The 144,179-nt window shown below is 42.4% G+C and overlaps 3 pseudogenes and 4 gene segments (V, D, J or C); all 7 read left to right on the forward strand.

The window, feature by feature from the left end:
- LOC124512375 (immunoglobulin heavy variable 3-11-like) overlaps positions 1-9,815 on the forward strand; it is a 16,154-nt gene extending 6,339 nt beyond the window's left edge. Inside the window, 1 exon segment of the V gene segment in view lies at positions 9,651-9,815. Within this exon segment, the coding sequence occupies positions 9,651-9,815 (165 nt within the window).
- Positions 9,816-22,093: 12,278 nt separating this feature from the next.
- LOC124512377 (immunoglobulin heavy variable 3-23-like) lies at positions 22,094-26,150 on the forward strand. The segment is given in 4 exon segments: positions 22,094-22,134; positions 25,391-25,512; positions 25,614-25,921; positions 26,025-26,150. Coding segments are annotated over 4 exon segments (597 nt in total).
- Positions 26,151-36,891: 10,741 nt separating this feature from the next.
- LOC124512378 (immunoglobulin heavy variable 3-74-like) lies at positions 36,892-85,487 on the forward strand (annotated as a pseudogene).
- Positions 85,488-92,876: 7,389 nt separating this feature from the next.
- Positions 92,877-95,037, forward strand: LOC124512379 (disintegrin and metalloproteinase domain-containing protein 24-like; annotated as a pseudogene).
- Positions 95,038-106,901: 11,864 nt separating this feature from the next.
- Positions 106,902-108,429, forward strand: LOC124512380 (immunoglobulin heavy variable 3-23-like). The segment is given in 3 exon segments: positions 106,902-106,962; positions 107,063-107,376; positions 108,388-108,429. Coding segments are annotated over 3 exon segments (402 nt in total).
- A 6,858-nt stretch (positions 108,430-115,287) lies between these two features.
- LOC124512381 (immunoglobulin heavy variable 3-74-like) lies at positions 115,288-116,027 on the forward strand. The segment is given in 2 exon segments: positions 115,288-115,395; positions 115,495-116,027. Coding segments are annotated over 2 exon segments (579 nt in total).
- A 21,118-nt stretch (positions 116,028-137,145) lies between these two features.
- On the forward strand, positions 137,146-139,364 carry LOC124512382 (disintegrin and metalloproteinase domain-containing protein 29-like; annotated as a pseudogene).
- Positions 139,365-144,179: the final 4,815 nt, after the last annotated feature.

Raw genomic sequence — 144,179 nt, forward strand, 5'->3', positions numbered from 1 at the left:
TTCAATGTTCATGGATTTAAGGAGCAAGGAGTGTTGAAATGTCTATGCTACACAAAGAAACGGGAAACTTCATGATTATGGATTTCATGCTATATTACAAAGCTGTACTTATCAAGACAGTAAGCTACAAGCACAAAACAGACACATAGATCAAGAGAACAGAAGAGTAAACCCAGATATGGACTCACAAATGTATGGCCACCTCATCTTGGATGAAGTAGGAAAGACTATATAATGGGAAAAAAGACAGCCTTGTCAACAAAGGGTGTTGGGAAAACTGGACCAGAACATGCAGAAGAATGAAACTGAACCACTTTCTTACTCCATACACAAAAATAAATCCAAATGGGTGAAAGACCTAAATGTGATACAGGAGACCATCAAATCCTAGAGGAGAACACAGGCAGCAACCTCCTGGACATCGGACATAGCAACTTCTTACTAGACGTGTCTCGAGAGGCAAGGGAAACAACAACAAACTTGAACTACTGGGACCTCATCAAAATAAAAACCTTCAGCACAGCTAAAGAAACAATCAACGAATCTAAAAGGCATTCTACAGAAATTAAAAAGGTATTTGCAAACCACATATCTGATAAAGCCTTACAATCCAAAATCTACAAAAAAAAATTCTCAAACTCAACACCCAAAATACAAAGAATCCAGTGGAGAAATGGGCAGAAGACATGAGGAGATACTTTTCCAAACAGAGCATTCAGATGGCTAACCGACACACAAACATATGCTCAACATCACCCATCATCAGGGAATTACAAATCAAAACTACAATGAGAGATGACCACACACCTGTCAGAATGGCTACATTTAACAACTCAGGAAACAACAGATATTGATGAGGATGAGGAGAGAAGGGAACCCTTTTATACTCTTGCTGGGAATGCAAAGTGCCCAGAGCATTCCAGAAAACAGTTTAAAAACTAAAAATTAAACAACCTTCCACTCCAGCAATTGCTCTACTAGGAATTCATCCAAAGCATACAAAACTTCTGATTTGAGGAAGTACATGCACCCCAATGTTACAGCAGCATTAAGTATGACAGCCAAACTGAGGAAAGAGACCAAAAGTCCACCATATGATTAATCTGCTATATGTATAGAATGGTATATTACTCAGTCATGAAAAAGAATGAAATCTTGCCACTTGCTAAGATATTGATGCAGCTAGAGGGTATCATGCTAAGCAAAGAAAGTCAGTCAAAGATGACAAACACCATATGATTTCCTCATATGGAGAATTTAAGAAACACAACAGATGATCTAGGGGAAAGGAAAAAAAAGAGCAAGAAATCATAAAAAAAACTCCAAGGTTAGAGACCAGACTGAGGGTTGCTGGAGGGCAGGTGTGTGGGAGATGCGATGATGGGTGTTGGGGATTAAGGAGGCCACGTGTTGTGATAAGTACTGGGTGTTAATGTAAGTGATGAACCAATAAATTCTACTACTGAAATTAAAATTACACAATATTTTAACTAACAAATATTTAAACACAAACTTAAAAAATTTAAAAAGTGGGAAAAAGGAAGGGAGAATTATTGTCACAAATTGTCATGAACATGGAATCTAAGGTAGTGAGTCTAACGTCTTGCATTTACTCATTATATCCCTAACTGATGGTGGACATAAATTAACATACTCATGAATTTTCACAGCGGTGCCAGGTGGGCTGGAATTCAAACCACAGATGCCCTTCCCAACTCCACTGTGCCTACACATCATGGGCAGCTTGTCCAGACACCTGCACAAGAACCCAGGTTGGGCCTCAGCAGGGACCCACATCTGCAGAGCGGGAAAGTGTGGACAGTTGACGCTTCCTGAGAAGCTCTGGGTTCCCTTCCCCGACTTGCTGTCTCAGCTCCTTTGTCTTCCTTTCCTGTCTCTTGAAGAGAACCATGTCCCCTGTTAGTGGTTCATGAAAGTGACGGGCTATATGTTCTATAAACATTCAATATGACAGATAACATACAAAGGGGACAAAAAAAAGCCCATATGATGCAGCTTGTCTCGCGGCTCCTATCACCCAATGTGGTAGAGTACAAATACACCTAAGTATTCATTTGGTCAAAAACTGCACAGCACGTTGGAAAAGTATTAAGAGATGAGAAGCCTGGAAGAATTCCACAAATGCAGATATGAGCTCCCCTTGGAAGGAAGAAGAAAAATTACAGTCCCAACACGCAGAGTAAAATAATTTTAGGAAATGATACAAGGGTTTCAATGCGTTCTATTCATGAAGAGTCTAAATTTGGAAATGCAAAAAAAATGGATTTTGAGGGTTTCACATAGAATTGCGAAGGAAAAATTGTGTCAAGAACTCGGTTGTGTGCACACAGCTCAATGGCTCCTGGGACATATAGAGAGCCCGCCACCTGAAAAGGTAAACGTATTTTTTGACCCCAGGAGCATATGTATCAAATCTGATGAGCAGTCTGGCCAAAGAGACACAGAATGGCAACTCTTGTGAAATTTGAACTTCAATTTCATATATTTCCACATAATTTCCATATATTATGAAAACCCATGCCATGAAAATGATTTGCTAGAGTCTATAAATTTAAAAACAAACGACAAAACTCTAAGTCACCAGAGATCAAATAGGGAACAAGTCAACATTGAGAGAAACCAGAAAAAAAACAAGACTTTTAGTTACATTGTAATTCAAGAAATCAGTGGGGTGCCTGGCTGGTTCAGTCGGTTAAGTGTCTCACTTCAGCTCAGGTCTCGATGTCACGATTTGAGGGTTTGAGCCCCGTTGTCAGGCCCTATGCTGACAGCTCAGAACCTGGAGCCTGCTTCAGAGTCTGTGTCTCCCTCTCTCTCTGCTTTTCCCCGCTCACGTTCTGTCTCTCTATCAAGAATAAACAGTTTAAAAAATATTAGTCACAAGCAATCAATCATCAAGAAAATGAAAACTATAGCTAAGAACACAAGACCCATAAAAAGAAATGGTATCAATAGACTTTGTGAAAATCAAATACGCTTATCTGCCCACGTGAATACCAATAGTAAGATAAGTTACAGAGTAAGAGACAACATTCACAAATTGCATAACCACCAAGGGACCTGCATCTTGAATATGCTAAGAACCCTCAACAGTCAATAGGAAGAAAGGAAACAAACCTCCATAAAACAAGCACAGCCTTGTGTAGTAGACATCCTATCCTTGAGGTTAGACACATTAGGTACGGACTGGAGAAGACTCTTCACACCATCGACTGTCAGGGAAATTCAAATCAAGAACGCAATAGATACCCTATACACACATCCCAATGGCTCCGGAATGAAAACAACACTGACAGCAACATCCAGGTGAGCATCCAGCATACGTGGGGCCTCAAACAATGGAGGAAGGATTGACACACAAACACCAGCTCTGGAAAACCGTTGGCTGTTGCTTATGAAATTATACATGGATGACATAAAAAGGAACTGGAAATACCACTCCCGAGTATTTGTCCCTGAAGAATGAAATCCCATGCTCAGAAAATAAATGGTGTGTAAATATTTATAGCATCTTTCTTAGTGTTAGAAGCTAAGAATAAGGCAAAGGTCTTTCTAAATATAAGGGAATAAACCAACTATGAAACTTCCATCAATGGGATGCTTTGCCAGAGAAATGACACTACTGATGCACACCTGAAACCAGGTGAAACTCAAAGACATGATGTGGAGGGAAGGGCAGTACTCCCATAATTACAGAGGTGGTGTGACCTGGGACATTCACACAGCCAGACCATGGTGACAGTGGTTTGGTTGGGCATTCCTTAACTCTTTCCCAAACCACATGATGAGATACTCTGCTTCATTTGAGATCACTCCTATGTTCAACCACCCTCTGATGTATGGAGTCTCCACAGACTGAACCCTACAACCTCGGACTCCTCTGAATGGAGAGTTGTTGAGGCCATAATCTCACATGTGTTCTGACAGGAGCTATTCCCTCCACTGTCCCTGGCTCTGGCTCTCTCCTGCAGGTGAGGGGGAGTAGGTTAGGAATCCTCCACTGAAACCGTCTGTCTCCTGCACCTGACTCTGCCACAACATGAGGCCCAGACCTTCTTCCTCACACTTAGCTGGAAATGAAGTCAGTTCTATAGGAATAGACCTACACTTTGATTTAGTGGATTGCTGCAGCTCCCCCTTTCCCTGGGCAATATTCTGGGCAAAGTTCTGCAGCTGCAGAGGGTGTCAGGGACAAACAGGATTCCAAAGAGTTTGGAAACTGAGGGCTCTGTTTAGGGGTGGCTGGCAGCTTCACTGCCTTGTGGCTTCCTTGTCCTGGTGGCATGAGACTCCTGCCATACAAGTCAGGTCTGGGGTGATCAGGTTCCCAGCATCCCTAGTGGACTGTACCCAGGGCAGAACTCCATCCTAGGAGTGGGGCTGCACACAATGAGTGAGTCGCACATCTCAGTGGCACCTGCTGGGGCTTGGCCTCAACAGCAAACAGCTTAGGGTCACTGACATCCTGTCTCTCTGGGAAAGAGTCCTCTGAACAGGAGCTGGTCACTGGGAACCCTGTGTATTGGCTACAACAGTCTGGAGGGGAGGTTGCAGCCAGGTTCAGTGGCACATGCCTATAGTCCCAGTTACTTGCACTGGAGTTTCTACTTGCTGATCTGGGGTGGGAAAGGAAAAGAACATACCTTAGTTCAAATATTCTAGGTATTCTTTCTGGTAGTATATTTTCTGCAATAAATGCTTCTTCATGGGCTGTATGCCAACATGGCCATTTGCAGGCACTATAAATACATTATTTGAGTTTTTTTTTCAAATTCCAGTTAGTTAACATGAATGTAATACTAGTTTCAGGTGTAAAATATAGCGATTCAACATTGCAATACAGCACCCAATATTCATTATGAGCGCCCCCCTTAATCCCCATCAACTACCTCCCCATCCCTCCACCCACCCTCCCCAGGGTAACCATCAGTTTTTCCTCTATAGTTAAGTAACTGTTTCGTGGTGCTAACGTGGTTCCATGGGTTAGGCCCATGACTCTTGATCTGGGCTCTTGTCTTGATCTCATCGTTCCTGAGATCGAGCCCACTTTGGTTTCTGCACTGACAGCACGACATTTCCTTGGGATTCTCTTCCCGTCTGCCTCTGCCCCACCTCCCATTCTCTCTCTAAATAAATAAGTGAACATTGAAAAAATCGCCTATTTCTTGGTTTGCCTCTTCTCTCTTATTTGTCCCTTTGCCCATTTGTTGTTTCTTAAATTCTACATATGGATGAAATCATATATTTGTCTTTCTCTGACTTACTTCAGTAAATATAATACTCTCTAGGCCCATCCCTGTCCTTACAAATGGCAAATGTCATTCCTTTTGGGGCTGAGAAATATTCCAGTGTGCGTGGGGGGGATGTAGATATACCACATATTCTATACCCATTCATCAATCAATGCATACTTGGGCTGGGCTGTTTCCATAGCTGGGATGTTTATGACATAGCTGCTATAAACACAGAGGTACAATTCCCTTAAATTAGTATTTTTGTATCCTTTGGTAAATACCTAGTAGTGCATTTGTTCTATCGTAACATAGTTATATTTTTAGCTTTCTAAGGAACCTCCAAGCTGTTTTCCATAGTGGCTGTACCAGTGTGCATTCCCACCAGCACCTCAAAAAGGATCCCCTTTCTCTGCATCCTCACCAACACCTGTTGTTTCTTGTGCTGTTGAGTTCAGCCTTTCTGACCAGTGTGAGTTGATATTTCATTGTAGTTTGGATTTATATTTCCCTGATGAGGAGTGATGTTGACCATCTTTTCATGTGTTTATTGACAATCTGTAGGTCGCATTTGGAAAAATGCTTATTTATGTCTTCTGGCCATTTTTTAATAGGATTATTCAGTTCTGGAGTTGAATTTTATACCATATATAGAAAACCTGAATTACTCCACCAAAAAAAAAAAACCGATAGAACTGGTGGAATAAACCAGTAAATTTGCAGCATACAAAATCAACATATAGAATTTTATTACATTTCTATACACCAATAATGAAGCAGGAGAAAGAGAAATCAAGGAATCAATCCCATTTAAAATTACACCAAAAACCATAATACACTAGAAATAAACCAAAGTAAAGAGGTAAAAGATCTGTACTCTTAAAAATCTGGGACATTTATGGAAGAAATTGAAGAAAACACAAAAAAAATGGAAAAATATTCCATGCACATGGATTAAAAGAAAAATCATTGTTAAAATGACAATACTATCCAAAACAATCTAGACATTCAATGCAAATAATTCAATTTCCTGTCAAATAATACCAGCATTTTTCACAGAGCTAGAACAAATAACTCTAAAATTATCATGGAACCACAAAAGATACCAAATAACCAAAGATCTTGAAAAAGAAAAAAACCTGGAGGCATCACAATTCTGGATATCAAGCTATATTACAATGCTGTAGTCGTCAAGACAGGATGATACTGGCAAAAAAAGACACATAGATTAATGGAAAAGATTAGAAAACCCAGAAATGGACACATAACTATATGATCAACTCATCTTTGACAAAGCAGGAAAGACTATCAAATGGAAAAAGTCCCTTCAACAACTGGTGTTGGGAAAACTGGACAGCATCGTGAACTTGTAATGAACCTGGACCACTTTCTTACAGTACACACAAAAATAAATACAAAATACATGAAAGACCTAAATGTGAGACAGGAATCCATCAAAATCCTAGAGGAGAACACAGGCACCAACCTCTTTGACCTTGGCCAGAACAAGTTCTTACTAGACGTGTCCCCAGAGGCAAGGGAAACAATAGCAAAAAGAAACTATTGGGATCTCATCAAGATAAAAAGCTTCTGCACAGCAAAAAACAAATCAACAAAACTAAAACGCAACTGACAAAATGGGGGGAGATATTTACAAATGACATCTCAGACAAAGGGTTAGTATCCAAAATCTATAAAGAATTTACCAAACTCAACACTCAAAAAGCAAATAATCCAGTGAAGAAATGGGCAGAAGACATGAATACATATTTTTCCAAAGAAGACATCCAGATGGCAAAGACACGAATAAAGATGCTCAACAACACTCTTCATCAGTGAAATATAAATCAAAACCACAATGAGATACCCACTCACACCTGTCACAATGACTAAAATTAACAATTCAGAAAACAACAAATGTCAGCAAGAGTGCAGAGAAAGCGAAACCCTTTCTCACTGTTGATGGTAATGCAAACTGGCGCAACCACTCTGGAAAACAGTGTGGAGATTCCTCAAAAAATGAAAAACGGAACTATCCTGTGATCAAGCAATTGCATTTATCCAAGGATACCAAAGGTATCCAAAGAATACCAAAATGCTGATTCGAAGAGGCACGTGCATCCCAATCTTTATGGCAGCCTTATCAACAAAAAACAAATTGTGGAACAGCCCAAATATTCACCAACACATGAATGCATAAAGAAGAGGTGGTAAATATACACAATGGAATATTACTTAGCCATCAAAAAGATGACATCTTGCCAATTACAATAATATGGATGGAACTACAGTGTATTATGATAAGTGGAACAAGTCAGTCACAAAAAGTCAAAATCCTATGATTTCACACATTAGTGGAATATAAGAAACAAAACATATGGAAAGGAAAAATAAAATAAATCAAAACGGAGAGGGAGGAAACCAGAAGACACTCTTAAATACAGAGAACAAACTGAGGGGAAGTGGGGGAGGTGGGCTAAATGGCATGTGGCCATTAAGGAGGGCACTGGTTGAAATGAGAACTGGGTGTTATATGTATGCGATGGTTCCCTAAATTCTACCGTAAAATCAGTACTACACTGTATGTTAACAGACTTGAATTTACATTAATATAATACAAGAAAATTACATATATAGAGAGACTACCTCAAAATAGCAAGCTTCTGCACAGTGAAGGAAACAATCAACAAAACAAAAAAGCAACCTATGGAAGAAGATATCTGTAAATGACATATCTTCAGGGTTAGTTTACAAAAATATACGTTTCTTAAATTGTTTTCAAATTATCAGTAGAGAGTGTGTCCATGCAGTTCAGCACACTGTTGTGTGAGAAGCAAAACTCGTGTCTTCCACTTTTGTATTGTGGTAAGATCTCACTGAACATGAGACCCACACTCTTCACAAAATTTTAACCATACATTACAGTATTGTTAATTACAGGGGTAATTATGTGGAGTCCCCTCTAGAACTTAATCATCTTGCATAACACAAAATCATAGCCCTTGAGATTTATCCTCATAGACCCTCCCTGCCAGGCCCTGGAAACTGCCATTTCACTCTCCATTTCATTGTTATCAAAACCCAAATTCAGCTGCCTGTTGCTGGAAAGGTCAATGTTCAAAGTTTTAGTTTTGGTGGGAAAGGAATTTGAGCTATATTCAAAAGGCCAGACACTGGGGAGAAGGCAAACTCTTGTCCAAAAGCCAACTCTGAGGTTTCTCCCTGACCCAGGGTGTTTTAAAGCAGTAGAGGGTACTTAATCAAGCAAGGGAGTGCCATGGTCAATACCATCATTTGATCATGGGCAGACTCCATGGTACAAGCTGCCAAAGTAACCGCAACTTCCCTGCATCTCCAGCTGAAGAGGGAACCAAACTACATGGGAGGAGACTGCCAGAGGCCAGGAAAGAACCACCATAAGGGATTAGAGGAGAAAACCCCTGGGGCTCACACATGGTCAGCAGTACTTTCTGTTCTCCCTAGCTGGCATAAGAAAATACTAAAATACAACCTTGTAGTTCACCAATCATCACTCAGAATACTGAGAAATGTTTTCCTCAGTGAACTCAGAGGAACCTTCAAAGCAAAAACCAAAAGGATCAAATGGCTTGCAAACTAATAGCCAAGGAGAATAAGACACATAAAACTACAAAGAGATTTTTTGCATCACCCATAAAGGTAAAATTGACAATGTTTACCCCCACATCACAAGGAAGCAAAAGCAGTGGTCTCTGTAATGAGGAAAAGTAGTCATCCAAAGAAAGTGACCCAGCAGTACCACAGGACATGGAATTGGTAGAGAAGTTCAGGGTGTTATAACTGCATAGCCCATATGCAAGTAGCTGGAGGAAAGATTGAAGGTGTTGACTAGAGCCATGCCTCTGGGTCCAAATCCCTACCCATCTCCATGTGACCACACTTGACCATGGCCCACCTGCCCCTCCCACATCCACCCCAGCTTAACTGATGTGCAGGGTCACCCAATGTCACACCCTGGGACTGTCGCCTAAACCCACAGGTGGCCCCCAGGTGCAGGGTGCTGGCCACCTGGCACAGCCCTCTATTCTGTCTGATGGTCTAGACCTGCCTTGCTGATGATCCTCCATTTATCCATTCTCACTGGCAGATGTCTCTGAGCAGGGGCATAAGGCTGGCAGAGGGCCAGGTCATCCTGAGGGCGCCCCTCTTGCTGTTTGCACTCTGGGCAGTGCTGGCTCCTGTGCAGGGTTCTCAAGGGCATCCCTCATGGCGCTACGTCTCCTCTGAGGTGGTAATTCCCAAGAAGGAGCCGCACCAACTCAAAGGCATTCAGATGCCTGGCTGTCTGTCCTATAGCCTGCGTTTTGGGAGCAAGAGACATGTTATGCACATGCGGCACAAGAAACTCTTTTGGTCCAGACTCTGCTGATGATGACTCAGGATGCTCAGGGAGCCTTGCAGACGGACTACCCCTTCATGCCTCCAGACTGTTACTACCTCGGCTACCTGGAGGAGATTCCTTTTTCCATGGTCACAATTGACACAGGCTATGGCAGCCTTGAAGATATCATGAAGTTGGATTAACTTGCCTATGAAATGAGACCCCTTGGTGATGTCCAATGGTTTGAACACTTTGTTTCTCAGATAGTTGCAGACATCTGTGCAATGGGACCTACTTATAACCTGGGATATAAGGAGGACAGGGGACCCCCTGTTCCTCAAGGAAATGCCAGTGCAGCCCCAAGGATCTCTAGTAAGTTCTGTTCATCCCATCACAGAATTTTCAAAGGACTTGCTCTCAGTTTCAAAACAATGTATAGTGTGTTAACCACGTGGAAAAAAGTGCCCAATTCCTAATAAGGCTAGTTAGCTTAATTGAGTCAATATTTCATGCTATTGATGTAAGTTATTGGTTTCATGGTCATTTATAGTGAGAGACATCAAGCTCACACGGGCAACTATGTGTTGCATCAGAGCCCCTTTTTTTTCTCTTCAATAGTATGAGTCAAAGTACTTTCGATTTCTTAAAACACATTCACCCTTAATGTGATTTGAGATGGGCCCCATGAGGTTCATTGCACTCCAGTTGTATATTCTATATGCCATCCACCAATGGGTTATATGCCATCATTCTGGATTATTTTCGCAGACATTATTTACTCTTGTCTGTCATAGCAACACATCAGATTGCAAGAAATAGTGGCTTGTGCATTGACACTGATGAATGTTCTTGCCAAAAAAGGTCCAGCTGCCTTAGGACCCAATTAACCGGTATAATGGAAGCTTTCAGTAACTCTTCCTTTATTCATATGCAGCACATAATGAATTGTGGAACAGGCAAGTGCAGGTTCAACACTGAAATGGTGCATTTAAATAAAAGCCTGACCCACTATCATTATGGAAACTACATAGTGGATCCAGGAAAGCAGTGTGACTGCAGCTGATTCAACCAGTGCTACAGCAATCTAGGCTGTATGCGTGATTGTATCTGAACCCCCAGGGGCAAATGTAATACAGGCAGACACTATACACACTGCGCCAACTCCGCTGCTTGGACACCCTGCAGACCAATCCAAAACATATGTGATCTTCCAGAGTCCTTCCATTGGGTGACCTTGGCGTACCCTGATGACTTCCATAGGCAAGATGGAACCGCGTGCACTGAAGAGGGCTGCTGCTATCATGGAAACTGCACTGACCGCACTATTCACTGCCAAGAAAGCTTTGGCAGTAATTCTGGGAAAGGTGAAATTGTCTGCTATACCATAAATCACAAAGGCAGCCGACATGGACACTGCAGAAGACCCTGGGGAATTCAATGCTGAACCCTGTTCCCACACAGACATGCCATGTGGAAGGCTGCAGTGTAGGAATGTCACACATCTCCCTCAGCTGCAAGAGCATGTTGGATTCCATCTGTCTGAGTTCCAGGGTTCTGATGTTTGGGGCTGGATTCACATCATAGCACAGGAACAACCCAGATTGGTCATGTGAGAACTGGTACTTCCTGTGCTTCTGGAAAGTTCTGTCAGGATACCTACTGCACTGGCAGTGGGGCTCAGCTGAATTATGACTGTATCCCAGAGAAATGCAGTCACAGAGGGATGTGCAACCATAACAGGAACTGCCACTGCCACATAGGCTGGGATCCTCCATGGTGCACGGACAAGGCACTGGTGTGAGCACAGACTGTGGACCCCTCCAAGAAGAATTCAGTGAGCAAAGTCATGAATCCGTGGTATATCTCAGAGTGGTTTTTGGTCACATTTATGTCATAAGTGCTGCATTCCTCTTTGGTGTTGCCATAAATATCAGAACTGTAAACACAGAAAAAGTTAAGGAAGAGATTTTTGGAGAATACAATCCATAATTCACCCTCCAGACCCCTGAACAACTACAGACAATGCACCTGACGCATCTGTAAAAATAGAGTAATGAGGCGGCACAGCTGAGATCCATGTTTCCAAGGGTCCATGGAGACACACGGGTCCTCAGGCACATCACAGCTTGACACCAGGACTCTCATGGGTCACCGACCAGCTCTGAAATAAAACTTGAAAACTGCATGCTTGTAGCCTTTATGTAGTTTTTAAGCCAGTAAGAGCCCAAACTGAACCTTAGTTTCTGGGAAGAGAACGTGAGTCGGCAGCTGTGTCTTGAGCAGAAGTGTCTGGTTCCAGAATTAAGAGAAGTTGACACAAGGTCTTTTATGGGCAAATTCATGAGTTTTCTCCAAAACCGTTCTCTTGTGCACTGAACATTTTCTCATTCTCCAGGTAATCTGTCTTCCCCCAGTCCCAACGTGTGTTCAGGATAATAGAGGGCTACCACCACCCATACTGCTTGTCCCAAACTGGGGTGTCTGTGGGCTGTGAGGGAAAGGGATGGGCATTAGGTACCACCTAGCGCAAGCTGTGCCTCCCTGGAGACAAAATTTCCAAATGTGGGAGACTGAGACCATGAGGCTGGAAGGAGCACCCAATGAAATCAATCAGAAAGGTAGGCACAAGTGTATATGGATGACTCTGGCATCTAGAGGGAGTTCGGTGAATGTGAATCCCTGCTCTCTTTCTCTTGCCCACTTTTCAGTGAGTTTAACTGTAGATAAGAATCCGCCTAGGATACCCACTTTGGTTTTCCAAGCACCTTCTAGAATAACACAGAGGTGAGCCTGTGAAAGTTAGCGAATTCAGCCCCATCCACTCCCAAGAAATTCTGTAATTGCTACCCTGTTTTCTATATCCTGATTATTGGGAATTTGGGGTGGAGGCCTGCCCTTCCCTGGGTCCTTGTGCCCTCTCGTTCTTGGCTCTGTAAGTCATAAATCCTGTGCTTCCATTTCCTTTGTTGGGGGTGTACTGAAACCCCAACTTCAGTTACAATGGGCCTGCACATCTCATGTACCTCAAGCAAGAGCTCAGATGCCTAGGGAGCTGCCTGTCAACCCGCTATGACTGGCTTTTGCCACTTCCTTCAGCAGGTCACAGTCTACATGTTCTTAATTCAGTACAGAAGCTGAGGTCCCACAATACATTTATCCCCAAGGATGGGATTGGGAGCCTAGCTGATGCCCCCCTACAATGCCTTAAACCTAAGAATGGCTCACTCATTCCTCACCCTCACATCGCAGCTGCTGTAAGAAGGAGCTGGCGCTTGCTGGTGGTGTGTAGCTTTGATTTGGGCTTATGTCAGGTGTTGCCAGAAACCCTCACCCTAAATTATCAGTGCCATAAAAGGTCAGACTCCCTGCAGAGAACAACAAGCAGGCACCAGTCTGGGGGTGCAGGGGTGTGCATTTCCTATTTACCTCCAAAGGAGGTGGGCACCGAGGACAGTGTTCCTAGATTAGTGTCAAAGAAGACGCCAGCTGCTTGGTCCACTGTGTTGCGGCCAGCACCTTGGTGTTGTGCTTGATTAGCCAGCCCTAGCTAGTGATGGAGGCAAATCTACAAGGAGCATCATGGCACCTAGGGTGGAGGACTTGGCCAAGGCAAGCTCCCCCTAGTGGCTGCAATCCTCGCTGCTGTCGCCAATGGCTCCCCACTTGTCATGTATTGAGTGGGACACCTCAGTGTGGGAGGCCACAGAACACGACTCTGGGAAGAAATAACTTCTATCCCAGATTTTCCCTGTGACGATCCACTACACCTACATGTCCAAGGACCAGTGTGAGAGACAGAAATGGTGCCAGGCACTATACCATCATGGAAATGCAAGACTTCCTAGAATCATTTGTCCAAAGGGAGGGAGACAAGGACATTGATTGGCTTTTGTGGGTCTTCGTCATTGGCTCCGAGCTGTTGCTTACAGCACTTGACATGCTGCAGCTGACTGGATTGGTCCAAGACCGCCAAAGTCATCATTCACTGAAAAACTCAAAGTATCCACAGCCTGTTTACAGAGACACCCTAGAGGAGCCTCCAGACTTTTCACTCTATCAAAAGACCGTGACAAGCACACCAAGGCACAGGGCAGGAGACACAGACCAAAAAAAGGGGGAAGGCTCTGAGGAAGACGCTCCCCAAACCCCCAGAGCCCACAGAGGTAGGAAGAAAGAAGCTCTGATTCCTGGACTTGGATTTGTATGGCACGGCAGCACAGACCCACTGGGAGAGACCCAATCCACCTCTAAGACAGACTGGGGACAATTCAAAGAGTGGGGGCTTTTGTTTTTTGTTTTTGCCTTGTGTCATGAGCCCAAGATCCTTGACCATTTCCAACCTGGAGGAGAGGCCCTTGACGACACAATCTAAGGAGTTCTTCATGAAGGACCACTCTGACCTTAAGTCTGTGCCCTTACATTCACAGTGGGGGAACAGGAGGACATAGGTTCCTGTCCACGTGACAAGAACCTGATCTCAGGACCCACTGTGGAGATTCCGGCGGAGGAGGGCCCTCGTCCACGTCGACCAGATCTGGTTTCGTCAGGACCCGCTGTGGAGGATTCAAGAGGACTAGGGCCCATGTCCAAACCCAGAAGAACCTGGTCTCCACAGGACCCCCTGCAGAGGATTCGGGAGGACTAGGGCCTGTGTCCATGCTGACAAGAACCGGCTTCATCAGGACCCGCTGTGGGGGATTCGGGAGGACGAAGTCCCAGGTCCAAACCGACAAGAACCCAGTCTCGACAGGACCCTCTGTGGAGTCTTGGGGTGGACTAGGGCCCACGTCCGAATGGACAAGAACCCGGTCTCCTCAGGATCCGTTGTGGAGACTTCGGGCGGACAAGGTCCCGTGTCCACACCAACAAGAATCCGGCTTTTCAGGATCCGCTGTGCAGGATTCAGGAGGACCTGGGCCTGCGTCCACACTGACAAGAACCTGGTCTCCTCATGTCCCGCCAAGGGAGGAGCAGGTGAGGACAAAGCCAGGCCCCGGGAAGAGGAGCTTCCGGAACCTGGAGGCTGAGGGGGGCGCTGTTCCCCAGACCCTGGGGGGAAAGGACCCTGCGCGGCGTCGTGCGCGGCGACACTGTGTCCCCCGCGGGGCTTACCTCACCGGCGCCGGGCGGCGGGGCCGCGCGGCCGTGTTCCTGCTCCGCGCCCACTCGGTTCCCGCCGCTTCCTCATGCGGTTCGCGGTTCGGGAGCGGGGTCCCCTGGCGGAGCTTGCACTCCCGCCGCTTGGCCTCGCGGGTCCCTTCAGCCTCCGCGCGGGGCGGGGTGTCCCTCCCGAGTCTGCGACGGCGCCGTGGGGAGTTCGGTGCGACACCCCGGAGCTGCAGGTCGCTCCGGGCAGGACAGACGTGCTCACGGGGTCGGTTCCTCCGCGGCCAGGAGCACAGAGCAGCTCTCCGCCCCCGGGCGTCTTCCTCCGTTTCTGTCCCCAGTGCCCTGTCCTGGGACAGCAGGCCTGCCAACTCCTTGCTTACATTTCCTCTGGGGCACGTCGTTCCTTCTGCTGCAGTTGTAAATGGGACCATCTCTTCCTTTCTCTTTCCGACGGGTCGTCAGGAGCGTGCAGACGTGCACGTGGTGTGTGTGTGCTGATCTCCGATCCTGCGAGTGTCCTCGTTTCTCCTTCCGTTGCCCTTGGAAATCACGCCGCCAGTTATGCTACCAGCAAAAGTGGGTTTGTTCAGGAGTAGCGGAGAATGGCCATCCGGGCCCAGCAAGCTGTGGCAAAACCGCGGCCGGGTGGGGAGCACACCGAGAGGAACGCTGTTTCGCGGAGAAGAGGAAGTTGGGAGGCTGGTTTTGAAGCGAGGTCCGCAGGAGGAGAGCAGGGCTGCAGGGCGAGCAGGCGCCTCCCGGGCCCGGCTGCAGGAGCGGTGGGTTTCCTGTAGGGGCCGCAGGGCACGGCTTCCCCTGGAGGGGCCTGAGCCTGGGGCTTCTCTCTGTGGAGGGTTCTAATCCTGGGTCTGTAGCGGTGGGTTGTTCCGGAGCCTGACCCTGGATGGTGGGCTCCGCCTTCCAGCCTCCCCTCCCCGCCTCCCGAGTCCACTTCCGTGAGATGTCCCTTCATTGCTTTTCGCAGTTCTAACAGCTCATTAGTGGCGTCTTGTGGACAACCGGAATTCCAAATCCCACTGCTTCCGCTGCACCCAATCACGTGGCCACCAATTGAACCCTCCCACGTGCCTCTGGCTCACGTGCTGCCTCCTGCAGGGCCCGTGGCCTCTCTGCCTGGGTGAGCTGGGTCTGGGCGTGGGCCTACGTCACAGCGTTTGACCCCTCTCTTGCTTCTGTCATGCGGGGCTGACAGGGTTGTTTGGAGGAGACCTTTCTCTGTGATTTCAGACGTGCAGTGAACGTGTCACAGCAGCGCAAATACGCTTTACCTGGACGCTCGTTTCTTTACCGCGTTTGCCACTTCACATGGGATACTTTGGTGCGTTTTAACCCAAACGGGGACGCCCTCCCGAGAAACCACCACAGAACCCCAAATGAGGAAATCCCTGCGTTTCCACATTAGAACCCAGACCACAGGCCCACTTCAAGTGTCCCCACCTGCCCCACTGTGAAATGTCTTTTCCCATTCTGATCTGGTTTCTTTTGGGGAAGTGCTCCTGAGACGTTCCCCTATCTGTGTAACCTGGGGGGATTTAAAGAGTAAGGTGGTTCCTGGGGCGCCTGGGGTCTCAATCTGCTAAACCCCGAGTTCACATCAGGTCGTGATCTCGAAGTTGATGGGTTTGAGCACCTGCTTCTGGCTGTGTGCTAACAACTCAGAGCCTACAGATTGCTTCAGATTCTTTACCCTCCCCCTATCATGACCTGTCTCCATCTCAACAATAAATAATAAACGTTAAAAAAAAAAAAAGAGCAAGATGGTTCCTGAGTGGCCGTTTCTGGATGGCTTCTGTCACTGAGGATGTTTTCTGCATTCACCCATGTTGTGATGTGTATCAGTCCTTCATTTTTACATCCTGATTAAATGTACATAACATTTACCACGTAAGTCACTTTAAGCACACAGTTGTCTGGTATTTACTGCATACACACTGTTGTACATCCATCTCCAGAATTTTGTCAAGTTCCCCAAGGGAAACTCTGTAGCTATCAAGCCCTAACTTACCAGTCCCTTTACCTCTTGGCCCCTACAGCCACATTATATTTGGTGACCCTGAGTTTGACTTCTCTGGATACCTCACATAAGTGGAACCATATGGCATTTGTCCTTCTGTCACTGGCATAGTTCACTCAGCGTAATAATGGCAAGGTTCAATCCATCTTGTAGCGGGTGTCAGAATTCCTGTCCTTTGGAAGGCTGAGCCATATTCCATTGTGTATAGACCACCTTTTGTTTATTTACTCATCTGTCAATAATCACTTGGGATGCTTTCATCTTTTGGCTGTTGCGAAGAAGCTGCTATGAGTACAGGAACATGAATATGTGCTCAAGGCCTTGCTTTCAATTTCAGGGTGTATATGTGCACAGGTGGAGTTCTGTGTTCATTTTCTGAAGAACCACTATACTATTCTCTACAGATGCACCATTTTACTTTATTCCCTTATTATAGAATAATATTGGTTTTTTTGTTAATCCATTCACTCACCGATAGCCATTTTCATTCTTTCTACCAATTGGCTATTGTGAACAGTGCTGTTATGTATGTTTGTGCACATGCCATTTTTAACAACTATTTTTTTCAATCCTTTAGGGGTATATATACATCTAGGAGTAGAATTTTTGAGCCATATGTTAATTCTATGCTTTTATATTTTGGAGGAAATACCGGAGTATTTTACACATAGTCTCCACCACTTTACACAAGCAAGGTTGAAGGATTCCAATTTCTCAACAACTTAACTACCATTTGTTATTTTGTAGTTGTATTGATTATAACAATTTTGTTGCATGTACAATTGTATCTACCTACGGTTTAAATCTTTATTTCCATAAGGAGAAATGATATTTAACATCTTTTCTTGTGCTATTCACAATTTGTATGATCTCCCTGGGGAAAGGTATATCCAAGTCCTTTGTCCATATTAAAAATTGGGTTGTCTTTTTGTTGATGAGTTGTGGAAACTCTCTATATATTCTGTATAACAGACCCTTACCAGACAAATACTGTGCAAATATTTTCTTCCATTATATGCATTGTCTTTTCACACTTGGTATAGCATCTTCTGCTGTACAAAGGTTTCTAATGTTGACAAAACTCAAATTATCTATTTTTTCTTTCCTTGTTTGTGCTTTAGTGTCAACTCTAAGATCACAGCCAACCCCAATGGTCATGAAGATTTATCTCAATTTCTTTCTTCTAGAGTTTATAATTTTACTTCTTACATTTAAACTGTCGATCCACTTTCAGTTGATGTTTGTATGTGGTATGAGGTATGGACCCAATCTCATTCCACTGCACATAGATAGCCAGCTGTCTAGCACCCTTGGTTGAAAAGACCATTGTTTCCTCCATGTCACGTTGTCTGCGCTTGCCAGAATTCAGTTGACCATAGAGGAAGGGGCTTATTTCTGGTTCTCGATTAAATCCCACTGATCTGGGGGCGCCTGGGTGGCGCAGTCGGTTAAGCATCCGACTTCAGCCAGGTCACGATCTCGTGGTCTGTGAGTTCGAGCCCCGCGTCGGGCTCTGGGCTGATGGCTCAGAGCCTGGAGCCTGTTTCCGATTCTGTGTCTCCCTCTCTCTCTGCCCCTCCCCCGTTCATGCTCTGTCTCTCTCTGTCCCAAAAATAAATAAACGTTAAAAAAAATAAAAAAAATAATAAAAAAAATAAATCCCACTGATCTGTATGTATATCTTTATTTTTATAATGTTTATTTATTTTTGACAGAGAGAACCCTTGAGGACCTGAGAGAGAGGTGAGACAGGAAAGTAATTGTTGTGCAGGACAGGACAACAACAGGACAACCTGTTGTGCAGGTCTATCCAGTGCTTTGGATAGACCTGAGAATGATGCATTTCTTTGACCTGTGGTTACTGCGTTGTCCTGTAACTTGATTATGTTCATCTAAACTCATAGAATCTTATAATAAACATGGTCATTTACATATTTAAGTTACTTCTCTAAATATCTCATTACCTTGATTATCAGATAAAATTTTCTAAAATTATTTATATAAATACTTATGCCTTCACACTCTGTATTGTGTTCCTTCTTAGCTGGGTGGTTGTCTGATGACCGTATAGAGTGGATAGATAGGATGGACCAGTTGTGTATGGGGGACAGATTTAGTTCAGTTCATGAAAGTGACAGTTTCTAATGCAACACTGTGGGGTCAAGGGGCTGAGATGGGGTGCAAAATAATAACATCATGGGAATGAACTCAAGGCAATGGTGGACAGAGTCTGTCATGTTTTACGTATGCAGTTTTTTCCTCAATGTGAATTATTATGAGGAGACCTTCCAACCTAGCATACTGTTGTTAAATCCACAGGAAATGAATGGAAGAGTCCAGAAGGAGGCTGGCAGGTGGTGGATGCAGGGATGGAGCCTGGTGGGCAGAAGCCTGGTGGTTGAGCAAGGGCCTGGAAGGAGCTGTAAATGTTAGGCCAGAGGAACGATGGTCCAGATCCAGGACAGAGCTCTTGTCCCTGCACATCCCAGGGCTCAGGACATCCTGGGAAGGGAGACCCTGGGAACAAATGGGAGTGGAAGCCCTAGCCCCGGAGTGAGTAGGAATCTACAAGGAGGCATGTGCTAACCTATGTTGAAGCTGTAGTTATTCAGAAAATATTGAAGTCATAATTATTTATTCTATATATCTAAAGTTGGTGTCAAAACATTATTTCCATATTAAAATATGATTTTTTAAAAATATTGTCAATAGTGGGTAATTTCATTCAAATACTTTCATAATGATGTGAATCCTCTATTATGACTTTAATATAACAAAAAATTATCTATTATCTATCATCTATCTACCCTCTATCATCCATCACCTATCCACTTATCATCTATCTACTATCTAGCATTCTGATCTCTATTTGAAGTCTATTCAGCTAACTCAGCATTTATCCTCTTGGCACATGCCTTCAGGACTATGAACACATTTTCTACCATTTCTTTAGGCTCCGGATGTTTAGATTCCAGTGATGTCCAGGTCAGCCAATCCATTTTCATTAATGTGGTTATTTTAGTGCCATTAACTTCTTACCTCAGATACTGATGGTCTCTGTCCATATGAGTGAAGAGTCCCCTACTCTTCTGTGACATCTGTGCCTCCTCCCTGAGTTAACAGCCCCTTGTGTTGGATGGGGATTTCTCAGGAGATGGAGACACCAGCCATGCATGGGAATCATATCTGCAGGTGACAGAAAGGTGTCCATGTCTTGGTGTCTGTGCACTTAAAGATGTTGGCACTGCTTCCAAGCTTTGCAGATGACTGAGGAAGCAAACCCCATCAGCAGAGAACCATCAAGATCAGAAGTCTCCTGGTGTGCCATTCTTTGCAGGTAGTTGTGAGGTGAGGTTAATACATCAGTATGGAAACTAAAAGAAATATGATCCTGGGAACTAGTGTCCTTTACTTGTTATATTTACACCAGACTGGACATCAATATAGATGTTTCCTATGCAGTTATGTGTGTAATGACTTAAAACTGAATGTATTTAAAGACTTGATTTGGAAAGTTTTCTGGAGAAAATGTAGATCCCTTTAAATATCTTTTGGACAGATAGAGTATAGTGAATTGTGATCCACTCAATTGTTCATTATTTGATCAGGAAGGTGAGGCCATCTCTTGAACTGCCTCCAACACAATTCATAGACCAAGTGCTGTCTTTACAGAGGACCAATAAGCCTGTGGATCCACAAAGAGATGGCCACAGGTGGACCTGGAAGGACCAGGGGAGCCTGACTCAATTTTTGTCCACTTATAAGGACATGCTCCCTCCCACACAGGCAAACTTCTCAAGATCTAGGGTAAACTCCACTCTCAGGGAGTGGGAGCCCACAGCTCTCTCCTCAGACAGGGCTGAGGTCTCTGGGAAAGGTAGAGCTGTATTTGAGAAACAGAAGAGACTCTAGGGCCTTTTCTGTGCCTGTTGAGAGGTCCCAAAGGTGAGGGTTTCAGATGTCAGATGTGGGATGATTGTGACTGCTGGTGACTGGCCCAGGCTGAGTCTTCTTGTCCCCAGGATTCCTGTCCCAGGTGCAGCTGCAGGGGTTGTGCCCAACTGGTGAGTGCCTTGCACACCCTGCACCTCACTGGCAGCATCTTGGGATTCTCCATCTCAACCAGTAATTTCTGGTGGAATTGGATCCACCGACCCCAGCAGAGTGGATGTAGTGGATGGTTCACATACTATCCTATATTCTATATCACATACTAGGGTCCAGACCACAAGAGCCACATGTCCATCAGTTAGGCAGTTTGTTAGGCAAGAGGAAGAGGGATAAAGCAGGTGCTGGCCTCACCCTTGGAGGTTCCCCCAGGATTATCAGCCACACAACCAGAGCCACCTCCAAGGGTGAACAGGACAGGATAGACCTAACCACAAAGCTGGCTCAAAAACAACAAAGGGACTTCTGAGAGCTGACCACAGGCCCAGAAGTTGCAACTTGCCCTTAGGATACCTAAAAGTCACCAGGGGACATTCAAGACACCAAGGGCTACTCAGATTTCCTGGGCACTCAGGTTACCAGGGTGATCTGAGGACACCAGGGTCGCTCAAGTATGGATGGAGCAGTCAGATCTCCATGTGGTGCTCAGGTCACCAGTTGCCACTCAGGACTCTAAGGGCCACCCAGGATCTCAGAATTCATATCCAGAACCAGTAGTGTTTCAGGGTCAATTTTTCTGTGAAGCAATTTCTCATCATGCCCTGCAAACTTCATCCTGACCAGTATTCAGTACACACTGTTTCCTAAACCATTTACAAACACAGATGTCTTCTAACATTTAGAGTGAACAGTCATATAGTAGTGACGACCTTGACAGAGACCAAGCTTTGGGATAAATCAACTCATATACAGACTTCACAAGTACATGGGCCACCATTTAAAATATATATAAGTGATTTTCAAACAGAGGAGACTGACTCATTCAAGTGATCTAAATTTAATATATTTGAGCAGCTCCTCTCTCCTTTTATTTTCCTTAAGGTTTTCCTTTGATGCCCATGAAGAGAGACCATGAGTAAAGACCCTTGTGGTTGTCGAAACCCCACAGCGTCTTCATCAACTCCATGACTTTCTCTCAAGATTCTCAGGATATACACGTTCCTGTGAGAGAAAAGACTAGTTTCTACCCTTCACTCCCTTTGTTCTCCATCCAGTTCAGGAAGCCAGAGACAACCAGTGGGGAGGCACACTGAGTCAAGTCTTACAAAACGGTCAGCCAGGGGTCCATTCTACTGAAGTGGTTAAGGAATCATCCACTGGATCCACCTGTCTCTGCACTTGCCTCTCCACAGAACATGAGGCCCAGACCTTCCTCACACTCAGCTGGACATGAATTCAACTGTACTGGAGCAGATTAAGAACTCGGTTTGGTGAGTTATTTTCACTATAGTTTTCCATAGTGGCTACACTATGTTGCACTCCCATCAAGTGAATTCTAGGATTGCCTGTTCTCCACATCCTCAGCAACACTTGAGATGTTCTCGTTGTGTTTGCCTTATTTTATAATAGCCTTGCTATCAGTTGTGAGGTGATATCTCAGTGGATCGGGGGTGGAATTCTCTGCTGATTAGTGATGATGAACATCAATTCATATGCTGACTGGACATTTGTTCAACCTTAATAGAGAAATAGATATTTACATGGTTGACCCAAATTTTAATCAGGTGATGTGTTTATTATGATTATAATTGTGATTTTTGCTATTGACGTTAAGGAGTCCCTCCTGTATTTTGGATATTAACTCCTTTTCAATATTTTTAATGTAATGTCTCCCATTCATAGACTGCCTTCTCACTCTGCTACTATATTCTTTGCCCCCTTTCTAGTTTGATGTAGTCCCCCTTGTCTGCCTTGGTTCTTTGTGATTTTGTTTTTGTATCAAATAAATCATTGTCAAGCAAATGTCATGATATTTGTCCTGTGTGTTTTCTTCAAAGGCATTTTGGGTCAGGAGTTCTGCTTAATCTTTATCCATTTTGAGATTTTTTTGTGTCGACGTATATGTATGATGCAAATTATTGCCAAATGTCATTATTTTGCATTTATATATCAATACCATTTTTTAATGTTTATTTTTGAGGGAGAGAGACAGATCATGAGCAGGGGAGTCACAGAGATAGAGGCAGAAACAGAATCCAGGCTCTGAACTGTCACCAGAGAGCCTGATGTGGGGCTCAAACCCACAAACCTTGACATCAGCATGTGACTGGAAGTAGGATGCTTAACCGACTGAGCCACCCAGGCTCCTCTTGTCAACACCATGTTTAAGAGACACTATCGTTTCCCCACTATGCATTGTAAATCTCATGGAGGATTTGCTGAGTGCATCTGCACAATTCTACTTCTGGGCTCCGTAATGAGCTCCACTGGTCTATATGTCTCATTTCATAACAGCAGTACACTGTTGTAGTTAATGTACCTCTGCAATATATTTAAAAGGAAGAAGTGTGATGTCTCCAGATTCTCTTGTCTTCGTGATTGGTTTTGTTACCTCCATGTGTTATGTGGTTCCCTATCTATTAATATATTTTTCAGATTCCTTTAAAAAAATTCATTGGTATTTTCATTGAGATAAAAACATAAACATAAAATTAACATAAAAAGTTAAAGCAAAGAAAAGATACAGACTATCACAAATACAGAAAACAAATCAACTTCATTAAAATTTGAATTTGGAAAGAAAAGTGAAATATAAAAAACAAAGGTAGCTTAGAGAAATAGGTAAGACTCAAACAAATGTAATCAGAATTGAAAAAGGAGACATAACTAAAAACATGAAAAGGATCATAAATGAAAAACTTAGATGTTTATAGGTCAACAATTAGATCACCAAGAACAAATTACACATTTTCTAGCATTATATAATCCACCAATACTCTTTCATGCAAAATACAAGAGGAACAAAACAAAAATTAGTAAGAAGATATCCTAAATATAAAACTTTCACCTTCCAAAACTAACAAGGCGTTATTAAAATTCTACAATATTTAAAGAATAATTAATGCCAATACTTCTCAACCTATTACAAATCACTGATGAAAAAGACCACTCCCAAATGTACTTTATGAGGACACCTTTACTCTCACAACAAAGCCAGAGAAACACACCACAAGAAGGGAAACTACAGGCCAGTGTCTCAGATAAACATACATGCAAAAGTCCTTGATGAAATCCGAGACTACTGAATTCAACAGCACACTGAAAGGATCATACGTGATAATCCAGTGTGATGCATCCCTGGGATGCAAGCATCCTTCAACATACACAAATGCAAAAACGTGATGTCCTCCATTACCAGATGGAATGATTGAATCAAAGCAATCCTTAATTTATTCATAAAATCATTAGACAGTTTTTTCATGAACAAAAGCACATGTTCATCATTTAAAGTGACTCAATTAAAAAGGAGAAGGAAATTACCTCCACATGATCATGGCCACTATGAGAGCCCACACCTGACAGCATAATGAACATAAAATACTAAAACCATTCCTACCACATCAGGAGCCAGGCAATGATGGTCATCCCAATAGAAGTATTCCACATGATAACGTGAAGAATAACTATGCCGCCTCAAACCATGTCATCGTGTCACAGTCCTTATTTGGATGAAAGTCACGGGAGAAACAGCCAGTCCAAGGACACTCAGACCCTTCTGTGTCCCTTGACAGCAGGATATAAATCTCCCTTGGGAAACTCCCTTCCCTGTACCAGGAGGGGAGAACCATCCTTAGCACCAGAATAAGTAACACAGGGACAAGAAGGATGTGCAAAGAAACCTAGTTATTTGTTGACTAATTAAATACCCGAAAACCACACCTTTGCCTTGACTCTTGCCAAATCCAAAGTTTTGTAGTCTGAAAGTCACAAGTGCCACCTGCTTTGTTCATTGTCTGGGTGTCATATTATTAGGAAGCCCAGGCACTTGCAAAATGAAATTTATTCCCCCATTTAGATCAGTCTTATGTCAACTGAATCCTTAGACAGGATGAAAGCCCAGAAGAAAAGAAGGGAAAGGCATTCTTCTCCTACAACTGGAAGAAGTACCCACAAACTTTGGCAATAAAAAGAAATAAAATACATTTAAATCAGTAAGGAGGAAGGAAAATTACTTCTTTGCAGATGGCATGATCTTAAAGATAACAACCCCTAGAGATACCACAAAAAATATTAGAACCAGTTTTTAAAAATGAGGAAAAGTGCAGGATGCAAAATGAACAAAAATAAATAAATAAATAAATAAATAAACCACCTGTGATTCTACACACCAGCATGGAAATACATGCAACACAAATAACAAAATTATACAAATGAAAATGGCACACAATAAAGTATTTGGAATTAAACATCAAAGAGGATGTAACTAATGCATTCTGAAAATGACCTATGTTGATTAAAGACCTGTAAAAATGCACAAGGGCCTGCAAATATAACTGTGCTCACTGATTAGAATTCTTCATATTGTCAAATCACCGTTCACACAAACTAATGTAGAAGTGCGTCCCTAACCCTGTCGTTCACTTTTAAAGAATCAAATCTAACTGTGGAGTTTGATATATATGTCAGAGGACATGCAAATAGGGCCCTATCTGTGATGATAAAACAAGCCTAGCACCAACGCTGCAGCTGGGAGAGGAGCCCCAGCCCCGGGAGTCCCAGGTGTTCCCATTCTGTGATCAGCACAGAACACAGAAACCTCAGCATGGAGTTTGTGCTGGGCTGGGTTTTCCTGGTTGCTCTTTTGAAAGGTAATGCATGGTGAACGGGAGACACTGAGTATGTGAGTGGATATGAGTGAGAACCAGTAGATGTGTGACAGTTTCCTGACCAAGATGTCTTGTGTCTGTAGGTGTCCAGTGTGACGTGCAGCTGGTGGAGTCTGGGGGAGACCTGGTGAAGCATGGGGGATCCCTGAGACTCACCTGTGTGGCCTCTGGATTCACCCTCAGTAGCTATGACATGCACTGGGTACGCCAGGCTCCAGGGAAGGGGCTGCAGTGGGTCTCAGCAATTGGTAGTGGAGGTAGCACATACTACGCAGACTCCGTGAAGGGCTGATTCACCATCTCCAGAGACAACGCCAAGAACACGCTGTATCTGCAGATGAACAACCTGAAGACAGAGGACACGGCCACATATTACTGTGCAAGAGACACGGTGAGGGGACCTCACTGGGAGCCCAGATACAAACCTCTCTGCAGGAGGGGATCATCACCACCAGGGGGCACACACTATGCACAACTCTGGTTTGTGTTCCCAGGAGCAGGTGCAGATGGAGGTTACAGGCAGGTTTCCTGTCAGGGTCAGGGGCTTCCTCTCCACACAGCAGTTTCTTCAGGGGGCCTCTCTGGACACAGGATTCTGTACTTTCCTGTTCATTCCTTGACTTAGAAACTTTGCTGTAATAGGAAACCTACACTAGCATGCACAAAAGACACAGTTGTTTGCACTTGCTTACTCGTCCCTCAATATGAATGAATTACGAATTTCCTGAGGCACAACAGCTGAACCATTAGAGGAGTCCCAGATGCACTCCCTGTCCAGGCAGGTCACAGGATCCCACAGCTCCTCCTTATCTTCACCCAGCCCTTTTCCCAATCAAACAACGTGACACTTCCCTCCTGGCTCTGCTTCTCAGCACTTTAAATGAGCTACAGCTTTATTCAATTCCTCTTAAGAAGAGATAATTCATCTCTGTGTATTAGTCAGGATTCTCCCGAGGCACAGAGCCCAAAGCACATTGGTTTACATGACTAAATACATTGATAAGCCCCACGTTCCACTCTCACATGCTGGAGACATAGGAAAACCAGCGGTGTAATTCTGAACTACAGTCTAGTCTCAGAACGTGGAGAGCTGATGATGTAACTCTCAGAACAAGGGTCGGAGGAGACCACTGTTCCAGTTCAAACAAGCACATGGGAAGTAAAAATGGAATTCTTCCTCCCTCAGCATCGGATTCTACTCAGAACCTTAATGGAATGGGTGATGCCCAGGCAGACAGAAACCATGGATAGAAATTACAGTCTCTTCTGGAACACATCACAGATATCCACAGAAACAGTGGGGAGACTGGGCACCTATGATGCAGTAAAGATGACACATAAAGTTAATCATGAGAAGTCAACCTCCTGTAAATGCGGAACTCAAAGACTGAAGATTTAGAAGTCCATGCCATCACTGGGGTGGGGCCTGGTGGGTATAGAAGTGCTCCTGGGGAGAAGCAGCCCTGAGGCCCATAGGGAGTGCTGCAGTTTGAGGATCCCTGGGTAACATCGGTGGCGACAGTTACCTTCTTGGAGTGCATTTGGGAGATGGGGCATTACCTCTCATGGGGCAGGAGAGCTGACAGGCACCATTGCACTCCCCTGGTTATTAGCATAGGAGCCTCTGCTGAGAGCAGCTAAATGGATGCTGCCTTCTTGTTGTTCTTCACCATGGACTCCAAGCGCTAATGTTCATGCAACTGCCCTTCTGGGACAATCAGCTCCAGCCACAGCATAGTGAGACTCTCTCCCAGAGGATCAGTGAGGTCCCTGTCATATTGAGTTCATAAAAACTGGTGTATTCAAACCCAGCTAGAGCTCCTGATATAAAACATAAGAGGCCTGAGCTGCCAGGTGGGGCAATGCTTTGGATACAGACAAGGTGAAGGCAGGGTTCTGAAGGAAGCCTGGGACCCACAAGTACAGATTGTTCTCTTTGTGTGAAGGCTTCCTGAACAGGGGAGGCTGGGAACTACAACTCCAGGAACTAGAGAGGGAGCTAATGCCAATATTTCCTCCCACCAATCATCATGGACAGAATTCAGTGAGCAGCTCAGCACCTCCCAGTAGAAACGGAGCCACTGACACCAAGCTATAGCCCCCCCTTGCCTTCCTTAGGTGCTTCCTTACTAGGGAAAGAGTGCCTGGAACTCAGAGCAGCATTGCACCCCTCCTTCCAAACACCACCATATACCAGCACAGGCACCAAGTCTACTGACCATATAGTGAGGCATAGCTTCACCTATAGGGGAGATAGGAATTAGCCTCTTTTATTAAGCGCACCAAACTCACTTAGTTAAAACTCAACACTATGGACAAAATTGGAAAACTCCCCAATGGAGGCAAGGAGAAACTCTGCAGAGGACTGACCTGAGGGACAGAGCAGACAATACATGACAGCAAAGTGCACATGGCACATGCAAGAAATGCTCCCAGAAATGTCAGGTCCTCAACAGTATGTAACACTTCTCAATAAAGACACCAGTATAGAAGCAGAAATAATAACAGGATTTTCCTAAAACACTTAAGAAAGTGGAGTCATAGATATACACCATGATGGAGGAATTCATTATAAAAAAAAAAAAAAACGATAAAAGGACATTGCCAGGGATAAAATTAAAACACATATACATAATATGCCTCAAACAGAATTTAAAACCTATCATAAGGAAACAGAACTTTTAAAGACTATCATAAGGATACTAGCTGTACTTGCGGGAAGCCTAGAAGACATAAGGATACCCTGACTACAGATAGAAAAGACCTAAAACACAGTCAGGCTGAAATTTTTAAAATGTTGTACGTGATCTGTGAAAATGATTGTATATAATGAACTCAAGGCAGAGAGAATCAGATGAATGAGTAAGTGACATAGAAGATAAAATTGTGTGAGAAATGAAGCAGGAAAGAAGAGGAAAATTAACATATTGCATCACAAACGTATACTTAGGGAACACAGCAACTCCATAAAGTGTAATAAAATTGTTTTCAATGGAGTCCCAGAAGAAAAGAGGGAGAAAAAAAGGGAGAAGTTTTATCTGAGTGCATTGTAATGCAAAATTTCTACTAAATGGTGAAGGAATCAGATGTTCACATCTATGAGTCACAGAGAACTCCCATTAAAATAAAAAAAAATCAGGCCAACTCTGAGACATAAGATAGTAAAATTCACAAAATACACAAATAAAAAAAATCCTGTAAGCATGAAGACAGAAGAGTTCACTAAAGAATATGGAAAGATAAAAAAAGATTACGGCAGAACCGTCCACAGAAAACTGCAGGCAAGAAGGGAGTGGCATGATATTCTCAAATGCTCAAATGAAAATTAGGCAGTCACTAGGGGACGAGACAAGATGGCAGAACAGCATGGAAGATTTTGTGTGTCTCGCGTCCATGAAATACAGCCAGACCAACACTAAACCATCCTACACACCTAGAAAACTGATTGAGGATTAACACAACAATCTGCACAACCTCAACCACAGAATTCAGCAAATACATGGCGTGAAGAGGTGGCCTTGGGGAGCGGGAAGCCACGGCAAGGGAGGTGCTTTTGCAGGTGGAGAGAGGACAGAGATGGGGAGTGGGTGAGAATATGGGAAAAGCACCCCTCCCCAAAAGCAGCTGGAGAGAAAGTGGAAAATTGGAAAGAGCCACAGGGACTAAACTAAAAAGGGGAAAGGAGAAAGGAGAGGATTTAAATTCCATTAAGATTGTAAACAAGGGGAGCACAAAGGCTGCAACTCTGCAGCTCCATACCTGGCGGTGTTCTGCTGGGAAACGTGAATTCCCAGGAACAGAGTGGGGTTCACGAGGTTCTGGAGCCACACAGGGAAAAGTGGTTCCACTGTTGGTAGGACATTCTGTAGAGACTGTGGAAGCCACCTGGTCCCAGAAGACCCCAGAAAATGGCCACATTTGCTGGTGCTGGAACAAGGTCGTTTAGGGTGAAGCCTGGTGCCAGACGTGTGTTGTGATTTTCCATATTCCCTGAAACGCTGCTGCTACACTCGTGAACTTTTTCTTGGGCAGGCTGGCATCTGGCCACAGTCTTGGGGCACTGGCAGCAGAAGGGTTCAGCAAACATTCATGTGTGCAGCCGATATTTGGCCACTGCTCATTCGGCCATTGCTCCATGAGACCCTCCCACAGAGGGGAGAACAGATCAATCCACAGTCCTTTGGAAGTAAGGGGCCGGGGAAACCGCCACATCTGAGACAAAACTTGGGAGAGAGGTGCGGCCTGGGACCTGGACATGGAATGTGAAGGAGCGGGGAGTGGAAGACAGCTGAAGACAGAGGAAAGGTGTGCGATTGCTGATCTGGGAGAACGGACTGGGTAGCTGGGTGGCGCCATTTTCACCTCTCCCATGCAGGCGCATAGGCACCTACAAGCACCACAACAATCCACCCCAGGAGGCTAGAAGCACCATCTAGGGGAGAGTGGAGCCATTACACTGAGCCCCTCCCAACTGGGCCAACTGGGCTCTTCAGGAACACAAGCCTCACTGCCAGCTTAGTTTATGGACTATAAAGCACTACATCTAGGGTATAACAAAGTAATTTCAGTCCTACTCCAATCTGTTAGCAGGTTCATCTAGTCAATTTTCTTTCTTTCTTTTTCTTTTTCTTGAATGCAGAAAGAGAAAAAATTCATTAACAATTTTTATTAAAAATATTTTTCTTTTATTTTATTACTATATATTTTACATTTGTGTAATTTTTTTCAAAGTGTATTTTACTTCCATGATTTTATTGTAGTCTACTTCAGTGTAGTCCCCTTTTCAAATTTCAAAACACTTTCCTTTTTATTTTTTTATTTTTTTCTCTTCTTCGTTTCTGTAGTTTTTCTTGAATGCAAAAGGGAAAAACCTCATTTTACTTTCAATTTCTATTAAAAACATTTTTATTCAAATTTCCTACAATATTGTATGCTTTTTGTAAATTTTTTCAAGTTCTATTTTACTATCATCATTTTGTTTTAGTCTACTACAATATATTCACTTTTTTGAATTTTCAAACGATTTCCTTTTTCTCCATTTTTTTATCTTTTTTCTCTTTTTCATTTCCTTTCTTTTTTCTTGAATACAGAAAAAGAAAAAAATCACATTTATTTTTAATTTTTATTAAAAATATTTTTCTTTCCTTTTTTCTACTATATTTTTAAATTTTGTGTAAATTTTTTCAAACTCTATTTTATTCCCATCATCTCATTTTAGTTTACTTCAGTGTATTCATTTTTTCAAATTATCAAATGACGTCCCTTTTTTTTCTCCCCTCCCTTTTTTTCTCATATCTGTCAAAACACTTTCAACACCCAAACCAAAACACACCTAGGATCTCGCATCATCTACTCGTTTTGTGTGTGTGTGTGTGTGTGTGTGTGTGTGTGTTTAATTTTTAATTTTAATATTTTATAATTTTATCTTTTTTAAATTTTGCGACCTCAATAATTCCTTTTCTCCCTTCAAAATGACAAAATGAAGGAATTCACCCCAAAAGAAAGATCACAAACAAACAACGGCCAGGGATTTAACCAACACAGATACAAGCAAGATGTCAGAACCATAATTTAGAATCAAAATAATAAGAATACTAGCTGGAGTAAAAAATACATTAGAATCCCTTTCTACAGAGATATAAGAAGTAAAAAATAGGGAGAATGAAATTTAAAATGCTATAACTGAGCTGCAATCACAGATGGATGGATGGCACGGATGGATGAGGCAGAACAGACAACCAGCGATATAGAGGACAAACTTATAGAGAATAATGAAGCAGAAAAAAAGAGGGAGATTAAGGCAAAAGAGCAAGATTTAAGAATTACAGAAATCAGTGACTCATTAAAAAAGAAAAACATGAGAATCATAGGGGTCCCAGAAGTAGAATAGAGAAATACGGGTGGAAGGGTTAGGTGAGCAAATCATAGCGGAAAAATTTCCTAACTTGGGCAAAGACACAGACATCAAAATCCAGGAAGCACGGAGGACTCCGATTAGATTCAACAAACACTGACCATCAACAAGGCACATCATAGTCAAATTGACAAATTACTCAGGCAAAGAGAGTCATAAAACCAACAGGGAAACAAAGTCCCTAACTGGCAAGGGAAGACAGATCAGGTTTGCAGCAGACCTATCCACAGAAAGTTGGCAGGCCAGAAAGGACTGGCGGGATATATTCAATGTGCTGAATCAGAAAAATATGCAGCCAAGAATTCTGTATCCAGCAAGACTGTCATTCCAAATAGAAGGAGAGATAAAAAGATCCCCATACAAACAAAAATTAAAGGAGATTGTGAGCACTAAACCAGCTCTTCAGGAAATTTTAAGGGCGACTCTCTGAGAGGAGATAAGATGAAAATATATCTATATAAATAAATAAATACCAAAAGTAACAAAGATTAGAAAGACCAGAGAACACCACCAGAAACTCCAACTCTACAAGCATCATAATGGCAATAGACTCATATCTTTCAGTATTCACTCTAAGTGTCATTGGACTCAATTCTCTAAAAAAAATACATAGGGTAATGGAATGGATAAGAAAACAAGATCCATCTATATGCTTTTCATAAGAGACGCATTTTAGACCTAAAGAAACCTCCAGAGTTTTATAAGGGGATGGAGAACCATCTATCATGCTAATGATCAATAAAAGAAAGCCGGAGTAGCCATACTAATATCAGACAATCTAGACTTTAAAATAAAGACTGTTTCAAAAAATGCAGGAGGGCATTATATCATTCATAATCAAGGGGTCTATCCACCAAGAAGACCTAACAATTGTAAACATTTATGTGCCAAATGTGACAGCACACAAATATAGAAATCAATTATCCACAAACATAAAGAAACTCATTGATAAGAATACCATAATAGTAGGAGACTTCAACACCCCACTCACAGCAATGGACAGATGATCTAATCAAAAAATCAACAAGAAAACAATAGCATTGAATGACACACTGGACCAGATGGACTTAACAGATATATTCAGAACATTTCATCCTAAAGCAACAGAATATACATTCTTCTCCAGTGCCCATGGAACGTTCTCCAGAATAGACCATATACTGGGGCACAAATCAGCCCTACGTAAGCACAAAAAGATTGAGATCATACCATGCACAATTTCAGACTACAATTGCCATGAACTCGAAATCAACCACAAGAAAAAATTTGGAAAAGTAACAAAGACTTGGAGACTGAATAACATCCTACTAAAGAATGAATGGGCTAACGAAGCAGTTAAAGAGGAAATTGAAAAGTATATGGAAGTCAATGAAAATGATAACACCACAACGCAAACCTCTAGGATGCAGCAAAGGCGGCTATAAGAAGAAAGTATATAGCAACTGGGCCTTCCTAAAGAAAGAAGAAAGATCTCAGATACACAGCCTAACCTTACGCCTTAAGAAGCTGGAAAAGAACAGCAAATAAAACCCAAAACCAGCAGAATACAGGGAATAATAAAGATTAGAGCAGAAATCAATGTTATCGAAACCAAAGAAAAAAACAGTACAACAGATCAATGAAACTAAAAGCTGGTTCTTTGAAATAATTAACAAAATTGATAAACCACTATCCAGATTGATCAAAAAGAAAAAGGAAAGGACCCAAATAAATAAAATCAAGAATGACAGAGGAGACATCACAACGAACACAACAGAAAAAAAAAACAGTAATAAGAGAATATTATGAACACTTATATGCCAATAAAATGGGCAATCTGGAAGAAATGGACAAATTCCTAGAAACATATACACTACCAAAACTGAAACAGGAAGAAATAGAAAATTTGAACCGACCCTTAACCAGTAAGGAAATCGAATTAGTAACCAAAAATCTGCCAAAAGACAACAGTCCAGGACCAGATGACTTTCCAGGGGAATTCTACCAAACATTTAAGGAAGAGTTACACCTATTCTCTTGAAACTGTTCCAAAAAATAGAAATGGAAGGAAAACTTCCAAACTCTTTCTATGAAGCGAGCATTACCTTGATTCCAAAGAAGACAGAGACCACACTAAAAAGGAGAAATATAGGGGCGCCTGGGTGGCGCAGTCGGTTAAGTGTCCGACTTCAGCCAGGTCACGATCTCGCGGTCCGTGAGTTCGAGCCCCGCGTCAGGCTCTGGGCTGATTGCTCGGAGCCTGGAGCCTGTTTCCGATTCTGTGTCTCCCTCTCTCTCTGCCCCTCCCCCGTTCATGCTCTGTCTCTCTCTGTCCCAAAATAAATAAAAAACGTTGAAAAAAAAATTTTTAAAAAGGAGAAATATAGACCAATTTCACTGATGAACATGGATGTAAAAATCCTCAACAAGATATTATCCAACCAGAAGCAATAATACATTAAAAAAATTATTCACCACGACCAAGTGGGATTTATACCTGGGATGCAGGGATGGCTCAATATCTGTAAAACAATTAACGTGATTTATCACATCGATAAAAGAAAGAACAGGAACCATATGATCCTCTCCACAGATGCAGAGAAAGCATTTTACAAAATACAACATCCTTGCATGATAAAAACCCTCAAGAAGGTAGGGATAGAAGGACCATACCTCGAGAACATAAAAGCCATCTATGAAAGACCCGATGCTAATATCATCCTCAATGGGGAAAAACTGAGAGCTGTCTCCCTAAGGTCAGTAACACGACAGGGATGTCCACTCTTGCCACTGTTATTCAACAGATTATTGGAATTCTTAGCCTCTGCACTCAGACAACACAAAGAAATAAAAGGCATACAAATCAGCCAGGAAGGGGTCAAACTTTCACTCTTCACAGATGACATGATACTCTATATGGAAAACCCAAAAGACTCCACCAAAAAACTGGTAGAATTGATTCATGAAATCAGCAAAGTGGCAGGATACAAAATCAATGCAGAGAAATCAGTTGAATTGCTATATACCCACAATGAAGCGACAGAAAAGAAAACAAGGAATCTATCCCATTTACAGTAGCACCAAAAACCATAAAATACCTAGGAATAAATCTAACCAAAGAGACGAAACTCTATACACTAAAAATGATAGAAACCTTATGAAAGAAGTTGAAGATGACAAAATATGGAAAAAGATTCCATGCTCCTGGATAGGAAGAACAAATATTGTTAAAACGCCAATAGTACCCAAAACAATCTACATAATCAATGCAATCCCAATCAAAGTGACACCAGCATTCTTCACAGAGCTAGACAAATAATCCTAAAATTTGTATGGAACAGAAAAGACCCCGAATAGCCAAAGTGGTCTTGAAAAACAAAACCAAAGCAGGAGACATCATAATCCCAGAGTTCAAGCTATACTACAAAGCTGTCTTGATCAAGACAGTATGGTACTGGCACAAGAACCGACACTCAGGGACGTCTGGGTGGATCAGTCAGTTAAGCGTCTGACTTTGACTCAGGTCACAATCTCGTGGCCCATGAGTTTGAGTCCCGCAACGGGCTATGTGCTGACAGCTCAGAGCCTGGAGCCTACTTGCAATTCTCTGCCTCCCTCTCTCTCTCCCCTCCCCCGCTCATGCTCTGTCTTTGTCTCTTAAAAGTAATAAATAAATGCCAAAAAAATTAAAAACAAAAACAAGAACAGACACTCAGATCAATGGAACAGAATAAAAAACCCAGAAGTGGACCAAAAACGTATGGCCAACTAATCTTTGACAAAGCAGGAAAGAATACCAATGGAATAAAGAAAATTTCTTCAGCAAGTGTTGCTGGAAAAACTAGGCAGCGACATGCAGAAGAATGAACCTGAACCACTTTCTTACACCATTCACAAAATACACTCAAAATGGATGAAAGACCTCAATTAAGTCAGGAAACCATCAAAATCCTCGAGGAGAAAACAGGCAAAAACATCTTTGATCTTGGCCACACCAACTTACTACTCAACACGTCCCCAGAAGCAAGGGAAACAAAAGCAAAAATGAACTGCTGGGACCTCATTGAAATAATAAGCTTCTGCACATTGAAGGCAAACAATCAGCAAAACTAAAATTCAACTGACAGAATGGGAGAAGATATTTTCAAATGACATCTCAGATAAAGGGTTAGTATCCAAAATCTATAAAATCCAAAGGGTTACTATCCAACACCCAAACACAAATAATCCAGTGAAGAAACGGGCAAAAGACATGAATAGACACATCTCCAAAGAAGACATCCAGATGGCCAACCAACACATGAAAAAATTCTCCACATCACTCATCATCACGGGAATGCAAATCAAAACCCTAATGAGATACCACCTGACACCTGTCAGAATGGCTAACATTAACAACTCAGGCAACAACAGAAGTTGGCAAGGATGCAGAGAGAGGAGCTCTTTTGCATTGTTGGTGGGAATGCAAGCTGGTGCAGCCACTCTGGAAAGCTGTATGGAGGTTTGTCAAAAAACTAAAATATAACTACCTTATGACCCAGCAATTGCACTACTAGGCATTTCATTTATACACGGGACACAGGTGATCTGTTTCGAAGGGACACATGCACCCCCATGTTTATAGCAGCATTATCAACAATAGTCAAAATTTGAAAAAAGCCCAAATGTCCATTGATGGATGAATGGATAAAGAAGATATGGTATATATATATATATACATACATACAATGGAGTCTTATTGGGCAATCAAAAAGAATGAAATCTTTCCATTTGCAACTACGTGCATGGAACTGGAGGGTATTATGCTAAGTGAAATTAGTCAGTCAGAGAAAGACAAAAATCATATGACATCACTCATATGAGGACTTTAAGAGACAAAACAGATAAACATAATGGATGGGAAACAAAAATAATATAAAAGCATGGAGGGGACAGAGCATAAGAGACTCATATATGGAGAACAAACAGAGGGTTGCTGGAAGGATTTTGGGAGGGGGATGGGCTAAACTGGTAAGGGGGAACTAAGGAAACTAATCCTGAAATCAAGTTGCACTATATGCTAGTTTGGATATAAATTTTAATTAATAAAACTAAATAAATAAATAATAAAAAATAATATATATAAAAAAAGAAAATACTGAGTGATCATGACGTTGAGGTAAAAATTTCTTAAACATTATGCCGAAAACTCCATTAATAAACGTGAAACTCCAAAACTGAAAAAGAAAAAGAATTCTTCATATTGTCACACCACCATTCACACAAACTAATGTAGAAGTGCGTCCCTAACCCTGTCGTTCACTTTTAAAGAATCAAGTCTAAGTGTGGAGTTTGATATATATGTCAGAGGACATGCAAATAGGGCCCTCTCTGTGATGATAAACCCAGCCCAGCCCCGACCCTGCAGCTGGGAGAGGAGCCCCAGTCCCGGGAGTCCCAGGTGTTCCCATTCTGTGATCAACACAGAACACAGACACCTCACCATGGAGTTTGTTCTGGGCTGGGTTTTCCTGGTTGCTCTTTTAAAAGGTAATTTATGGTGAACGGGAGACACTGAGTATGTGAGTGGATATGAGTGACAACCAGTGGATGTGTGACAGTTTCCTGACCAAGATGTCTTGTGTCTGTAGGTGTCCAGTGTGACGTGCAGCTGGTGGAGTTCGGGGGAGACCTGGTGAAGCCTGGGGGGGTCCCTGAGACTCACCTGTGTAGCCTCTGGATTCACCTTCAGTGGCTATTGGATGAGCTGGGTCCTCCAGGCTCCAGGGAAGGGGCTGCAGTGGGTCGCAGAAATTAGTGGTAGTGGAGGTAGCACAAACTATGCAGACTCCATAAAGGGCCAATTCACCATCTCCAGAGACAACTCCAAGAACATGCCGTATCTGCAGATGAACAACCTGAAGACGGAGGACACGGCCACGTATTACTGTGCGAGAGACACAGTGAGGGGACCTCACTAGGAGCCCAGACACAAACCTCCCTGCAGGAGGGGATCAGCACCACCAGGGGGATGCACAATATGCACAATTCTGCTTTGAGTGCCCAAGAGCAGGTGCAGATGGAGGTTACACGCAGGTTTCCTGTCAGGGTCTGGGGCTTCCTCTCCACACAGCAGTTTCCCTAGGGAGCCTCCCTGGTTTTATGATTTGTGTTTACCTATTAACTTCTGAATTAGCAACTGTGTTGTCATAGGAAAACTACACTAGCATGCACAAAGACACAGTTGTTTGCCCTTGCTTACTCTGGTCCAACAACATGAGTGAATTACACATTTCCTGAGGCACAACAGCTAACCATTACAGGAGTCCCAGATGCACTCCCTGTGCAGCCAGGACCACAGGATCCCACAGCTCCTCCTTATCCTCACCCAGCCCTGGACCCAGTCAAACAACATCACACTTCCCTCCTGGCACTTGCAACTCAGGACTTTAAGTGAGCTACAGCTTTATTCAATTCCTCTAAACGAGAGATAAATCATCTCCATGTATTAGTCAGGATTCCCTTGAGCAAAAGAACCCAAAGCACATTAGTTTCCATGACAAAAGAGGTTGAGAAGTCCCATGATCTACTGTCACAAGCTGAAGACCCAGGAAAACCAGTGATGTAATTCTTGTCTGATTCTGAACTAGTGTCTAATCTCAGAACGTGGAAAGCTGATGATGTAACTCTCAGAAAAAGGGCCAGAGGAGACCAATATTCCAGTTCAAACAAGCACATGGGAAGTAAAAATGAGGGAATTCTTCCTCCATCTGCATCAGATTCTATTCACAACCTTAATGGAATGGGTGGTGCCCAGGCAGACAGAAACCATGGATGGAAATCCCATTCTCTTCTGGAACACATCACAGACATCCACAGAAACAGTGGTGAATCTGGGCACCCATGACGCAGTCAAGATAACCTATAAAGTTAATCATGACAAGTCAACCTCCTGTAAACGTGGAGCTCAAAGACTGAAGATTTAAGTCGATTCCATCATTGGGGTGGATCCTGGTGGGTATAGCAGTGCTCCTGTGAAGGAGGGGAGAGGCCCATAAGGGGAACTGTAGTCTGAGTATCCCCTGGGTCGCATCGGGAGAGACAATTCCCTTCTTGGAGTGCGTTTGGGAGATGGGGCATTGCCTCTCATAGGACAGGAGAGCTGACAGGCACCATTAAAATTCCCTGATCGTTAGCATAGGAGCCTCTTCTGAGAGCAGCTAACTGGACACTGCCTTCTTGTTGTTCTTCACCATGAACTCCAAGCCCCTAGTATTCATGCAACTGATCTTCTGGGGTAAACCAACACTGGGGTAAACCAGGCAGAGCACATCAATACCCTCTCCCAGAGGATCAGTGCGGTCCCTGACATATTGAGTTCACATAATTTGGAGTTTTCAAACCCAGCTAGAGCTCCTGAGATAAAATGTAAGAGCCCTGTGCCACGAGGGCTGTGCCACCCTGTGCCACCCGATGGGCCAATGGCTTGGACACAGACAGGGTGAAAGCAATTCTGACTGAAGCCTGGGACCCACAAGTGTTCTCTCTGTGTGAGGGCTTCCTGAACAGGGGAGACTGGGAACTCCAACTCCAGGGACTAGAGAGGGAGCTGATGCCAATATTTCCTCCCACCAATCAACATTGACAGATTTCACTCAGCAGCACAGCATCCCCAGTGGAAGCTGAGCCACTAACACCAAGCTCCACCTACTCCTGCTCCCATCAAGTGCTTGCTTACTACGAAAGAGTGCCTGGCAACCAGACCACCACTGCACCCCTCCCTCCAAAGACCACCGTAAACCCCCACAGGCACCAAGTCAACTGACCTTATAGTGAGGCATAGCTTCACCTCCAGGGGAGAGAGGAATTAGCCTCTTTTAACAAGCAGACCAAACTCACCTAGTTAAAACTCACAACACTGGGGACAAGGTCCAATATTCCCCACTGGAGGCAAGGAGAAACTCTGCAGAGGACTGTCCTGAGGGACAGAGCAGCCAAAACACGACAGCACAGTGCCACGGAACATAAAACAAATGCTTCATGAAGTGTCAGGCCCTGGACAGTATGTGAACACTTCTCAATAAAGATACTACCCTAGAAGCAGAAAAAATAACAGGATTTTCTAAAACATTTAAGAAGGCAGAGACATAGACAACAACATGATTGAAGAATTCATCCTAAAAGAAAAAACGATAAAAGGTCATTGTGAGGGATATAATTAAAACACATATAAATAATATGTTTCAAACTGAATTTCTAAAAACTCTTATAATGAAACAGGATTTTAAAAAGTATCATAAGGATACCAGCTGTGCTTGAGGAAAATATATGAGACATGAGGGATACCCTTACTGCAAACAGAAAAGACCTAAAACCAAGTCAGGATGAAATTTCAAATGTTGTAACCGAAATGTGAAACTGATTGGATATAATGACCTCAAGGCTGAAAGAAGCAGATGAATGAGGAAGGCACATTGAAGATAAAATTATGGGGGAAATGAAGCTGGAAGGAAGAGGAAAATTACAATATTGCATCACAAACTTAGGGAAATCAGCAACTCCATTAACTGTAATAACATTCTTTTGAAAGGAGTCCCAAAAGAAGTGGAGAAAAAGAGGGATACGTTTTATCTGTGTGAATTATAGAGAAAATTTCCACAAGCTGGGGAAGGAAACAGACGTCCACATCTAGGAGGCAGAGAGAACACCCATTAAAATGAAAAAAAATTAAAAAAAAAGCAGGCCAACTCTGAGACATATCATAGGAAGAATGGCAAAACATTCAGATAAAGAAAAACCCTAAAAGCAGCAACACAAAAGAAGTCCCTAACTAACAAGGGAAGATTAAAAACACAATGGCAGTTGTCTCCACAGACACCTTCATGCAAGTAGGGAGTTGCATCATATCCTCAACATGTGCAATTCCAAATTACACAGCCAAGAATAGTATCTCCAGTAAGGCAGTCATTCAGATACAAGGAGTGATAGAATTTCCCAAACAAAAACCAAAGAAGTTCATGGTCTCTAAATCAGCCCTGCGAGAAATTAAAGGGGACTCTTTGAGTGGGAAGGAAGACTAAAAGTAACAAAGACTAGGAATAAACAGAGAAAATCTCCGGAAAAAATCACTCTAGAGGTAATACAATGGCATTAAGTTTATATCTATCAATAATCACTGTGAATGTAAAAGGGCAACATGCTCCAATCAAAAGACATAGGATATCAGAATGGATAAAAACAAATACAAGATCCTCCTATACACTGCATGCAATTGACTCATTTTCAACTTAAAATACCTATAGATTGAAAATGAGGGGAGGTAGAACAATTTATCATGCTAATGGACGTCAAAAGAAAGTTCCAGTGCCATACTCATATCACACTACCGAGATTTCAAACCAAAGTTCATTACAAGAGATCAGGAAGGCAGTATATCATCATAAAGGGGTCTATCTAACAAGAAGATGTAAAGGTTTAAATATTTATACCCAAAAAATGTAAGCACTGAAATATATAAATCAGTTAATAAGAAACATAAACTCATTGAAAATAGATAATAGTAATAATAGAGAACGTTAACACTCCACTTGCAGCAATGGACAGACAATCTGAGCTGAAAATCAATAAGGAAACAATGGCTTTCAAAGACACACAGACTGAATGGACTTAACAGATATATTCACAACATTCCATCCTAAAGCACCAGAATACAGATTCTTTTTGAGTGCGCATGGAACATTCTCCAGAACAGATCACATAATCTGCCACAAATCAGCCCTCTGCAAGTACAAAAAGATTGAGATCATTCCATGCGCATTTTCAAACCACAATACTATGAAACTTGAAGTCAACCACAAGAAAAATTTGGGTAACATTACCAATACATTAGGTTAAAGAACATTTTGTAAAAGCTGAATGAGATTTTCAGGAAATTACAGAAGCAATACAAAATACATAGAAGCAAATGAAAATGAAAACATGCCAGTTCCAAACCATCTGGATGCAGCAAACTTGATGGAAGGGTGAAATGTGTAGCAGTACAGGCCAAGCTCAAGAAAGAAGAAAAGTTCAAACACACAACCCCTTTACAACTAAAGGAGCTAGAAAAAGGCCAGCCAATGAACCCTAAAGCCAGCAGGAGCAGGTAAACAAAAAGATTAGAGCAGAAATAAATGATATAGAAACAAAGAAAAACAGTAGAACAGATGAATGAAACTATAAGTTGGTTTTTGTAAGAATAAATAAAAATGATAAACCCAAGAGCAGACTTAGCAAAAACAAAAGAGAAAGGACAAAATAAATACATTTAGAATATGAGAGGAGACATCACGACTAACACCACAGAAATACAACTATGAGAAAATAGTTTGGAAATTTCTATGCCAACAAATTGGGCAATCTGGAAGAAAAGGATAAATTCCCAGAATAATGTAAACTACCTAATCTGAAATAGGAAGAAATTGAAAACGGGAACAGACTGATAATGAGCAAAGAAATTGAATCATTAATCAAAAATCTACTGACACACAAAATTCCAGGACCAGATAAGTTCACAGGTGAATTCTACCAGATATTTAAGAAGAGTGTCAAATATTCTATTTAAGTAGAATAGAATATTCCCATCTTCACAAACTGTTTCAAATAATAGAAATTGAAAGAAGACTTCTAAATTGATTCTATAAGATCAGTATGACCATGGTTCCAAACCAGATTAAACTCCACTAAAAATGAGACTTAAACAGTCCACTAGCCCTACTGAGCATGGATGCAACAATTGTCAAGAAAATACTTGCAAATGAATCCAACAATACATTAAAAGGATCCTTTAACGTGACCAGGTGGGATTTATTCCTTGGCTGGAATGGTGGTTCAATAGTCAGAAATAAGTCAATGTAATACATACCATCAATCAGAGAAAGAATATGAACGATATGAACCTCTCAATAGATTTTAAAAAAAAACATTTGACAAAATACAGCATCCTTTCTTGATAACACCCTCAACAAGGGATACAGAAAACACACCTCGACATCATAGAGTCCATACATGAAAACCCCACAGCTAATATCCTCAGTGGGTAAAAAAAAAAAAAAGAAAAAAAAATTTCCACTACTGTCAGGAACATAAGAGGTATATCCACTCCCATCAGTCTACTTAACATAGCACTGGAAGTCTTATCCTCAAAAACAGTCAACAAAAAAATAAAGGTATTCAAGTTGGAAAGGAAGAAGTCAAACTTGCCCTCTTCACAGGTGACATAACACTCTATACAGAAAACTCAAGACTCCACCAAAATATTGCAAGAACTCATACACAAATTCAGCAAAGTCACAAGATACAGTATCAACACGGTGAAATCTGCATTTCTACACAGCAATAATGAAGAAACAGAAAGATAAATCAAAAAACAATCCATCCCATTTACAATTGCACCAAAAATAATAGGATATCTAAAGAGTTAAAATATATTTACTCTGAAAACTATAAAAACAGTGAAAGAAACAGGATGACACAAAGAGATGGAAACACCTTCAGTGTTCATGGATTTAAGGAGCAAGGAGTGTTGAAATGTCTATGCTACACAAAGAAACGGGAGACTTCATGATTGTGGATTTCATGCTATATTACAAAGCTGTACTTATCAAGACGGTAAGCTACAAGCACAAAAGAGACACAGATCAAGAGAACAGAAGAGTAAACCCAGATATGGACTCACAAATGTATGGACACCTCATCTTGGATGAAGTAGGAACGACTATGGAATGGGAAAAAAACACAGCCTTGTCAACAAAGGGTGTTGGGAAAACTGGACCAGAACATGCAGAAGAATGAAACTGAACCACTTTCTTACTCCATACACAAAAATAAATCCAAATGGGTGAAAGACCTAAATGTGAGACAGGAGACCATCAAATCCTAGAGGAGAACAGGCAGCAACCTCCTGGACTTCGGACATAGCAACTTCTTACTAGACGTGTCTCGAGAGGCAAGGGAAATAAAAGCAAACTTGAACTACTGGGACCTCATCAAAATGAAAAGCTTCTGGACAGCTAAAGAAACAATCTAAAAGGCATTCTACAGAATTTAAAATGGTAATTGCAAACCACATATCTGATAAATGCTTACTATCCAAACTCTATAAAAAAAACTTCTCATACTCAACACCCAAAATAAAAAAAATCCAGTGAAGAAATGGTCAGAAGACATGAGGAGATACTTTTCCAAACAAAGCATTCAGATGGCTGACACAAGAACATATGCTCAACATCACTCATCATCAGGGAATTACAAATCAAAACTACAATGAGAGACGACCACACACCTGTCAGAATGGCTACAATTAACAACTCAGGAAACAACAGGTATTGATGAGGAAGAGGAGAAACGGGAACCCTTTTATACTCTTGGTGGGAATGCAAAGTGCCGGGATCATTCCAGAAACAGTTTAAAAACTAAAAATGAAACTACCTTCCACTCCAGCAATTGCTCTACCAGGAATTCACCCAAAGGATACAAACATTCTGATTTGAGGACACACGTGCACCCCAATGTTTACAGCAGCATTAACTATGACAGCCAAACTCAGGAAAGAGACCAAAAGTCCCCCAAGTGATGAATCTGCTATACGTATAGAATGGAATATTAGACAGTCAGAAAAAAATGAAATCTTGCCATTTGCAATGATGTTGATGCAGCTGGAGGGTATCATGCTAAGTGAAGTAAGTCAGTCAAAGAAATACAAACACCATATGATTTCCTCATGTGGGGAATTTAAGAAACACAACTGATGATCATAGGGGAAGGGAAAAAAGAGCCAAAAATCATAAAAAACTCTAAGGTTAGAGAACAAAAAGTTGCTGAAGGGCAGGTGTGTGGGGGATGGGATAAAGGGTGATGGGGATTAACTAGGCCATACGTTGTGATGAGTACTGGGTGTCAGTGTAAGTGATGAATCAATAAATTCTACTACTGAAATTAATATCACACGATATTTTAACTAACAAAAATGTAAACACAACTTAAAATTAAAAATGTGGGAAAAAAAGAAGGGAGAATTATTGTCACAAATTCTCATGAACATGGAATTTAAGGTAGTGAGTCTAACGTCTTGCATTTACCCATTTTATCCCTAAGGTAGTGGACATTAATAATGTATGCATGAATTTTCACAGCGGTGCCAGGTGGGCTGCAATTCAAACCACAGCTGACCTTCTCAACTCCACTGTGCCCACACATCATGGGAAGCTTGTCAAGACACCTGCACAAGAACCCAGGTTGGGCCTCATCAGGGACCCACATCTGCAGAACTGGAAAGAGTGGAGACTTAACACTTCCTGAGAAGCTCTGGGTTTCCTCCCCCGACCTGATATCTCAGCTCCCTTGTCTTCCTTTCCTGTTTTTCCAAAGAACCGTGTACCCTGTTAGTGGTGCATGAAAGTGAGGGGCTACATGTTCTATAAACATTCAATATGATAGATCACATACAAGGGGTCAAAATAAAGTCCATATGGTGCAGCCTGTCTTGAAGCTCCTATCACCCAATGTGGTGTTAGGTATTAGAGAATACCTAAGTATTCTTTGGTAACAAACTGCACAGCACGTTGGAAAAGCATTAAGAGATGAGAAGCCTGGAAGAATTCCACAAATGCAGATATGAGCTCCCCTTGGAAGGAAAAACAAAAATTATAGTCCCAAACATGCAAGAGTAAGATAATTTTAGGAAATGATACAAGAGTTTCAATGTGTTCTATTCATGAAGTGTCTGAAAAGTGTCTGAAAGTGACAATGCAAAAAATGGATTTTCAGGGTTTCACATAGAATTTCAAAGGAAAAATCCTGTGTCAAGGACTCGGTTGTTTGCACAGAGCTCAATGGCTCCTGAGACATATAGAAAGCGCACCACCTGAAAAGGTAAACGTGTTTTTTGACCCAGGAGCACATCTATCAAATCCGAGAAAGAACGAAATATGGCCCTTTGTAGCAACGTGGATGGAACTGGAGAGTGTGATGTTAAGTGAAATAAGTCATACAGAGAAAGACAGATACCATGTTTTCACTCTTATGTGAATCCTGAGAAACTTAACAGAAACCCATGGGGGAGGGAAGGAAAAAAAAAGAGGTTAGAGTGGGAGAGAACAAAGCAGAAGAGACTGTTAAAAACTGAGAACAAACTGAGGGTTGATGGGGGTTGGGAGGGAGGGGAGGGTGGGTGATGGGTATTGAGAAGGGCACCTTTTGGGATGAGCACTGGGTGTTGTATGGAAACCAATTTGACAATAAATTTCATATATTGAAAAAAAAAATCTGATGAGCAGTCTGGCCAAAGAGACACAGCATAGCAACTCTTGTGAAATTTGAACTTCAATTTCAGCATGAGAACATAATTTCCATATATTATGAAAAAAACATGCCATGAAAATGAGTTGCTAGAGTGTATAAATTGAAAAACAAACAACAAAACACTAAGTCACCAGAGACTAATTAGGGAACAAGTAAACATTGAGAGAACCAGAAAAAAAAACAAGACTTTTAGTTACATTCTAAGTTAAGAAATAAGTGGGGTGCCTGGGTGGTTCAGTCGGTTAAGTGTCTCACTTCAGCTCAGGTCTCGATGTCACGGTTTGTGGGTTTGAGCCCTGTTCTCAGGCTCTATGCAGACAGATCAGAACCTGGAGTCTGCTTCAGATTCTGTGTCTCCTCTCTCTCTCTCTCTCTGTTTTTCTCTGCTCACATTCTGTCTCTCTCTATCAAGATTAAACATTCTAAAAAATATATTAGTCACAAGCAATCAATCATCAAGAAAATGAAAATTATAGCTAAGAACACAAGACCCATAAAAAGAAATGGTATAAATAGACTTTGTGAAAATCAAATATGTTTATCTGCCCACGTGAATATCAATAGTAAGAAAGGTTACAGAGTAAGAGACAATATTCACAAATTGCATAACCACCAACGGACTTGCATCTTGAATATGCTAAGAACCATCAACAGTCAATAGGAACAAAGGAAACAAACCTCGATAAAACAAGCACAGCCTTGTGTAGTAGACCTCCTATCCTTGAGGTTATAGACACGTTAGGTACAGACTGGAGAAGACCCTTCACACCATCGACTGTCAGGGAAATTCAAATCAAGAAGGCAACAGATGCCCTATACACACATCCCGATGGCTCAGGTATGAACAACTCTGACAACAACATCCAGGTGAGCATCCAGCATACGTGGGCCCTCAAACAATGCAGGTAGGGTTGAAAAATAAACACCAGCTCTGGAAAACCCGTTGGCTGTTGCTTATGAAATTATACATGGATGACATAAAAAGGAACCTGGAAATACCACTCCCGAGTATTTGGCCCTGAAGAATGAAATCCCATGCTCAGAAAATAAATGGTGTATAAATATTTATAGCATCTTTATTAGTGTTAGCAGTTAATAATATGGCAAAAGTCTTTCTAAATATAAAGGAATAAACCAACTACGAAACTTCCATCAATGGGATGCTTTGCCAGAGAACTGTGACTCTACTGATGCACACCTGAAACCAGGTGCAACTCAAAGACATGATGTGGAGGGAAGGGTGGTAGTCTCTTAATTACAGAGGTGGTGTGGCCTGGGACATTCACACAGCCAGACCATGGTGACAGTGGTTTGGTTGGGCATTCTTTATCTTTCTGTCCCAAACCACATGATGAGATACTCTGCTTAATTTGAGTGCACTCCTATGTTCAACCATCCTCTGATGTATGGAGTCTCCACAAACTGAACTCTACAACCTCGGACTCCTCTGAATTTAGACTTATTGAGGCCATAATCTTATATGTGTTGTGACAGGAGCTGTTCCCTTCACTGTCTGTGTCTCTGGCTCTCTCCTGAAGGTGAGCAGGAGTAGGTTAGGAATCCTCCACTGAAACCATCTGTCTCCTGCACCTGACTCTCCCACAACATGAGGCCCACACCTTCCTCACACTCAGCTGCAAATGAAGTCAGTTGCACCGGAACAGATTTGCATCTTGCTTTAGTGGATTACTCCAGCTCCCCCTTTACCTGGGCAAAACTCTTGGCAAAGGTCTGCAACTGCAGGGGGTGTCTGGGACAAACAGGATTCCAAGCAGTTTGCAAACTGAGGGCTCAGTTTATGGGTGGGTGACAATTTCAATTATTTGAGGCTTGCTTGTCCTGGTGGCATGAGACCCCTGCCATACAAGTCAGGTCTGGGGTAACCAGGCTCCCAGCATCCCTAGTGGACTGTGCCCAGGGAAGAGTTTCCATCCTGGGAGTGGGGCTGAAAACAATGAGTGAGGTGCACATCTCAGTGGCACCTGCTGGAGCTGGGCCTCAACAGCAAACAGCTTAGGGTCACTGACATCCTGTCCCTCTGGGAAAGAGTCCTCTGAACAGTAGCTGGTCACCAGGAACCCTGTGTATTGGCTACAACAGTCTGGAAGGGCGGTTGCAGCCAGGCTCAGTGGCACATGCCTATAGTCCCAGCTACTTGTACTGGAGTTTCTACTTGCTGATCTGCGGTGGGAAAGGTAAATAACATACCTTAGTTCAAATATTCTCAGTGTTCTTTCTGGTAGTATATTTTCTGGAATAAATGCTTCTTCGTGGGCTGTATGCCAACATGGCCACTTGCAGGCATTATAAATACATTATTTCAGTTTTTATTCAAATTCCAGTTAGTTAGTATGCAATGTAATATTACTTTCAGTTGTAAAATATGTCATTCAACATTGCAATATAGCACCCAGTGCTCAGTATGAGTGCCCCCTTTAATCCCCATCAACTACTTCCCCATCCCTCCACCCACCTTCCCTCTGGTAACCATCAGTTTTTTTTACCTATAGTTAAGAGTCTGTTTTGTGGTGCTTACATGGTTACATGGGTTTGGCCCACAATTCTTGATCTGGGCTCTTGTCTTGATCTCATCATTCCTGAGATTGAACCACACGTTGGTTTCTGCACTGACAGCACGGAGTTTCCTTGGGATTCTCTTTCCATCTGCCTCTGCCCCACCTCCCATTCTCTCTCGAAATAAATAAATAAACATTGAAAAAAAGAGTCTATATCTTTGCCTCTTCTCTCTTATTTGTCCCTTTGCCCATTAGTTGCTTCTTAAATTCTGCATATGAATGAAATCATATATTTGTCTTTCTCTCACTTATTTCAGTAAACATAATGCTCTCTAGCTCCATCCATGTCATTACAAATGGCAAGTGCCATTCCTTTTGGGGATGAGAAGTATTCCAGTGTGTGTGTGTGTGCGTGTGTGTGTGTGTGTGTGTGTGTGTGTAGATATACCACATATTCTATACCCATTCATCAATCAATGCATACTGTATACTTGAGCTGGGCTGTTTCCATAGCTTTTATATATATACATATATATATATATATATATATATATATATATATATATATATTGCTGCTATAAACATAGACGTACAATTCTCTTAAACTAGTATATTTGTATCCTTTGGGTAAATACCTAGTAGTGCAATTGCTCGATCATAACGTAGTTATATTTTTGGCTTTCTAAGGAACCTCCATGCTGTTTTCCATAGTGGCTGTGCCAGTGTGCATTCCCACCAGCACTGCAAAAAGGATCCTATTCTCTGCATCTTCACCAACACCTGTTGTTTCTTGGACTGTTGAGTTTAGCCTTTCTGACCAGTGTCAGTTGATATTTCATTGTAGTTTTGATTTATATTTCCCTGATGATGAGTGATGTTGAGCATATTTTCATGTGATTATTGACCAATTGTATGTGACATTTAGAAAAATGCCTATTCATGTCTTCTGCCCATTTTTTAATAGGATTATTCAGTTCTGGAGTTGAATTTTATACTGTATAAAGAAAACCTGAAAGATTCCATCAAAAAAAAAAAAAACGCCAGAAAAGATACAATAAACCAGTAAACCTACAGCAGCATACAAAATCAACATATAGAAATTTGTTACATGTCTATACACCTATAATGAACCAGGAGAAAGAGAAATCAAGGAATCAATCCCATTTACAACTACACCAAAAACCATAAGACACTAGAAATAAACCTAACTAAAGAGGTAAAAGATCTGTACTCTGAAAAATCTGACACATTTATGGAAAAAATTGAAGAAGACACAAAGAAATGGAAAAATATTCCATGCACATGGATTAAAAGAAAAATCATTGTTAAAATGATGATACTACACAAAGCAATCAACACATTCATTGCAAATAATTCACTTTCATGTCAAATAATACCAGCATTTTTCACAGAGCTAGAAAAAATAACTCTAAAATTATCATGGAACCAAAAAAGACCCCAAATAACTAAAGAAATCTTGAAAAAGAAAAAAACCTGGAAGCATCACAATTCTGGATATCAAGCTATATTACAATGCTGTAGTCATCAAGACAGGATGGTACTGGCAAAAAAATAGACACATAGGTTAATAGAAGAGATTAGAAAACCCAAAAATGGACACATAACTATATGATCAACTAATCTTCGACAAAGCAAGAAAGGATATCAAATGGAAAAAAGTCCCTTCAACAACTGGTGTTGGGAAAACTGGACAGCAACGTGAACTTGTAATGAACCTGGACCACTTTCTTACAGTACACACAAAAATAAATACAAAATGAATGAAAGACCTAAATGTGAGACAGGAAACCATCAAAATCCTAGAGGAGAACACAGGCACCAACCTCTTTGACCTTGGCCAGAACAAGTTCTTACTAGACATGTCCCCAGAGGCAAGGGAAACAATAGCAAAAATAAACTATTGGGATCTCATCAAGATAAAAAGCTTCTGCACAGCAAAGAACAAATCAACAAAACTAAAAGGCCACTGACAAAATGGGGGGAGATATTTGCAAATGACATCTCAGATAAAGGGTTAGTATCCAAAATCTATAAAGAACTTATCAAACTCAACAGTCAAAAAACAAATAATCCAGTGAAGAAATGGGTATAAGACATGAATACATATTATTCCATAAGACATCCAGAAGGCAAAAAGACACGTATAAAGATGCTCAACAACACTCTTTATCAGTGAAATATAAATCAAAACCACAATGAGATACCAACTCACACCTGTCACAATGACTAAAATTAACAATTCAGAAAACAAAAAATGTTAGCAATGATGCAGAGATAGTGAAACCCTTTTGCACTGTTGACGGTAATGCAAACTGGTGCAGCCAGTCTGGAAAACAGTGTAGAGATTCTTCAAAAAATTAAACACAGAACTATCCTGTGATCAAGCAATTGCAATCATCGAAGGATAACAAACGTATCCAAAGGATACCAAAATGCTGATTCGAAGGGGCACATGCATCCCAATGTTTATGGCAGCCCTATCAACAAAAAACAAATCGTGGAACAGCCCAAATATCCATCAACACATGAATATATAAAGAAGAGGTGGTAAATATATACAATGGAATATTATTTAGTTATCAAAAAGAATAAAATCTTGCCAATTACAATAGGTGGATGGAACTACAGTGTATTATTCTAAGTGGAACAAGTCACAAAAAGTCAAATATCCTAAGATTTCACACATTAGTGGAATATAAGAAACACAACATACGAAAGGAACAATAAAATAAATAAAAACAGAGAGGGAGGAAACCAGAAGACACTCTTAAATACAGAGAACAAACTGAGGGGAAGTAGGGGAGGTGGGGTAAATGGCATGTGGGCATTAAGGAGGGCACTGGTTGAAATGAGAACTGGGTGTTATATGTATGCGATGGTTCTCTAAATTCTACCCCTAAAATCAGTACTACACTGTATGTTAACAGACTTGAATTTAAATTAATATAATACAATAAAATCATATATATAAATTATATATAAATATATATATTAAAATATATAATTATATATATATGTGTGTGTGTGTGTATGTATATACACATTACCTCAAAATAGCAAGCCTCTGCACAGTGAAGGAAACGATCAACAAAACTAAAAGGCAACCTATGGAATGGAAGAAGATATTTGTAAATGACATATCCTCAGGGTTAGTATTCAAACTATGTAAATGTTTTTAAATTATTTTCACATTATCAGTAGAGAGTATGTCCATGCAGTTCAGCATACTGTCATGTGAGAAGCAAAACTCATATCTTCCACTTTGGTATTGTGGTAAGATCTCACTGAACATGACACCCACACTCTTCACAAAATTTTAACCGTACAGTACATTATTGTTAATTACAGGTGTAAAATTGTGGAGAAGCCCTCAATAACTTAATCATCTTGCATAACAGAAAATCATAGCCCTTGATATCTACTCCTTATTGCCCCTCCCTGCCAGCTCCTGGAAACTGCCATTCCACTCTCCATTTTATTGTTATCAAAACCCAGATTCAGCTGCGTATTGCTGGAAAGGTCAATGTTCAAAGTTTTAGTTTTGGTGGGAAAAGAAGTTGAGCTTTATTTAGGGGGCCAGCCACCTGGGGGAAAATGCAGACTCTTCTCCAAAAGCCAACTCTGAGGGTTTCTGCCTGATCCAGGGGATTTTAAAGGACTAGACGGTACTTAAACAAGGGAGTTGCATGGTCGATACCATCTTTCAATCATGTGCAGCCTCCATGGTGCAAGCTGCTAACGTAACCTCAACTCCCCTGCATCTCCAGCTGAGGAGAGAACCTCACAGGCATGGGAGACTGTCAGAGGCCAGGAAAGAACCACAGTAAGGGATTAGAGGGGAAATCCCCTGGGGCTCACACATGGTCAGCAGTACTTTCTGTTCTCACCAGGTGGCATCAGAAAAAACTGAAATACAACCTTGTACTTCACCAATCATGACACAGAATACTGGGAAATGTTTTCTCAATAAACTCAGAGGAAGCTTCAAAGAAAAAACAAAAGGATCAAATGGCTTGCAAACTAACAGCCAACCAGAATAAGACATGTAAAATTACAAAAGTTTTTCAATACGTAGGTATTTGTATTTTACAAAGGTATTTGTATTGTATTTTACAAAGGTAAAATTGACTATGTCTACTTCCACATCCCAAGGAAGTAGGAAGCATCAGTCTCCATAATGAGGAAAAGTAGTCATCCATAGAAAGTAACCCAGCAGTGCCGCAGAACATGGAATTGACAGAGAAGTTCAGGGTGTTAAAATTGCATATCCCATATTCACTAGCTGGAGGAAAGATGGAATGTGTTGAATAGAGCCATGTCTCTGGGTCCAAGTCCCTACCCATGTCCATGTGAGCACTCTTGACCATGGCCAACCTGCCTCTGCCACATGTGCCCCAGCTGAATGGATGTGCAGGGTCACCCAATGCCACACCCTGTGACTGTTACCTAACCCCACAGGTGGCCCCCAGGTGTAGGGTGTTGGCCACCCGGTACAACCCTCTGTTCTTGAAAGAGCAGACCTAGGCAGGCTGACTAGTGACTATGTCCCAACAGGGCCACAGAAAGAAGTTCCTGCTCAAACCTCAGACCACGCATCCTCCCCTTGAGTAACTTATGTTTTCTAAGAAATCAGGCTACCGATTGATGCATTCTTCCGAAGTCTAAGGTGGGAGGAAGGGGAGTGTGAGAGGCGTGGAAAGTGTGAGTAGAAGAAGGAGGGCTTCTCTCAGGTAGGAGCCAGAGGCAGGAGCCCTCAACCCTGTCCAGGCTTAGAATGACCTGGGAGCATTTTACCCCTCCCCAAACCAATTAATCAGAGTCTCTGGGGATGGTGTTTGGTGCTAGGTATTTATATAGCACAACAAGGCTGACATCCAATGGTTGATAGGTGGCCAGTAAGAAATGTTCTGTATACACTGAGGCTAAACATGTTAGAGATCCTCAGACACAGTGGTTCTTAAACTTCAGGTGCATCAGAATCTCCTGGAAGATTTGTTCAAACACAGATTGCTGAGCCCCAACCCCAGAGTTTCTGATTCAGTAGGTCTGTGACCACCAGGCCCAACATTTGCATTTTTAACAAGTTCCAGGTGACGCTGATAATTGCTGATCTGGGACCACACCTTGGCAGCCATTGTTCTATCCTTCCCCAGCCAATCAGCTGAGGCCACGACCCTTCCTCAGCCAATCGGCTAAGGCCATGATCCTTATAAAACCTTTGTGCTTTGGAAAACCCTCTCTCTCTCTCTCCCGTATCTCACCGCTGCATTGGTACAGGTAGGGGATTGAGTTCGAGCTAGCTCAAATAAAGGCTCTTTGCTTTTGCATCGGACTCAGCTCCCTGGTGGTCTTTGGGGATCACAAATTCTGGGCATAACATGCTGTCATATGGTCTAGATCTGGCTTTGCTGAGGATCCTCCATTTATCCATTCTCACTGTCAGATGTCCCTGAGCAGGGGCATGAGGCTGGCAGAGGGCCAGGTCACCCTAAGGGCGCCCATCTTGCTGTTTGCACGCTGGGCAGTGCTGGCTCCTGTCCAAGGTTCTCAAGGTCGTCCCTCATGACGCTACATTTCCTTCCCAAGAAGGAGCTTCACCACAGCAAGGCCATTCAGATGCCTGGCTGGCAGTCCTATAGCCTGTGTTATGGGAGCAAGAGACAAAACTTCATTTTTACTTTAAATTTCTATTCAAAATATTCCTATTTGGGGAGAGAGGGGTAGATGGCGGTGTAGGAGAATGCTGGGCTCACCTTATCGTGCTGATCGCTTAGATTCCACCCACATCTGCCTAAATAATGCAGAAAACTTCCTGAACACTAGCAGAATGGACTCTCCAGAGCTAAGCACACAAAAGAGACATATGGAAGAGGGTAGGAAGGGCAGAGTGGCGGTGCATGCTATATGGATGGTCGGGAGGGAGCCAGGGCGGTGGAGGGGCAGACGGCCTGGCATGGCACAGCCCCCAAAGTCTGGCTTGCAGAACTGGAGGGGCCATACTCTGTGAGTTCTGACAGCCAGCGGGGCTTAACATCTGGGATGCTAAAAGTCAACAGCTCTCGGAGAGCAGGGAGAGCAAGAGGACACCTGGAGGGAGAGTTGATGAGTCCCGGAAGACAGAGCTCAGCTTGGTGGGGAACAAAGATGGTGGCCAGCGCCATCTACCTCTCCCATCCCCCAGCTGAAATCCCAAAGGGAACCAGTTCCTGTCACCGAACTTACTTGCATCGCACAAACACCCAACACTGTGCTTCTGTGGATCCATCCCTCTGACGGGTCTGCCTCCCTCCCAGTGCTTCAGGGCCCCTCCCACAGGGGACCGCTGATGGCAAAGCAAGCTAAGCTGGCCTCTCCTGCCACTGTGCACCTTGTGGATCCACCCCAGCTAATATGCCAGGTCCCACTGAAGCAGCACCACAAGCCTGGAAGTGTGCATGCAGCACAGGGAGGGGCCACACCACTCCACAGAGAGTCCTGCCCCTGGGAAGGGGGAAGGTAAGGTACACGCCAGTCTAACTGTGGCCCCAGTGGTGGGCTGGGGGCAGACATCAGGCCTGACTGCAGCCCTGCCCACCAACACAAGTTTCTCCAGACAGCACAGGGAAAGAGCCCTGCAGTTCTGCACCACTCCAGAGACTATCCAAAATGATGAAATGGGGGCGCCTGGGTTGCTCAGTCGGTTAAGCGTCTGACTTCAGCTCAGGTCATGATCTCACAGTTCATGAGTTTGAGCCCCGCATCGGGCTCTGTGCTAACAGCTCTGAGCCTGGAGCCTGTTTCAGATTCTTTGTCTCCCTCTCTCTCTCTGACCCTCCCCCGTTCATGCTCTGTCTCTCTCTGTCTCAAAAGTATATAAACGCTAAAAAAAAAAAAATTAAAATGATGAAATGGAAGAATTCTCCTCAAAAGAAACTCCAGGAAGTAGTGGTGGCTAACGAACTGATCAAAAATGATTTAAGCAATGTAACAGAAAATGAATTTAAAATAATAGTCATGAAATTAATCGCTGGGCTTGAAAAAAGTATACAGGACAGCAGAGCATATATTACTACAGAGATCAAGGGACGAAGAAATTGTCATGAGGAGCCACAAAATGCTATAAATGAGGTGCAAAATAAAATGGAGGCGGCCATAGCACGGATTGAAGAGGCAAAGGAGAGAATAGATGAATTAGAAAATAAAATTATGGAAAAAGAGGAAGCTGAGAAAAATAGAGATAAAAAAAAATCCAGGAGTATGAGGAGAGAATTAGAGAACTAAGTGGTGCAATCAAATGGAACAATATATGTATCATAGGAATTCCAGAAGAGGAAGAGAGCAAGAAAGGGGCTGAAGGTGTACTTGAACAAATCATAGCTGAGAACTTCCCTGATCTGGGGAAGGAAAAATGCATTAACATCCAAGAGGCACAGAGAACTCCCTTCAGACGTAACTGAATCAATCTTCTACACGACATATCATAATGAAACTGGCAAAATACAAGCATAAAGGGAAAATTCAGAAAGCAGGTAGGAATAAACATGCTCTAATTACAAAGTGAGACCCATAAGAGTAGTGGCAGACCTATCTACTGAAACTTGGCAGGCCAGAAAGGAATGGCAGGAAATCTTCAATGCAATGAACAGAAAAAATATGCAGCCGAGAATCCTTTATCCAGCAAGTCTGTCATTCAGAATAGGAGAGATAAAGGTCTTCCCAAACAAAAATGGAAGGAATTCATCACCACCAAACCAGCCCTACAAGAGATCCTAAGGGGGATTCTATAAGTGAAATGTTGCAAGGACCACAAAGTACCAGAGACATCACTACAAGCATAAAACCTAAAGATATAACAATGACTCTAAAACAACATCTTTCCATATTAAGACTGAATGTAAGTGGACTAAATACTCCAACCAAAAGTCATAGGGTATCAGAATGGATTAAAAAAAACAAGACCCATCTATTTGCTGTCTACACAAGACTCATTTTAGACCTGAGGACACCTTCAGATTGAAATTGAGGGGATGGATAGCTATCATGCTCCTGGAAGTCAAAAGAAAGCTGGAGTAGCCATACATATATCAGACAAACTAGACGTTAAATTAAAGGCTGTAACAAGAGGTGAAGAAGGGCATTACAAAATAATTACAGTGTCTATCCATCAGCAAGAGCTAACAATTATAAATGTCTATGCACTGAATATGGGAGCACCCAAATATATAACACAATCACAAACATTAGCAACCTTATTGATAAGAATGTGGTAATTGCAGGGGACTTTAACACTCCACGGACAACAATGGATAGATCATCTAGACACAGGATCAATGAGGAAACAAGGGCCCTGAATGGTACATTGGATCAGATGGACTTGACAGACATATTTAGACCACTGCATCCCAAAGCAACAGAATATTCTTTCTTCTCAAGTGCACATGGAACCTTCTCCAAGATAGATCACATACTGGGTCACAAAACAGCCCTTCATAAGTATAAAAGAACTCAGATCACACCATCCGCAATTTCAGACCACAATGCTATGAAACTTGAATTCAACCACAGGAAAAAGTCTGGAAAACCTCCAAAAACATGGAGGTTAAATAACAGCCTACTAGAGAATGAGTGGGTCACCCAGGAAATTAGAGAAGAAATTAAAAAATATATGGAAACAAATGAAAATGAAAATACAACACTCCAGGGGGGCCTAGGTGGCTCAGTCAGTTGAGATTCCAACTGTGTCTCAAGTCACGATTTCCCAACTTGTGAGTCCGACCCCCACGTCGGGGTCTGTTCTGACAGCTCAGAGCCTGGAGCCTGCTTTATGTTCTGTGCCTCCCTCTCTCTCTGCCTCTAACGCACTCGCATTCTGTCTCTGTCTCTTTCAAAAATAAATAAACATTAACAAAAAGAAAATACAACAATCCAAATGCTTTGGGATGCAGCAAAGGCAGTCATGAGAGGAAAATACATTGTAATAACAAGCATATCTCAAGAAACAAGAAAAAATCCCAAATACAAAATCTAACAGCACACATAAAGGAGAAACAAGCAGAACAACAAAGACACCCCAAACCCAGAAGAAGAAGAGAAATAATAAATATCAGAGCAGAAATAAACAATGTAGAATCTAAAAAACAGAGGAGCATTCAGTGAAACCAAGAGTTGTTTTTTTGAAAAAATAAACAAAATTGATAAACCTCTAGCCAGCCTTCTCTAAAAGAAAGGGAGATGACACAAATAGATAAAATCATGAATGAAAATGGAATTATTACAACCAATCCCTCAGAAACACAAGCAATTATCAGAGAATGCTATGAAAAATTATATGTCAACAAACCAGACACCTGGAAGAAATGGACAAATTCCTAAACACCCACATACTTCCAAAACTCAAACAGGAAGAAATAGAAAACTTGAACAGACCCATAACCAGCGAAGAAACTGAATCATTCATTAAAAATCTCCCAACAAACAAGAGTCCAGGACCAGATGGCTTCTCTGGGGAGTTCTACCAGACTATAAAGCAGAGATATAAAGCAGAGATAATACCTATCCGTCTCAAGATGTTCCAAAAAATAGAAAGGGAAGGAAAACTTCCAGACTCATTATACGAAGCCAGCATTACTTTGATTTATAAACCAGGGACCCTGCAACAAAGACAACTACAGCCCAATATCCCTGATGAATATGGATGCAAATATTCTCAATAAGATACTAGCAAATCGAATTCAACAGCATATAAAAAGAATTATTCACCATGATCAAGTGGGATTCATTCCTGGGATGCAGGGCTGGTTCAACATTCGCAAAGCAATCAACGTGATACATCACATTAATAAAAGAAAAGAGAAGAACCATATGATCCTGTCAATCGATGCAGAAAAAGCATTTGACAAAATTCAGCATCCTTTCTTATTAAAAACCCTCTAGAAAGTCGGGATAGAAGGAACATACTTAAAGATCATAAAAGCCATTTATGAAAAGCCCACAGCTGGTATCATCCTCAATGGGGAAACACTGAGAGCTTTCTCCCTGAGATCAGCAACACGACAGGGATGTCCACTCTCACCACTGTTGTTTAAAATAGTGTTGGAAGCTCTAGTATCAGCAACCAGACAACAAAAGGAAATCACAGGTATCAATATTGTCAAAGATGAAGTCAAGCTTTCACTTTTTGCAGATGACATGATACTACACATGGAAATCCCGACAGACTCCACCAAAAGTCTGCAAGAACTGATACATAAAATCAGCAATGTCGCAAGATACAAAAGCAATGTACAGAAATCAGTTGCATTCTTATACACTAAAATTGAAGCAACAGAAAGACAAATAAAGAAACTGATCCCATTCACAATTGCACCAAGATTCATAAAATATCTAGGAATAAACCTAACCAAAGATGTAAAAGATCTGTATGCTGAAAACTATAGAAAGCTTATGAAGGAAACTGACGAAGATGCAAAGAAATGGAGAAATATTCCTTGCTCATGGATTGGAAGAATAAATATTGTCAAAATGTCAATACTACCCAAATCAATCTACACATTCAATGCAATCCCAATCAAAATTGCACCAGCATTCTTCTCGAAGCTAGAGCAAGCAATCCTAAAATTTGTATGGAACCACAAAAGACCCGGAAGAGCCAAATATTGAAGAAGACCAAAGCAGGAGCATCACAATCCCAGACTTTAGTCTCTACTACAAAGATCTAATCATCAAGAGAGCATGGTATTGGCACAAAAACCAACACATAGACCAATGGAATAGAATAGAGACTCCAGAATTGGACCCACAAATGTATGGCCAACTAATCTTTGGCGAAGCAAGAAAAAATGTCCAATGGAAAACAGTCTCTTTAACAGTTCTGTCCAGGGCTGGGAGAACTGGACAGCAACATACAGAGGAATGAATCTAGACCACTTTCTTACACCATTCAAAAAAAACCTCAAAACGGAAAAAGGACCTGAATGTGAGACAGGAAACCATCAAAACTCTAGAGGAGAGACCAGGAAAAAACCTCTCTGACCTCAGCCACAGCAAATTCTTACTTGACACATCCCCAAAGGCAAGGGAATTAAAACTAAAATGAACTATTTGGACTTCATGAAGATAAAAATCTGCACTGCAAAGGAAACAACCAGCAAAATTAAAAGGAAACCAATGGAATGGGAAAAAATATTTTTAAATGACATATCAGACAAAGAGCTAGTATCCAAAAATCTATGAAGAACTCATCAAACTCCACACCTGATAACAAATAATCCAGTGAAGAAATGGGCAGAAAACATGAATAGACACTTCTCTAAAGAAGACATCCAGACGGCCAACAGGCACATGAGAAGATGCTCAACATCGCTCCTCATCAGGGAAATACAAATCAAAACCACACTCAGATATCACCTCACACCAGAGTGGCCAAAATGAACAAATCAGGAGACTATAGATGATGGAGAGGATGTGGAGAAACGGGAACCCTCTTGCACTGTTGGTGGGAATGCAAATTGGTGCAGCCACTCTGGAAAACAGTGTGGAGGTTCCTCACAATTTAAAAATAGGTCTATCCTATGACCCAGCAATAGCACTGCTAGGAATTTACCCAAGGGATACAGGAGTACTGATGCATAGGGGCACTTGTACCCCAATGTTTATAGCAGCACTTTGAACAATAGCCAAATTATGGAAAGAGCCTAAATGTCCATCAACCAATGAATGGATAAAGAAATTGTGGTATCTATTCAAAATGGAATACTACCTAGCATTGAGAAATAATGAAATGTGGCCTTTTGTAGCAATGTGGATGTATCTGGAGAGTGTTGTGCTGAGTGTAACTAGTCATATGGAGAAAGACAGATATTGTATGTTTTCACTCTTATTTGGATCCTGAGAAACTTGACAGAGGACCATGGGGAAGGGGAAGGAAAAAAAAAGTTAGAGAGGGAGGGAGTCAAACCATAGCAGACTCTTAAAAACTGAATAAACTGAGGGTTTATGGGGCATGGGAGGGAGGGGAGGGTGGGTGATGGGTATTGAGGAGGGCACTTGTTGGATTGAGCACTGGGTGGTGTAAAGAACCCAATTTGACAATAAATTTCATATTTAAAAAATAATCATTTAATTTTCATTACTATGCTTTTAAGTTTTATGTAAATTTTTTCAAATTCTATTTTATTTCCATCATTTTACTTTAGTGTACTACAATATATTCACTTTTTAAAATTATCAAATGATTTCTTTTTTCTTTATCTTTTTTCTCTTTTTCATTTCTTTTCTTTTTTCTTAAATACAGAACAAAAAATTCATATTTATTTTTAATTTTTATTAAAAAATATTGTCTTTAATTTTTTCTACTATATTCTTTACTTTTGTGTATATTTTTTTTCAAATTCTATTTTACTCCCATCACCTCATTTTACTCTACTTCAGTGTATTCATTTTTTCAAATTCTCAAATTATTTACTTCCACCCCGTTTTTTTCTCTAAACTGTTAAGCCACTTTCAACACCCAACCAAAACAAACCTAGGATCTAGCGTTAACTATTTGATTTGTGTGTGTGTGTGTGTGTGTGTGTGTGTATGTGTGTTTCATTTTTAATTTTAATATTTTTGTAATTTTATTTGTTTTATTTCAGTTTTTCTACTTCATTAATTACTTTTCTCCCTTCAAAATGACAAAACGAAGAAATTCACCCCAAAAGAAAGACCACGAAGAAACGACAGCAAGGATTTAACAAACACAGACACAAGCAAGATATCTGAACCAGAATTTTGAATCACGATAATAAGAATACTAGCTGGAGTCAAAAATAGATTATAATCCCTTTCTGAAGAGATAAGAGGAGTAAAAAAAAATAGCCAGAATGAATTTTAAAATGCTATACCTGAACTGCAATCACGGATGGATGCAGCTGTGGTAAGGATGGATGAGGCAGAACAGAGAATCAGCGATATAGAGGACAAACTTATAGAAAATAATGAAGCAGAAAAAAAGAGGGAGATTAAGGCAAAAGAGCATGATTTAAGAATTAGAGAAATCAGTGACTCATTAAAAAGGAACATCAGAATCATAGGGGTCCCAGAAGAGGAAGAAAGAGAAATAGGGGTAGAAGGGTTATGTGAGCTGATCATAGTGGAAAACTTTCCTAACCTGGGGAAAGACACAGACATCAAAATCCAGGAAGCACAGAGGACCCCCATTAGATTCAACAAAAACTGGCCAGCAACAAGGCATATCATAGTCAAATTCACAAAATACTCAGGCAAGGAGAGAATCATAAAACCAATAGGGAAACAAAGTCCCTAACTTACAAGGAAAGACAGATCATGTTTGCAGCAGACCTATCCACAAACATGGCAGGCCAGAAAGGAGTGGCGGAGTCTATTCAGTGTGCTGAATCAGAAAAGTATGCAGCCAAGAATTCTTTATCCAGCAAGGCTGTCATTCAATATAGAAGGAGAGATAAAAGTTTCCCAAACAAAAATTAAAAGAGTTTGTGACCACTAGACGCGCCCTGCAAGAAATTTTAAGGGGGAGTCTCTGAGGGGATAAAACATATATATATATATATATCTCCAAAGCAAGAAAGATTACAAAGGACCAGAGAACACCATCAGAAACTCCAATTCTACAAGCATCATAATGGCGATAAATTCATATCTTTCAGTACTCACTCTAAACGTCAATGGACTCAATGACCCAATCAAAAGACATAGGGTAACGGAATTGATAAGAAAACAAGATCCATCTATATGCTGTTTACAGGAGACCCACCTTAAACCTAAAGACACCTTCAGATTGAACATAAGGGAATGGAGAACCATCTATCATGCTAATGGTCAACAAAAGAAAGCCTGAGTCACCATACTTATATCAGACAATCTAGACTTAAAAATACTGTATCAAGAGATGCAGAAGGGCATTGTGTCATAATCAAAGGGCCTATAGATGAAGAAGACCTAACAATTGTAAACATTTATGTGCCAAATGTGAGAGCACACATATATATAAATCAGTTAATCACAAACATAAAGAAACTCACCAATAGTAATACCATAATATTAGGAGACTTCAACACTCCACTCACAGCAATGGACAGATTATCTCATCAAAAAATCAACAAGAAAACAATAGCTTTCACCACTTTCTCACACCATTCACAAAAATAAACTCAAAATAGATAAAGAACCTGAATGTGAGACAGAAAACCATCAAAACCCTAGAGGAGAAAACAGGAAAAGACCTCTCTGACCTCAGTCGCAGCAATTTCTTACTTGACACATCCCCAAAGGCAAGGGAATTAAAAGCAAAAATGAACTACTGGGACCTCATAAAGATAAAAAGCGTCTGCACAGCAAAGGAAACAACCAACAAAACTAAAAGGCAACCAACGGAATGGGAAAAGATATTTGCAAATGACATATCGTACAAAGGGCTAGTATCCAAAATCTATAAAGAGCTCACCAAACTCCACACCTGAAAAACAAATAACCCAGTGAAGAAATGGGCAGAAAACATGAATAGACACTTCTCTAAAGAAGACATCCGGATGGCCAACAGGCACATGAAAAGATGCTCAACGTCACTCCTCATCAGGGAAATACAAATCAAAACCACACTCAGATATCACCTCACGCCAGAGTGGCCAAAATGAACAAATCAGGAGACTATAGATGCTAGAGAGGATGTGGAGAAACGGGAACCCTCTTGCACTGTTGGTGGGAATGAAAACTGGTGCAGCCACTCTGGATAACAGTATGGAGGTTCCTCAAAAAATTAAAAATAGGTCTACCCTATGACCCAGAAATGGCACTGCTAGGAATTTACCCAAGGGGTACAGGAGTGTTGATGCATAGGGGCACTTGTACCCCAATGTTTATAGAAGCACTCTCAACAATAGCCAAAATATTGAAAGAGCCTAAATATCCATCATCTGATGAATGGATAAAGAAATTGTGGTTTTTATACACAATGGAATACTACGTGGCAATGAGAAAAAATGAAATATGGCCCTTTGTAGCAACGTGGATGGAACTGGAGAGCGTTATGCTAAGTGAAATAAGCCATACAGAGAAAGACAGATACCATATGGTTTCACTCTTATGTGGGTCCTGAGAAACTTAACAGAAACCCATGGGGGAGGGGAAGAAAAAAAGAGGTTAGAGTGGGAGAGAGCCAAAGCATAAGAGACTGTTAAAAACTGAGAACAAACTGAGGGTTGATGGGGGGTGGGAGGGAGGGGAGGGTGGGTGATGGGTATTGAGGAGGGCACCTTTTGGGATGAGCACTGGGTGTTGTATGGAAACCAATTTGACAATAAATTTCATATATTGAGAAAAAAATCAACAAGGAAAAATGGCTTTGAATGACACACTGGACCAGATGGACTTAACAGATGTATTCAGAACATTTCCTTCTAAAGCAGCAGAATATGCATTCTTCTCCAGTGCACATGGAACGTTCTCCAGCATAGACCGTATACTGGACACAAATCAGCCCTAAGTAAGTACAAAAGTACAAAAAGATCGAGATCATACCATGCATATTTTCAGACCACAATGCTATGAAACTCAAATCAACCACAAGAAAAAATGTGGAAAGGTAAAAAATACTTGGAGACTAAAGAACATCCTGCTAAAGAATGAATGGACTAACCAAGCAGTTAAAGATGAAATTTTAAAGTATATGGAAGTCAATGAAAATGATAACACCACAACCAAAAACCTCTGGGAGGCAGCAAAGGTGGTCATAAGACGAAAGTGTATAGCAATCCAGGCCTTCCTAAAGAAGGAAGAAAGATCTCAGATACACAACCTAACCTTATGCCTTAAGGAGCTGGAAAAAGAACAGCAAATAGAACCCAAAACCAGCAGAAGACAGGAAATAATAAAGATTACAAAAGAAATTAATGCTATTGAATCCAAGTAAAACAGTAGACCAGATCAATGAAACCGGAAGTAGGTTCTTTGAAAGAATGAACAAAATTGATAAACCACTAGCCAGTTTGATCAAAAAGAAAAAGGAAAGGATGCAAATAAGTAAAATCAAGAATGACAGAGGAAAGATCACAACCAACACAACAGAAATAAAAACAATAATAAGAGAATATTATGAGCAGCTATATGTCAATTAAATGGGCATTCTGGAAGAAATGGACAAATTCCTAGAAAGATATACACTAACAAAACTGAAACAGGAAGAAATAGAACACTTGAACAGACCGATAACCAGTAAGGAAATAGTATTAGTAATCAAAAATCTGTCAAAAACAAGAGTCCAGGGCCAGAAGGCTTTCCAGGGGAATTCTACCAAACATTTAAGGAAGAGTTAACACCTATTCTCTTGAAGCTGTTCCAAAATACAGAAATGGATGGAAAAGTTCCAGACTCTTTCTATGAAGTCAGCATTACCTTGATTCCAAAAGCAGAGACCACACTAAAAAGGAGAACTATAAACCAATTTCCCTGAGGAACACGGATGCAAAAATCCTCAACAAGATATTAGCCTAGCAGATCCTGCAATCATTAAAAAAATTATTCACCACGACCAAGTGGGATTTATAACTGGGATGCAGGGTGGTTCAATATCCGCAACAATTAATGTGATTCCTCACATCGATACAAGAAAGATCAAGACCATATGATCCTCTCCATACATGCAAGAGAAAGCATTTGACAAAATACAGCATCGTTTCTTGATAAAAACCTTCAAGAAAGTAGGGATAGAAGGAGCATACCTCTAGATCATAAAAGCCATATATGAATGAATCAATGCTAATATCATCATCAATGGGGGAAAACTGAGAGCTTTCTCCCTAAGGTGAGGAATAATACAGAGATGTCCACTCTCACCACTGTTATTCAACATAGTATTGGAAGTCTTAGCCTCTGCAATCAGACAACACAAAGAAATAAAAGGAATCCAAATCAGCCAGGCGGAGGTCAAACTTTCACTCTTCACAGATGACATGATTCTCTATATGGAAAACCCAAAAGATCCCACCAAAAAACTGCTAGAATTGATTCATGAATTCATCAAAGAGGCAGGATATAAAATCAACACAGAGAAATCGATTGCATTCCCATACACTAACAATGAAGCGACAGAAAGAGATATCAAGGAATATTTCCCATTTATAGTACAACCAAAACCCATAAAATACCTAGGAATAAATCTAACCAAAGAGGTGAAAAATCTATACACTGAAAACTATAGAAAGCTTATGAAAAAAATTGAAGAAAACACAAACAAATGGAAAAAGATTCCATGCTCCTGGATAGGAAGAACAAATATTAAAATGTCAAGATTCCCCAAAGCAATCTAAATATGCAATGCAACCCCTATCAAAGTAACACCAGCATTTTTCACTGAGCTAGAACAAATAATCCTAAAATTTGTATGGAACAGAAAAGACCCCGAATAGCCAAAGCAATCTTGAAAAACAAAACCAAAGCAGGAGGCATCAAAATCCCAGACTTCAAGCTGTACTACAAAGCTGTAATCATCAAGATAGTATGGTACTGACACAAGAACAGACACTCAGATCAATGGAACAGAATAGAGAACCCAGAAATGGGCCCACAGACATATGGCCAACTAATTTTTGACAAAGCAGGAAAGAATATCCAAAGGAATAAAGACAGTGTCTTCAGCAAATGGTGCTGGGAAAACTGGACAGCGACATGCAGAAGAATGAGCCTGGACCACTTTCTTACACCATACTCAAAAATAAACTCAAAGTGGATGAAAGACCTCAATGTAAGACAGGAAGCCCTGAAAACCCTTGAGGAGATAGCAGGCAAAACCTCTTTGATCTTGACCGCAGCAACTTCTTACTCAACACGTCCCTGGAGGCAAGGGAAACAAAAGCAAAAATGAACTACTGGGACCTCATCAAAATAAAATCTGCAAAGCGCTGCACAGCGAAGGACACAATCAACAAAACTAAAAGGCAACCAACAGAATGGGAGAAGATATTTGCAAATGACATCTCAGATAAAGGGTTAGTGTCCAAAATCTACATATAACTTATCAAACTCAACACCCAAAAAACAAATAATCCAATGAAGAAATGGGCAAAAGACATGAATAGACACTTCTACAAAGAAGACATCCAGATGGCCAACTGACACATGAAAAAAATGCTCAACATCACTCATCATCAGAGAAATACAAATCAAAACCACAATGAGATACCACTTGACACCTGTCAGAATGGCTAACATTAACAACTCAGGCAACAACAGATGTTGGCGATGATGTGGAGACAGAGGATCTCTTTTACATTGTTGGGGGCAATGAAAGCTGGTGCAGCCACTCTGGAAAACAGTATGGAGATTCCTCAAAAAACTAAAAATAGAACTACCCTACGACCCAGCAATTGCATTGCTAGGCATTTATCCACGGGATACAGGTGTGCTGTTTTGAAGGGACGCATGCACCCCTGTGTTTATAGCAGTACTATCAACAATAGCCAAAGGATGGAAAGAGGCCAAATGTCCATCGATGGATGAACGGATAAAGAAGATGTGGTATATATATACAATAGAGTGTTATTCGGCAATCAAAAAGAATGAAATCCTGCCATCTGCAACTACGTGGATGGAACTGGAGGGTATTATGCTAAGTGAAATGAGTCAGTCAAAGAAAGACAAATATCATATGACTTCACTCATACGAGGGCTTTAAGAGAAAAAACAGATGAACATAAGGGAAGGCAAACAAAAAATATATAAAAACAAGGAGGAGGACAAAACAGAAGAGATTCATAAATATGGAGAACAAACTGAGAGTTACTAGAGCGGTTGTGGTGGAGGATGGGCTAAATGGGTAAGGGGCATTAAGGAATCTACTCCTGAAACCATTGTTGCACTATATGCTAACTAATTTAGATGTAAATTTTAAAAAATAAAAAAGAAAATTAAAAGAAAAACAAAAAAAAAAAACTTCCTCTTGGAGGATTAGCCTGCCATTTGCTCAAAGAAAATTTAGACATGGTCCCACTACATTTATATGTGGCAAATTCAACTGGTGCTATACTTATGAAATCAACTGCGTCTTATATGTATTACAAGACTATATATTCTTGCTTACAACTGCAACTCCATGTTTTAATGAGAAATACACTATTTTCATAGGAAACAAAAATGGGTGACCCCTGTTCCTCAACTACAAACGCATCACATTTACATGTAACCTTTGTTTATGTTGCCAAACAAAAGGCACAACCCTGGTTAATGGTCCAACTAAATTGACATTGGCAAGGGGGGGTCCCCATTGCAACAACTTGTCTCTTCATTACAGAGAGAAAAAGAACCAAGCGATTTTATTGACGGCTATTTTGGCCATTACATTGATGGCAGCAACAGGAGCCATGACAGATGCCTCTCTAACCATCTCTTTACAGAAGAAACACCAAGTAAATCAATATATACAAAACACAAAATTAGATTTAGAAGAGCAAGTGAGGATTGATCAACTAATCCTTACCCAAATTCAGGCATTAGAAGCCACTGTTGCCTGGCTAGGAAAATGTCAACAGGCTTTGTGGACCCAATCACAGCTCATATGTGACTCAGGATTCACTACTAATTGTGTCACCCCCAGTCTTTATGAGTCTTGGGAACAATACACTATTACCTCAATCAAGCATCTAATTCATCCTGTAAATACCTCTAAGGATACCTTTAAAATGAAGTTGCAGGGATTCTTGGGGAAGATGGCAGTGTAGGAGTACAATAACACTGAATGTAAATGGACAAAATGAACCAATCAAAAGACATAGCGTACCAGAATGGATTAAAAAAACAAGATCCATCTATTTGCTGTCTACAAGAGACTCATTTTAGACCTGAGGACACTTTCATATTGAAAGTGAGAGGATGGAGAACTATTTATCATGCTACTGGATGTCAGAAGAAAGCTGGAGTAGCCCTACTTATATCAGACAAACTAGACTTTAAATTAAAGGCTGTAACAAGAGATAGAGAAGAGCATTATATAATAATTACAGGGTCTATCCATCAAGAAGAACTAACAATTATAAATGTCTATGTGCCGAATACGGAAGCCCCCAAATATATAAAACAATTATTCACAAACATAAGCAACCTTATTGATAAGAATGTGGTAATTGCAGGGGACTTTAACACCCCACTTACAGAAATGGATAGATCATCTAGACACATGGTCAATAAAGAAACAAGGACCCTGAATCATACATTGGATAAGATAGACTTGACAGATATATTTAGAACTCTGTATCCCAAAGCAACAGAATATACTTTCTTCTCGAGTGCACATGGAACATTTTCCAAGATAGATCACATACCGAGTCACAAAACAGCCCTTCATAAATATACAAGAATTGAGATCATACCATGAATAATTTCGGGCCACGATGCTATGAAGCTTGAAATCAACCACAGGAAAAAGTCTGGAAAACCCTCAAAAGCATGGAGGTTAAAGAACACTCTACTAAAGAATGAATGGGTCAACCAGGCAATTAGAGAAGAAATTAAAAAATATATGGAAACAAACGAGAATGAAAAGACAATAATCCAAATGCTTTGGGACGCAGCAAAGGCAGTCCTGAGAGGAAAATACATTGCAATCCAGGCCTATCTCAAGAAACAAGAAAAATCCCAAATACAAAATCTAACAGCACACCTAAAGGAAGTAGAAGCAAAACAGCAAAGGCAGCCTAAACCCAGCAGAAGAAGAGAAATAATAAAGATCAGAGCAGAAATAAACAATATAGAATCTAAAAAAACGGTAGAGCAGATCAACGAAACCAAGAGTTGGTTTTTTGAAAAAATAAACAAAATTGATAAACCTCTAGCCAGGCTTCTCAAATAGAAAAGGGAGATGACCCAAATAGATAAAATCATGAGTGAAAATGGAATTATTACAACCAATCCTTCAGATATACAAGCAATTAACAGGGAATAATATAAAAATTTATATGCCAACAAACTGGACAACCTGGAAGAAATGGACAAATTCCTAAACACCCACACCCTTCCAAAAATCAAGGAAGAGGAAATAGAAAGCTTGAACACACCCATAACCAGGGAAGAAATTGAATCAGTTATCAAAAATCTCCCAACAAATAAGAGTCCAGGACCAGATGGCTTCCCTGGGGAATTCTACCAGACATTTAAAGCAGAGATAATACCTATCCTTCTCAAGCTATTCCAAAAAATAGAAAGGGAAGGAAAACTTCCAGACTCATTCTATGAAGCCCGTATCACTTTGATTCCTAGACCACACAGATACCCAGTAAAAAAAGAGAACTACAGGCCAATATCCCTGACGAATATGGATGCAAAAATTATCAATAAGATACTTGCAAATCGAATTCAACGGCATATAAAAAGAATTATTCACCATGACCAAGTGGGATTCATTCCTGGGATGCAGGGCTGGTTCAACATTCGCAAATCAATCAACGTGATACATCACATTAATAACAGAAAAGGTAAGAGCCATATGGTCCTCTCCATCGATGCAGAAAAAGGATTTGACAAAATTCAGCATCTTTTCTTAATAAAAACCCTCGAGAAAGTCAGGATAGCAGAGACATACTTAAGCATCATAAAAGCCTTTTATGAAAACCCCACAGCTAATATCATCCTCAATGGGGAAAATTAGAGAGCTTTCCCCCTGAGACCAGGAACATGAGAGGGATGTCCACTCTCACCGCTGTTCTTTAACAGAGAGTTGGAAGTTTTAGCATCATCAATCAGACGACAAAAGGAAATCAAAGGCATCAAAATTGGCAAAGATGAAATCAAGATTTCGCTTTTTGTAAATGACATTATATTATACATGGAAAACCCGATGGACTCCACCAAAAGTCTGCTAGAACTGATACATGTATTCAGCAAAGTTGCAGGATACAAAATCAAGATACAGAAATCAGTTGCATTCTTATACACTAATAATGAAGTAACAGAAAGACCAATAAAGAAACTGATCCCATTCACAATTGCACCAGGAAGCATAAAATACCTAGGAATAAACCTGACCAAAGATGTAAAAGATCTGTATGCTGAAAACTATAGAAAGCTTACGAAGGAAATTGAAGAAGATATAAAGAAATGGAAAAACATTCTGAGCTCATCGGTTGGAAGATTGATATTTTTAAAATGTCAATCCTACCCAAAGCTATCTACACAATCAATGCAATCCCAATCAAAATTGCACCAGCATTCTTCTCGAAGGTAGAACAAGCAATCCTAAAATTTGTATGGAACCTCAAAAGGCCCCAAATAGCCAAAGGAATTTTGAAGAAGAAGGCCAAAGCAGGAGGCATCAGAATCCTAAGCTTTAGCCTCTACTACAAAGCTGTCATCATCAAGACAGCATGGTATTGGCACAAAAACAGACACATAGACCAATGGAATAGAATAGAAACCCCAGAAATAGACCCACAAAAGTATGGCCAACTAATCTTTGACAAAGCAGGAAGGAATATCCAATGGAAAAAATACATTCTCTTTAACAAATGGTGCTGGGAGAACTGGATGGCAACATGCAGAAGGATGAAACTAGACCACTTTCTTACACCATTCACAAAAACAAACTCAAAATGGAAAAAGGACCTGAATGTGAGACAGGAAACCATCAAAACACTACAGGAGAAGGCAGGAAAAGACCTCTCTGACCTCAGCCGCAGCAATTTCTTACTTGACACATCCCCAAAGGCAAGGGAATTAAAAGCAAAAATGAACTATTTGGACTTCATGAAGATAAAAAGCTTCTGCACAGCAAAGGAAACAACCAACAAAACTAAAAGGCAACCAACGGAATGGGAAAAGATATTTGCAAGAGACATATCAGATAAAGGGCTAGTATCCAAAATGTATAAAGAGCTCACCAATCTCCACACCCGAAAAACAAATAACCCAGTGAAGAAATGGGCAGAAAACATGAATAGACACTTCTCTAAAGACATCCAGATGGCCAACAGGCACATGAAAAGATGTTAAACATCGCTCCTAATCAGGGAAATACAAATCAAAACCACACTCAGATGTCACCTCACGCGAGTCAGAGTGGCCAAAATGAACAAATCAGGAGACGATAGATGCTCGAGAGGATGTGGAGAAACGGGAACCTTCTTGCACTGTTGGTGGGGATGCAAATTGGTGCAGCCACTCTGGAAAACAGTGTGGAGGTACCTCAAAAAATTAAAAATAGGTCTACCCTATGACCCAGCAGTAGCACTGCTAGGAATTTACCCAAGGGATACAGGAGTACTGATGCATAGGGGCAATTGTACCACAATGTTTATAGCAGCACTCTCAACAATAGCCAAAATATTGAAAGAGCCTAAATGTCCATCATCTGATGAATGGATAAAGAAATTGTGGAGAGTGAAGGGAAGATGGTGGCGTAGGAGGACGCTGGGCTCACCGCGCGTCCTGCTGATCACTTAGATTCCACCTACACCTGCCTAAATAATCCAGAAAACCGCCAGAGGATTAGCAGAACGGAGTCACCAGACCCAAGTGCAGACCAGAGGCCCACGGAAGAGGGTAGGAAGGGCGGCGAGGCAGTGCGCGCTCCAGGGACTGGCGGGAGGGAGCCGGGGCGGAGGGGCGGCTCCCCAGCCAAGCAGAGTCCCCGAGTCTGGCTTGCAAAAGCAGAGGGGCCTGACGGACTGTGTTCCCACAGCAAGCGCGACTTAGCGTCTGGGAGGTCATAAGTTAACAGCTCTGCTCGGAAAGCGGGAAGGCTGGAGGACAAAGGGAGGGAGAGCTGCTGAGCCCCCGGACGACAGAGCTCAGTTTAGTGGGGAACAAAGGCGCTCACCAGCGCCATCTCCCCTGCCCATCCCCCAGCCAAAATCCCAAAGGGAACCGGCTCCGGCCAGGGAAATTGCTCACTCCACGCAAACACCCAACTCTGTGCTTCTGTGGAGCCAAACCTCCGGCAGTGGATCTGACTCCCTCCGGCTGCCTCCAGGGCCCCTCCTGAAGTGGATCACCTAAGGAGAAGCGAGCTAAGCCTGCCCCCGCTGCCGCCATGCACCTTGCCTAACCACCCCAGCTAATACGCCAGATCCCCAGCATCACAAGCCTGGCAGTGTGCAAGTAGCCCAGACGGGCCACGCCACCCCACAGTGAATCCCGCCCCTAGGAGAGGGGAAGAGAAGGCACACACCAGTCTGACTGTGGCCCCAGCGGTGGGCTGGGGGCAGACATCAGGACTGACTGTGGCCCCGCCCACCAACTCCAGTTATACACCACAGCACAGGGGAAGTGCCCTGCAGGTCCTCACCACACCAGGGACTATCCAAAATGACCAAGCGGAAGAATTCCCCTCAGAAGAATCTCCAGGAAATAACAACAGCTAATGAGCTGATCAAAAAGGATTTAAATAATATAACAGAAAGTGAATTTAGAATAATAGTCATAAAATTAATCGCTGGGCTGGAAAACAGTATACAGGACAGCAGAGAATCTCTTGCTACAGAGATCAAGGGACTAAGGAACAGTCACGAGGAGCTGAAAAACGCTTTAAAGGAAATGCAAAACAAAATGCAAACCACCACGGCTCGGATGGAAGAGGCAGAGGAGAGAATAGGTGAACTAGAAGATAAAGTTATGGAAAAAGAGGAAGCTGAGAAAAAGAGAGATAAAAAAATCCAGGAGTATGAGGGGAAAATTAGAGAACTAAGTGATACACTAAAAAGAAATAATCTACGCATAATTGGTATCCCAGAGGAGGAAGAGAGAGGGAAAGGTGCTGAAGGGGTACTTGAAGAAATAATAGCTGAGAACTTCCCTGAACTGGGGAAGGAAAAAGGCATTGAAATCCAAGAGGCACAGAGAACTCCCTTCAGACGTAACTTGAATCGATCTTCTGCATGACATATCATAGTGAAACTGGCAAAATACAAGGATAAAGAGAAAATTCTGAAAGCAGCAAGGGGTAAACGAGCCCTCACATATAAAGGGAGACCTATAAGACTCGTGACTGATCCCTCTTTTGAAACTTGGCAGGCCAGAAAGAATTGGCACGAGATTTTCAGTGTGCTAGACAGAAAAAATATGCAGCCGAGAATCCTTTATCCAGCAAGTCTGTCATTTAGAATAGAAGGAGAGATAAAGGTCTTCCCAAACAAACAAAAACTGAAGGAATTTGTCACCACTAACCCAGTCCTACAAGAGATCCTAAGGGGGACCCTGTGAGACAAAGTACCAGAGACATCACTACAAGCATAAAACATACAGACATCACAATGACTCTAAACCCGTATCTTTCTATAGTAACACTGAATGTAAATGGATTAAATGCGCCAACCAAAAGACATAGGGTATCAGAATGGATAAAAAAACAAGACCCATCTATTTGCTGTCTACAAGAGACTCATTTTAGACCTGAGGACACCTTTAGATTGAGAGTGAGGGGATGGAGAACTATTTATCATGCTACTGGAAGCCAAAAGAAAGCTGGAGTAGCGATACTTATATCAGACAAACTAGACTTTAAATTAAAGGCTGTCACAAGAGATGAAGAAGGACATTATATAACAGTTACAGGGTCTATCCATCAGGAAGGGCTAACAATTATAAATGTCTATGCGCCGAATACCGGAGCCCCCAAATATATAAAACAATCACTCATAAACAGAAGCAACCTTATTGATAAGAATGTGGTAATTGCAGGGGACTTTAACACCCCACTTACAGAAATGGATAGATCATCTAGACACACGGTCAATAAAGAAACAAGGGCCCTGAATGAGACAGTGGATCAGATGGACTTGACAGATATATTTAGAACTCTGCATCCCAAAGCAACAGAATATACTTTCTTCTCGAGTGCACATGGGACATTCTCCAAGATAGGTCATATACTGGGTCACAAAACAGCCCTTCATAAGTTTACAAGAATTGAAATTATACCATGCATACTTTCAGACCACAATGCTATGAAGCTTGAAATCAACCACAGGAAAAAGTCTGGAAAACCTCCAAAAGCATGGAGGTTAAAGAACACCCTACTAATGAATGAGTGGGTCAACCGGGCAATTAGAGAAGAAATTAAAAAATATATGGAAACAAACGAAAATGAAAATACAACAATCCTAATGCTCTGGGATGCAGCGAAGGCAGTCCTGAGAGGAAAATACATTGCAATCCAGGCCTATCTCAAGAAACAAGAAAAATCCCAAATACAAAATCTAACAGCACACCTAAAGGAAATAGAAGCAGAACAGCAAATGCAGCCTAAACCCAGCAGAAGAAGAGAAATAATAAAGATCAGAGAAGAAATAAACAATATAGAATCTAAAAAAACGGTAGAGCAGATCAACGAAACCAAGAGTTGGTTTTTTGAAAAAATAAACAAAATTGACAAACCTCTAGCCAGGCTTCTCAAAAAGAAAAGGGAGATGACCCAAATAGATAAAATCATGAATGAACATGGAATAATTACAACCAATCCCTCAGAGATACAAGCAATTATCAGGGAATACTATGAAAAATTATATGCCAACAAACTGGACAAACTGGAAGAAATGCACAAATTCCTAAACACCCACACTCTTCCAAAACTCAATCAGGAGGAAATAGAAAGCTTGAACAGGCCCATAACCAGCGAAGAAATTGAATCGGTTATCAAAAATCTCCCAACAAATAAGAGTCCAGGACCAGATGGCTTCCCAGGGGAGTTCTACCAGACGTTTAAAGCAGAGATAATACCTATCCTTCTCAAGCTATTCCAAGAAATAGAAAGGGAAGGAAAACTTCCAGACTCATTCTATGAAGCCAGTATTACTTTGATTCCTAAACCAGACAGAGACCCAGTAAGAAAAGAGAACTACAGGCCAATATCCCTGATGAATATGGATACAAAAATTCTCAATAAGATACTAGCAAATCGAATTCAACAGCATATAAAAAGAATTATTCACCATGATCAAGTGGGATTCATTCCTGGGATGCAGGGCTGGTTCAACATTCGCAAATCAATCAACGTGATACATCACATTAACAAAAAAAAAAGAGAAGAACCATATGATCCTGTCAATCGATGCAGAAAAGGCCTTTGACAAAATCCAGCACCCTTTCTTAATAAAAACCCTTGAGAAAGTCGGGATAGAAGGAACATACTTAAAGATCATAAAAGCCATTTATGAAAAGCCCACAGCTAACATCATCCTCAACGGGGAAAAACTGAGAGCTTTTTCCCTGAGATCAGGAACACGACAGGGATGCCCACTCTCACCGTTGTTGTTTAACATAGTGCTGGAAGTGCTAGCATCAGCAATCAGACAACAAAAGGAAATCAAAGGCATCAAAATTGGCAAAGATGAAGTCAAGCTTTCGCTTTTTGCAGATGACATGATATTATACATGGAAAATCCGATAGACTCCACCAAAAGTCTGCTAGAACTGATACATGAATTCAGCAAAGTTGCAGGATACAAAATCAATGTACAGAAATCAGTTGCATTCTTATACACTAACAATGAAGCAACAGAAAGACAAATAAAGAAACTGATCCCATTCACAATTGCACCAAGAAGCATAAAATACCTAGGAATAAATCTAACCAAAGATGTAAAGGATCTGTATGCTGAAAACTATAGAAAGCTTATGAAGGCAATTGAAGAAGATTTAAAGAAATGGAAAGACATTCCCTGCTCATGGATTGGAAAAATAAATATTGTCAAAATGTCAATACTACCCAAAGCTATCTACACATTCAATGCAATCCCAATCAAAATTGCACCAGCATTCTTCTCGAAACTAGAACAAGCAATCCTAAAATTCATATGGAACCACAAAAGGCCCCGAATAGCCAAAGGAATTTTGAAGAAGAAGACCAAAGCAGGAGGCATCACAATCCCAGACTTCAGCCTCTACTACAAAGCTGTCATCATCAAGACAGCATGGTATTGGCACAAAAACAGACACACAGGCCAATGGAATAGAATAGAAACCCCAGAACTCGACCCACAAACGTATGGCCAACTCGTCTTTGACAAAGCAGGAAAGAACATCCAATGGAAAAAAGACAGCCTCTTTAACAAATGGTGCTGGGAGAACTGGACAGCAACATGCAGAAGGCTGAAACTAGTCCACTTTCTCACACCATTTACAAAAATAAACTCAAAATGGATAAAGGACCTGAATGTGAGACAGCAAACCATCAAAACCTTAGAGGAGAAGGCAGGAAAAGACCTCTCTGACCTCAGCCGTAGCAATCTCTTACTCGACACATCCCCAAAGGCAAGGGAATTAAAAGCAAAAGTGAATTACTGGGACTTTATGAAGACAAAAAGCTTCTGCACAGCAAAGGAAACAACCAACAAAACTAAAAGGCAACCAACGGAATGGGAAAAGATATTTGCAAATGACATATGGGACAAAGGGCTAGTATCTAAAATCTATAAAGAGCTCACCAAACTCCACACCCGAAAAACAAATAACCCAGTGAAGAAATGGGCAGAAAACATGAATAGACACTTCTCTAAAGAAGACATCCAGATGGCCAACAGGCACATGAAAAGATGTTCAACGTCGCTCCTTATCAGGGAAATACAAATCAAAGGCACACTCAGGTATCACCTCACGCCAGTCAGAGTGGCCAAAATGAACAAATCAGTAGAATATAGATGCTGGAGAGGATGTGGAGAAACGGGAACCCTCTTGCACTGTTGGTGGGAATGCAAACTGGTGCATCCACTCTGGAAAGCAGTGTGGAGGTTCCTCAGAAACTTAAAAATAGACCTACCCTATGACCCAGCAATAGCACTGCTAGGAATTTATCCAAGGGATACAGGAGTACTGATGCATAGGGGCACTTGTACCCCAATGTTCATAGCAGCACTGTCAACAATAGCCAAATTATGGAAAGAGCCTAAATGTCCATCAACTGATGAATGGACAAAGAAATTGTGGTTTATATACACAATGGAATACTACGTGGCAATGAGAAAAAATGAAATATGGCCTTTTGTAGCAACGTGGATAGAACTGGAGAGTGTGATGCTAAGTGAAATAAGCCATACAGAGAAAGACAGATACCATATGGTTTCACTCTTATGTGGATCCTGAGAAACTTAACAGGAACCCATGGGGGAGGGGAAGAAAAAAAAAAGAGGTTAGAGTGGGAGAGAGCCAAAGCATAAGAGACTGTTAAAAACTGAGAGCAAACTGAGGGTTGATGGGGGGTGGGAGGGAGGGGAGGGTGGGTGATGGGTATTGAGAAGGGCACCTTTTGGGATGAGCACTGGGTGTTGTATGGAAACCAATTTGTCAATAAATTTCATATATATATTAAAAAAAAAAGAAAATGACATACATGGTAAGAGTGAATATCCAAAATCTATAAGAACTTAACAAACACAGAAGAACAAATATCCAGTGAATGGTCAAAAGACATGAGCAGACACTTTTCCAAAGAAAACATCTGGATGGCTAAGAGACACATGAAAAGATGCTCAACATCACTCATCATTGGGGAAAACAATTCAAAATCATGATAAGATACCACCTCACACCTGTCAGAATGGTTAAAATGAACAATTCAGGAAACAACAGATATTGGCAAGGATGTGGAGACAGAGGAACCTTCCTATACTCTTGGTGGGAATGCAAAGTGGTGTGACCACACTGGGGAACAGTTTAAAAAGTTAAAATAGAATTACCTTATGTCCCACCAATTTCTCTACAAGGTATTTACACAAAGGACACAAAAATTCTGATTCAAATAGCTAAACGGGTGATGGAGATTATGTAGGTCACTTGTTGTGATGTGCACTGGGTGTTAATGTGTGTGATGAATCACTAAATTGTATTCGCAAAACTAAAACTACACTACATGTTAACTAACAAAGATGTAAATAAATAAAATCTTCAGACATTAAAAAACAGGGGAAAAAAAAGAAGGGGACAAATTTTGTTACAAATGGTCATAACCAATGGGAACTAGGGCAGTGAATCTAACTACTTGCATTTACCCATTTTATCCCTAACTGGTAGTGGACATTAATTAACAAACATACTCATGACTCCCAATGTTGGTGCCACGTGAGTTGGAATTCAAACCCCAGCTGCCCTTCCCAGCTCCTCTGTGACCGCATCTCATGGGCAGTCTGTCTAGAGAGCTGGCATCTATGTATTGCCTGTGTGTAGACGTCCTTGCTCCTGGACCAGGCTCATTCACCCAGGTCTGCTGGGTACTCAGAAAGCACAGACTAGTGTCAGCTGGCATTCCTTGTACTTCCCATTCCTCACTAGGGAACAAGTTCAGCCTTGAGGATGCATGGTTACCATGTGCTGTTCCACTGGTCTACACCACCTGACACCACCCATGTATTCCAGTACTTGCTTCTGAAGGGAATTTCCAAACAGATGACAATTTCACTAGTGATTTACACCAAAAAATAATTGGATCCAAGTGAGGGCACATTATTGGATTTTAGCTGCATGTTAAGGGGAACTTTGCTTTCATTCCTAGAAGACAGAGAAAAGGTTTATACCAGAGACAAAGTCACAAGGATGGATCCTCCCAAAACCAGCAGTGGACCATCGCCTTACTGAGAGAGGGTACATTATACATACAATAGAAGCTGTGAATGTATAACATCTGGAGGAAGTGACCTCAGAGGGTGGAGGGGCCACAGGGTGGCCAGAACATCTCTTTACCCTCAGGTGAGGGACCTCCCGAGTCATGTCACTTGTCCACAAGACAGTCAGGTTTGAGGGTGGCTGTGGTTCTGTTCTTACATCCCAGAGCCCAGTTTGTAGGGCTGCCATCGACCGCCACTGGCTAGTGTCCAACATCGTCCAATCAAGGCTGCAGAAAACAGGATGCATGTCAGCCCAAGAAGTCCTCTCTCAATTGCAATGACTCCTTTAGGTGTCTTCCCTTGCTGTTATCTGTCTTCATGTTTCTTTCCTTACTGTTTCTCTTCACCTCAGAGCATTTTGGGGATTCCATGCATATCCACCTGGGTTCGGTTAGACACTCAGATCCAGAGGGAGACATGGACTTCATGCAAGAAAGTGTCTGTGCCTGGTGATGAGGGGTTTCATCCCACAATTCTCAAGGTATTCCCTCCCACAGATGTGCTGTCTTGAGGACCCACTCATCTTCAGTTCCGAGATGGACATTTGGTGACTGCCCATCTGTGTCCTGAACTCCATCCCCAGACACATACACATGGCAGTAATATCAATGTCTCAAAATTAATCTCATGTGAAAAGTCCCTTTGGCCACATAAGTTATTCTACACAGGTTCAAGAATGACATAGTTGACCACAGTCCACACTGATGTCAGGGAAAGTTCACCTCCATCCCATATGACACTCACATTACCATACACCCAAATCCTCCAACATGTCAAATCATTAAATATTAAGTCATGTCCAAAACGTACCTAAATTTCACTACCTCTAAAACCCCAAATGTAACCATGTTATATGGGTAGGGTGAGACTGTGGTACCTTCCATCCTGGGGTGAAACTCTCTCCATCAGCCGACCTGCATTTCTAGAAAACCATTCATGTTCTTCTGAATGCTTCTGCATGGTAACCATAACATAACAGGTACTGACATTCCTATGCCAGAAGAAATACAGTGTAATTGAGAAGTGCATCAGCAACAAGAAACAATTTGATTATCAATCTGGGGAAACCCGTTAGGATCAAAGACAGAATGCTCTGAATCTCAGACTCCAACTTGTCTCTGGGATTGACACTTCCTTTTTTCTTAAAGGTGGTACATGTCTGAAGCTGAGCACATTTATCCCAGTTTCATGAAAGTAGAATTTACGAGCCCAAAAATCTTTCTTTTGTTCTCTCGATTATCAAATGAAAAGTTCTTCTGACTCTTGCCAGCTGATAAGGATAACTATTCAAGATTGTTGCTCACCAATGATTAAAGGAAATATAACTGTATATTTATAGGCAAGAAGCAGAGTGAAGGGTTCAAAGATGGAAAATATGTAGGAGGAGACATCCTGTGAACAGAAGGGTCTGCAGTGCTCATGATGGAAGGGTCTCACCGTTGCATGTTGCATAAATGGGGAGGGGAATAAAGGAGTCACTGTATCTCTGCAGGGGTCTGTGAACAACAGGAGCACGGGGACAACGGGGGGCAATAACAACCACCAGGGGGAACTCAGAGACCAGGGAGCTCATGATCCAGGACAAGAGATTGGTTGAGGACTGGTCTCCTCTCAAGGGCTTTCAGATCCAGGCTCTGCACACTTATTCTGACAAACACAGCAAAGGTTTGTAAAACTGTGGAAACACACAAGTGTCCTCACTGTTTAAATAAACCATGATAATGGGAATACACAAATTTTCCCAGGGTCAGACACTGGGATAAATACATCTTAGATCATTCTCACATTAACAAGAGTTTGGAAGAATAATGATCTCCATTTCATAGATGAAGAAATATTTTTAATTAACATCATCCTTTCTGATCTCAGGTGTTTTGCCTTCAACATATTTCAATAAAATCCAACCATTTGAACGTTATTGAGGCTTTATTTTTTAATGTTGATTTATTTTTAAGACAGAGAGAGAGACTATGAGCGGGTAAGGGGAAGAGAGAGAGAGGAGACACAGTATCAGAATATGAAGCTGTCTCCAGGCTCTGAGCTGTCAGCACAGAGCACGACACAAGGCTCAGACTCAAACTGTGAGACCATGACCTGAGTCAAGATCGGACACTTAACCAACTGAGCCACCCAGAGGCTCCATATGGGGGGTTTTCATTGATGTCCACATAGAGTTCATGTGTAAATGACCCCTTGTGTTTGTAGAAAACCCCTGGCATCTCCAGCAGCTCTGTGTCTCTGTTGAGGCTTCTCACTCTCTCCAATTTGTGACAGAATAGACCTGGCTTCCATCCATCACTCTCCTGGGACTTCTAGAAGGTCAGGGACCTGCAAACCTCACTGGGATGTCCAACCTTGTCCTGCATGTGGTTCAGGAGGCCTGTGGGTCCCCTGATGGGGGAGCACACGTTCAGATACTGGGACTACTCTCACCTCATACGTGATCTTGGACATTCACACACTCTGTCTCTGCTGCAGTGTATCTGTTAACCTGTACATTGGTGGTATACTGATTCTTACCTCAAGTGTTTGGGTGCATATGTGAAAATAAGGATTATCATGGGTACTTATAATCACTGCAGCAAAATCACAAATTAATGAATCACAATGTCCTGAAAGATATTGTGACACCAAACACTGCCCCATCCCTTACACCTGCCAAGGGTCACGGGCTTCTTGAGGATTCTATTGCAAAATTTACTATATTGTCAAAGGACATCTGTATGCTGATTAAACCCTCCCATCCCCGAAACTGTAGCTGGGTGAAGAGCCCCAGCCCCTAAGTGTTCACATTCAGTGATCAGAACAGAACACAGACATCTCACCATGGAGTTTGGGTTCACTTTGGTTTTCCTTGGTTCTCTTTTAAACAGTAATTCATGATGAACAAGAAACACTGACTATGTTAGTGGATATGAGTGAGAGAAACAGTGGATGTGTGACAGTTTCCTGACTTGTATCTGTAGATGTCTTGTGTGACGTACAGCTGGTGGAGACTGGGGGAGACCTGAGAAGCCCGGCAGGGGAGGGGGTCCTGAGACTCTCCTGTGCAGTCTCTAGATTCACCTTCAGTAGCTAATTGATGAGGTGGGTCTGCCAGACTCCAGGGAAGGGGCTGAATGGGGGTCTACATATCTGTATGGTATAAGATAAGGACCAAATGTCCTTATTTTACTCACTGGAATTCAAAACCATTTGTGAAAGAGGCCATTTTTCCCTAATTTTAATTCTATGAAATCTCATGGAGGATTTGCTGACTGCATCCAGACACATTTCACTCTGGTCTCCGTAATCTGCTCCACTGGTCTGTGTGTCTGACTCTGTGCCAGCAGCACAGTGTTATAGACAATGTACCTCTGCAATATACTTAGAAAGGAGGATGTGTGCTGTCTCCAGGTTTGTTCTTCTTTCACAGGATTGTTTTCTCACTTCTGTGTGCTTTGTGGTACCATATAAATAAGAATTTCCCAGATACATTCATTGGCATTTTTATTACCTCAACTAACATTAGAAATTATTAGAACAGATAAAAGGAATAAAAAGTGTAATAATACAAAAAATTAACAAATTGAAATGGATATCTGGAAAGCTAAATGCAATTGAAAAAGCATCTCTACTAGGAAAATAGGTAAAACTCAAACAGATACAATCAGAATTAAGGAGGGGACATAACTGATACCAAAGAAGGGAAAAACAATAACAGAAAATGCCTAGATAATTATAGACCCATTATTAGATAACAAAGGGCAACTAGGCAATTTCCAGAGACAAACAATCCACAAGACTGTACATGAAGAAATAGAAAATTAACAGAATGAAAACAAATAAAATTCAATCTATAATCTAATCATACACCGCCCCAACAGAAAAAAGTCAGCTTAGTAACACAGGGCTTTATCTATGAATTGTATCAACATATAAAAGAGACCTAATGACAATACCTCTCAGACTCTTACCAAAAACTGAAAAGAAAGGAATATGCCCAATTCATCTACAAGACCAACCTTACTTTGCTGCAAAATTGAAAGACACCGTAAGAAGAGAAACTAAAGGCCAATATCTCAGATGGACATACATGCAAAACTCCTAGCATAGTGAATGCAACAGCACAATGAAAGGGTCATATGTGACAATGCAGTCACATCTGTTGATCATCTATATCACCATCTATTGATACATATAAAAGTAGACAAAATTCAACAAATTGTCATTATTAAAAAATCTCAGCCACTGAGGCAAAGAAAGAAATAACCTCCACAAAATCGTGGCCATAGATGAAAAGCCCACACCTGACAGCATATTTAACAGTGAAACACTGAAGCTTTTCCTGTCACATTAGGAGCCGGGCAAGGATGCTCATTCCCTACATAGGTATTCCACATGGTAACAAGAAGACCAGTAAAATATGGCACCCAATGTATGTCATCTTGTCACATTGCTTATTTGGAGGAAAGTCACTTGAGTAACAGCTAGTCTAAGGAAACTGTGACCCTTCTTTGTCCGCCTTGAAAGCAGGAAATAAATCTCTCCTGGGAAACTTCTTCCCCTCTACCAGATTGGAAGAACCATCCTTAGCACCAGAAATGGGAACTTAGCACCAAGAACGCTGTGCAAACAAGCCTGGTTAATTCCTCACTAATTGACTTGCCCAAACCCAAATTAACTCTGTCTTGTTAACTCTTCGCAAATCCATTGTTTTTTATCCTAAAAGGCACAAGGGCCACCTACTTTCTTCATTCTCTGGGTGTCATATTATTAGGAAGCTTGTGCACATGCAAAATGAAATTTATTCTCTTCTGTAGATCTGTCTTATGTCAATTGAATCCTTAGACCAGACAAAGAACACAGAAGCAAAGAAGGAAAAAGCTTGCTGCTCCTACAAGTTGCAGATGTACCCATTAAAATTAGGTAAGAAAATGAAATAAAGACATGTAAATCAGTAAGAAGAAAATTATTTGTTTGAGAATCACACGAACTTACATATAGTGAAACCTTAGAAACTCCACAAACAAAGTATCAGAACTAATAAACTCAGGAAAAGTTCAGGGTACAAACCAACATACAAAAATTTGTTGTATTTCCTTACGCCAAAAACATAGTATATGAAAAAAATAACAAAACCACACAATTGAAAATGGCACAAAATGGAGCACCTGTGTGGCTCAATCCGTTAAGTGCCTACTGTTGATTTTGGCTCAAGTCATGATCTCATGGTTCCTGAGTATAATTCTGAGGCAGGGTCTGCAATGATAGTTTACAGACTGCTTGGGATTCTCTGTCCCCTTGTCTCTCTCTGATCTCTCTCTTCTTCTATCTGTCACACAAAAATAAACACATATTAAAATTATATGGCACAAAATAAAGTATTTATGATTAAATTTCACTAAAAAGTAAAATAACATACCAAACACGACCTGCTGGGAAAAAGACATGTAAAATAGCAAACACAGATGAAAACATAACTGTGTTCACAGATTAGAATTATTTATACTGTCACAGTCCCTTCTGCAAGAAGTGATCTAGAAGTGCCTCTCAAACACTGGTTTTAAATGTGAAACAAATCTAAGTCTGGAGCTTGATATATAGTCAGAGGATATGCAAATAGGGCCCTCCCTGTGCTGATTAAACCAGTCCAGCTCCAACCCTGCAGCTGGGAGAGGAGCCCCAGGCCCGGGAGTCCCAGGTGTTCCCATTCTGTGATCAGCACAGAACATAGACCCCTCACAATGGAGTTTGTGCTTGGCTGGGTTTTCTTTGTTGCTCTTTTAAAAGGTAATTCATGGTGAATGAGGGACACTGAGTATGTGAGTGGACATGACTGAGAAAGAGTGGATGTGTGACAGATTCCTGACCAAGATGTCTTGTGTCTACAGGTGTCCAGTGTGACGTGCAGCTGGTGGAGTCTGGGGGAGACCTGGTGAAGCCTGGGGGGGTCCCTGAGACTCACCTGTGTGGCCTCTGGATTCACCTTCAGTAGCTATAGCATGCACTGGGTCCGCCAGGCTCCAGGGAAGGGGCTGCAGTGGGTCGCATACATTTATGATGATGGAAGTAGCACAAACTATGCAGACTCCGTGAAGGGCCGATTCACCATCTCCAGAGACAACGCCAAGAACACGCTGTATCTGCAGATGAACAGCCTGAAGACCGAGGACACGGCCACATATTACTGTGCAAGAGACACAGTGAGGGGACCTCACTGGGAGCCCACACACAAACCTCCCTGCAGGAGGGGATCAGCACCACCAGGGGGCGCACACTATGCACAATTCTGCTTTGTGTTGCCAGGAGCAGGTGCAGATGGAGGTTACAGGCAGGTTTCCTGTCAGGGTCTGGGGCTTCCTCTCCACACAGCATTTTCTCTAGGGAGCCTCTCTGGTCACAGGGTTCTGTGTTTATGTATTAACTCTCTGAATTAGCAACTGTGTTGTCATAGGAAAACTACCCTAACATGCACAAAGACACAGTGGTTTGCATTCCTTACTCCTGTCCCTCAGTATGAGTGAATTGCAGATTTCCTGGCGCAGAAAAGCTGAACTTTTACAGGAGTCCCAGATGCACTCACCGTGCTGCCAGGCCTACAGGAGCCCCCAGACCCCCATTATCTTCACCCAGCACTTGTCCCAAACAACGTGACACTTCCCTCCTTTCACTTGCTACTCAGGAATTTAAATGAGCTACAGCTTTATTCAATTCCTCTAAAGAAGAGATAATTCATCTCCATGTATTAGTCAGGATTCTCCCGAGGAACAGAAACCAAAGCACATTGGTTTCCATGACTAAATACATTGATAAGACCCACATTCCACTCTCACATGCTGGAGACCCTGGGAAACCAGTGGTGTAATTCTCATCTGATTCTGAACTACTTTCTAGTCTCAGAACGTGAAGAGCTGATGATGTAACTCGCAGAACAAGGGCCAGAGGAGACCAATGTTCCAATTCAAACAGGTACATGGGAAGTAAAGCTGAGGGAATTCATCCTCCTTCTGCATCAGTTTCTATTCAGAACCTTAATGGAATGGGTGATGCCCAAGCAGACAGAAACCACTGATAGAAATGCCAGTCTCTTCTGGAATACTTCACAGACATCCACAGAAAAGTGGGGAGTCTGGACACCCATGATGCAGTCAAGATGACACATAAAGGTAATCATGACAAGTCAACCTCCTGTAAATGTGCAGTTCAAAGACTGAAGATTTAGAAGTCCATGCCATGACTGGCATGGAGCCTGGTGGGCATAGCTGTGCTTCTGTGGAGAAGGAGAGCAGAGTCGCATAGGGAGAATTGTGGTCTGATAATCCCTTGGGAGACTTGGGGAGAGACAGTTCCCTTCTCGGGGTGCATTTCATAAAGTGTGTGTTGCCTCTCGTGGGGCAGGAGAGCTGACAGGCACCATTGCACTGCCATGGTCATTAGCATAGGAGCCTCTGCTGAGAGCAGCTAACTGAATGCTGCCTTCATGTTCTTCCTCACCATGAACTCCAAGCCCCTAGTGTTCATGCAGCTGTCCTCCTGGAATAAACAGCTCCAGCCACAGCACAGTGAGACCCTCTCCTAGAGGAGCACTGGGGTCCCAGTCATATTGCGTTCATATAATTTGGAGTTTTCAAACCCAGCTAGAGCTCCTGAGATAAAACATAAGAGCCCTGTGCCACCAGGTGGGCCAATGGTTTGGACACAGACAGGGTGAAGGCAGGGTTCTGATGGAAGCCTGGGACCCACAGGTACAGATTGTTCTCTCTGTGGGAGGGCTTCCTGAACAGGGGAGGCTGGGAACTCCAACTCCAGGGAATAGAGAGGGAGCTGATGCCAATATTTCCTCCCACCAATCAGCATGGACAGAATTCAGTGAGCAGCACAGAACCTCTCAGTAGAAGCTGAGCCACTGACACCAAGCTATACCCCTCCTTGCCTTCCTCAGGTGCTTTCTTACTAGAGAAAGAGGGCCTGGAAACCAGATCAGCACCGCGCCCCTCCCTCAAAAGACGACATATACCCCCAAAGGCACCAAGTCTACTGACCATATAGTGAGGCATAGCTTCACCTCTAGGGGAAATAGGAATTAGCCTCTTTTAACAGGCAGAGCAAACTCACCTAGTTAAAACTCACAACATTGTGGACAATGTCTAAACACTCATCACTGGAGACAAGGAGAAACTCTGCAGAGGACTTAGCTGAGGGACAGAGCAGCCAATACACGACAGCACAGTGCACACAGAATATGCAACAAATGCTTCCTAAAGTGTCAAGCCCTCAACAGCAATTGAACACTTCTCAATAAAGACACTACTCTAGAAGCAGAAAACAAAACAGGATTTTCTAAAACACTTAAGAAAGCAGAGACATAGACATATACCATGATGGAGGAATTCATCCCAAAAGAAAAAAACGATAAAAGGTCATTGCTGGGGATATTATTAAAGCACATATAACAAATATGCCTCAAACAGAATTTCTAAAAACTCTCACAAGGAAATAGAATTTTTAACAACTATCATAAGGATACTTGCTGTGCTTGAGGAAAGCATAGGAGACATGAAGGAAACCCTTACTGCAGATAGAAATGACCTAAAATCCAGTCATATTGAAATTTTAAATGTTGTAACCAAGATGTTTCAACTCTCCACAGACTAAACCCTACAAACTCGGACCCCTCTGAATGGAGAGTTGTTGAGGCCATAATCTCACATGTGTTCTGACAGGAGCCGTTCCCTCAACTGTCCCTGGCTCTGGCACTCTCCTGCAGGTGAGGGGGAGTAGGTTAGGCATCCTCCACTGAAACCATCTGTCTCCTGCACCTGACTCTCCCACAACATGAGGCCCAGACCTTCCCACACGCAGCTGGAAATGAAGTCAGTTGTGCCAGCACAGATCTGCACCTTGGTTTAGTGGATTGCTCCAGCTCCCCCCTGCCCTGGGCAAAACTCTGCAGCTGCAGGTGGGGACAAAATAAGGGCTCAGTTTAGGGGTGAGTGGCAGCTGCACTTCTTTGAGGCATGCTTGTCCTGGTGGCATGAGACCCCTGCCGTACAAGTCAGGTCTGGGGCGACCAGGCTCCCAGCATCCCTAGTGGACTGTGCCCAGGGCAGAGTTTCCATCCTGGGAGTGGGGCTGCAAACAATGAGTGAGTCCCACATCTCGGTGGCACCTGCTGGGGCTTGGCCTCAACAACAAACAGCTTACAGTCACTGACATCCTGTCCCTCTGGGAAAAAGTCCTCTGAACAGGAGCTGGTCACCAGGAACCCTGGTATTGGCTGCAACAGTCTGGAGGGGAGGTTGCAGCCAGGCTCAGTGGCACATGCCTATAGTCCCAGATCCTTGCACTGGAGTTTCCATTTGCTGAGCTGGGATGGGGAAGGAAAGGCACATACCTTAGCTCAAAATTCTAGCTTTTCCGTCTGTCAGTATATTTTCTGGAATAAATGTTTCTTCATGGGCTGTATGCCAACAAGGCCATTTGCAGACACTGTAAATACATCATTTGAGATTTTATTCATATTCCACATAGTAAACATTCAATGCAGTATTACTTTCAGGTGTAAAATATAGTGATTCAACATTTCCATACAACACCCAGTGCTCATTATGACTGCGGCCCTGCAACCCCATCACCTACTTCCCCAAACCTCCTCCCACCTTCCCTCTGGTAACCATAAGTTTGTTTTGTATAGGTAAGAGTCTGTTTTGTTGGGTTTATATGTTCCATGGGTTAAGCCTAAGACTCTTGATTTGGGCTCATGTCTTGATTTCATGGATCCTGAGATCAAGCCCCATTTTGGTTTCTGCACTGACAGCAAAGAGACTGCTTGGGATTCTCCTTCCCGCTTCCTCTGCCCCTCCCCCCATTCTATCTCAACATAAATTTAAAAACATTGAAAAAAGTTTATTTCTTGGTGTAGCTCTTCTCTCTTCTTTGTCCCATTTCCCATTTGAAGTTTCTTAAATTCTACATATGAATGAAATCATATATTTGTCTTTCTCTCACTTGTTTCAGTTAGCATAATACTCTCTAACTCCATCCATATCATTACAAATAGCAAATGTCATTCCTTTCAGGGCTGAGAAACATACCAGTGTATGAGTATGAGTGTGTGTGTGTGTGTGTGTGTGTGTAGATATACCACATATACTTTATCCATTTATGAGTCAATGCTTACTTGGACTGTTTCCAGAGCTGGGCTGTTTTTGATAGGGCTGCTATACACATAGAGTAACAATCCCCTTTAAGTTAGTATTTTTGTATCCTTTGGGTAAATACCTAGTAGTTCAATCGATCAATCATAAGGAAGTTATATTTTTAGCATTTTGAGGAACGCCCATGCTGTTTTCCAGACAAGCTGCACCAGTTTCCATTCCCACAAGCAGTGCAAAAGTGTTCCTCTTTCTCTGTTTCCTCACAAACACCTGTTGTTCCTTGTGTAGTTGAGTTTAGTCATTCTGACAGGAGTGAGTTGATATTTCGTTGTAGTTTTGATTTATATTTCCCTGATGATGAGTGATGTTGAGCATCTTTTCATGTGTTTATTGGCCATCTGTATGTTGCATTTTGGAAAGTCTATTCACGCCTTCTGCTCATTTTTTTAATAGGATTATTCAGTTTTGGAGTTGAGTTTTATACTACATACAGAAAACCTGAAAAACTCCACCAAAAAAAACCCCACTAGAACTGATACAATAAACCAGTAAAGCTGCAGCATACAAAATCAACATACAGAAATTTGTGCATTTCGATACAACAATAATGAAGCAGGAGAAAGAGAAATCAAGGAATTTATCCCATTTACAATTACACCAAAAACCATAAGATACCGAGAAATAACCCTCACTAAAGAGTTACAAGCGCTTTACTCTGAAAAACCTGGGACATTTATGGTACAAATTGAAGAAGACACAAAGAAATGGAAAAATATTCCATGCACATGGATTAAAACAAAAAACATTGTTAAAATGCTGATAGTACCCAAAGCAATCTAGACATTCAATGCAAATAATTCAATGCAAATATCCCTGTCAAATAATACAAGCATTCCTCACAGAGCTAAAACAAATAATTCTAAAATTATCATGGAACCACAAAAGACCTTGAACACCCAAAGCGATCCTAAAAAAGAAACAAAATGGAGGCATCACAATTCTGGGTTTCAAGCTATATTACAATGCTGTAGTCATCAAGACAGTATGCTCCTGGCACAAAAAGAGACACATAGATTAATGGAACAGAGTAGAAAACCCATAAATGGTCAACTAATCTTCGACAAAACAGGAAACAGTATCAAATGGAAAAATGACAGTCCCTTCAACAAATGGTGTTGGGAAAACTGGACAGCAACAGGAAACTCTAATGGAACTGGGCCACTTTCTTACAATATACACAAAATCAAATTCAAAATTGGATGAAAGACCTATATGTGAGACAGGAAACCATCAAAATCCTAGAGGAAAACACAGGCACCAAACTCTTTGACCACGGTCAGAACAACTTCTTACTGGACATGTCCCAGATGCAAGGGAAACAAAAGCAAAAATGAACTATTGGGACCTCAAGATAAACAGCTTCTGTACAGCAAAGACACAATCAACAAAACTAAAAGGCAACTGACAAAATAAGAAAAGATATTTGCAAATGGCATATCAGATAAAGGTTTAGTATCCAAAATCTATAAAGAACTTCTCAAACTCGACACTGAAAAAAACAATCTGGTGAAGAAATGGTCAGAAGACATGAATAGACATTTTTCAAAGAAGACTTCCAGATGGCGAAAAGACACGTGTAATGAGGCTCATTGTCACTCCTCTTCAGGGAACATAAATCAAAACCACAATGAGATAACACCTCACACCTGTCAGGATGGCTAAAATTAACATGGTGGGAATGCAAACTTGTGCAGCCATTCTGGAAAATAGTGTGGAGATTCCTGAAAAAAATTAAAAATAGAACTATCCTGTGATCGAGCAATTGTTTTACTAGGTATTTATCCAAAGGATACCAAAATGCTGATTCAGAGGGGCACATAGACCCCAATGTTTATAGCAGCCCTATCAACAATAAGCAAATTGTGGGAGAGCCCAAATATCCATCAGGAGATGAACACATAAAGAAGATGTGGTAAATATATACAATGGAATATTACTCAAGCATCAAAAAGAATGAAATCTTGCCATTTTCAACAATGTGTGTGGAACAACAATGTATTAACCTAAGTGAAATAAGTCAGTAAGAAAAAGCCAGATATCATATGATTTCATTCGTATGTGGAATATAAGAAACACAACATAGGGGAAGGAAAAATAAAATAAGAGAAAAACGGAGAGAGTAGAAACAGGAAGAGACTCTTAAATACAGAAGACAACCTGAGGGGAAGTGGGGAAGTTGGGCTAAAAGGGATATAGGCATTAAGGAGGGCACTTGTTGAGATGAGAACTGGGTGTTATATGTACGTGATGAATCACTAAATTCCACACCTGAAATCAATACTACACTGTAGGTTAACACACTTGTATTTAAATTTAAAATATTACAAGAAAATTAAATACATACATATAGGAACTCTTGGGAGTACCTGAAAATAGCAAGCTTCTGCACAGTGAGGGAAACAATAAACAAAACTAAAAGGCAACCTATGGAATGGAAGAAGATATTTGTAAATGGCATATCCCCAGGGTTAGGATCCAAAGTATGTAAATTTTTTAAAATTATTTTCACTTATCAGTACAGAGTGTGTGTCCATGCATACTTTGTGTGAGAAGCAAAACTCGTGTATTGTGGTAAGATCTGACTGAAACTGAGATCCACCCTGGTCACTAAATTTAACCATATTATACAGTATTGTTAACTACACGTGTAATGTTGTGGAGAAGACCTCTAGAAATTAGTCGTCTTGCATAACAAAAAATCACACCCCTTGATATCTAACCCTCATTGCGCCTCGCTGCCACCCTTGGTAAATGCTACTTCACTCTCTGTTTTATTGTTATCAAAACCCAAATTCAGCTGCCTTGCTGGAAAAGTCAACGTTCAAAGTTTTCGTTTTGGTAGGAAAGGAATTTGAGCTTTATGCACAAGGCCAGCCACTGAGAAGAATGCAGACTCCTGTCCAAAAACCAAATCTGAGGTTTCTCCCTGACACAGGGGGTTTTAAAGGAGTAGAGTATATTTAATCAAACAAGGGAGTTCCATTGTTGATAACATCTTTTGATCATGTGCGGACTCCACGGTGCAAGCTGCCAACGTTACCTCAACTCCCTGGCATCTCCAGCTGAGGAGGGAAGCACACATGCATGGGAGGAGACTGCCAGAGGCCAGGGAAGAACCCCAATAAGAGATTAGAGTGGAAAACCACTGGGGCCCACACATGGTCAGCAGTACTTTCTGTTCTCCCCAGCTGGCATAAAAAAAATACTAAAATACAACATTGTACTTCACCAATCATGACAGGATACTGGGAAATGTTTCCTCAGTAAACTCAGAGGAAGCTTCAAACCAAAAACCAAAAGGATCAAATGGCTTGAAAACTAATGCCTAACCAGAATGAGACATGAAAAATGACAAAGCTATTTTTTTAGTCACCTATAAAGGTAAAATTGAAAGTGTCCACCTCCACATCCCAAGGAAGTAGAAAGCATTGGTCTCCATAGGAGGAAAAGCAGTCATCCATAGAAAGTGACCCAGCAGTACCACAGGACATGGAATTGGTAGAGAAGTTCAGGATGTTAAAATTTCATGTCCCATATTCATTAGCTGGAGGAAAGATGGAGTGTGTTGAATAGAGCCATGTCTCTGGGTCCAAGTCCTTACTATGTCCATGTGAGCACGCTTGAACTGGCTCACCTGCTTCTCCCACATCCACCCCAGATGAACTGTTGTGCAGGGTCACACAATGCCACACCCTGGGACTGTTACTAACCCCACAAGTGGATCCCTGGTGCAGGGTGCTGGCCACCCGGTACAGCCCTCTGTTCTGTCAGATGGCCTAGACCTCACTTTGCTGAGGATCCTCCATTTATCCATTCTCACTGGCAGATGTCCCTGAGCAGGGGCATGAGGCTGGCAGAGGGCCAGGTCACCTTGAGGGCGTCCCTCTTGCAGTTTGCACTCTGGGCAGTGCTGGCTCCTGTCCAGGGTTCTCAAGGTCATCCCTCATGGCGCTACATCTCCTTGAGGTGGTAATTACAAAGAAGGAGCTGCACAATGGCAAGGGCATTCAGATGACTGGTTGGCTGTCCTGTAGCCTATGTTTTGGGACAAGAGACCCGTTATCCACATGTGGCCAAAGAAACCCTTTAGGTCCAGACATCTGCTGATGATCACTCAGGATAACTAGAGAGACTTGCAGATGGACTACCCCTCCATGTCTCCAGACTGTGACTACCTCGGCTACCTGGAGGAGATTCCTCTTTCCATGGTCACCATGGACACGTGCTATCAGGGCCTTGAAGGTATCTTGAAGTTGGATGACCTTGCCTATGAAAGATGCATCAGCGATTCCCAACATTTGAACACATTGTTTATCAGAGAGTGGCAGACACCAATGCAATGGGACCTACTTATAACCTGGGATATAAGGAGCATAGGGAACACCCTGTTCCTCAAGCAAAGGCCAGTGTAGTGTTCATGATCTCTACTAAGTTTAGTCATCCCATCACGGAATTTTGCTCTCAGACCCTAAACAATATACAGTGTGTTCAACCACGTGTCAAAATGTGCCCAATTCCTAATAAGGCTAGTAAGCTTAATTGACTCATTGTTTCATGGGATTCATGTAAGTTACTATATTGGTTTCATGATAATTTATAATGAGAGAGATCCAGCTAACATGGGCAAATATGTGTTGCATCAGAGTCCTTTTTTTTCGATACTATGAGTCCAAGGGTTTTCGAATTCTTAAACCACATTCATCCTTAGTTGCGATTTGAGATGGATCCCATGAAGTTAATTTCAGTCCAGTTGTATGTAGTATATGCCATCCACAAAGCCCCATCATGATGGGTTATTTAGGCAGACATTATTTACTCATGTCTGTCATAGCAACACATCAGATTGCAAAAAATATTGGTTTGTGGGTTGACACTGATGAATATGCTTGCCAGAAAAGGTCCAACTGCATTAGGACCCAATTCTCTTGTATACCTCAAGCTTTCAGTAAGTGTTCCTTCATTCATATGCACTACATGATCAGTGGCAGATTAGGCAAGTGCCTCTTCAACATCTAAATGGTGCATTGAAATAAAAGCCTGACCCACAATCATTTCGGAAACTACTTAGCTGACCCAGGCAAGCATTGTGACTGCAGCTCCTTAGAGCAGTGCTATAGCAATCTATGTTGAATGAGTGATTGTATTTTAACCCCTGGGGACAAATGTAATACCAGCAGATGCTATACAAACTGCACCGATTTCGATGCTGGGACACTTGACAGGCGAATCCAAAATATATGTGATCTTCCAGAGTCCTGCCGTGGGGTGTCCTTGTCGGGCCCTGATGACTTCCATTTGCAAGATGGAACCCCGTGCACTGAAGAAGGCTGCTGCTATCATGGGAACTGCACTGACCACACTATGCACTGTCAAGAAATCCTTGCAAAATTTCTGGAAAGGTGAAGATGTCTTCTAGACCATAAATCAAAAAAGCAGCCGACATGGACACTGCAGAAGACCCCGGGGAATTCATCGCTGAACCTGTTCCCATACAGACGTGCCATTTGGAAGGCTGCAGTGTAGGAATGTCACACATCTCCCTCAGCTGCAAGAGCATGTTGGATTCCATCCATCTGAGATCTCAGGGTTCTGGTGTTTGCGGTTGGATTCATGTCATAGCACAACCGATATTGGTCATGTGAAAACTGGTATGTCATGCGCTCCTGGAAACATCTGTCAGGATACCTACTGCAGTCGCAGTGTGGCTCAGCTGAACTGTGACTGTATCCTGGAGAAATGCAGTCACAGAGCGTCGTGCAACAATAACAGGAACTTCCATTGCCACATAAGCACCCTCCATGGTGCACTGGACGAGGCACTGGTGGGAGCACAGACAGTGGACCCCTCCAAGAAGAATGCGGCCAGTCAGGCAAACTCATGAATCCCTGTTATATCTCAGAGCGGTTTTTGGTCCCATTTAAGCCATAATAGCTGCATTCCTTGTGGTGTCGCCACAAATGTCAAATTATCAACCCCGAGAAACTTAAGGGACTGATTGTTGCTGACGACAATCCATAATTAGCCTCCTGACTGCTGAACAACTATAGACAATCCAACTGGCACATGTGTGAAAATACAGTAATGAGGCTGCAGAGCTGACATCCACGTTTCGGGGGTCTGCAGGAGACACAGGGGTTCAGGCACATCAGGCTCTGACACACATCTCTCATGGCTCACTGACCAGAACGCTGAAATAAAACTTAAAAACTGCATGCTTGTGGCCTCTACGTATATATCTAAGCTTCCAAGAGCCCAAACTGAGCCCGAGATTATGTGCAGAGGACCTGAGTCAGCATCAGGGTCTTGAACTGAGGTATATGCTTCCAGAATTAAGAGACGTTCACACCAGCTCTTTCAGGGACAAATTCATGAGTTGCCTCCAAAACTGTGCGGTTGCACACTGAACATTTTCTCATTCTCCAGGTAATCTGTTTTCCCCCAGTCCCAATGTGGGTTCAGGATAATGGAGGGCTACCACCCACCCACACTGCCTGTTCCACACTGGGGTGTCTGTGGGCTGTGAGGGAAGGGGACTGGCATTAGGTTCCACCTAGCACAAGCTGTGCCTCCCTGGAGACAAAATTTCCAAATGTGGGAGACTGAGACCATGAGACTGAATGGAGCACCCAATGAAATGAATCAGAAAGGCAGGCACAAGTGCCTGTGGATGACTCTGGCATCTAGTTGGAGCCCAACGAATGTGAATCCCTGCTCTCTTTCTCTTGCCTACCTTTCAGTGAGTTTAACCTTAGATAAGGATCTGCCTCGGATTCCACCTTGGTTTTCTGAGAGCCTTCTCAAATAACCACACAGAGGTGAGCCTGTGAAAAGTTAGGGACTTCAGCCCCATCCATTCTCAAGTAATCAGGTACTTGCTACCCTGTTTTCTATGTCCTGATCACTGGGACTGTGGGAAGAAGGCCTGCCCTTACCAAGGTCCTTGTGTACCCTTGCTTCTGGGCCCTGTGAGTCATAAATTCTGTGCCTCCATTTCCTTTGTTGGGGGTGCAGTGAAACCGCACCTTGAGTCAGGAGGGCCCCATGCATCTCATGTATCCAAAGCCAGAGCTCAGATGCCTAGGGAGCTGCCTGTCCACGCCCTGAGCAATGGCTCTTGCCTAATCCTTCAGCAGGATACAGTCTACATGTTCTTAAATTTGTACAACAGCTGGGGTCCCCAACACATTTGTCCCCAGGGATGGGATTGGGGGTCTAGGTGCTGCCCTCCAACAATGTGTTAGCACTGAGAATGGCTCACTCGTTCCTCACCCCCACATCTCAGCTGCTCTGGGAAGGAGCTGGAGCTTGCCAGTGGTCTGTAGCGTTGTTTTGGGCTGATGACAGGTGTTGCCAGAAACCCCCACCCTATGTTACCAGTGCCAAAAATGGTCAGACTCCCTGCAGAGACCAACAATCAGGCACCATTCTGGGGTTCCAGAGGTGTGTATTTCCTACTCATCTCCAAGTGAGATATTGCTGGACACCGAAGACCATATCCCTAGATTAGTGTCAAAGAAGACGCCAGCTGCTGGGTCCACTGTGTTGCAACCAGTACCCTGGTGTTGTGTTTGCTTAGCCACGCCTACATAGTGACAGAGGCAACACCACCAGGAGCATCATGTCTCCCTGGGCGGAGGACATGACCAAGGCATCCTCCCCCTACTGGCTGCATTCCTCACTGCTGCTGACAATGGCTCCCTATTTAACAGGTGTTGTCGGGGACACCTCAGTGTGGGAGGCCTCAGCACACGTGTCTGGGAAGAGCTAACTTCTATCCCAGGTCCTCCCTGTCAAGACCACTACACCAACATATCCACGGACCAGTGTGAAAGAGAGAAATGGTGACAGGCACTACACCATCATGAAAATGCAAGGTTTCCTGGAATCATTTGTCCAAAGGGAGGGAGACAAGGACATTGATTGGCTCTCGTGGGTCTTCACAATTGGCTCCAAGCTGTTGCTTTAAGCACTTGACATACTACAGCTGTCTGGATTGGTCCAAGTACCCCAGATTCATAAATCACTGAAAAGCTCAAGGTATCAATGGCCTGTGTACTTAGAGACAACCTACGGAGCTTCCAGTCTTTTCACTGTATCAAAAGGCTATCACAATCACACCGAGGCACCGATCAGGAGACACAGACTATATAAAAAGGGAAGGCTTTGATGAAGAGTCTCCCCAGGGCCCCAGAGCCCACAGAGGTAGGAAGGAAGAAGCTCTGATTCTCCAGACTTGGATTCTTATGGCACGACAGCACAGGCCTACTGAGAAAGGTCAAGCCAAGGTGATGTAATCCAACTGTAAGATAGAATGGGGACAATTCAATGGGTGTGGGTTTTAATTTTTTTTTCCTTATGTCATGTGCCCATGGGCCCTTGTCCATTTCCACCTGGAGGAGAGGCACTTGACAATAGAATCTAAGGAGTTCTTCTTGAAGGACCACTCTAATCTTAAGCCTTGTGCCAATACAATTCATGGAAATACCAGCTTTAGTGTAGCAGGCATTAGCATGCATGCCATAGTCAGATGTGAAAAGGAGAATTTTCAAGAAGCCCAAGACTTCTTTGCTGCAAATGCTGATGGGATCACCACCTCCATAGATAGGAGCCCACAGGAGGGTCCCAGCAGTGCCCCATTCAAGGGGTGGAACTTCAACCCAGATCTCTTGCTCTAGAGATGATTCCCACACTTCTCTTTATGCACAGCTCTGAGAAGAGGGGTTCCTAGTGACTTAAACTCAGGACAGACAAAACACAAGTCAGAAACTTTGATCAGACTCTTTGGGATCTTCAAGAGAATGCTGTTCCTACCCTTAGGGTGGGTGCCATCACTTCTCTGGACATGACAGCCCTGGTAGTGGGGAGCTGGGATCCCAGTGGGTGGGGAGATGCCAAGGCCACTGCCTAGGGACCCGGAGGTCTGTGGAGTATGTCCTTCCTCCTGGGACAACTGCCTGTACATTTCTGTAATTACCCTGTAGGACACAGACACAGACAACACTTTTTTTCTCTCATTGACCCTGAAGCCAAGGTACAGTGCTTCCCAGGAACCCCTCCAAATATAAGTGTGGTGCTCTTTAGTTTACCAGGTATAAAGGGAGTGATAGTAGAAGGGTCTCAACATCCCTTTGATGTCACTATTGGAAGAATCTTTACTGAATCTCTTTTACCAACAGTGGCCCCTTTGACCCTGCATTATCTGGTTAATGATGTGGATGCCCTCACATGCCATCAAGGCCAGTGGGAACAAACCCAGTGCCTGGTTTTCCTTGGGGAGCTACATATCAGGAGTCTGTTGGACTGCAAATTGCACCCCCCCACATCCAATTAAGACAGTATATGTACATCAATATTGTGTGCAATAGAGGACTGAGTAATTGCAGCCCATAATTCAAGATTTACTGAAGGAGGGAGGACATTAAACACACCATTTCTCCTTTCAGTCTGCCCACTTGACGGGCATTAAAGCCCCCTCCTAACAGGTGGTGTTTTACAGTTGACTACTGAAATGTAAATGCCCAGCTGTCCATAAGATGGCTCAGATTCCCAAGACTGTCAAGGCAGTTGAGGGTATCTAAAGGGCCACAGAGGAGACTCTGTCATGACTGAGCTAGCCAGTATGTCCCATTCAGCATCGATGACCAAGGAGTCCCAGCCACAGTCTGCTCTCAACCTGTACATCTCTACCCTGCTGCCTTGGGAATTCCGTACAGTCCAAACGTGCCAAGATGTTAGCCTGACCAGCTCATGTAGAGCCTGTCATGAGTTCCCACTGGTCTGGGCAATTGAGGGTCATTGTCACTGGTCAATTATCATGCATTCCTGAAACTTTGTGAGACATGGGAGGCCTGCAGCCCTTCAGCAGCTATAAGGTGGGTTTTGTCACCTGACTGAGCTACTCCAGATTTTCGGTCTACTGTCATATGACTTGTGCATTTAGGCAGCTTTACCTGGAAGTGGCTGAGCTATGCCACTTGATACACAGGTTGTCTGAGTGCCAATGAAACATTTTGGGATCTGGAAAGTGTTTGTGCCATGGGGGTTACCCTGGCGCACCTAGTGACCATCTGGCACCAGGTTGCCTTGCTATGTCACTGAGAGAGAGAACCCAGCACCATGACTGTCTTCATACAAAGGGAAATATTCTCTCCCAATACTTCACCTGAGCAAAGGACCATCCTGAAGCTTCCATCAAAGTTGTGGTCCCAGTCAATGCAGTGGAAGGAAAGGCAGAGTGACATTGTCGTGCTGTTTGTGAATACCACAGCCTTCCATTTGTCCATCCACATGGTGCATTCACCTGCTTGCATTGGCAGGAAATAACACTACTTTGGGGGCTTACTTGCTATCCTGATGTCAAAACAATTGACAATCAGACTGATTATTTACTGTAGACGGGACTTGGAAAACTGCTGTAAGGGTCTGTGTCTGACCTGCTGAGATCACTACACAGGTGAATGGGGCAGATGCAGTCTGAAGACAGACAGTCATAGAGGTTCAGAGGGAGAGCAGGAAATGTAGTCAGTCTTTTAATAGTGGAGGAAAGGGTAGGCTCCATTTTAAAAAGTTTTTTTTTTTTTTCCAGACAGGAAAGAGCCAGAAAATGAAATTAGGTGGAAATGCAGTTTTTTTTTTTTAATTTTTTTTAACGTTTATTTATTTTTGGGACAGAGAGAGACAGAGCATGAACGGGGGAGGGGCAGAGAGAGAGGGAGACACAGAATCGGAAGCAGGCTCCAGGCTCCGAGCCATCAGCCCAGAGCCTGACGCGGGGCTCGAACTCACGGAGTGCGAGATCGTGACCTGGCTGAAGTCGGACACTTAACCGACTGCGCCACCCAGGCGCCCCGAAATGCAGTTTTTTGATCCATGACCTACTATGTGATGCCATGTGCTTCCGGAACCTGGGAATTGGCTCTGGGAATCCTTACCAATGGTCATCATGGGGATGGTCATCCACGGTCTTGACAATGGCGATCTGGAACTATTTTGCGCAGCTTGCGTGAATCCAGAGGAATCTTTCCCTAATTCTGATGGCAGTGTAGTCAGGAGTTCATCATAAGGTCTTTCTCAGCGAGGTGGCACTGGGTGCTCTCTGAAGACCTGATGAGCGTCCCATATTCAGTAGAAAGGGTGGCAAAGCTAGTCTGTAGCAGAGGCCATGTTCTTATTGTCTGTGGATGATATGACCCAAGTGAACTCTTGGACATGGCAATGCATGGCATCAACTTGGTCATATAAGTTATCATGAAGTTCAATCAGTAAGAAAGGGTTAAGGATTCCTTTCTAAAATACTATTGCAAAGGGGTCAGTCCCTGCCTTACATTTGGAGCATTACCAATCTCATTAAAGGCCAAGGACAATGATTCTGGATGTTCCAGGCCAGTTTCCAGGCTGATTTTTCCTGAAGGACTTTTGTGTCTCGTTTTTCATGTTCCATATCTGTTCCCCTAACCCACATATCCTCATCGTCCTCTTCTGTGATGATTAAGGATGATATGGGGTATGAAAATGTATTTATCATCCCCAAGTCTTTGTAAGTACATAGTATGTCTATGTGCTGAAGTGAGTTCCTTAGTCTGGCTAAATCCATAATGGAATGGCATCCAGGAACCATTTCAGGTATTACATTCTTCACCACAGTCGTGGCATTGGCATGTCCAGTCAGACAGCATCAGTCCATCCACCAAACATTCGGCCATTAACCAAAGAGGAAGCCAATTTCTCAAATCCATCTGGAGAGCCCCAGTGGGCAGGGAGGGGCTAGAGGGACTCCCTAGGGCCTGCTGATATTATACAAAACTTGGAGAGATTTACAAGTAGTGCCCTGGGAAATAATTTAGTCAGAGGTTAAGTGGATGCCTGGGAAGAACCCACTGTCTCTCAGTTTCTTAATTATCCCATCTCATGGGGTTGGGGCAAGACCAAAGGAGAGAAGAAAGGGGCCTCAGCAGGCCCACTCAACCCCAATGTACACCCCATCTGATCATTATCTGTCCACCTGTCTTTTCCCATTGTGAGGAACTTACATGACAAACAATAGTCCAAGTCAGGGAACAAGGCAGGCTTCTAAAGTGAAGGAAAGGACAGGGGCCTCTGATCTTGTCTGTGTATTTGACAGTCTTGTGAGCTCTGTCAGTCGCTGGAGAGTCAGTGGCAGTCTCCTCATGGTTTGGGCTGGAGAGTGCCTGTTAGCAATTTTAGCAGAAAGATCAGTTGCGTATAATAGGGCAGCAATTATAGGCCTGCTGGCAAAATGTCCTCTGTCCTCTGGTACTCATGGCGGTTAGGACCTGTGGGATTTCCAGAGGGTGCCAACAGCCCTGAGACTCCAGCGTATGTTTGGAATGCCTGTGAATAGTGGCGGTCTTTCCCTTTGCAGATGTGCAAGCTTGTGAAAACCTAGGAGCGCAGTGGCTTAAACTGATTTTACAGCTGGCAGAGAGGACGCCTGGAGTACTTCTAGTAGGGACACTGGCCTGAGTGGTTCCTATGTTTCCCCACATACAGAAGCCATCACAAAATAGAAGTCAGGGTGGGGCACCTGGGTGGCTCAGTTGGTCAAGTTATGGACCTCAGCTCAGGTCATGATCTCGCAGTTTGTGAGTTCAAGCCCCACATCGGGCTCTGGACTGACAGCTCAGAGCCTGGAGCCTACTTCAGATTCTATGTCTCCCCCACTCTCTACCCCTCCCCTGCTCACACCCTGTGTCTCTCTGTCTTTCAATAAGAAATAAGTGTAAAAGAAAAAAATTTTTTTTAAAAAAGAACTCAGGGTTGACCACCAGATGTCCCAGAAACCATTCCTGTAGCTGAGAGCAATCGTGTGGAATGAAGTAGGGTCTCCCCTTTTAAATTTTTTTAATGTTTATTTATTATTGAGAGAAAGAGTGTGAGTTGGTAGGAGCAGAGAGAGCGAGGGACACAGAATCTGAAGCAGGCTCCAGGCTCTGAGCTGAAAGCACAGAGCCCGTTGCAGGGCTCAAATTCACAAACCGCAAAATCATGACCTGAGCTGAAGTAGGATGCCCACCAACTGAGCCACCCAGGTACCCCAGGTCTCCCTTTTTAGGGAGGGGAGTGGGATAGCCTGATTTAAACTGTTAACATGACACAAGATGATGGGGGGGTTGGTCAGTGGCCAGCGGGTAGGTAGGTGGTGGGCCTGGAAATTACAAACTTGTCAGAGGGGAATACAGAGGTGAGTGGGGATCCAAATGTATCCAGACAGCAGCTGTGGGGGTGCAAGCATGCAGTGGGGCCTGATGGCCCAAGGTCTAATTTTCATGGGAAAAAAGTTATAGGACATATCCGAGAGGCACAGGTTGTCACAGAATACCTGCAGCCACTCCATTTCCATGGACCGAGAGGTGAAACATGTTATTGATATTCAGACAGCTGAGAGTTCAGGGTGTGCACAGAGCGAATATTAACACTTTAAAGTAGGTTAATGACTCGGAAAGCCACGAAAAGAAATCTTTGGCAGCATCAGGTAGGGGTGAGGGGCTCACAGAGACAGAGCAAAGGCAGTGAAGTTAGGGGTCCTTGGAAAGCAGTAGCCAGGTTTCCTTAGAAGCTTATGCAATGCATTTTTGTACCAGTGAGAGGGATGTGAAAAACTGACAAGACACTTTGTGGGGAGTTTTGAAGCACTGTGACATAGTCCTCGTTGGCAGTAGCTGTTTGCAACCGTGGATATTAAGAAGACAGGAAGGTGTATGGCCCTGTCTGGCTGGTGCTTAAGGGGGTTGGGGGAGTCTGCAAGGGCTCCCTGATTCCTTTGGTAATAGAGTGACAAGTCACGGACATACTAAACAAGAGTGCAGCCTTGGGTGAAGGCACAGAATGTAAGTTGCCTTCTACAACTTGGAGTAATATTGAGCCCAACTTAGTTGCCTTCCCCAAGCATACATGAAAAGAGAACTTGTGAATCAGAGTGCAATGGCATTGACAAGAAAGTTGAGCAGATGTTCATTCCAATAATGCATCTTCATCACCAGGAATTGAGGCATGAGTGGCAGCCCGGTTAGGGACAAAAGATGGGTGTGGGGGGGTAATAGATGACAAAAGACTTTATGGTCCCTACATTGTACAAATCAGTGGCCTTGCCTTCTGCATCAAATTCTGTTCTTTCTTTACTCACAAGATCAGGGTGTTACACGGTGAGGAGGTAAAGCAAGAACATCCTGCGGTAACAGAGTCTATCACAGGGCCAGGTCCTCCCTCTGCAGCAAGACAGGGCATCTGGCTACTGATGGGTGGGGGCAGTTCCTTTCTCAGGCCCCCTGAGCACAGGCTCTGCACTGGGGGCAATTCATCCTCTTGTGCATGTGAGGCCCAGACACTAGTGGGCACATCTTTAAGACTCATCCTCTGAGGAAAACTTTGAATGGAGGTGGGTCTCCATTAGGGAAAGGGGGAAGCTTGAGGTGTGGTCTGATGGCCGGGAAATGAGAACACCTTATTGTCCCTCCTGCATTTTGGATATTAACTCCTTTTCAATATTTTTTATTGTAATGTCTACCCTCCCATAGACTGCCTTCTAGCTCTGCAAATATTTGCTTGCCCCTTTTCTAGTATGGTGTAGTCCCCCTTACCTGCTTTGTTCTCTGTGACTTTGCTTTTATATCAAATCAATCATTCTCAAGTGAATGTCATCACGTTTATCTTTCATGTTTTCTTTGAAGGCATTTAGGCTCAAGTGTTCTTCTTAATCCTTCATCCATTTTGAGATTTTTTTGTGTCGACGTATATGTATGAAGCAAGATTATGGTCAAATGTTATTATTTTGCATGTACATACCAATACTATTTTTTAATTTTTACTTTGTTTTTGAGGGAGAGAGACAGATCATGAGTAGGGAGGCACAGAGATAGAGGCAGCAAAAGAATCCAGGCCCTGAGCTGTCAGCAGGAGCCTGATGTGAGGCTCGAAGCCACAACCGTGAGATCATGACCTGAGTGGAAGTGGGATGCTTAACTTACCGAGCCACACAGGTGCCCCTAGTCAACACCATGTTTAAGATACACTATCCTACCCCCACTGTGCATTGTTGGAAATCTCGTGGAGGATTTGCTGACTGCATCTGCAAACGTCTACTTCTGGGCTCCGTAATGAGCTCCACTGGTCTAAATGTCTCATTTGATGCCAGCAGCACACTGTTGTGGTTAATGTACCTCTGCAATATCTTTAGAAAGAGAGAAGTGTGATGTCTCCAGGTTCTCTTGACGTCATGACTGTTTTGTTGCTTCCATGTGTTGTGTGCTTTCATATGAATTGTATATTTTTCAGATTCCTTTAAAAACTCATTGGCATTTTTATTGACATAAAAAGATAAACATAAAAATAACAAAAAAAGATAAAGCAGACAGAAAATAGAGACTATCACAAATACAGAAAACAAATCAATTACATAAAAATTTGTATTTGGAAAAGTATGTAAAATTTGAAACAAATAGGTAGCCTGGGGAAATAGGGAAGACTCAAACAAATGCAATCAGAATTGAAAGAGGAGACATAACTGAACTAAAGACATGAAAAGGATCATTAAAGAAAAACTTTGGTATTTATATATAAGCCAACAATTAGATCACCAAGAACAAATTATACATTTTTTTTTTAATTTTTTTTTCAACGTTTATTTATTTTTGGGACAGAGAGAGACAGAGCATGAACGGGGGAGGGGCAGAGAGAGAGGGAGACACAGAATCGGAAACAGGCTCCAGGCTCTTAGCTGTCAGCCCAGAGCCCGACGCGGGGCTCGAACTCCCGGACCGCGAGATCGTGACCTGGCTGAAGTCGGACGCTTAACCGACTGCGCCACCCAGGCGCCCCTCAAATTATACATTTTATGCCATAATGTAGTCCACCAAGACTATTTCATGGAAAAATACAAAATGTACAAAGGAAAAATTAATAAGATTTCTCTATCTAAAACCTCACCCTCCAAAAAAATCTGCATAGGAGTCCATGGCTTTATTAAAACTTCTACTAAGTATTTAAAGAGGAATTAATGCCAATATTTCTCAAACTATTACAAAACACTGATAAAAAAAAAACAGCACTCCCAAATGAAATTTGTGAGGACAGCATTGTTTTCACACCAAAACCAAAGAAAGACACCACAAGAAGGGAAACTACAGTTCACTATTTCAAATGAACATACATGCAAAATTCCTTCACAAAATCTGAGCATACTGAATTGAACAGAACATTGAGAGGATCATACAACATAATCCAGGGTGATTCACTCCAAGGATGCAAGGATCCTTCAACACACACAGATGCATAAATGTGATCTCCTCCATTAACAGAGGGAATGATTGAGTCAAAACATTAGACAAAATTCAACACATGTTCATCATTTAAAAAGAACCCAATTAAAAAGGAACTGAAGGAAATTACCTCCACATGATCGTGGCCACTATGAAAAGCCCACACCTGACAGCATATTGAATGGTAAAATGCTGAAGGCTTTCCTGTCCAATCAGGAGCCAGGCAATGATGGTCACCCCTAACATAAGTATTCCCCATGATAACGTGAAGAACACATATGCCACCTCAAACTATGTCATCTTGTCACACTGCTTATTTGGGTGAAAGTCACTTGAGAAATAGTCCAAGTACACTCAGACTCTCCATTGTCCCTTGACAGCAGGATAAATCTCCCTCCCGTGTACCAAGAGGGAAGAACCATCGTTAGCACCAGAATAAGGAACACAGGGACAAGAAGGCTATGCAAACAAACCTACTTACTTGGTGACTAACATAATACCCCAAACTTAACTCTTGCCAAATCCAATGTTTTGTTGTCTGAAAGTCACAAGTGCCACCTGCTTTGTCCTTTCTCTGGGTGTCATATCATTAGGAAGGCCATGCACTTACAAAATGAAATTTATTCTCTCCTGTAGATATGTCTTATGTCAACTGAATCCTTACACTGGTTAAATCCCAGAAGAAAAGAAGGGAAAAGCTTTCTTCTCCTACAATTGGAAGACGTAACCAGAAAAAAATAGGGAATAAAAAAAATAAAAGACATTTAAATCAGTAATGAGGAAGAAAAATTACTTGTTTGCAGGTGACATTGATCTTAAACATAACAAAACCCTAGAGATACCACAAAAAATATTAGAACCAGTTTTTTTAAATGAGGAAAAGAGCAGGATGCAAAATGAACAAAGAAAATAAAAAAATAAACCACCTGTTATTCTACACACCAGCATGGAAATACATGCAAAATAAATAACAAAAGTATACAAGTGAAAATGGCACAGAATAAAGTATTTTGGGTTAAACTTCAAAAAGTATGTAAAAAAAAAAAAAAAAAAAAAAAAGGACGTTAGAGTGGGAGAGAGCCAAAGCATAAGAGACTGTTAAAAACTGAGAACAAACTGAGGGTTGATGGGGGGTGGGAGGGAGGGGCGGGTGGGTGATGGGTATTGAGGAGGGCACCTTTTGGGATGAGCACTGGGTGTTGTATGGAAATCAATTTGTCAATAAATTTCATATATAAAAAAAAATAAAAAAAAATACTTGTAGAGTGAAAATGATCTTTGTTGATGAAAGACCTGTAAAAATGCACACAGGACTGCAAATATACCTGTACTCACTGAATACAATTATTCAAATTGTCACAGCACCATCTACACAAACTAAACTACAAGTGCATTCCTAACCCTGTCGTTCATTTTTAAAGAATCAAAGCTAACACTGGAGCTTGATATATATGTCAGAGCACATGCAAATAGGGTCCTCTCTGTGCTGATTAAACCAGCCCATCCCAGACTCTGCAGCTGGGAGGGCAGCCCCAGTCCCGGGAGTCCCAGGTGTTCCCAATCTCTGATCAGGACAGAACAGACACCTCACCATGGAGTTTGTGCTTGGCTGGGAGTACCTGGTTGCTCTTTTAAATGGTAATTCATGGTGAACTAGGGACACTGAGTCTGTGAATGGATATGAGTGAGACCAGTGGATGTGTGACAGTTTCCTGACCAAGATGTCTTATGTCTGCAGGTGTCCAGTGGGACGTGCAGCTGGTGGAGTCTGGGGGAGACCTGATGCAGCCTGGGGGATCCCTGAGACTCACCTATGTGGCCTCTGGATTCACCTTCAGTAGATATGGAATGAGCTGGGTTCGCCAGGCTCCAGGAAAGGGGCTGCAGTGGGTCTCAACAATTAGTAGTGGAGGTAGCACATACTATGCAGACTCCGTGAAGGGCCGATTCACCATGTCCAGAGACAACGCCAAGAACACGCTGTATCTGCAGATGAACAACCTGCGGGTCGAGGACAAGGCCACATATTACTGTGCAAGAGACAGGTGTCTTGTGTCCATGAAATACATTCAGACCAACACTAAACCATCCCACACACCTAGAAAACTGATTGTGGATTAGCACAACAATCTGCACAACCTGAACCACAGAATTCAACAAGTACCTGGCGTGGAGAGGGGACCTTGGGGAGCAAGAACCTGCAGGAAGGGAGGTGCTTTTGCAGGCGGAGAGATGACGGAGACTGGGGAGTGGGGGAGAATAAAGGAAAAGCACCCCTCCCCAAAAGCAGCTGGAGAGAAAGTGGAAAATTGGAAACAGCCACAGGGACTAAACTAAAAAGGGAGAAAGGAGAAAGGAGAGTATGTAAATTCCACTAAGACTGTAAAAAAGGGGAGTGCAAAGGCTGCAACTCCACAGCTCAATACCTGGAGGTGCTCTGATGGGAAGGGAGAATCCCAGGAACAGAGTGGGGTCCAGGATGTTCTCAGGCCACACGGGGAGAGGCAGTTGCACTGCTGGAAGGACATTTGGAGGAGACTGCCAAAACCATCTGGTCCCAGCAGACCCCAGAAAACGGCTACATTCGCTGGTGCTGGAACAAGGTCGTTTAGGGTGAAGCCTGGTGCCAGACGTATGTTGCGATTTTCCATAATCCATAAAACGCTGCTGCTGCACTCTCTCGTGAACGTTTTCTTGGGCTGGCTGGCACCTGGCCACAGTCTCGGGCACCGACAAAGCAGGGTCCAGCAAGCATTCCTAGCTGCAGCCGATTCGGCCATTGCTCATTCGGCCATTGCTTGGTGAGACCCTCCCACAGAGGGGCAGAACAGGTCAAAGCCACGGTCCTTTGGACGTAAGGGACCGGGGAAAACAGCCGCGTCTGTGACAAAACTTGGGAGAGAGGTGCGGCCTGGGGCCTGGTCACGGAGAGTGAAGGAGCAGGGAGTGGACAAGGGCTGAAGACAGAGGATGGGTGCGCAATTGTTGATCCAGGAGAACAGACTGGGTAGCTGGGTGGTGCCATTTTCACCTCTCCCGCGCATGTGCATTCGCACCTACAAGCACCGCAACAATCCACCCCAGGAGCCTAAAAGCGCCATCTAGTGGAGAGTGGAGCCATTACACTGAGACCCGCCCAACTGGGCCAACAGGGCTCCTCAGGAACACAAGTCTCACTGCCGCTTACTTTATGGACTAGAAAGAGCTACATAGACTGACATCTAGGGGATAACGAAGTAATTTCAGTCCTACTTCAATCTGTTAGCCAGTTCATCTAGTCAATTTTCTTTCTTTTTTTCTTTTTCTCTTTTACACTCCTTTTCTTTTTCTTCAATGCAGAAACAGAAAAAATTATTTTTATTATCAACTATTATTAAAAATATTTTTCTTTAATTTTTATTACTATATTTTTTACATTTCTGTATTTTTTTTCAAATTCTATTTTACTTCTATCATTTTATTTTACTCAACCTCAGTGTATTCCGGTTTTCAAATTTCCACTTTCCTTTTCATTTTTCTTTCTTTTTTTTATCTTCTTTGTTTCTGTAGTTTTTCTGAAATGCAGAATGAGAAAAACTTCATTTTACTTTCAATTTCTATTAAAAATATTTTTCCTTAATTTTTTTACTATATTGATTGCTTTTATGTAAATTTTTTCAAATTCTATTTTACTTCCAACATTTTATTTTAGTCTACTATGGTGTATTCACTTTTTGAATTTTCAAATGATTTCCTTTTTTTCCGTTTTGTATCTTTTTTCTCTTTTTTGTTTCCTCTCTTTTTTCTAGAATACAGACAAAGAAAAAATCACATTTATTTTTAATTTTTATTAAAAATATTTTTTTTATTTTTTCTACTATATTCTTTACTTTTCTGTATATTTTTTAAACTCTATTTTACTCCCATCCTCTCATTTTAGTCTACTTCAGTGTATTCATTTTTTCAAATTCTCAAATTATTTCCTTTTTTTTCTCCCCCTCCCATTTTTTTCTCTAATCTGTCAAACCACTTTCAACACCCAGAACAAAACATACCTAGGATCTAGCATATTCCATTCAATTTGTGTGTGTGTGATTAATTTTTAATTTTAATATTTCTGTAATTTTATCTTTTAATTTCAATTTTGCGAACTCATTAATTCCTTTTCTCCCTTCAAAATGACAAAATGAAGGAATTCACCCCAAAAGAAATACCACAAAGAAACGAGAGCCAGGGATTTAACCAACACAGATACAAGCAAGATTTCTGAACCCGGATTTAGAATCACAATAATAAGAATACTAGCTGCAGTCAAAAATAGATTAGAAGCCCCTTCTGCAGAGATAAAAGAAGTAAAAAATAGCCAGAATGAAATTTAAAATGCTATAACTGAGCTGCAATCACAGATGGATGCAGCAGTGGCACGGATGGATGAGGCAGAACAGAGAATCAGTGTTACAGAGGACAACCTTATAGAGAATAGTGAAGCAGAAAAAAAGAGGGAGATTAAGGCAAAAGAGCAAGATTTAAGAATTACAGAAATCAGTGACTCATTAAAAAGGAAAAACATGAGAATCATAGGGGACCCAGATGTGGAAGAGACAAATAGGGGTGGAAGGGTTATTTGGGCAAATCATAGCGGAAATCTTTCCTAACCTGGGCAAAGACACAGACATCAAAATCCAGGAAGCACGGAGGACTCCCATTAGATTCCACCAAAACCGACCATCAACAAGGCACATCATAGTCAAATTGACAATGTACTCAGGCACGGAGAGAATCATAAAACCAACAGGGAAACAAAGTCCATAACTTACAAGGGAAGACAGATCAGGTTTACAGCAGATCTATCCACAGAAACTTGGCAGGCCAGAAAGGAGTGGCGGGATGTATTCAGTGTGTTAAATCAGAAAAATATGCAGCCAAGAATTCTGTATCCAGCAAGGCTGTCATTCAAAATAGAAGGCGAGATAAAAAGATTCCCATACAAACAAAAATTAAACGAGTTTGTGACCACTAAACCAGCACAGCAAGAAATTTTAAGGGAGACTCTCTGAGGGGAGAAAAGATGAAAATATATCTGTATAAATAAATAAATACCAAAATCAACAAAGCTTAGAAAGACCAAAGAACACCACCATAAACTCCAACTCTACAAGCATCATAATAGCAATAAACTCCTATCTTTCAGTACTCACTCTAAATGTCAATGGACTCAATGCCCTAATCAAAAGACACAGGGTAACAGAATGGAGAAGAAAACAAGATCCATCTATATGTTTTTTACAAGAGACCCACTTTAGACCTAAAGACGCCTCTAGATTGAAAATAAGGGGATGGAGAACAATCTATCATGCTAATGTTCAACAAAAGAAAGCCGGAGTAGCCATACTGATATCACACAATCTAGACTTTAAAATAAAGACTGTATCAAGAGATGCAGAATGGCATTATTTCATTCATAATCAAAGGGTCTACCACCAAGAAGACCTAACAATTGTAAACATTTATGCACCAATTGTGAGAGCACCCAAATATAGAAATCAATTAATCACAAACATAAAGAAACTCATTGATAAGAATACCATAAGAGTAGGAGACTTCAACACCCCACTCACAACAATGAACAGATCACCTGATCAAAAAATCAACAAGAAAACAATGGCTTTTAATGACACACTGGTTAGGACTTAACAAATATATTCAGAACATTACATCCTAAAGCAACAAAACATGCATTCTTCTCCAGTGCACATGGAACGTTCTCCAGAATAGACCATATACTGGGACACAAATCATCCCTAAGTAAGTACAAAAAGATCGAGATCATACCATGCATATTTTCAGACCACAATGCCATGAACTCAAAATCAACCACAAGAAAAAATTTGGAAAGGTAACAAATAATGAGAGACTGAAGAACCTACTAAAGAATGAATCGGGCTAACCAAGCAGTTAAAGAAGAAATTAAAAAGTATATGGAAGTCAATGAAAATAACACCACAACGCAAACCTCTAGGATGCAGCAAAGGCGGTCATAAGAGGAAAGTATATAGCAATCCAGGCCTTCCTAAAGAAGGAAGAAAGATCTCAGATACACAACTTAACCTTTGACTAAAGAGCTGGAAAAAGAACAGCAAATAAAACCCAAAACCAGCAGAAGACAGGAAATACTAAAGATTAGAGCAGAAATTAATGCTATCAAAAGCAAAACACAGTAGAACAGATCAATGAAACTAAAAGCTGGTGCTTTGAAAGAATTAACAAAATTGATAAACCACTATCCAGTTTGATCAAAAAGAAAAAGGACCAAAATGAATAAAATCAAGAATGACAGAGGAGAGATCACAACCAATACCACAGAAATAAAAACAGTAATAAGAGAATGTTATGAGCAATTGTATGACAATAAAATGAGCAATCTGGAAGAAATGGACAAATTCCTAGAAATATATACACTACCAAAACTGAAACAGGAAGAAATAGAAAATTTGAACAGACCCATAACCAGTAAGGAAATCGAATTAGTAATCAAAAATCTGCCAAAAGACAACAGTCCAGGACCAGATGGCTTTCCAGGGGAATTCTATCAAACATTTAAGGAAGAGTTAACACCTATTCTCTTTAAACTGTTCCAAAAAGTAGGAATGGAAGGAAAACTTCCAAACTCTTTCTATGAAGCCAGCATTACCTTGATTCCAAAAACAGACACAGACAACACTTAAAAGGAGAACTATAGACCAATTTCCCTGATGAACATGAATGCAAAAATCCTCAACAAGATATTATCCAACCAGAAAACATTAAAAAATTCTTCACCACGAACAAGTGGGATTTATACCTGGGATACAAGGCTGGCTCAATATCTGTAAAACAATTAACGGGATTCATCACATCGATAAAAGAAAGGACAGGAACCATATGATCCTCTCCATAGATGCAGAGAAAGCATTTGACAAAATACAACATCCTTGCATGATAAAAACCCTCAAGAAAGTAGGGATAGAAGGACCATACCTCGAGATCATAAAAGCCATCTATGAACGACCCAATGCTAATATCATCCTCAATGGGGAAAAACAGAGAGCTTTCTCCCTAAGGTCAGGAAGAAGACAGGGATGTCCACTCTCGCCACTGTTACTCAACATAGTATTGGAAGTGTTAGCCTCTGCACTCATACAACACAAAGAAATAAAAGGCATCTGAATCGGCCAGGAGGCAGTCAAACTTTCACTCTTCACAGATGACATGATACTCTATATGGAAAACCCAAAAGACCCCACCAAAAAACTGCTAGAATTGACTCATGAATTCAGCAAAGTGGCAGGATATAAAATCAACGCAGAGAAATCGGTTGCATTCCTATACACCAACAATGAAGCGACAGAAAGAGAAATCAGGGAATCTATCCCATTTACAGTAGCACCAAAAACTATAAAATAAATCTAACCAAAGAGATGAAAAATCTTTACACTGAAAACTATAGAAAGCTTATGAAAGAAATTGAAGAAGACAAAATATGGAAAAAGATTCTATGCTCCTGAATAGGAAGAACAAATATTGTTAAAGCGCTGATAGTACCCAAAGCAATCTATATATTCAATGCAACCCGATCAAAGTGACACCCACATTTCTCACAGAGCTAGACAAATAATCCTAAAATTTGTATGGAACCAGAAAAGCCACCGAATAGCCAAGGCGATCTTGAAAAACAAAACCAGGGGCGCCTGGGTGGCGCAGTCAGTTAAGCGTCCGACTTCAGCCAGGTCACGATCTCGCGGTCTGTGAGTTCGAGCCCCGCGTCAGGCTCTGGGCTGATGGCTGGGAGCCTGGAGCCTGTTTCCGATTCTGTGTCTCCTTCTCTCTCTGCCCCTCCCCCGTTCATGCTCTGTCTCTCTCTGTCCCAAAAATAAATAAACGTTGAAAAAAAAAAAAAGAAAGAAAAACAAAACCAAAGCAGGAGACATCACAATCCCAGACTTCAAGCTATACTTCAAAGCTGTAATCATCAAGACAGCATGGTACTGGCACCAGAACAGACACTCAGGGGCATCTGAGTGGATCAGTCTGTTAAGCATCCGATTTTGACTCAGGTCACGATCTGGCAGTTCGTGAGTTAGAGTCTCACATCAGGTTGTGTGCTGACAGCTCAGAGCCTGAAGCCTGCTTGGAATTCTGTGTCTTCCTCTCTCTCTGACACTCCCCCGCTCATGCTCTGTCTCTGTCTCTGTCTCTGAAAAGTAATAAATAAATGCCAAAAAATATTAAACAAAAAAACAAGAACAGACACTGAGATCAATGGAACAGAATACAAAATCCAGAAATGGACCCACCAATGTATGGCCAACTAATCTTTGACAAAGCAGGAAAGACTATCCAATGGAATAAAGACAGTGTCTTCAGCAAGTCGTGCTGGGAAAACTGGACAGCAACATGCAGAAGAATGAACCTGGACCACTTTCTTACACCATACACAAAAATAAACTCAAAATGGATGAAAGACCTCAATGTAAGTCAGGAAGCCATCAACATCCTCGAGCAGAAAGCAGGCAAAAACATCTTTGATCTTGGCCACACCAACTTCCTACTCAAAACGTCCCAGGAGGCAAGGGAAAAAAAAGCAAAAATGAACTACTGGGACCTCATCAAAATCAAAAGTTTCTGCATACTGAAGGCAACAATCAGCAAAACTAAAATTCAACTGACAGAATGGGAGAAGATATTTCCAAATGACATCTCAGATAAAGAGTTAGTATCCAAAAATCTATAAAGAATTTATCAAACTCAACACCCAAAACACAATCCAGTGATGAAATGGGCAAAAGACATGAATAGACACTTCTCCAAAGAAGACATCCAGATGGCCAACCGACACATGAAAAAATGCTCCACGTCACTCATCATCATGGAAATGCCAATCAAAACCCTAATGAGATACCACCTGTCACCTGTCAGAATGGCTAACATTAACAACTCAGGCAACAACAGATGTTGGCGAGGATGCAGAGACAGGATCTCTTTTGCATTTTGGGGGTCAACCCAAGGTGGTGCAGCCACTCTGGAAAACTGTATGGAGATTCCTCAAAAAAATAAATAGAACTCCCCTATGACCCAGAAATTGCACTACTAGTTATTTATCCACGGGAAACAGGTGTTCTGTTTCAAAGGGACACATGCACCCCCATGTTTATAGCAGCACTATCAACAATAGCCAAAGTATGGAAAGAGCCAAATGTCCACCGATGGATCAATGGATACAGAAGAAGTGGTAAATATATACAATGGAGTATTACTTGGCAATCAAAAAGAGTGAAATCTTGCCATTTGCAACTATGTGGATGGAACTAGAGGGTATTATGCTAAGTGAAATGAGTCAGTCAGAGAAAGACAAAAATCATATGACTTCACTCATATGAGGATATTAAGAGACAAAACAGATGAACATAAGGGAAGGGAAATAAAAATAATATGAAAATATGGAGGGGACAGAGCATAAGAGACTCATAAATATGGAGAACAAACAGATGGCTACTGAACGGGGGTTGTGGGAGGGGGGATGGTCTAAACTGGTAAGGGGCACTAAGGAATGTACTCCTGAAATCATTGTTGCACTGTATGCTAACTAATTTGGATGTTAATTTTTAAAACTAAAAATAAATACTAATTAATAATAAAAAATATTAAAATATTTTAAGAGAAAATAATGCGTGATCATGCTGTTGAGGTAAATATTTCTTAAAGATTATGCCGAAGCCTCCATTAATAAAGGTAAAATTCCAAAACTGAAAAAAAAAAGAATTCTTCATATTGTCACACAGCCATCCACACAAACTAATATTGAAGTGCTTCCCTAACACTGTCATTCACTTTTACAGAATCAATCTAAGTCTGGAGCTTGATATATATGTCAGAGGACATGCAAATGGGGCCCTCTCTGTGCTGATAAAACCAACCCAGCCCGACCATGCAGTTGGGAGACAAGCCCCAGCCCCAGGAGTCCCAGGTGTTCCCATTCTGTGATCAGCACAGAACGCACACCCCTCACCATGGAGTTTGTGCTGGGCTGGGTTTTTCTGGTTGCTCTTTTAAAAGGTAATTCATGATGAACGAGGGACACTGAGTCTGTGAATGGAAATGAGTGAAACAGTGGATGTGTGACAGTTTCCTGACCAAAATGTCTTGTGTCTGCAGGTGTCCAGTGTGATGTGCAGCTGGTGGAGTCTGGGGGAGACCTTGCGAAGCCTGGGGGGTCCCTGAGACTCACCTGTGTGGCCTCTGGATTCACCTTCAGTAGCTACTACATGCACTGGGTTCGCCAGGCTCCAGGGAAGGGGCTGCAGTGGGTCGCATATATTAATACTGATGGAAGTAGCACAAGCTACGCAGACTCCGTGAAGGGCCGATTCACCATCTCCAGAGACAACGCCAAGAACACGCTATATCTGCAGATGAACAGCCTGAAGACCGAGGACACGGCCACATATTACTGTGCAAGAGACACGGTGAGGGGACCTCACTGGGAGCCCACACAGAAAACCTCCCTGCAGGAGGGGATCAGCACCACCAGGGGGCGCACACTATGCACAATTCTGCTTTGTGTTGCCAGGAGCAGGTGCAGATGGAGGTTACAGGCAGGTTTCCTGTCAGGGTCTGGGGCTTCCTGTCCACACAGCAGTTTCCTCAGGGAGCCTCCCTGGTTATATGATTCTGTGTTTACCTATTAACTCTCTGGATTAGCAACTGGGTTGTCATAGGGAAACTAGACTAACATGCACAAAGACATAGTTGTTTGCACTTGGTTACTCCAGTCCCTCAACATGAGTGAATTACAGATTTCCTGAGGCACAACAGCTGCACCTTTACAGGATTCCCAGATGCGCTCCCTGTACAGCCAGGACCACAGGATCCCACAGCTCCTCCTTATCCTCACCCAGCCCTTCTCCAGGTCAAACAACGTGACACTTTCTTCATAGCCCTTTGCTACTCAGGACTTTAAATGAGCTACAGCTTTATTCAATTACTCCAAAGGAGAAACAAACAATCTCCATGTATTAGTCAAGATTCCCCTGAGGAACACAACCCAAAGGTCATTGGTTTCCATGACTAAATATGTTGAGAAGTCCCATGGTCTACTGTCACAAGCTGAAGACCCAGGAAAACCAGTGATGTAATTCTTGTCTGACTAGTGTCTAGTCTCAGAACGTGGAGAGCTGATGATGTAACTCTCAGAAAAAGGGCCAGAGGAGACCACTATTCCAGTTCAAACAAGCACATGGGAAGTAAAAATGAGGGAATTCTTCCTCCATCTGCATCAGATTCTATTCACAAACTTAATGGAATGGGTGGTGCCCAGGCAGACAGAAACCATGGATGGAAATGCCAATCTCTTCTGGAACATATCACAGACATCCACAGAAACAGTGGTGAATCCGGGCACCCATGTCACAGTCAAGATAACCTATAAAGATAATCATGACAAGTCAACCTCCTGTAAACGTGGAGTTCAAAGACTGAAGATTTAAAAGTCGATCCCATCATTGGGGTGGAGTCTGGTGGGCACAGCAGTGCTCCTGTGGAGGAGGGCAGAGGCCCATAAGGGGAACTGTGGTCTGAGTATCCCCTGGGCCGCATGAGGAGAGACAATTCCCTTCGTGGAGTGCATTTGGGATACGGGGCATTGCCTCTCATAGGACAGGAGAGCTGACAGGCACTATTAAAATTCCCTGATCATTAGCAGAGGAGCCTCTTCTGAGAGCAGCTAGCTGGACGCTGCCTTCTGGTTGTTCTTCACCATGTACTCCAAGCCCCTAGTGTTCATGCAACTGCCCATCTGGGGTAAACCAGCTCAAGGCACAGCACATCAAGACCCTCTCCCAGAGGATCAGTTGGGTCCCTGTCATATTGAGTTCACACAATTTGGACTTTTCAAACCCAGCTAGAGCTCCTGAGATAAAACATAAGAGCCCTGTGCCACCAGATGGGCCGATGGCTTGGACACAGACAGGATGAAAGCAATTCTGACGGAAGCCTGGGACCCACAAGTATTCTCTCTGTGTGAGGGCTTCCTGAACAGGGGAGGCTGGGAACTCCAACTCCAGGGACTAGAGAGGGAGCTGATGCCAATATTTCCTCCCACCAATCAGCATGGACAGATTTCACTCAGCAGCACATCATCCCCAGTGGAAGCTGAGCCACTAACACCAAGCTCCACCTACTCCAGCTCTCATCAAGTGCTTGCTTACTAGGAAAGAGTGCCTGGCAACCAGACCACCATTGCACCCCTTTCTCCAAAGACCACCGTAAACCCCCACACGCACCAAGTCAGCTGATCATACAGTGAGGCATATCCTCACCTCTAGGGGAGATAGAAATTAGCCTCTTTTAACAAGCAGACCAAACACACCTAGTGAAAACTCACAACACTGGGGACAAGGTCCAACACTCCCCACTGGAGGCAAGGAGAAAATCTGCAGAGGACTCTCCTGAGGGACAGAGGAGCCAAAACACGACAGCACAGTGCCATGGAACATAAAACAAATGCTTCATGAAGTGTCAGGCCCTGGACAGTATGTGAACACTTCTCAATAAAGATACTACCCTAGAAGCAGAAAAAATAACAGGATTTTCTAAAACATTTAAGAAGGCAGAGACATAGACAACAACATGATGGAGGAATTCATCCTAAAAGAAAAGATGATAAAAGGTCATTGTGAGGGATATAATTAAAACACATAAACTAATGTGCCTCAAACAGAATTTCTAAAAACTCTCATAATGAAACAGGATTTTCAAAAAGTATCATAAGGATACTAGCTGTGCTTGAGGAAATTATATGAGACATGAGGGATACCCTTACTGCAAACAGAAAAGACCTAAAAACTAGTCAGGATGAAATTTTAAATGTTGTAACCGACATGTGAAACTGATTGGATATAATGACCTCAAGGCTGAAGGAAGCAGACAAATGAGGAAGGGACATAGAAGATAAAATTATGGGGGAAATGAAGTTGGAAAGAAGAGGAAAATTAAAATATTGCATCACAAACGTACACTTAGGAAAATCAGCAACTCCATAAACTGTAATAACATTCTTTTGAAAGGGTTCCCAAAAGAATAAGAGGGAGAAAAAGGCGGATACATTTTAGCTGAGTGAATTATAGTGAAAATTTCCACAAGCTGGGGAAGGAAACAGACATCCACATCTAGGAGGCAAAGAGAACACCCATTAAAATAAAAACTAAAATAAAAAGCAGGCCAACACTGAGACATATCATAGGAAGAATGGCAAAACATTCAGATAAAGAAAAACCATAAAAGCATCAACCAAAAGAAGTTGCTAACTAACAAGGGAAGATTAAGAAAAAACTACGGCATGTGTCTCTACAGAAACCTTCACGCAAGGAGGGAGTGGCATCATATCCTCAACATGCGCAATTGAAAATTATGCAGCTAAGAATACTTTCTCCAGTAAGGCAGTCATTCAGATACAAGGAGTGATAAAATTTCCCAAACAAACACCAAAGGAGTTCATGGCCTCTAAATCAGCCCTGTGAGAAATTAAAGGGGACCCTTTGAGTGGGAAAGGAAGACTAAAAGTAACAAAGACTAGAAATAAACAGAGAAAATCTCCAGAAACAATGACTTTGGAGGTAACACTATGCAACTAAGTTTATATCTATCAATAATTACTGTGAATGTAAATGGACAAAATGCTCCAATCAAAAGACATAGGATACCAGAATGGATAAAAACAAATACAAGATCCTTCTACACACTGCACACGATTGACTCATTTTCAACCTAAAACACCTGTAGATTGAAAGTGAGGGGAGGGTGAACAATTTATCATGCTAATGGACGTCAAAAGAAAGTTGTAGCACCATACTTATATCACACTACCTAGTTTTCAAACCAAAGTTTGTTACAAGAGATCATGAAGGCAGTATATCATCATAAAGGGGTCTATCCAACAAGAAGATCTGAAGCTTTAAATATTTATACCCCAAAAATGTAAGCACTGAAATATATAACTCAATTAATAAGAAACATAAAGAAACTCATTGATAATAGACAATAGTAATAATAGAGAACACTAACACTCCACTTACAACAATGGAAAGACAATCTGAGATGAAAATCAATAAGGAAACAATGGCTTTGAAAGACACATGGACTGAATGGACTTCACAGATATATTCACAACATTCCATCCTAAAGCACCAGAATACACATTCTTTTTGAGTGTGCATGGAACATTCTCCAGAACAGATCACATACTATGTCACAAATCAGCCCTCTACAAGTACAAAAAGACTGAGATCATTCCATGCGTATTTTCAAACCACAACACTATGAAACTTGAATTCGACCACAAGAAAAATTTGAGCAACACCGCCAACACATTAGGTTAAAGAACATTGTAGTAAAAGCGGAATGAGATGTTCAGGAAATTACAGAAGCACTAAAAAATACATGGAAGCAAACGAAAATGAAAACATGCCAGTTCCAAACCATCTGGATGCAGCAAAGTTGATGGAAGAGTGAAAGATATAGCAGCACAGGCCAAACTCAAGAAAGAAGAAAGGTCTCAAACACACAACCACTTTACAACTAAAGGAGCTAGAAAAAGGCCAGCCAATGAACCCTAAAGCCAGCAGGAACAGGTAAACAAAAAGGATTAGAGCAGAAACAAATGATATAGAAACAAAGAAAAACAGTACAAGGGATGAATGAAACTATAAGTTGGTTTTTGTAAGAATAAATAAAAATGATAAACCCATGGGCAGACTTGGCAAAAACAAAAGAGAAGGGACGAAAGTAAATATAATCAGAATTTGAGAGGAGACATCGCGACTGACACCACAGAAATACAACTATGAGAAAATAGTTTGGAGATTTATATGCCAACAAATTGGGCAATCTGGAAGAAATGGATAAATTCCCAGAATAATGTAGACTACCTAAACTGAAAAAGGAAGAAATAGAAAACAGGAACAGACTGATAATGAGCAAAGAAATTGAATCATTAATCAAAAATCTACTGACACACAAAAATCCAGGGCCAGATAGGTTCACAGGTGAATTCTACCAGATATTTAAGAAGAGTGTAAAATATTCTATTTAAGTAGAATAGAATATTTCTGTCTTCACAAACTGTTCCAAATAATAGAAATGGAAAGAAACCTTCCAAATTCATTCTATAACATCAGTATGATCACGGTCCAAACCAGATTAAACCCCACTAAAAATGAGACTTACAGGCCACTAGCCCTAATGAGCAAGAATGCAACAATTGTCAAGAAAATACTTGCAGGGACGCCTGGGTGGCTAGTCGGTTAAGCGTCCGACTTCGGCTCAGGTCGTAATCTTGCGGTCCGTGAGTTCGAGCCCCATGTCGGGCTCTGGGCTGACAGCTCAGAGCCTGGAGCCTGTTTCAGATTCTGTGTCTCCCTCTCTTTGACCCTCCCCCATTCATGCTCTGTCTTTGTCTCAAAAATAAACAAACGTTAAAAAAAAGAAAGAAAATACTTGCAAATTGAATCCACCAATACATTAAAAGGATCCTTTAACGTGACCAGGTGGGATTTATTCCTTGGCTGTAAGGGTGGTTCAATAGTCACAAATAAATCAATGTAATACATAACATCAATCAGAGAAAGGATACAAATGATATGACCTCCTCAATAGATGCAAAAAAAATTGACATAGTACAGCATCCTTTCTTGATAAAACCCTCAACAAGGGGTAGAGGAAACACACCTCAACATCATAAAGTCCGTACATAAAACCCCACAGCTAATATCCTCAGTAGGAAAAAAAAAAACCTTTTCCTCTACTGTCAGGAACACAAGACGGATGTCCACTCCCATCATTCTACTTAACACAGCACTGGAAGTCTTATCCTCAAAAACAGACAACAACAACAACAACAAAAAAAAACGCATTCAAGTTGGAAAAGAAGAAGTCAAACATTCCCTCTTCACAGATGACATGACACTCTATACAAAAAACTCAGGACTCCACCAAAATATTGCAAGAACTGATTCACAAATTCAGCAAAATCACAAGATACAGTATCAACATACTGAAATCTGCTGCATTTCTACACAGCAATAATGAAGAAACAGAAAGAAAAATTTAAAAACTATCCATCCCGTTTACAATTGCACCAAATATAATTGGATACCTAAAGAGTTAAAATATCTATACTCAGAAGACTCTAGAAACGGTGAAAGAAACTGAGGATGACACAAAGAAGTGGAAACAACTTCAATGTTCATGGATTTAAGGAGCAAGGAGTGTTGAAATGTCTATGCTACACAAAGAAATGGGAGACTTCATGATTATGGATTTCATGCTATATTACAAAGCTGTACTTATCAAGACAGTAAGCTACAAGCACAAAACAGACACATAGATCAAGAGAACAGAAGAGTAAACCCAGATATGGACTCACAAATGTATGGCCACCTCATCTTGGATGAAGTAGGAAAGACTATGTAATGGGAAAAAAGACAGCCTTGTCAACAAAGGGTGTTGGGAAAACTGGACCAGAACATGCAGAAGAATGAAACTGAACCACTTTCTTACTCCATACACAAAAATAAATCCAAATGGGTGAAAGACCTAAATGTGATACAGGAGACCATCAAATCCTAGAGGAGAACAGGCAGCAACCTCCTGGACTTCGGACATAGCAACTTTTTACTAGACGTGTCTTGAGAGGCAAGGGAAACAACAACAAACTTGAAGTACTGGGACCTCATCAAAATAAAAACCTTCTGCGCAGCTAAAGAAACAATCAACGAATCTAAAAGGCATTCTACAGAAATTAAAAAGGTATTTGCAAGCCACATATCTGATAAAAGCCTACTATCCAAAATCTATTAAAAAAAAACTTCTCAAACTCAACACCCAAAATACAAAGAATCCAGTGAAGAAATGGTCAGAAGACATGAGGAGATACTTTTCCAAACAAAGCATTCAGATGGCTAACCGACACACAAACATATGCTCAACATCACTCATCATCAGGGAATTACAAATCAAAACTACAATGAGAGATGACCACACACCTGTCAGAATGGCTACAATTAACAACGCAGGAAACAACAGATATTGATGAGGATGAGGAGAGAAGGGAACCCTTTTATACTCTTGGTGGGAATGCCAAGTGCCTGGACCATTCCAGAAAACAGTTTAAAAACTAAAAATTAAACAACCTTCCACTCCAGCAATGCTCTACTAGGAATTCATCCAAAGCATACAAAATTTCTGATTTGAGGAAGTACATGCACCCCAATGTTACAGCAGCATTAACTATGACAGCCAAACTGAGGAAAGAGACCAAAAGTCCACCATGTGATTAATCTGCTATATGTATAGAATGGTATATTACTCAGTCATAAAAAAGAATGAAATCTTGCCATTTGCAAAGATGTTGATGCAGCTAGAGGGTATCATGCTAAGCAAAGTAAGTCAGTCAAAGATGACAAACACCATATGATTTCCTCATATGGGGAATTTAGATCTAGGGGAAGGGGAAAAAGAGCAAGAAATCATAAAAAAAAAAACCCTAAGGTTAGAGACCAAACTGAGGGTTGCTGGAGGGCAGGTGTGTGGGGGATGGGATAATGGGTATTGGGGATTAAGGAGGCCACGTGTTGTGATGAGTACTGGGTGTTAATGTAAGTGATGAACCAATAAATTCTACTACTGAAATTAATATTACACAATATGTTAACTAACAAATATTTAAACACAAACTTAAAAAATTTAAAAAGTGGGAAAAAGGAAGGGAGAATTGTTGTCACAAATTGTCATGAACATGGAATCTAAGGTAGTGAGTCTAACGTCTTGCATTTACTCATTATATCCCTAACTGATGGTGGACATAAATTAACATACTCATGAATTTTCACAGCAGTGCCAGGTGGACTGGAATTCAAACGACAGCTGCCCTTCCCAACTCCACTGTCCCCACACATCATGGGCAGCTTGTCCAGACACCTGCACAAGAACCCAGGTTGGGCCTCAGCAGGGACCCACATCTGCAGAACGGGAAAGTGTGGACAGTTGACGCTTCCTGAGAAGCTCTGGGTTTCCTTCCCCGACTTGCTGTGTCAGCTCCCTTGTCTTCCTTTCCTGTCTCTTGAAGAGAACCATGTCCCCTGTTAGTAGTTCATGAAAGTGAGGGGCTATGTGTTCCATAAACATTCAATATGACAGATAACATACAAGGGGACAAAAAAAAAAGCCCATATGATGCAACCTGACTCGCGGCTCCTATCACCCAATGTGGTAGAGTACAAATACACCTAAGTATTCATTTGGTCAAAAACTGCACAGCACGTTGGAAAAGTATTAAGAGGTGAGAAGCCTGGAAGAATTCCACAAATGTAGATATGAGGTCCCCTTGGAAGGAAGAAGAAAAATTACAGTCCCAAACACGCAAGGGTAAAATAATTTTAGGAAATGATACAAGAGCTTCAACGCGTTCTATTCATGAAGTGTCTAAAATTGGCAATGCAAAAAATGGATTTTGAGGGTTTCACATAGAATTGCGAAGGAAAAATTGTGTCAAGAACTCGGTTGTGTGCACAGAGCTCAATGGCTCCTGAGACATATAGAAAGCCCGCCACCTGAAAAGGTAAACATGTTTTTTGACCCCAGGAGCATATCTATCAAATCTGATGAGCAGTCTTGCCAAAGAGACACATAATGGCAACTCTTGTGAAATTTGAACTTCAATTTCATATATTTCCACATAATTTCCATATATTATGAAAACCATGCCACAAAAATGATTTGCTAGAGTCTATAAATTTAAAAACAAACGACAGAGCAGAACAGAGTCTCCGGAGCCAAGCACAGACGAGAGGCCCACGAAAGAGGGTAGGAAGGGCAGCGAGGTGGTGCGCGCTCCACGGACTGGTGGGAGGGAGCCGGGGCGGAGAGGCAGCCTGCCGGCCAAGCAGAGCTCCTGAGTCTAGCTGGCAAAAGCGGAGGGGCCGGACGGACTGTGTTCCGACAGTAAGCGCAACTTAGCGTCTGGGAGGTCATAAGTGAACACCTCTGCTCAGAAAGCGGGAAGGCTGGAGGACAAAGGGAGGGAGAGCTGCTGAGCCCCCGGACGACAGAGCTCAGTTTGACGGGGAACAAAGGCGCTCGCCAGCGCCATCTCCCTAGCCCATCCCCCAGCCAAAATCCCAAGGGAACCAGTTCCTGCCAGGGAACTTGCTTGCTGGGGGCAAACACCCAACTCTGTGCTTCTGCGGAGCCAAACCTCCTGCAGCGGATCTGACTCCCTCCCGCTGCCACAGGGCCCCTCCTGAAGTGGATCACCTAAGGAGAAGCGAGCTAAGCCTACCCCTCCTGCCCCCATGCACCTTGCCTACCCACCCCAGCTAATGTGCCAGATCTCCAGCACCACAAGTCTGGTAGTGTGCAAGTAGCCCAGATGGGCCATGCCACCCCACAGTGAATCCCGCCCCTAGGAGAGGGGAAGAGAAGGCACACACCAGTCTGACTGTGGCCCCAGCGGTGGGCTGGGGGCAGACATCAGGTCTGACTGCAGCCTGCCCACCAACTCCAGTTATACACCAAAGCACAGAGGAAGTGCCCTGCAGGTCCTCACCACTCCAGGGACTATCCAAAATGACCAAACGGAAGAATTCCCCTCAGAAGAATCTCCAGGAAATAACAACAGCTAATGAACTGATCAAAAAGGATTTAAATAATATAACAGAAAGTGAATTTAGAATAATAGTCATAAAATTAATCGCTTGGCTTGAAAACAGTATAGAGGACAGCAGATAATCTCTTGCTACAGAGATCAAGGGACTAAGGAACAGTCACGAAGAGCTGAAAAACGCTTCAAACGAAATGCAAAACAAAATGGAAACCACGACGGCTCGGATTGAAGAGACAGAGGAGAGAATAGGTGAACTAGAAGATAAAGTTATGGAAAAAGAGGAAGCTGAGAGAAAGAGAAATAAAAGAATCCAGGAGTATGAGGGGAAAATTAGAGAACTAAGTGATACACTAAAAAGAAATAATATACGCATAATTGGTATCCCAGAGGAGGAAGAGAGAGTGAAAGGTGCTGAAGGGGTACTTGAAGAAGTAATAGCTGAGAACTTCACTGAACTAGGGAAGGAAAAAGGCATTGAAATCCAAGAGGCACAGAGAACTCCCTTCAGACGTAACTTGAATCGATCTTCTGCATGACATATCATAGTGAAACTGGCAAAATACAAGGATAAAGAGAAAATTCTGAAAGCAGCAAGGGATAAACGTGCCCTCGCATATAAAGGGAGACCTGTAAGACTTGTGACTGATCTCTCTTTTGAAACTTGGCAGGCCAGAAAGGATTGGCACGAGATCTTCAGTGTGCTAGACAGAAAAAATATGCAGCCGAGAATCCTTTATCCAGCGAGTCTGTCATTTAGAATAGAAGGAGAGATAAAGGTCTTCCCAAACAAACAAAAACTGAAGGAATTTGTCACCACTAAACCAGCCCTACAAGAGATCCTAAGGAGGACCCTGTGAGACAAAGTACCAGAGACATCACTACAAGCATAAAACATACAGACATCACAGTAACTCTAAACCCATATCTTTCTATAGTAACACTGAATGTAAATGGATTAAATGCGCCAACCAAAAGACATAGGGTATCAGAATGGATAAAAAAAACAAGACCCATCTATTTGCTGTCTACAAGAGACACATTTTAGACCTGAGGACACCTTTAGATTGAGAGTGAGGGGATGGAGAACTATTTATCATGCTACTGGAAGCCAAAAGAAAGCTGGAGTAGCCATATTTATATCAGACAAACTAGACTTTAAATTAAAGGCTGTAACAAGAGATGAAGAAGGACATTATATAATAATCACAGGGTCTATCCATCAGGAAGAGAGAACAATTATAAATGTCTATGCGCCGAATACCGGAGCCCCAAAATATATAAAACAATTACTCATAAACAGAAGCAACCTTATTGATAAGAATGTGGTAATTGCAGGGGACTTTAACACTCCACTTACAGAAATGGGTAGATCATCTAGACACATGGTCAATAAAGAAACAAGGGCCCTGAATGATACATTGGATCAGAAGGACTTGACAGATATATTTAGAACTCTGCATCCCAAAGCAACAGAGTATACTTTCTTCTCGAGTGCACATGAAACATTCTCCAAGATATATCATATACTGGGTCACAAAACAGCCCTTCATAAGTTTACAAGAATTGAAATTATACCATGCATACTTTCAGACCACAACGCTATGAAGCTTGAAATCAACCACAGGAAAAAGTCTGGAAAACCTCCAAAAGCATGGAGGTTAAAGAACACCCTACTGAAGAATGAGTGGGTCAGCCAGGCAATTAGAGAAGAAATTAAAAAAAATATGGAAACAAACGAAAAGGAAATACAACAATCCATACAAAATCAATGTACAGAAATCAGTTGCATTCTTATACACTAACAGTGAAGCCACAGAAAGACAAATAAAGAAACTGATCCCATTCACAACTGCACCAAGAAGCATAAAATACCTAGGAATAAATCTAACCAAAGATGTAAAGGATCTGTATGCTGAAAACTATAGAAAGCTTATGAAGGTAATTGAAGGAGATATAAAGAAATGGAAAGAAATTCCCTGCTCATGGATTGGAAAAATAAATATTGTCAAAATGTCAATACTACCCAAATCTATCTACACATTCAATGCAATCCCAATCAAAATTGCACCAGCATTCTTCTCGAAACTAGAACAAGCAATCCTAAAATTCATATGGAACCACAAAAGGCCCCGAATAGCCAAAGGAATTTTGAAGAAGAAGACCAAAGCAGGAGGCATCACAATCCCAGACTTTAGCCTCTACTACAAAGCTGTCATCATCAAGACAGCATGGTATTGGCACAAAAACAGACACATAGACCAATGGAATAGAATGGAAACCCCAGAACTAGACCCACAAACGTATAGCCAACACATCTCTGACAAAGCAGGATAGAACATCCAATGGAAAAAAGACAGCCTTTTTAACAAATGGTGCTGGGAGAACTGGACAGCAACATGCAGAAGGTTGAAACTAGACCACTTTCTCACACCATTCACAAAAATAAACTCAAAACGGATAAAGGACCTGAATGTGAGACAGCAAACCATCAAAACCTTAGAGGATGTATGGAAACCAATTTGTCAATAAATTTCATATATATATAAAAAAATAAAATAAAATAAAATAAAATAAAATAAAATAAAATAAAATAAAATAAAACCTTAGAGGAGAAAGCAGGAAAAGACCTCTCTGACCTCAGCCGTAGCAATCTCTTACTCGACAACAATCTAAACGCTTTGGGACACAGCGAAGGCAGTCCTGCGAGGAAAATACATTGCAATCCAGGCCTATCTCAAGAAACAAGAAAAATCCCAAATACAAAATCTAACAGCACACCTAAAGGAAATAGAAGCAGAACAGCAAAGGCAGCCTAAACCCAGAAGAAGAAGAGAAATAATAAAAATCAGAGCAGAAATAAACAATATAGAATCTAAAAAAAAAAAAAAACTGTAGAGCAGATCAACGAAAGCAAGAGTTGATTTTTGAAAAAATAAACAAAATTGACAAACCTCTAGCCAGGCTTCTCAAAAAGAAAAGGGAGATGACCCAAATAGATAAAATCATGAATGAAAATGGAATTATTACAACCAATCCCTCAGAGATACAAACAATTATCAGGGAATACTATGAAAAATTATATGCCAACAAATTGGACAACTTGGAAGAAATGGACAAATTCCTAAACACCCACACTCTTCCAAAACTCAATCAGGAGGAAATAGAAAGCTTGAACAGACCCATAACCAGCAAAAAATTGAAATGGTTATCAAAAATCTCCCAACAAATAATAGTCCAGGACCAGATGGCTTCCCAGGGGAGTTCTACCAGACGTTTAAAGCAGAGATAATACCTATCCTTCTCAACCTACTCCAAGAAATAGAAAGGGAAGGAAAACTTCCAGACTCATTCTATGAAGCCAGTATTACTTGGATTCCTAAACCAGACAGAGACCCAGTAAAAAAAGAGAACTACAGGCCAATATCCCTGATGAATATGGATGCAAAAATTCTCAATAAGATACTAGCAAATCGAATTCAACAGCATATACAAAGAATTATTCACCATGATCAAGTGCGATTCATTCCTGGGCTGCAGGGCTGGGTCAACATTCGCAAATCAATCAACGTGATACATCACATTAATAAAAAAAAAAAAAGAGAAGAACCATATGATCCTGTCAATCGATGCAGAAAAGGCCCTTGACAAAATCCAGTACCCTTGCTTAATAAAAACCCTTGAGAAAGTCGGGATAGAAGGAACATACTTAAAGATCATAAAAGCCATTTATGAAAAGCCCACAGCTAACACCATCCTCAATGGGGAAAACCGGAGAGCTTTTTCCCTGAGATCAGGAACACGACAGGGATGCCCACTCTCACCGCTGTTGTTTAACATAGTGTTGGAAGTTCTAGCATCTGCAATCAGACAACAACAGGAAATCAAAGGCATCCAAATTGGCAAAGATGAAGTCAAGCTTTCGCTCTTTGCAGATGACATGATATTATACATGGAAAATCCGATAGACTCCACCAAAAGCCTGCTAGAACTGATACATGAATTCAGCAAAGTTGCAGGATATAAAATCAATGTACAGAAATCAGTTGCATTCTTATACACTAACAACGAAGCAACAGAAAGACAAATAAAGAAACTGATCCCATTCACAATTGCACCAAGAAGCATGAAATACCTAGGAATAAATCTAACCAAAGATGTAAAAGATCTGTATGCAGAAAACTATAGAAAGCTTATGAAGGTAATTGAAGAAGATATAAAGAAATGGAAAGACATTCCCTGCTCATGGATTGGAAGAATAAATATTGTCAAAATGTCAATACTACCCAAAGCTATCTACACATTCAATGCAATCCCAATCAAAATTGCACCAGCATTCTTCTCGAAACTAAAACAAGCAATCCTTTTTTTAAAAAAATTTTTTTAACGTTTATTTATTTTTGAGACACAGAGAGACAGAGCATGAACAGGGGAGGGGCAGAGAGAGAGGGAGACACAGAATCCGAAACAGGCTCCAGGCTCTGAGCTGTCAGCACAGAGCCCGACGCGGGGCTCGAACTCACGGACCGCGAGATCGTGACCTGGCTGAAGTCGGACGCCTAACCGACTGCGCCACCCAGGCGCCCCTAGAACAAGCAATCCTAATTTATATGGAACCACAAAAGGCCCCGAATAGCCAAAGGAATTTTGAATAAGAAGACCAGAGCAGGAGGCATCACAATCCCAGACTTTAGCCTCTACTACAAAGTTGTCATCATCAAGACAGCATGGTATTGGCACAAAAACAGACACATAGACCAATGGAATAGAATGAAAACCCCAGAACTAGACCCACAAACGTATGGCCACCTAATCTTTGACAAAGCAGGAAAGAACATCCAATGGAAAAAAGACAGTCTCTTTAACAAATGGTGCTGGGAGAACTGGACAGCAACATGCAGAAGGTTGAAACTAGACCACTTTCTCACACCATTCACAAAAATAAACTCAAAACGGATAAAGGACCTGAATGTGAGACAGCAAACCATCAAAACCTTAGAGGAGAAGGCAGGAAAAGACCTCTCTGACCTCAGCCGTAGCAATCTCTTACTCGACACATCCCCAACGGCAAGGGAATTAAAAGCAAAAGTGAATTACTGGGACTTTATGAAGATAAAAAGCTTCTGCACAGCAAAGGAAACAACCAACAAAACTAAAAGGCAACCAACGGAATGGGAAAAGATATTTGCAAATGACATATCGGAAAAAGGGCTAGTATCTAAAATCTATAAAGAGCTCACCAAACTCCACACCCGAAAAACAAATAACCCAGTGAAGAAATGGGCAGAACACATGAATAGACACTTCTCTAAAGAAGACATCCAGATGGCCAACAGGCACATGAAAAGATGTTCAACGTCACTCCTTATCAGGGAATTACAAATCAAAACCACACTCAGGTATCACCTCACGCCAGTCAGAGTGGCCAAAATGAACAAATTAGGAGACTATAGATGCTGGAGAGGATGTGGAGAAACGGGAACCCTCTTGCACTGTTGGTGGGAATGCAAATTGGTGCAGCCGCTCTGGAAAGCAGTGTGGAGGTTCCTCAGAAAATTGAAAATAGACCTACCCTATGACCCAGCAATAGCACTGCTAGGAATTTACCCAAGGGATACAGGAGTACTGATGCATAGGGGCACTTGTACCCCAATGTTCATAGCAGCACTGTCAACAATAGCCAAATTATGGAAAGAGCCTAAATGTCCATCAACTGATGAATGGATAAAGAAATTGTGGTTTATATACACAATGGAGTACTACGTGGCAATGAGAAAGAATGAAATATGGCCTTTTGTAGCAACGTGGATGGAACTGGAGAGTGTGATGCTAAGTGAAATAAGCCATACAGAGAAAGACAGATACCATATGGTTTCACTCTTATGTGGATCCTGAGAAACTTAACGGGAACCCATGGGGGAGGGGAAGGAAAAAAAAAAGAGAGGTTAGAGTGGGAGAGAGCCAGAGCATAAGAGACTGTTAAAAACTGAGAACAAACTGAGTTTTGATGGGGGGTGGGAGGGAGGGGAGGGTGGGTGATGGGTATTGAGGAGGGAACCTTTTGGGATGAGCACTGGGTGTTCTTTGGAAACCAATTTAACAATAAATTTCATATATTGAAAAAATAAAAAATAAATAAAAACAAACGACAAAACTCTAAGTCACCAGAGACCAAATAGGGAACACGTCAACATTGAGAGAAACCAGAAAAAAAAAAAAAACAAGACTTCTAGTTACATTGTAAGTCAAGAAATCAGTGGGGTGCCTGGGTGGTTGAGTCGGTTAAGTTTCTCACTTCAGCTCAGGTCTCGATGTCACGATTTGAGGGTTTGAGCCCCGTTGTCAGGCCCTATGCTGACAGCTCAGAACCTGGAGCCTGCGTCAGGTTCTGTGTCTCCCTCTCTCTATGCTTTTCCCTGCTCACGTTCTGTCTCTCTCTCTCTATCAAGAATAAACATTTTTTAAAAATATTAGTCACAAGCAATCAATCATCAAGAAAATGAAAACTATAGCTAAGAACACAAGACCCATAAAAAGAAATGGTATAGACTTTGTGAAAATCAAATACGCTTATCTGCCCACATAAATACCAATAGTAAGATAAGTTACAGAGTAAGAGACAACATTCACAAATTGCATAACCACCAAGGGACCTGCATCTTGAATATGCTAAGAACCCTCAACAGTCAATAGGAAGAAAGGAAACAAAACTCCATAAAACAAACACAGCCTTGTGTAGTAGACATCCTATCCTTGAGGTTATAGACACATTAGTTACGGACTGGAGAAGACTCTTCACACCATCGACTGTCAGGGAAATTCAAATCAAGAACGCAATAGATGCCCTATACACACATCGCAATGGCTCCGGAATGAAAACAACACTGACAGCAACATCCAGGTGAGCATCCAGCATACGTGGGGCCTCAAACAATGCAGGAAGGATTGACACACAAACACCACAGCTCTGGAAAACCGTTGGCTGTTGCTTATGAAATTATACATGGATGACATAAAAAGGAACCTGGAGATACCACTCCCGAGTATTTGTCCCTGAAGAATGAAATCCCATGCTCAGAAAATAAATGGTGTGTAAATATTTATAGCATCTCTCTTAGTGTTAGAAGGTCAGAATAAGGCAAAAGTCTTTCTAAATATAAAGGAATAAACCAACTACGAAACTTCCATCAATGGGAGGCTTTGCCACAGAAATGTGACCCTACTGATGCACACTTGAAACCAGGTGAAACTCAAAGACATGATGTGGAGGGAAGGGCAGTACTCCCATAATTACAGAGGTGGTGTGACCTGGGATATTCACACAGCCAGACCATGGTGACAGTGGTTTGGTTGGGCATTCCTTATCTCTTTCTTTCCCAAACCACATGAAGAGATACTCTGCTTCATTGGAGAGCACTCCTACGTTCAACCACCCTCTGATGTATGGAGTCTCCACAGACTGAACCCTACAACCTCGGACTCCTCTGAATGGAGAGTTGTTGAGACCATAGTCTGATATGTGTTCTGACAGGAGCTGTTCCCTCCACTGTCCCTGGCTCTGTCTCTCTCCTGCAGATGAGCAAGAGTAGGTTAGGAACCCTCCACTGACTATTGGTCTCCTGCACCTGACTATCCCACAACATGAGGCCCAGACCTTCCTCACACTCAGCTGGAAATGAAGTCAGTTCTATAGGAACAGATTTGCTCCTTGATTTGGAGGATTGCTCCATCTCCCTCTTACCCTAACAATACTCTGGGCAAGGGTCTGCAGCTGCAGGGAGTCGGGGACAAACAGGATTCCAAACAGTTTGGAAACTGAGGGCTCTGTTTAGGGGTGGCTGGCAGCTTCACTGCCTTGTGGCTTGCTTGTCCTGGTGGCATGAGACTCCTGCCATACAAGTCGGTCTGGGGTGATCAGGTTCCCAGCATCCCTAGTGGACTGTGCCCAGGGCAGAGCTTCCTTCCTGGGAGTGGGGCTGCCAACAATGAGTGAGTCGCATATCTCAGTGCACCTGCTGGGGCTTGGCCTCAACAGCAAACAGCTTGGGGTCACTGACATCCTGTCCCTCTGGGAAAGAGTCCTCTGAACAGGAGCTGGTCACTGGGAACCGTGTGTTGGTTACAACAGTCTGGAGGGGAGGTTGCAGCCAGGCTCAGTGGCACATGCCTATAGTCCCAGTTACTTGCACTGGAGTTCTACTTGCTAATCTGGGGTGGGAAAGGAAAAGAACATACCTTAGTTCAAATATTCTAGGTATTCTTTCTGGTAGTATATTTTCTGCAATAAATGCTTCTTCATGGGCTGTGTGCCAACATGGCCATTTGCAGGCACTATAAATACATTATTTGAGTTTTTCTTCAAATTCCAGTTAGTTAACATGCAATGTAATACTAGTTTCAGGTGTAAAATATAGTGATTCAACATTGCAATACAGCACCCACTGTTCATTATGAGCGCTCCCCTTAATCCCTATCAACTACCTCCCCATCCCTCCACAAACCCTCCCCAGGGTAACCATCAGTTTTTCCCCTATAGTTAATTATCTGTTTCATGCTGCTTACATGGTTCCATGGGTTAGGCCCACGACTCTTGATCTGGGCTCTTGTCTTGATCTCATCATTCCTGAGATCGAGCCCCACTTTGGTTTCTGCACTGACAGCACGACGTTTCCTTGGGATTCTCTTCCCATCTGCCTCTGTCCCACCTCCCATTCTCTCTCTAAATAAATAAGTGAACATTGAAAAAATCGCCTATTTCTTGGTTTGCCTCTTCTCTCTTATTTGTCCCTTTGCCTATTTGTTGTTTCTTAAATTCTACATATGGATGAAATCATATATTTGTCTTTCTCTGACTTATTTCAGTAAATATAATACTCTCTAGGCCCATCCCTGTCCTTACAAATGGCTAATGTCATTCCTTTTATGGCTGAGAAATATTCCAGTGTGCGTGGACGGGGTTATGTAGATATACCACGTATTCTATACCCATTCATCAATCAATGCATACTTGGGCTGGGTTGTTTCCATAGTTGGGCTGTTTGTGACATAGCTGCTATAAACACAGAGGTACAATTCCCTTAAATTAGTATTTTTGTATCCTTTGCGTAAATACCTAGTAGTGCATTTGTTCTATCGTAACGTAGTTGTATTTTTAGCTTTCTAAGGAACCTCCATGCTGTTTTCCATAGGGGCTGTGCCAGTGTGCATTCCCACCAGCACCTCAAAAAGGATCCCCTTTCTCTGCATCCTCACCAACACCTGTTGTTTCTTGTGCTGTTGAGTTCAGCCTTTCTGACCAGTGTGAGTTGATATTTCATTGTAGTTTGGATTTATATTTCCCAGATGAGGAGTGATGTTGACCATCTTTTCATGTGTTTATGACAATCTGTAGGTCACATTTGGAAAAATGCTTATTCAAGTCTTCTGGCCATTTTTAATAGGATTATTCAGTTCTGGAGTTGAATTTTATACCATATATAGAAACGTGAAAGACTCCACCAAAAAAAACTCCGCTAGCACTGGTACAATAAACCTGTAAATTTGTAGCATACAAAATCAACATATAGAAGTTTGTTACATTTCTATACACCAATAATGAAGCAGGAGAAAGAGAAATCAAGGAATCAATCCCATTTAAAATTACACCAAAAACCATAATATACTAGAAATAAACCTAAGTAAAGAGGTAAAAGATCTGTACTCTGAAAAGTCTGGGACATTTATGGCAGAAATTGAAGAAAACACAAAGAAATGGAAAAATATTCCATGCACATGGATTAAAAGAAAAATCATTGTTAAATGACAATACTATCCAAAGCAATCTAGACGTTCAATGCAAATAATTCAATTTCCTGTCAAATAATACCAGCATTTTTCCCAGAGCTAGAACAAATAACTCTAAAATTATCATGGAACCACAAAAGACCCCAAATAACCAAAGATTTTGAAAAAGAAGAAAACCTGGAGGCATCACAATTCTGGATATCAAGCTATATAACAATGCTGTAGTCATCAAGACAGGATGATACTGGCAAAAAAAAAAAAAAAACATAGATTAATGGAAAAGATTAGAAAACCCTGAAATGGACACATCACTATATGATCCACTAATCTTTGACAGAGCAGGAAAGACTATCAAATGGAAAAAGTCCCTTCAACAACTGTTGTTGGGAAAACTGGACAGCATGGTGAACTTGTAATGAACCTGGACCACTTTCTTACAGTACACACAAAAATAAATACAAATTGAATGAAAGACCTAAATGTGAGACAGGAAACCATCAAAATCCTAGAGGAGAACACAGGCACCAACCTCTTTGACCTTGGCCAGAACAATTTCTTACTAGACATGTCCCCAGAGGCAAGGGAAACAATAGCAAAAATAAACTGTTGGGATCTCATCAAGATAAAGGGAAAAATAAAATAAATCAAAACAGAGAGGAAGGAAACCAGAAGACACTCTTAAATACAGAAAACAAACTGAGGGGAAGTGGGGGAGTTGGGCTAAATGGCACGTGGCCATTAAGGAGGGCACTGGTTGAAATGAGAACTGGGTGTTATATGTATGCGATGGTTCCCTAAATTCTACCGTAAAATCAGTACTACACTGTATGTTAACAGACTTGAATTTACATTTATATAATACAAGAAAATTACATATATAGAGAGACTACCTCAAAATAGCAAGCTTCTGCACAGTGAAGGAAACAATCAACAAAACAAAAAAGCAACCTATGGAAGAAGATATCTGTAAATGACACATCTTCAGGGTTAGTTTTCAAAAATATAAGTTTTTTTAAATTGTTTTCAAATTATCAGTAGAGAGTGTGTCCATGCAGTTCAGCACACTGTTGTGTGAGAAGCAAAACTCGTGTCTTCCACTTTTATATTGCGGTAAGATCTCACTGAACATGAGACCCACACTCTTCACAAAATTTTAACCATACATTACAGTATTGTTAATTACAGGGGTAATGATGTGGAGTCCCCTCTAGAACTTAATCATCTTGCATAACACAAAATCATAGCCCTTGAGATATACTCCTCATTGACCCTCCCTGCCAGGCCCTGGAAACTGCCATTTCACTCTCCATTTCATTGTTATCAAAACCCAAATTTAGCTGCCTGTTGCTGGAAAGGTCAATGTTCAAAGTTTTAGTTTTGGTGGGAAAGGAATGTGAGCTATATTCAGAAGGCCAGCCACTGGGAAAAGGCAAACTCTTGTCCAATGCCAACTCTGAGGTTTCTCCCTGACCCAGGGTGTTTTAAAGCAGTAGAGGGTACTTAAGAAAGCAAGGGAGTGCCACAGACAATACCATCTTTTGATCATGGGCAGACTCCATGGTACAAGCTGCCAAAGTAACCTCAACTTCCCTGCATCTCCAGCTGAAGAGGGAACCGAACTACATGGGAGGAGATGGCCAGAGGCCAGGAAAGACCCACCATAAGGGATTAGAGGAGAAAACACCTGGGGCTCACACATGGTAGCAGTACTTTATGTTCTCCCCAGCAGGCCCAAGAAAATACTAAAATACAACCTTGTAGTTCACCAATCATCACTCAGAATACTGAGAAATGTTTTCCTCAGTGAACTCAGAGGAACCTTCAAAGCAAAAACCAAAAGGATCAAATGGCTTGCAAACTAATAGCCAAGGAGAATAAGACACACAAAACTACAAAGAGATTTTTTGCATCACCCATAAAGGTAAAATTGACAATGTTTACCTCCACATCACAAGGAAGCAAAAGCAGTGGTCTCTGAAATGAGAAAAGTAGTCATCCAAAGAAAGTGACCCAGCAGTACCACAGGACATGGAATTGGTAGAGAAGTTCAGGGTGTTATAACTGCATAGCCCATATGCAAGTAGCTGGAGGAAAGATTGAAGGTGTTGACTAGAGCCATGCCTCTGGGGCCAAATCCCTACCCATGTCCATGTGACCACTCTTGACCATGGCCCACCTGCCCCTCCCATATCCACCCCAGCTTAACTGATGTGCAAGGTCACCCAATGCCACACCATGGGACTGTTGCCTAACCCCACAGGTGGCCCCCAGGTGCAGGGTGCTGGCCACCTCGCACAGCCCTCTGTTCTGTCTGATGGTCTAGACCTGGCTTTGCTGAGGATCCTCCATTTAATCATTCTCATTGGCAGATGTCCCTGAGCAGGGGCATGAGGCTGGCAGAGGGCCAGGTCACCCTGAGGGCACCCCTCTTGCTGTTTGCACTCTGGGCAGTGCTGGCTCCTGTGCAGGGTTCTCAAGGGCATCCCTCATGGTGCTACACCTCCTCTGAGGTGGTAATTCCCAAGAAGGAGCCGAACCACAGCAAGGGCATTCAGATGTCTGGCTGTCTGTCCTATAGCCTGCGCTTTGGGGGCAAGAGACATGTTATGCACATGCGGCACAAGAAACTCTTTTGGTCCAGACTCTGCTGATGATGACTCAGGATGCTCAGGGAGCCTTGCAGGTAGACTACCGTTTCATGCCTCCAGACTGTTACTACCTCGGCGACCTGGAGGAGATTCGTCTTTCCATGGTCACAATTGACACAGGCTATGGCAGCCTTGAAGATATCATGAAGTTGGATTAACCTGCCTATGAAATGAGACCCCTCGGTGATTTCCAATGGTTTGAACACTTTGTTTCTCAGAGAGTCGCAGACATCTGTGCAATGGGACCTACTTATAACCTAGGATATAAGGAGGACAGGGGACCCCCTGTTCCTCAAGGAAATGCCAGTGCAGCCCCAAGGATCTCTAGTAAGTTCTGTTCATCCCATCACAGAATTTTCAAAGGACTTGCTCTCAGTTTCAAGACAATCTATAGTGTGTTAACCACGTGGAAAAGAGTGCCCAATTCCTAATAAGGCTAGTTAGCTTAATTGAGTCAATATTTCATGCTATTGATGTAAGTTATTGGTTTCATGGTCATTTATAGTGAGAGACATCAAGCTCACACGGGCAATTATGTGTTGCATCAGAGTCCTTTTTTCTCTTCAATAGTATGAGTCAAAGTATTTTCGATTTCTTAAAACACATTCACCCTTAATGTGATTTGAGATGGGCCCCATGAGGTTCATTGCACTCCAGTTGTATATTCTACATGCCATCGACCAATAGGTTATATGCCATCATTCTGAGTTATTTAGGCAGACATTATTTACTCTTGTCTGTCATAGCAACACATCAGATTGCAAGAAATTGTGGCTTGTGCATTGACACTGATGAATGTGCTTGCCAAAAAAGGTCCAACTGCATTAGGACCCAATTAACTGGTATAATGGAAGCTTTCAGTAACTGTTCCTTCATTCATATGCAGCACATAATGAATTGTGGAACAGGCAAGTGCAGGTTCAACACTGAAATGGTGCATTTAAATAAAAGCCTGACCCACTATCATTATGGAAACTACATAGTGGATCCAGGAAAGCAGTGTGACTGCAGCTCATTCAACCAGTGCTACAGCAATCTAGGCTGTATGCGTGATTGTATCTGAACCCCTGGGGGCAAATGTAATACAGGCAGATGCTATACAGACTGCGCCAACTCCACTGCTTGGACACCCTGCAGACCAATCCAAAATATACGTGATCTTCCAGAGTCCTGCCATGGGGTGACCTTGGCGTACCCTGATGACTTCCATATGCAAGATGGAACCCCGTGCACTGCAGAGGGCTGCTGCTATCATGGAAACTGCACTGACCACACTATTCACTGCCAAGAAAGCTTTGGCAGAAATTCTGGGAAAGGTGAAGATGTCTGCTATACCATAAATCACAAAGGCAGCCGACATGGACACTGCAGAAGACCCCGGGGAATTCAACGCTGAACCTGTTCCCATACAGGCATGCCGTGTAGAAGGCGGTAGTGTAGAAATGTCACACATCTCCCTCAGCTGCAAGAGCATGTTGGATTCCATCTGTCTGAGATCCAGGGTTCTGATGTTTGGGGCTGGATTCACATTGTAGCACAGGAACGACCCAGATTGGTCATGTGAGAACTGGTACTTCCTGTGCTTCTGGAAAGTTCTGTCAGGATACCTACTCCAATGGCAGTGGGGCTCAGCTGAATTATGACTGTATCCCAGAGAAATGCAGTCACAGAGGGATGTGCAACCATAACAGGAACTGCCACTGCCACATAGGCTGGGATCCTCTATGGTGCACGGACAAGGCACTGGTGTGAGCACAGACTGTGGAACCCTCCAAGAAGAATTCAGTGAGCAAAGTCGTGAATCCGTGGTATATCTCAGAGTGGTTTTTGGTCACATTTATGTCATAAGCGCTGCATTTCTCTTTGGTGTTGCCATAAATATCAGAACTATAAACACAAAAAAAGTTAAGGAAGAGATTTTTGGAGAAGACAATCCATAATTCACCCTCCAGACTCCTGAACAACTATAGACAATGCACCTGGTGCATCTGTAAAAATACAGTAATGAGGCAGCACAGCTGACATCCACGTTTCCAAGGGTCCGTGGGAGACACAGGGGTCCTCAGGCACATCACGGCTCTGACACCAGGTCTTTCATGGGTCACCGACCAGCACTCTGAAATAAAACTTGAAAACTGCATGCTTGTGGCCTTTATGTAGTTTTTAAGCCAGTAAGAGCCCAAACTGAGCCTTAGTTTCTGGGAAGAGAACCTGAGAGTGCAGCTGTGTCTTGAGCAGAAGTGTCTGGTTCCAGAATTAAGAGAAGTTGACACAAGGCCTTTTATGGGCAAATTCATGAGTTTTCTCCAAAACCGTGCTCTTGTGCACTGAACATTTTCTCATTCTCCAGTTAATCTGTCTTCCCTCAGTCCCAACATGTGTTCAGGATAATAGAGGGCTACCACCACCCATACTGCCTGTCCCAAACTGGGGTGTCTGTGGGCTGTGAGGGAAAGGGATGGGCATTAGGTTCCACCTAGCGCAAGCTGTGCCTCCCTGGAGACAAAATTCCTAAATGTGGGAGACTGAGACCATGAGGCTGAAAGGAGCACCCAATGAAATCAATCATAAAGGTAGGCACAAGTGCCTATGGATGACTCTGTGAATCCCTGTTCTCTTTCTCTTGCCTACCTTTCAGTGAGTTTAACTGTAGATAAGAATCCGCCTAGGATACCCACTTTCGTTTTCCAAGCACCTTCTAGAATAACACAGAGGTGAGCCTGTGAAAGTTAGCGAATTCAGCCCCATCCGCTCCCAAGAAATTCTGTACTTGCTACCCTGTTTTCTATGTCCTGATCATTGGGAATTTGGGGTGGAGGCCTGCCCTTCCCTGGGTCCTTGTGCCCTCTTGTTCTTGGCTCTGTAAGTCATAAATCCTGTGCTTCCATTTCCTTTGTTGGGGTGTACTGAAACCCCACCTTCAGTCACAAGGGGCCTGCACATCTCATATACCCCAAGCAAGAGCTCAGATGCCTAGGGAGCTGCCTGTCAACCCTCTGTGACTGGCTTTTGCCACTTCCTTCAGCAGGTCACAGTCTACATGTTCTTAATTCAGTACAGAAGCTGAGGTCCCACAATACATTTATCCCCAAGGATGGGATTGGGAGCCTAGCTGATGCCCCCCTACAATGCCTTAGACCTAAGAATGGCCCACTCATTTCTCACCCTCACGTCTCAGCTGCTGTGGGAAGGAGCTGGTGCTTGCTGGTGGTGTGTAGCTTTGATTTGGGCTTATGCCAGGTGTTGCCAGAAACCCTCACCCTAAATTATCAGTGCCATAAAAGGTCAGACTCCCTGCAGAGACCAACAAGCAGGCACAAGTCTGGGGGTACAGGGGTGTGTATTTCCTACTCACCTCCAAAGGAGGTGGACACCGAGGACAGTGTTCCTAGATTAGTGTCGAAGAAGACACCAGCTGATTGGTCCACTGTGTTGTGGCCAGCACCGTGCTGTTGTGCTTGATTAGCCAGCCCTAGCTAGTGATGGAGGCAAATCTACAAGGAGCATCATGGCACCTAGGGTGGAGGACTTGGCCAAGGCAAGCTCCCCCTAGTGGCTGGAATCTTCGCTGCTGTCGCCAATGGCTCCCCACCTGTCAGGTATTGGGTGGGACACCTCAGTATGGGAGGCCACAGAACACGAGTCTGGGAAGAAATAACTTCTATCCCAGATTTTCCCTGTCACGATCCACTACACCTACATGTCCAAGGACCAGCGTGAGAGACAGAAATGGTGACAAGCACTATACCATCATGGAAATGCAAGGCTTCCTAGAATCATTTGTCCAAAGGGAGGGAGACAAGGACATTGATTGGCTTTTGTGGGTCTTCATCATTGGCTCCGAGCTGTTGCTTACAGCACTTGACATGCTGCAGCTGACTGGATTGGTCCAAGACCGCCAAAGTCATCATTCACTGAAAAATTCAAAGTATCCACAGCCTGTTTACAGAGACACCCTAGAGGAGCCTCCAGGCTTTTCATTGTATCAAAAGACCATGACAAGCACACCAAGGCATAGGGCAGGAGACACAGACAAAAAAAAAGGGGGGGGTGAAGACTCTGAGGAAGACGCTCCCCAAGCCCCCAGAACCCACAGAGGTAGGAAGAAAGAAGCTCTGATTCCTGGGACTTGGATTTTTATGGCATGGCAGCACAGGCCCACTGGGAGAGGTCAAGCCCAGGTGACGCCATCCAACTCTAAGATAGACTGGGGACAATTCAAAGAGTGTGGGGTTTTTGTTTTTTGTTTTTGCCTTGTGTCACGAGCCCAAGATCCCTTGACCACTTCCAACCTGGAGGACAGGCCCTTGACAACACAATCTAAGGAGTTCTTCATGAAGGACCTCTCTGACCTTAAGGCTGTGCCATTACATTCGCAGTGGGGGAACAGGACAACATGGGTTCCTGTCCACGTGACAAGAACCTGATCTCAGGACCCACTGTGGAGACTTCCGGCGGAGGAGGGCCCGCGTCCATGCCGACCAGAACTGTGTTCGTCAGGACCCGCTGTGGAGGATTCAAGAGGACTAGGGCCCACGTCCAAACCCAGAAGAACCTGGTCTCCACAGGACCCCCTGCGGAGGATTCGGGAGGACTAGGGCCCAGGTCTACACCGACAAGAACCCGGTTTCGTCAGGACCCGTTGCGGAGGATTCGGGAGGACCTGGGCCTGCGTCCACACAGACAAGGACCCGGTCTCCCCAGGACCCGCTGAGGAGGATTCGGGAAGACGAGGGTCCGCGTCCAAACCGACAAGAACCCAGTCTCCTCAGGACCCGCTGTGGAGACTTCAGGGAGACGAGGGCCCGTGTCCACACCGACAAGAACGCGGATTCGTCGGGACCCGCTGTGGAGACTTCGGGTGGACGAGTGCCCACGTCCACACGGACAGGAACCCGGTCTCCTTAGGACCCTCTGTGGAGACGTCGGGTGGACGAGTGCCCACGTCCACACGGACAAGAACCCGATCTCCTCAGGACCCGCTGTGGAGGATTCAGGGGGACGTGGCCCCGCGTCCACACGGACAAGAACCCGGTCTCCTCAGGACCCACTGTGGAGGATTCAGGGGGACGTGGCCCCGCGTCCACACAGACAAGAACCCGGTCTCCTCAGGACCCGCTGTGGCGGATTCAGGGGGACGTGGCCCTGCCTCCACACTGGGGGACGTGGCCCTGCGTCCACACGGACAAGAACCCGGTCTCCTCAGGACCCACTGTGGAGGATTCAGGGAGACATTGCCCCGCGTCCACACTGACAAGAACCCGGTCTCCTCAGGTCCCACCAAGCGAGGAGCAGGGGAGGAGAAAGCCAGGCCCCGGGAAGAGCAGCTTCCGGAACCTGGAGGCTGAGGGGGGCGCTGTTCCCCAGACCCTGGGGGAAAGGACCCTGCGCGGCGTCGTGCAAGGCGACACTGTGTCCCCCGCGGGGCTTACCTCACCGGCGCTGGGCGGTGGGGTCGCGCGGCCATGTTCCTGCTCCGCGCCCACTCGGTTCCCGCCGCTTCCTCATGCGGTTCGCGGTCCGGGAGCGGGGTCCCCTGGCGGAGCTTGCAATCCCGCCGCTCTGGCCTCGCGGGTCCCTTCAGCCTCCGCGCGGGGCGGGGTGTCCCTCCCGAGTCTGCGACGGCGCCGTGGGGACTTCGGTGCGACACCCCGGAGCTGCAGGTCGCTCCGGGCAGGACAGACGTGCTCACGGGGTCGGTTCCTCCGCGGCCAGGAGCACAGAGCAGCTCTCCGCCCCCGGGCGCCTTCCTCCGTTTCTGTCCCCAGTGCCCTGTCCTGGGACAGCAGGCCTGCCACCTCCTTGCTTACATTTCCTCTGGGGCACGTCGTTCCTTCTGCTGCGGTTGGAAATGGCACCGTCTCTTCCTTTCTCTTTCCGACGGGTCGTCAGGAGCGTGCAGACGTGCACGTGGTGTGTGTGTGTGCTGATCTCCGATCCTGCGAGTGTCCTCGTTTCTCCTTCCGTTGCCCTTGGAAATCACGCCGCCAGTTACGTTACCAGCAAAAGTGGGTTTATTCAGGAGTAGCGGAGAATGGCCATCCGGGCCCAGCAAGCTGTGGCAAAACCGCGGCCGGGTGGGGAGCACACCGAGAGGAACGCTGTTTCGCGGAGAAGAGGAAGTTGGGAGGCTGGTTTTGAAGCGAGGTCCGCAGGAGGAGAGCAGGGCTGCAGGGCGAGCAGGCGCCTCCCGGGCCCGGCTGCAGGCGCGGTGGGTTTCCTGTAGGGGCCGCAGGGCACGGCTTCCCCTGGCGGGGCCTGAGCCTGGGGCTTCTCCCTGCGGAGGGTTCTAATCTTGGGTCTGTAGCGGTGGGTTGTTCCGGAGCCTGACCCTGGGTGCTGGGCTCCGCCTTCCAGCCTCCCCTCCCCGCCTCGAGGGTCCACTTCCGTGAGATGTCCCTTCATTGCTTTTCGCAGTTCTAACAGCTCATTAGTGGCGTCTTGTGGACAACCGGAATTCCAAATCCCACTGCTTCCGCTGCACCCAATCACGTGGCCACCAATAGAACCTCCCACGTGACTCTGGCTCACGTGCTGCCTCCTGCAGGGCCCGTGGCCTCTCCGCCTGGGTGAGCTGGGTCTGGGCGTGGGCCTACGTCACAGCGTTTGACCCCTCTCTTGCTTCTGTCATGTGGGGCTGACACGGTTGTTTGGAGGAGACCTTTCTCTGTGATTTCAGACGTGCAGTGAATGTGTCACAGCAGCGCAAATACACTTTACCTGAACCCTTGTTTCTTTTCCGCGTTTGCCACTTC

The sequence above is a fragment of the Lynx rufus genome, unplaced genomic scaffold (genome assembly GCF_022079265.1).
Source record: "Lynx rufus isolate CCGP_SWC_20201006 ecotype Redwood Valley unplaced genomic scaffold, mLynRuf1.p SCAF_17, whole genome shotgun sequence".
Taxonomy (NCBI): domain Eukaryota; kingdom Metazoa; phylum Chordata; class Mammalia; order Carnivora; family Felidae; genus Lynx; species Lynx rufus.